Source organism: Camelus dromedarius, chromosome X (assembly GCF_036321535.1).
Source record: "Camelus dromedarius isolate mCamDro1 chromosome X, mCamDro1.pat, whole genome shotgun sequence".
Lineage (NCBI taxonomy): Eukaryota > Metazoa > Chordata > Mammalia > Artiodactyla > Camelidae > Camelus > Camelus dromedarius.
The window spans coordinates 55799207-55904375 of NC_087472.1; the positions used below are offsets into that span (position 1 = coordinate 55799207).

At 38.2% G+C, this 105169-nt stretch overlaps 2 protein-coding genes and 2 long non-coding RNA genes across 5 annotated transcripts; 2 read left to right on the forward strand and 2 right to left on the reverse strand.

The window, feature by feature from the left end:
• Nucleotides 1-10041: 10041 nt before the first annotated feature.
• Nucleotides 10042-18553, forward strand: TAF9B (TATA-box binding protein associated factor 9b). Its single transcript, XM_031446217.2, has 7 exons — nucleotides 10042-10169; nucleotides 10813-10894; nucleotides 11212-11348; nucleotides 11429-11563; nucleotides 12652-12727; nucleotides 15522-15632; nucleotides 16525-18553. Exons 1-7 carry the CDS (start codon nucleotides 10119-10121, stop codon nucleotides 16686-16688), a joined length of 756 nt encoding a protein of 251 aa, XP_031302077.1. The 5' UTR covers nucleotides 10042-10118; the 3' UTR covers nucleotides 16689-18553.
• Nucleotides 18554-22000: 3447 nt separating this feature from the next.
• On the reverse strand, nucleotides 22001-41578 carry PGK1 (phosphoglycerate kinase 1). Its single transcript, XM_010987729.2, has 11 exons — nucleotides 41404-41578; nucleotides 35479-35529; nucleotides 32578-32733; nucleotides 32317-32461; nucleotides 29028-29131; nucleotides 28268-28387; nucleotides 25035-25149; nucleotides 24616-24795; nucleotides 23238-23415; nucleotides 22876-22974; nucleotides 22001-22495 (listed from the first exon to the last, which is right to left on the reverse strand). Exons 1-11 carry the CDS (start codon nucleotides 41466-41468, stop codon nucleotides 22455-22457), a joined length of 1254 nt encoding a protein of 417 aa, XP_010986031.1. The 5' UTR covers nucleotides 41469-41578; the 3' UTR covers nucleotides 22001-22454.
• An 80-nt stretch (nucleotides 41579-41658) lies between these two features.
• Nucleotides 41659-56153, forward strand: LOC135320218 (uncharacterized). The gene is made up of 3 exons (XR_010379465.1): nucleotides 41659-41781; nucleotides 43018-43193; nucleotides 55222-56153. It is a non-coding gene; the product is annotated as an uncharacterized LOC135320218 (long non-coding RNA).
• On the reverse strand, nucleotides 52107-87396 carry LOC116150892 (uncharacterized). 2 transcript variants are annotated; one of them, XR_010379466.1, is made up of 5 exons: nucleotides 87241-87396; nucleotides 86851-87026; nucleotides 75890-75954; nucleotides 71246-72799; nucleotides 67671-70910 (listed from the first exon to the last, which is right to left on the reverse strand). It is a non-coding gene; the product is annotated as an uncharacterized LOC116150892 (long non-coding RNA). The 2 variants fall into 2 exon arrangements; XR_010379467.1 differs by lacking the exons at nucleotides 67671-70910; nucleotides 71246-72799 and adding an exon at nucleotides 52107-52463.
• Between the last annotated feature and the right edge of the window lie 17773 nt (nucleotides 87397-105169).

Sequence of the window (105169 nt, forward strand, 5' to 3'; positions counted from 1 at the left end):
CAAAATAAGAAAGGAAAATGGAAACAAAATAGAAATACAGAATATCATATGAGAATATTATGAAAAACTATATGGAACCAAACTGGATAACCTAGAGGAGATGGACAAGTTTCTGGAAACATACTGTCCACCAAAACTGAATCAAGAAGAATCTGAACACTTGAACAATCCGATCACTAGAAAGGAAATACAAACAGCAATTAAAAACCTCCCTACAAATAAAAGTCCAGGACCGCATGGCTTCACCGGGGAATTCTACCAAATATACAAAGAAGAACTCATACCAGTCCATCTCAAATTCTTCCAGAAGATTGAAAAGGAGGGAATACTCTTAGACTCATTCTATGAAGCCACCATCACCCTGATACCAAAACCAGGCAAAGACACTACAAAAAAAGAGAATTATAGGCCAATATCACTGATGAACATAGACGCCAAAATCCTCACCAAAATTTTAGGAAATAGAATCCACCAACACATAAAAAGGATTATACATCATGACCAGTGGGGTTCATCCCAGGGACAAAAGGGTGGCTCAACATACATAAATCAATCAATGTAATACATCACATCAACAAGAAAAAAGACAAAAACCACATGATCATCTCAATCGATGCAGAAAAAGCATCTGATAAAATTCAACACACATTTATGATAAAAACTCTCACCAAAGTGGGTATAGAGGGAACATATCTCAACATCATAAAAGCTATATATGACAAACCTACAGCCAGCATAGTACTCAATGGTGAGAAACTCAAAAGCTTCCCAGTAAAATCTGGGACAAGACAAGGATGCCCACTATCACCACTCCTATTCAACATAGTCCTGGAAGTCCTAGCCACAGCAATCAGACAAGAGAGAGAAATAAAAGGGATCCAAATTGGAAAAGAAGAGGTGAAAGTGTCAGTATATGCCGACGACATGTTACTATATATAGAAAACCCTAAAAGGTCCACACAAAAGCTACTAGAGCTGATTGAAGAATTCAGCAAGGTATCAGGTTACAAAATTAACGTTCAAAAATCAGTGGCATTTCTTTACACTAACGATGAATCAACAGAAAAAGAAAGTAAAGAAACAATCCCCTTTAAAATAGCAACCAAAGTAATAAAATACCTAGGAAAAAACCTAACAAAGGAGGTGAAAGAATTATACACAGAAAACTATAAACCAATGATGAAGGAAATTAAAGAAGACTTTAAGAAATGGAAAGATATCCCATGCTCTTGGACTGGAAGAATCAATATTGTTAAAACAGTCACACTGCCCAAGGCAATCTACAGATTTAATGCAATCCCTATCAAATTACCCAGGACAGATTTCACAGAACTAGAGCAAATCATAATAAAATTTATATGGAACCATAAAAGACCTAGAATTTCCAAAGCATTACTGAAGAGAAAGAAAGAGGCTGGAGGAATAACTCTCCCAGACTTCAGACAATACTATAGAGCTACAGTCATCAAGACAGCATGGTATTGGTACAAAAACAGACACATAGACCAATGGAACAGAATACAGAGCCCAGAAATGAACCCACAAACTTTTGGTCAACTCATCTTCGACAAAGGAGGCAAGAATATACAATGGAATAAAGACAGTGTCTTCAGCAAATGATGTTGGGAAAACTGGACAGCAGCTTGTAAAACAATGAAGCTAGAACACTCCCTTACACCATATACAAAAATCAACTCAAAATGGATCAAAGACTTAAACATAAGACAAGATACAATAAACCTCCTAGAGGAAAACATAGGCAAAACATTATCTGACATACATCTCAAAAATTTTCTCCTAGAAGAAATAAAAGCAAGAATAAACAAATGGGACCTAATGAAACTCACAAGCTTCTGCACAGCAAAGAAAACCATAAGTAAATCAAGAAGACAACCTACGGAATCGGAGAAAATTTTTGCAAATGAAACCAACAAAGGCTTGATCTCCAGAATATATAAGCAGCTCATACGACTTAATAAGAAAAAAAAATAAGCAACCCAATCCAAAAATGGGCAAAAGACCTAAACAAGCAATTCTCCACGGAAGACATACAAATGACCAATAGGCACATGAAAAAATGCTCAGTATCACTAATTATCAGAGAAATGCAAATCAAAACTACAATGAGGTATCACCTCACACCAGTCAGAATGGCCATCATTCAAAAATCCACAAATGACAAATGCTGGAGAGGCTGTGGAGAAAGGGGAACCCTCCTACACTGCTGGTGGGAATGCAGTTTGGTGCAGCCACTATGGAAAGCAGTATGGAGATTCCTCAAAAGACTAGGAATAGACATACCATATGACCCAGGAATTCCCCTCCTGGGCATATATCCAGAAGGAACCCTACTTCAGGATGACACCTGCACCCCAATGATCATAGCAGCACTATTTACAGTAGCCAAGACATGGAAACAGTCTAAATGTCCATCAACAGATAACTTGATAAAGAAGAGGTGGTATATTTATACAATGGAATACTATTCAGCCATAAAAACCAACAACATAACACCATTTACAGCAACATGGATGTTCCTGAAGAATGTCATTCTAAGTGAAGTACGCCAGAAAGAGAAAGGAAAATACCACATGAGATCGCTTATATGTGGAATCTAAAAAAAAAACAAAAAACAAAAATACAAAACAGAAACAGACTCATAGACATAGAATACAAACTTGTGCTTGCCAAGGGGGTGGAGGGTGGGAAGGGATAGACGGGATTTCAAAATTGTAGAATAGATAAGCAAGATTATACTGTATAGCACAGGGAAATATAGACAAGTTCTTATGGTAGCTCACAGAGGGAAAAAAAGTCTCAATGAATATATATATGTTCATGTATGACTGAAAAGTTGTGCTCTACACTGGAATTAGACACATTTTAAAATGATTATACATCAATAAAAATGTCTAAAAAAACTGGAAGTATATACAATTGTTTAAAAAGTACAAATTAAAAAGATAATAGAAATAGAGTAAATTAAAAAAAAGTTTTAAATAGGGGAATATGTTTTCATGGAGACTGTGCACTCTTAGTCATTTTATCGAGTAGTTTTCTGTCTTCGCCCTGTTTCGCAAACCCAGCTTGCTTCTTCCAGAAGCCTTCTGTTGGCGCCCCTCATCTGTGCTGCTCCCAGTGCCTGTTCGGAAGCAGATCTCGCCCCCTCCCAACACTGCAGTCAGATGCTGCAGTCACACAAGGTAGGCGGGCAGGTCTCCCCACTTCCCAGCACCGTGGTCAGGTGCTATGCTCCTGCCAGGAAGGTGGGTTGCCACCCACCCTCTCCCAGCGCGAGTTGCTCCCATGCTCTGTGCAGCTGCCTGCTGCACCCCAGGTCCATGCTCCGTTGGCAGACTTGGGGGAGACCGTGTAACAGCCCTGCACTGCTCCGTGCCAAAACTCAGCTCCTTGTTTGTCTTGGCAGTGTGAGTTCTCTGAGGTACCAGGGCAGAAAGATCCTATCTGCCTCAGGCTGTAAAGAAGTCTCTGTCTGGCCTTTGAGGCTGCTAAGCTCTTAGGTATGGATTCAGGTTTCGACCTCGCCTGGCCTGTGTGCTAAGCACTGGAGGATATGGTGGCTGCAGCTGAGCCCCAACTCTATTCTCCCGAAAACCTTCAGCAGGTTTTTGGAGATAGGGAGTATGGCACCCTTCCCCCCAGGGCACATCAGCCATGTTGTTTTATGGAAGGCCCAAGTTGTTTTGCCCTGTGTACCCTCTCATCCATGGCAAGCAGCCCCCCGCAGTCCCCCGGGCTTGCCTCTGTTCAGCCTGCCCCAGTCATCCACCCAGTTCAGGCAGCCTGTCCCGTCCCCCATCTGGCACTTTGACTCTAGGGCTGGGTGTCACGGAGACCCTTTGTGCCCATTCAACATAGCTCTGTCAGTCTAGGGGTGCTCCATACAGATCTGAGCCTCAGAGTTTCCCCCTCCTTCCCGCTGACCTCTCCGTTGGAGAGGAGGAGATTCAGTGAATGAGCGCTATTCCTCCTTTGCCACTCCCTCCCCATGTGACCAGTCCCGCACTGTTTTGCTTTTTCTTCTTTCTTTTTTCCTTTTCTCCTACCAGATTCATGGCGTCGTTGTCTTTTGAAGAGGGCAATGTTCTGTCGGAGTTCAGCAGGTGCTCTGGCTGGCTCAGTGGGTCCATGGATGTGAGTTTTGGTGTATTTGTGGGAGAGGGTGAGCTACCAGCGTCCTTCTACTCCACCAACTTGGCCCATCCTCCCTACTCCCTCCATTTTTTAATGCCACAATTTACTTATTTTTCTATTGTGTATTCATTAACAATTAATAGTAGCTGAAGTTATTTTTGGTACTCTTGTCCTTTAACTTTTATTCTACAGTTATGTGATTAACACACTATTATATTTCAGTATTAGTTTTCTGAATTTGGCTATATATTTGCCTTTACCAGAGTGTTGTGTATTTTCATGTTTTTATGTTACTAAGTAGTGTCATTTCATTTCAGCTAAACAACTACTTTCAGTATTTCTTGTAAGGCAGGTCTAGTGGTGATGAATTCCCTCTGCTTTTGTGTGACTGAGAAAATCTTTATCCTTCATTTTTGAATAATAATTTTGCTGGACAGAGTATTCCTGTTTGACAATGTTTTCCTTTTAGCACTTTGAATATATTGCCTCACTCTCCCCTGGACTTTAAAATTTCCACTGATAAATCTGCTGACAGCCTAATAGGAATTCCTTTGTGGGTTAAAATCTTCTTGTTTGCTTCCTTTAAGATTCTCTTCCAATTGATTTTTGACAGCTTTAATATAATATGTCTTGGAGATTATTTTTGATTGAAATAATGAGGCAAACTATTTCCTGCATGAACTTGAATGTCCAAATCTCTCCCCATGTTTCATAAGTACTAACCCATTACTTCTTTAAATAAGCTTTCTACCCTCTTTTCCCTGCCTTCTCCTTCTCAAACTCCAGTAATTCAGAAATTGGCTTTTTTATGATGTCCCATAGATCATGTACACTTTCTTCACTCTTTTTTATTCTAGTTTCTTTATTCGCCTCTGACTGGGGTATTTTAAAGTTCCTATCATTTATTTCACTAATTCTTTTTTATGTTTGGTCTCATCTGATGTTGATGCTCTCCGCTGCATTTTTCATTTCATTCATTGTATTCTTCTATTCCTTAATTTCTGTTTCTTTTTTATGATTTCTATCTTTGTTAAATTTCTCATTTTGTTCATGTTTTGTGTACCTGATTTCATTGAATTGTATTTCTTAATTGTATTAATATTTCTGTTGCACTTTATATCAATATAATGCTAGTTTAATATTTTATTTAATTATAGCTGATACACAATATTGTGTTAGTTTCAGGTGTACAGCTTCAGATTCTTTTCCATTTGGGGTTATTACAAGATACTGAGTATAGTTCACTGTGCTATACAGTAAATCCTTGTTGTTTATCTATTTTATATATAGTAGTGTGTATCTGTTAACCCATACTCCTAACTTATATCTCCCCCTCCCCTTTCCCCTTTGGTAACCATAAGTTTGTTTTCTACATCTGTGAACCTCTTTAAGTTTTGTAAATAAGTTGATTTGTATTATTTTTTAGATTCCACATATAAGTGATATAATGTAATACTTGTCTTTCTCTGTCTGACTTACTTCACTTAGTATGATAATCTCTAGGTCTACCCATATTGCTGCAACTGGCAATATTTCATTCTTTTTTATAGCTGAGTAATATTCCATTATATATATATATATATATATATATATATATATACACACACACACACACACACACACACATCTCACATTTTCTGTCTCCATTCATCTGTTGATGAACATTTAGGTTGCTTCTGTGTCTTAGCTATTGTGAATAGTGCTGCTATGAACATTAATGTGCATGTATCTTTTTTAATTAGAGTTCTCATCTTTCCCAAATATATAATGCTAGTTTACTTCTTAACTTTGTAAATATTGTGATCATGTTCTCTAAGAGTTCAAATAATGAACATTAAAACAACACCAATGCCAGCATTCCCAGACAAAACCAAAAATAAAAGAAGAAGACTAACCAACTGCATTATATTAATAATGGATGAAAAGGCACATACAACTCGATCAAGGAAGGCAAACAACCAAAATAGAGCATACTGCACAATATCCAAAAAAAAATGAGATTGAGTATAGTGGAGCAAGGAATGTGAAAGCCATATGGAGACAATCTCATAATCTAAAGGTTTCTCACTTCCCAATAAGATACCAATATTCAGCTGAAAATAGCAACCACTGAATTGGCCAGAGGATTCCATATGAGTGAACACACATTTTTGTAAAGTTCCCTTAACTGCTCTTTGAAACTAAGCTGTTTCCTGTTCAGAGGTTGCAGCCAATATGTTCTGTGAGCAAACAAAAGGGGAAATTTTGACAACAGATGTGTTGGCCTCTTACAGTATAGAGCTGATTCTGTCAGATCTTATCAATGATCATACTTTGTACAAGTTTATCAAGTTATCCATCAAATCATGGCAACAACAACGATAACAGCAAAACATTCCACCTAGCTCTTAGGAACTTTGACTTAAAAATTGGAGTTTCAAATTTTCTTCTTGAATTCCATGGAGGCGTTAACAAAAACTGCAGAAAACATAAAACAAGAGAATACTGATAATCTTGTCCAAATACAAACTAGATTTTGATCATTTATGTTCATATTCAAGCAGAGAGCACAAATATAAATTCTGGCACATTCTATTCAAGAAAATGAAAAGATCTTATCTGCTAAATGTGCTGCAGATCTTGTACACAATACTGCTAAAAAGTAAAAGTAAAAGTGATTTGTTTACCTGGGCTATTGAAGTTTTCATAATGAAAGTTTTGGGTCACTTTGCAGCTTCCTCAAAATGTGCAGAAGCACCTAATGAGATTTTTCTACTTTAAATGGAAAGAATAACTTCCAAAACACATGTATGCATAGGACACCTATTATTATTACTGGCCATAGAAAAGCTGTTTAACTGTTGGCTTGCTGTAAAATATTTTCAAAATGTGGGACAGTAAAAATGTCCTTTAATTTGGAAATACATTGAGAATAAGAAAGGAGAAAGGGATTACTGTAAAAGAGATGCATATGCTGTATTGCTTGATGCTCTTCGAAGAGACCATAGGAAGCTAAACAGGAGGCTAGAAAAGTATTAACTGACTGCTCAAGTTGTCCAATGTTATGGGTAGGCTGTGACATAAACTCACACAGAAAAAAATTCAGCATTTGGAAATAAGACTACTTCAGAACTCAAAAAAAAAATGTCACCAGAAAACTTTCAGTTAAACAGAACTCTCATTTCTTTACTAAAATTTTAACTTATTTGGAATCCAACCTCCATTTCATGAGTTCACATTACCTTTGTGCTAGAAAACCTTTTTTCCCTGAGAAAGGTTTAATTTATAACATCTAATGTGCGTCAAAGTTTTCAAAAATGATGGATGTTTTAGACATGGACAACTTAAATGATAGATGTTTAGATGCAAAGGGCCTAACTGACTGACAAATAGCTGGTCTACGAAGACAAGCCTCTAGTACTAAGTGAATGGGCATTTTTGGAAAACTGAGAACTAACTCCTACAAATGTAAAAACCTGTTATTTCTAGGAAGTAATATTTAGGAGTGTTCCAAATTCAAACACTTTTTTTGAAAGCACATTTGGCTTGATGTCATCTCACTAGACTTGACACCAGGAGTCAGACTAATGTGGGCTTGATAAGAGCAGAGATTCACATCAAAATGAATATTATGTTTGACTATATTCAGTTTTACCACTACATGAAAGAAAAGAAGGATGTCCTAAAGTCTGCAAGCAGTTCAGATAAGTATTACCAGAAAAAGGAATAGAAAGAGTAAAAATATCTTACTGTACCATGAGGCCAAAAGAAACATTTCACTGTAATTTTTTATGAAATATAGGCAATACATAACAGCTGTTTAATTTGGTTTTTTGTCTTTACATTCTCCTTTTTTAAAGTCATATTTATGTATATTAAAAATATACAGTAATATGACCTATAAAATTTAAAACAACCAAGACTTAAATTGCTGTGACAGGACAGAAATTTGGAATATATTGTTGTATTTTCTCTCATACATTATTTAATTAGTTCTACTATTAACTACTATTAATTGCCACTGTTAACCAGCCCTATTGTTTTGTTTAAGTAATAGCATGTATGTAACTGAAAAGTAAACACTATGGAAAAACATAATTTAAATTGAACATCTATTTTCATATTTTTATATTAAAGCAGTAACATATTTGTACAATTGTGTATTATGTATGTATTATATATTATGGGTCTTTTCATCTAATACAGCTGTGTCCCGGGTTGGGTCTCTAAAGGCTGGTCACCCCAACAATATGGTACCGTTGGGGGGGTGGACAAGGTATAAAGAAGGTAAGATTTGTACATTAAATAGACAAGAAACTGGTAAACAGTGGTGCCTTCTGTGAAGGAAAAATGAGTGGCTAGGACAAGCCACAGAGGCTTTCTTTTTCTTGTTTTTTAAAATATACTTTTAAATTTTTGTATCCTGTGTATATACTACCTATTTGAACGGGAGAAAATCATTATTAGTCTTACCTAAATGTTGCCCACGCCCAGCTGGGAAAGGCGCTTGCGGAGTGTGGGGATCAGTGTTCCCACTGGAAACAGTATTTTAAGAACACGTGGTTCTTGGGGGACCTCATCAGAGTTCAAGATGGCTGCGTGGTGGACGACCGATTCAGAGGAGCCGGATGAGGTAAGCTAGTAGCCAAAACTGAGGGGCCCGCCAAGCCCCAGAAATAAGTATGAATTTGTGTGTGTGTGTGTGTGTGTGTGTGTGTAGCCATTAGAGGGTTTAAGCCCATTTAAGGGAAGGAATACAATTATCTGATTTATGACTGAGATCTCTCTAGTTGTGTAAAGAATGTGGGGAAGCACTATTTCGAGGACCTGTTTCTGGAGTCTTGGTAAGGAAGGCTGTTGGCTTGGGCTGTTAGCATGGTATCACTGGATAGAGATGCGGAGACAAAGATACTCGTAATGTGACTTTAGGAGGTTGCCCTGACGGGACTTGCTTCTAGATTAAAGTGTGGACTGTGAGGGAAAGAGCATAACGTGGCTGATTGCTCTTTCCCACCTGAGTGGGGCAGAGTGTCTTTTTCTGAGATGGCGGGCGTTGGTGGATGTGAAGGAGTAAGGAGTTCTCTTTGGGACACTCTAAGCCAGGGATAATTAACTGTTGTACGCTTTTTGAAAGTCACTCAGGCTGTCATGTGGCGAGTGGGGAGAAAGCATTTGGGAAGCAAGTGAGGGCTTTGGCTGGGCCTCAGCAGGGACAGAGAGGAAACTATTCAAGCCCAAGCAACAAGGCTGGAGGGGCTCCAGCGGGGAATCTTACAGGCGGTCAGGCTTTAGCTTTTCATCAGTATAAAATGAGCAACTGTGACAGGGCGTTGAGTGTGATGAGAGCTAACCAAATGCCTGCTGGGTGGAGAGCAGGCTATAGGGTCGGGTTGCCCATTTTAGCAAATAAAAAAACAGAACGCCCAATTAAATTTGAGTGTCAACTCAACAATAAATAATTTTGTAGTATAAGTATAGCCCGTGTGATATTTGGAATACTTATGCTAAAATGTGTTGATTTGACATTCAAATTTAACTGGGTTTTCAGCACTTGACCAGGCAACCCTAACACAGAGGCAGGGCCGCTGGAGGCAATTCCAGGGTGACAGAAGGGGACAGGGTGGCAGCCGGGGAGGCGAGCAGGGACTCCAGAAAAGACAAGGGTGGCTCATTTCATGCACTTTTCTGGGGAACAGCTCTGGGAAGATGAACTTATCGGCCTTCCAAGCGTTGGCCGAGGGCTCCTCAGGCAAAGCTTACCAGCCTCTTTTGACCCTCCGGTGCCGCCGGCTCCCCGCTAGCCTGGCTGGCCTCAGCCTACCAAGGACTGGCTAGCAGCTGGGAACCAGCCGCGCGCGGAACCCGAGCCGGAGCCGGAGCCGGAGCCGGCGCGGTAACCCCGCCTTCCGCGCCCGCAGGGGTGGAGCCTGAGCGAGGAACCCGCGAGTAGCCCTCTCTCCCCGGATGACGAGCGGCAGGATAACATGGAGTCGGGCAAGATGGCGCCTGCCAAGAACGCTCCGAGAGATGCCTTGGTGAGTGCGAAGGATAACAGGCGGGGCGCGAAGCTTCGCGCGGCCGGGGCCGGGGACCCGGGCGGCGGGCCCAGGCGGAGGGCTTGAGGATGGGCTCGCGTGCCAGCTCCAGCCCAGCCGGGGAGGCCAGGAGGCGTGGGAGAATGGGGTGCCCAGGACCCCGGGGCTCCCTCCCGCCACCCCGACAGCCGGGCCGGAGGGAGTCTGGCGGCCGGCCGGATCGCACAGGCCTGTCGTCCAGCTTTGTCTCCTGGGCCTCGGGCCCTGGCCGCTTCGTCGTCTCGCCCCGTCTGCGAATCCTGACTCTCGCGTCCAGGGTTCTGATGCTAGCTTACCCCATCACCACACCTGAAAATGACAACCAGCTGTAGCCACCCCTACCTCGGCTGGGAAAGCCAACCCGGGCCTTTTTTTTCTCTCTTTGCCCCTACCCCCGCCAAAAAAAAAAAAAAAAAGTTTTCAGCGAAGAGGGTACGAAGGGATTTGGTGTGATCCTGACATTCACTTGGGCGAAAAAGGATTAAGAACAAGTTTGAAGCCCAGAGAATGGGGACCTTGTATCATAAATGTAATTACTACCTTCGGTCCAGTTTTTATTTCTATACCCAGATTATGCATCTGGCGTTTTTATTTGAATCCACAGGTGATGGCACAGATCCTGAAGGATATGGGAATTACGGAGTATGAACCAAGGGTTATAAATCAAATGTTGGAATTTGCTTTCCGTAAGTTAACAAAGCACCAAAAATTTGCCTAACTTGTGAATTTGAAAAGTTCGTTCATTGTAAGAACATTTTTCCAATTACTTTTAACAGTTAAGTATCATAGAATTCAGCCTGAAGCAGTAAAAGGAGCTCAAGCTAGGGGACAGTATTTGTATTGTGATATCTGTTCAAAATTGATCATATAGATAGGACAATTTGATACTACAACCAAAATTCATAACCTTTGTAGAAATTAGTGGGAATTTTTATTAAGAAAAGTGGCCATAAGTAGTAAGCTATTTTCACATGTTTAAAAAAATAATGTTTTGTTCTTAAAGGATATGTGACTACAATTCTGGATGATGCAAAAATTTATTCAAGCCATGCTAAGAAACCTAATGTTGATGCAGATGATGTGAGACTGGCAATCCAGTGTCGAGCAGACCAATCTTTTACCTCTCCTCCCCCAAGAGATGTGAGCAAACTGTCATTTGAAGTTCATTTTACTTATAATTTTTAAATTGTAGTTCTAATAAGGATTTTTTTTTTTTTTAGTTTTTACTTGATATTGCAAGGCAGAAAAATCAAACCCCTTTACCATTGATTAAGCCATATTCAGGACCCAGACTCCCACCTGACAGATACTGCTTAACAGCTCCAAACTATAGGCTGAAGTCCTTAATTAAAAAGGTAAGAAATTTTAGTCATCTTAGCTTTTTAAAAGGGGAAAGTGTGTTAGAGGATTTGTAAAAAGCAAATTCCTGTAGCCGATGCAGTAGATTAAAGGTTAAGATAATTTAGTAGGATTTTTTTATTTAGTTCCTTAAAAATATTATGTCTGCAACTAGCTGCTATGTTAAAATATAGAATATATAATCCAAAATTTTTAGAGCTAAAAGAAACTTCCTTGTTCATCTAACTCAACACTTATTTTTCACATTAGGAAACTGAGCCTGAACTCATCTATGGAGTTAGCAGCAAAGCTAAGACTTATTCTCAGGTTTCATAACTCTCAATCTTTCGTAACTTCCGTAACTCCCAATCTATAACATAGTTTTTTAGTAGGGCCCAATAACAGAGTAAATGATATATCATCAGGCATTAGACTTGCTTTCTGGCTCTCCCACCACTGAAAAAGTTTTCCCCACATTGGGCTAGCTTTGTTGTCTGAAATTCCACTATAAGACAGTTTATTTCTTTTTTTGGTTCAGATATTGGCTAGTTAAGATTAAAAATCATAAAGAAGTTAGCTGTTATCCCCAAATAAGACTCTACCTTAAACTTAAAACTATATAGATGGGATTTGCATGTACTAACTACTATATAAAAACAGATAAAGAGCAAGGGTCTATTGTATAGCACAGGGAACTATATTCAATACCTTGAAATAGCTTATAATGAAAAGGAGTATATATATGTATTATAACTGAATCACTATGCTGTACACCAGAAGTTAATACAACATTGTAAACCAACTATACTTCAATAAAAAAACTAATGGGAAAAAAACTATATAAAATTATATATATAGACATATATATACATTCATATCCATGTTTATATAGATAGGTATTATGTTTGTATTATATGTGTGTGTGTAGTATATTTGTGAAAACCCTAGTTTAAATACTGGGTTTAGAACACTAAACAAAAACAGGACATTCTTGCCATGAAGTATCCATTAATAATTCACATCAACAATCCTAATTTCATTTCTGGTAAGTTTAGGTATCAAATCTGAACAACATTAAAACAAATTTGTTTTTTACATCCTCTAGGGACCTAACCAAGGAAGACTAGTTCCACGGTTAAGTGTTGGTGCTGTTAGTAGCAGACCTACCACTCCTACTATAGGTAAGTGAAAGAGGGAAATGGCTTTTCTGGCTGGTAAAGAAGTGCCTCAGCACTTGATTTCGAACTATAATCTAAGTCAAAAGGTGAGTCAGAAATTCCCATATGTGTGTTGCCATTGATACATTTATTTGTTCTCTAGTAAAGCTGTAAACATAGATTTTATCAGATTTCAAAATAAGAAAGTTAGAAGGAATATCTGATCCCAAATGAGTATAGAATTGGACATTACCCAACATTGTTGCCAATATAAACTATGGTACTAAAAACAGCAGTTTAAGCTCTGTTCTTTCTGGCTTCTATACAAATGAATTTGCCAAATACACTCATAGCAGTGACCTACGTATAATCAGAAACTAAATTTCTGAGTAAATTGGCAAGAGAATGCAGTCAAAAGAAAGAAGTTTAAAATATACAAAAAGCTTAAGGACATCAAAGAAAAGCCATTCTATTTTTAATATAACCTCTTCAGAAGTAGTACTGATTATCCTGTACTGGTCAGTGAGAGCCCCTTCAAACTGTCTCCTGTGTCCTTTGTGTGACAGGTCTCCATCATTCTTTGAGCATTTCTTTCTGGCACACGATGTTACAAGCTCATATTTTCCTTACTCCAGTCCTAGAATCAGTCATTTCTCAAAAGACCCCTGGTTCCTTTTAGTAGAGAATGGTATTTAGAAACCATACTGTCATTGTTGTTTAAGTAATAGGGAAAACTTAAATAATGGATTTAGATTTCCTCATTTTTTTCTGTCCTACATCCCTGCTGGATTTCTTTCATAGTCAAACTCTTTTCAGAAAAAAATCCTTCTCTTTGACCTGTATAGATTTCTTGGTTCTTATTACTTATAACTTGAGTCCTATAGATGTCATATAGCTCTAGGGTAAGCAGCATTTGATTTTTGAGGTGTATAGACAATCTCTTCATATTTTCAGGGTGTGAATTCACATTTCAGCATTTTAAAACCATTTAGCATTTTAAAATTAGTACTAAGACAGTTAGTACTAATTGTACTCTTCTAATTATCTTAATGTAACCTTTGTAGACAGGAGTTTGCATATATAATCTGTGCAAATTTTTGATCATATTCTGTTTATCCATTAGTTCATGTTAATTCAATAAATACCAATTTTTAAAAACTAACCTATGGTCATCAGTTACACATGTTGGCAAGCTTACCAATTTTAGTTATCAGATGTGATTTTTATTCCTAGTTAGGCATTAATTGTACACGTTTTAGAAATTTTAAAATCAAGTGAAGGAACTGCTAAAAGCTACTACTACAGATGAAAGTTTTAAATTTAAAAAAAATTTAAATGAGTCCTATGAAGCATAAGACTTAAGTATCTACTCTGTTTAGTTTTAAAGCCTAAACTCCATACTGGTTTAAATGTTAACAACTCCTTACAGTAATGGACAAGAAAACATCCACCTACTGTGAATTTTCTTGACAAAATGAAATACTTACGTTGTTTCATTAAGCTTCACCAAATTCTTAGGACTGCTGCTTGAATATATGGGAAAACTTGCCTAGAGATGGAGATGTTAGTGTAAGGCCTCACCTTCTGGGTTCAGAAAAGAAAGCACTAGAAGCCAGATTCCTGGGTACCTTTGGGCTTTCTTCCTCCATTTAGGCTTTCTTCTCCTTTCTCCCTGGAGGTGATGATAGTTGTAGTTTTTTCTAGCAATTCTGTCCCTAGGCAGACTGCTGGTTCCAGGGGAAAGGAATGTATGGAAAGCATGCATCCCCAAAGGAAAAACTAGACACATTTCTATAAATGTGTTTTTTAAGAGAGCCAAGACATCAGTCTACATACCAAGTCTCTGAGCTTGCAAAATTTATTCATCAAGCACATTTGTTGAGTGCATGTTAGAAGCCAGGCACAAAAGCCACGTGCTACGTGCTCACAAGGGTAAAAAAAAAAAAAAAACACATTAGCCAAGGCTTATAATTTAGTGAACGAGATAAGATACTAATAATAAGGTTCCTATGAGGTGTTAAAGGAATTTCAGAGGCAGGCAGTGACTTCTGAGCAAATCAAGATTTTATAAAATGGAGTAGTATTTGAGTTGTACCTTGTGATACTGGGTAGAGTTAAGATGATGGGGGTTTAGACTAGGTTATCTCCAAGATCTCTTTCTGCTTAAAAAAAGTATCTGGATATAGAAAAGGAAAATGATTTTTATGCCACATGGGGACCCCAAGGGGTATATTTGATAGGCTTTTGTTAGATGCATGTTGATTTAGCTTCATGGGTATAGTAGACATCTTCTAATTCCCAGCAAGTGACAGAGATTAAAAGTGCACCTAGGTAATAGAAAAACCTTGAGTCTTTAGTTCTTCTGTTTATTTAAATGCTCAACTTCATGACTTCATATAGCTAAAATTCAGTGCCAGATGCTGTTTCAAAAGCTTTACATGGATTATTTTTATTTTCACAAGAATCCTATGAAATAGGTAGCTATACCCATTTGACAGATGAGAAAATTGAGGCACAAAAAGCTTAAATAACTTGCCCTCAGATACTCAGCTAGTAGGTGATAAAGCCTGTTTTCAGACTCAAGCAGGTAGGCTCCAAAGCCTACAATCTTTACCACTATACTATCCTGAATTATTAACATCTAAACTATTGAGCTTGTAAACATCTTTGAAGTTCCTTTGCTCTTATTTCTAATTATTTTTTCTCACCTTTCATTAATTCCTTGTGCTTTGAAGGTAGTTTCTGGTAAGCTAAGGAGTGCAGAATTTGAACCTGTATAAGTCATCTAACTAACATGATCTGTTAATTACAACTACAGCAACCCCACAAACAGTGTCTGTCCCAAATAAAGTTGCACCTCCAGTGTCAGTGACAAGCCAAAGATTTACAGTGCAGATTCCACCTTCTCAGTCCACGCCTGTCAAACCAGGTAACGTGCTGGTGAAGGGGTGGGGGTTTGAAAGTGGTTCTTTTAAAATATTTTTTTCTGAATTTTAAAATGTGTGAGTAATTTGTGATTATAGAACAGTTTGTATTCCTAGAGCAATAATTAAATTGTTTTAATATCGTTAACAGAAAGGTGGAAGTAATGCTGCAAATCAGGGTATTCAGAGGGAGTCTATAAGCCCACTAAAAGTGTATGAAATTTTATATACCTGTAACATTTTGGGGAGGAAGGGAGAGATTTCAGCATGATCATCGGATTCTCAAAGAACACTGTGAATTAAAATAAGTTATGGTCTACAAATCTAAGGCATCTTTGGGGGGAAAGCACTTAGGGTTAAAGCTCAAGAAAATAATACAACTTAGTATAAATCAAATGAAAATTTTTACCTTTATTCACTTCATGAAAGTATACATAGAAAGTTGGAATAATATAAGTAAAATTCCATTAAAACACCATTTATTAATGTATATGTTTAGATTTCACATCTTCTGAAACCTAACCACACACCATAAACTTATTTAAAATATTGGCCTGTAAGGGAAGCATGTTTCCTGACCTTGAATATGTGCCTTTAGTATATTCCATGATGAATCCAGTGTACTGCTTCCCATGACTAAGTACTAATTGAAATTTTGGATAGTTAAAAAAAACTAACAGAACTTCTTTAACCTTGTTCTAGATACTAATTTAAGTACTTCAAAGCATCAAAAATGTAATTCAACTCTTAATGCAGTACTACCTGAGTTTCTTCTATGCTGTAGCTGCACTTCATACTATTGAAATTGTTATTAGAATTACATTCAGCTTTGTTGAATACTTTTCTGTTTCTGATTCTGTATAATTCATAGTTTGGGGGTGTTTTCTCTATTTACAGTTCCTGTAACAACTGCAGTTCAAAATGTTCTGATTAATCCTTCAATGATTGGGCCCAAAAATATTCTTATTACCACCAACATGGTGTCATCACAGAACACGGCCAATGAATCAAACCCATTGAAGAGAAAACATGAAGATGATGATGACAATGATACTATGTAAGGAATATAGTGTAGTCTAGAAGCATTTCAAATATGTAGGTGGTATTGAGCGCAGGATACCGAACTAGAACATTCTAGATCTTTTCAAGTTTTATCTTAGCAAACTTAAACGTAGCTGCAATATTTTTCACATTAGTTTAAACTGTTAGATTTCTTAAGGGTACCAATGTTTTTTCATTAGGCTTCAAGTATAAAAAGTTAAGTGCTTGTTTCTTAATAGTTTCATTAATGTTGAGTCCTACTATAGTAATCCTATTTTTGGAAGCAGTTTTCTGCAGTGTATCACTGACTGCAGCACTTAAGTTTTAGTTTTTACAGCCTGATCAGCCGACTACTCTTTAACAGCAAAATTTCTGATCTGCATTTAAAGACTTCTTTTGTAACGTAAAATAGTCACTTTTATTGTCACCACTTTTTGACCAAATATCTCAATTTAGGAAAAGGTTTTGGGAGAGGATGGATTTAGAGGGATTCTAAATCCATTCTGAATATATTTAAGTTGTTTCTTGGTTTTCCCTAACCTCCTACCTCCTCAGCCTTGTTTCTAGATCTCATTCATTTTCTGTACCCCTCCCCACAGGCTTAAGTTTCTTCCTATTGCTCTTCAATTTAAAAGGACAAAACTGGAATTTTAGAAATACAATTCCTGATGATACAGCTCAATGTCACGTTCATATTTTTAAAATCTGTTTTACATGCCTGATGTTCTGTGGTTCACTTTTAACCTGAAGGTTTGCATTTGCTGTTTTTCTCTCCATACCAGAGCAGTGGAGTTTTATCCCTTGCCTTTTATGCCCATTGAGCATTACTCTGCTTTTGACACATAGTTTGAGGTCAGTTACATTCAGTGTTAGTCTTATATTCTGAACTGATAACTCTACCATAGTTTACATTTCTGAATTTAACACAGAACATGCTATAGCTTAAAATCTGCCTTGATAAGTATATTTACACTGGACCTAGGCAGAACCACTGAAGAGCATGCGTTTTCTTTCTTTTTACCAGATACATATATGGTTTGATCACTACTGCTTGAACCCTCCTATTGGTATAATTCAGATCATTTTCTAGCTTGTTGCTGAGGATGTCACACATAAGATGGGATCAAACCTGAAAGTTTTCTTAATGGTTTCCCTTCCTCTAGAAAGCCAACAGAAACAAATTAGTGTGATGCGACTTACATTTAGGTGCACTCTGCATAATCTTCCCAGTAATGTTGCTAAACATCTTTCCCTATTTTCCATTTATACATATCTGAACACCTTATTGGGAGAGATTGGAAAGCTTTCAAAAATATAAACAGGCTTGTATTATTTTAAGTAAATTTGACATATTCAACATAGGAACACTTATGCAGAATTTCTAAATCTTCATATCATAATTTAGAACTTGTAGCTAAGGATCCTGAAAACTTAAAACATAAGTAAGTTTCATCTTAGGATGGTGCTTGAAATATCAAAGAGAAATAGTCCCAATAACGATCTCATTCACAGTTTGGGTGTTTGGGGATATTAGGAAAAGGTGATATCAAACTTAAAAAGAGATCTGATCATCATAGGAGAGAAATGTTCATTATATAGCATAGGATATCATTACTTGAATGTTCTCAGGGAGGCAGCATGTCAAAAGGCCTAGGTTCTAGTCCTGGCTCCATCATTAACCAACTGTTTGACCTTACTTCACCCATGAGCCTTGTTCTCTTCACTAGTAATAGGAAAATAACACCAACCCTGCCTACCTCACAGGGATGTTGTGAGGGTTCAATTGGTATATGTGTAAGTTCTTTCAAAATTGTAAAAATGCTATATAACTCTAAAGAATTAACATATTATTTGTTTCAAGATTATTAATAAAAAATTGGACTTATCCTATCTCTTTCATTTTTGACTTAAGGGAAATGAATAAGGCTCAAAAACGCAGAGGTCCAAAAGCAGTTAAAATTTGGTTAATGGATGAATTATAAATCAGGGAATTGCTTGCTTTTATTTGGAATCAACATGTGACTCATCATAGTGAAGCAAAATAAATATGAAAGAATATGGGGTTTAAATCTATTAACAACATAACATGCTGTCTTTGGTGGGAATTAATACATGTAAATGACGTTGCAATCTGAGTGTTCATTCTCTTACTAAGTCAGCCAGTGTATATTTTGCTCTGTCAGGTGAAGACTGCTTTACCTTGCCAATCTCCCCTTCCTAATTATGTCCACCCATTTTAGCATCAAGAATGATTTAAGGCAGCTCTTGTCCTCCAGCTTCTAGGTAGAATTTTTTTTAAAAGATGTACTGATGGTAAATGGGGCGAGGACATTGCTATCCCAAGTTTTTCCTTTTACAAGTAGGAAACAAGTGTCTTTGATCTGAGTAAGAATATAGGAATACAACTAGCATGTGGGGAGAATGGAAGATGTGCCCTAAGGGGTCCAGAGTAAAATAAGTACTCAGTAGGTAAGAAAAAACACTAATCAGAACAGCAGGTACAAAGCAGTGTGTATGCCACTATACACAAACCCACAACCACACCCACACCCACAGATACGATTTTTATATGCATGAAGTAGCTCTAGATTGAAGGAAACCAATCTTACAGTGATTGCTTCTAAGGAGGGAAACTGATAGCTAGGGGACTAAGGTAGAAAGGAGTATTCTCATTGTGTACCCCTTTTTTACTTTTGTCTGTGTGTTAGAGGAAAGTTCTGGACATGAAGGAAAGTAGGAAACACTGAACTAAAGATACCAGTTCATTTATGACATGAAGATAATTTCTTTCTATATACAGGCATACATATATTGTCTAGGGGTTAAAAGTAAATTTGCTACACTTAGCCTAAACCTTTGCAATGTTTTATCAATAACTTATAACTCTATATTAAATGAGGAAGCACACCCTTGTACAATTCGAGCTTATATGCTCCTAAATTGTTTGTTACATATTATCTTCCTCGACTAGATTGTAAATTCCTTCAGGACATAAATGCTATCTTATATTGCCTCCATTATGTCCTAAGCATATATCAGGTACTCAAATAGCTAGCTATTTGCATTTCCCCATTCATTCCCTGGATTAATGGCCAGAATAAATGGGGAAAGATCCTGGAAGCAGAGTCTAGTAGAAAATACTTAAAAGGTACAATCAGGGGTCAATGGATGGATGAATTGGCAGTTGTAGAGTCTAAGTGTTAGGTTTATGGGTGTTTACTATATAATTCTTTCAATTCCTCTGTACATTTGAAATGATGAAATGTTGGGAGAAAGGTATTCAATAGGGGAAAAAAGTCATCCGTATGTTAAAGTTGTAGACCAGTTGTGACATTAATTTGCTGGATCTATGGGTAACATCTCTGGGCCTCATCTATAAAAGGAAAATCACACTAGAATTCCTGCTTCTTAAACCATGGTATAGTGCCATTATAAGAAACATGATGTATTCTTTTAAATTTTGGGGGGGGAGGGGTAATTAGGTTTGTTTGTTTATTTAATGGAGGTACTAGGGATTGAACCCAGGACCTCATGCATACTAAGCACACACTCTACCACTGAGCCATACGCTCCCCACCCCAACATGGTGTATTTTAAAATTTACAACTATGGGGACAGTATTAAAACACAAATAATTTTTAAGAAAAAATTCAGGCCTTCAAAATTTCTGTTTTGTTTAAAGCAGCCACCAAAATTTTCTTTTGCTATTCTCTCCAGAGTTAAACAAAAAAGTCCTAGTCTAGGAGAATCATTTCAGGATTTCAGGGAGTGAACAATGAAAAAGCATCAGTCTTTGGAGTCAAACCTGGACTTGAACCCCTGCAGTTAGTTACTAGCTCTGTGAGGCTGTCCAATAGTTTAACTATTTCTTTATCTATAAACGTGAAATACATAATCTAGTATATAAAATGCCCAGTAGAAAAATTCTAGTTAAACAGCATTTTGAAATTTCATGTTTACCTCTGCTCACTCCTGAAATCCCATTAAAATGACAGGAAAGAGAAAGGAGGGAAAATTACAAGGACAATAAGAGAATCAGAATGTCATTGGAATTGCTTTGGCCTTTTGGCTAGGATCAAGGGCAGGATGTCGTAAGATTTCCAGCAATGACAGTGAATCAAAGCCTTTAAGTCTGAGACACTGGTATGTAGGCTGAAATTCTACATATAACCAAACAGGCAAGTATAAGGGTTGAGTAAAGATATTTTCAGACATATAAAAATTTTGCCTCCCAGGCACTTTCTCAGGAAGCTAGTGGAGTCTTATGTTTCACAAAAAGGAGAGTAAACCAAGAAAGGAGGGGGGAGGGGAAGAGATCCAGGAAATAGAAGGTCCACCACATGAGCTAAAAGGAATCCCCAAGAGGGTTACCTACAGGGATTCACTCTGGGGAAAAAAAAAACTGAGCAACAGCTGTAAAACAAACCTAGAGGGCAGCCAGGACAAACTGGCGCAGGAACACAGGACTCCACGAGGGACATCACCAATAAAAATGAACCAACTGTCTCATATGTTTGAATACACTGGGAATGAATCAGTGACAGGTCCATAGAAAAAGAAACCAGTTTTTAAACTATTATTAACTCCAAAGAAAATAAAAAGGTGCGTTGGTAAATATAATCATGGCATATGACATAGCTCAGCTGTGAACAGTATCTATAATCATAATGTAGACTATCGATCTAATAATCTAGTATCATGACAAAACTACATTGGGGGTGTAGCTCAAGTGTGGCAGAGCACATGCTTAGCATACATGAGGTCCTGGGTTCAATCCCCAGTACTTCTACGAATAAATAAACTTAATTACCTCCCCCACCAAAAACTTAAAAAATAAACTTAAAAAAAATCTTCATTGGGAGAACAAAGAAGGGGAAGGTATATATGAAACAGAAGGAGCCTGTAAGAGGTCTAAATCTTTCTATGTATGAAAATAGGTATCTTTTTTTAAAAAAAATCAAGAAATTAACAGTTACAAGCGTGTTACTTAGAAACATGGAGGTAAATACCAGAAAAAAACTAAGAGTTGAATGCAGTCACCTCTGGGAAGTAGAAATCAAATGGGAGGAATGGGCTAAAACCTATTTTTTGTTACAAGCTTTGACTTTTTAAATGATGGTTTTGTATAATGGATAAAAAGTTTTTTTTTAAAAAGTACCTATCACAATGTCTGCCATAAAGTAGGACCTCGATAAAAGAGTAGACATTTACCTAACACCTCCATCACCTACCCACCGCTACTGCCCCATTTCTTGCATTCAGAAATGTAGATGATCTGATACCTTTCTCAAGATTCTGTTCTCACCCTAACAAATTATGACAGGAAAAAAAATCCCAGTTTCAATGGATATTTTATTATTTATTTAACAGATCACCAGCTTCATCTCCCTCTCTACCTACAATTGAAATTTCATCTTACTTCCAAGCTGAGTAGTGACACAATGACAAAGCTAATCAGAATAAGCTACTTCAGAAAGAGAACTAAGCTAACACAGCTCACTTTCTTTTAACAGGCATAGTATATATGTATTTGCACTCTAGAATGCACAATGGTTTAGTCACTAAGAAATTCAAATGGGATCTTGAAGAATGTAGGCAAATCCAGGGTGCAGTAAAGATGAGCTGAGATGCTGTGCAACTGTTTACAGGTTCCTGGCGCTACATCTCTTGGCCTCTAGCTGAATCTTGACATAGGGGAAGATATTAGAGCTAATGCCAAATGGAGATGCAGAAAAGCACTAAGTTGACTTAGGGGCTGTGCACAGGAACCAAAAGGCAGGAAAGTACTAAACATTGCTGAGAGCATCCACCCCAGGAAGGACTTTACCTGTTTTTGAGAGAACACACACACACACACACAGTCAGCATTACTATAGGACCCACTAAGCCAGATCTGTCCCCTTCTATCTTCCCAATAACGTATCAGCTCTTCTCTAGGATATATGGCTGGGAGTTGGGTAACTTTTGCATTTTGGGTCCCAGGGCTACTATAGCATTAACCTCTTTAAGAATAAATCTTCCCATCTGGCCCTCCCCACCTCAAATGGATGCCAAGAGCTTTATTTGAAGTTCCTCCATTTGTACTGCCCAGCTAATAATGACTGCTAATGATAACACTACCTATTATCTCCACTCCATTCTATCCACCTCTTGCTGCATAACCCGTAGCCTTCTCCCAAAAAGCCAAAAAACTTTAAAGAACCTCACCTTCCAAGAGCTCTAAACTGGCACCACCACCAGTGCTCACATGGCTGACTTTATCCTCTGTATTCCATTTGGCACAGCAAGTAGCAGTGTCTCCACCACCTGTTCAGTGAAAGGAGAGAAAAGAAACAGGATTGGCACCAAAATTATAAGGCAGTGTGCTCTGAAGCCCAAAAGGTAAGCTGATAAGCCTGCAACTCCATCTCATTTAGAGATTCCTCCATGAATTACACACCCATTTAGCTCTGCTCAAGATTCACCTGGCACCAAGAAACCTAAGAAAACTTAACCACTTCCCCTCTACTTTCTTCTGATCAGAATTCTGCCAGCTCACATTGGCATTAGCTTCATACAGGACCCCTTACCTATGATGGTGATGCAGCCCCGGGAAGTGGCTTTCACCACTTCATCCATGAGGGCTTTGGTTCCTTGGGCAAAAGCTTCCCATTCAAATACACCCACAGGTCCATTCCACACAATCTGCTTAGCCCGACCAACAGCCTCAGCATACTTCTTGCTGCTCTCAGGACCACAGTCCAAGCCCTAAGGCATAGTTAAAAAAGAGAATGAGCTACCAAGAAAAGCTACTTAGAAGAGCAAATACCACACATCCACGAAGACGAGAACTCAAGATTGAACACTAGAATGTCTTCTAGATCCAAAAGATATCCTTCAGTCTTGAAAATTATAAACCTGTTCATGCCCTTTATGGAAGATCAAGTCTAAGGGAAAACCTCAAAAGTTTTTGATGAAAACATTCTTAGCCACACTTATTTGATTGTTAAGAACCAGGTCAGTGATTTTCAACCAGGGTCAATTCCATCCCTGAGACATATGGCAATGTCTAGAGACATTTTCGGTTGTCATGACTTGGAGGTGATGGGGGGATGCTACCCGCATCTAGTGTCCAAGGATGCCTTAAACATCCTACACTGCAACAACAGCCCTCCACAACAAAAACTACCTGAGATGTCAATAGTGGTGAGGTTGAAAAACACTGAACTAGATCAGTGGTTCTCAAACCTTGATGTGCACCAGAATCACCAGGATGGCTTATTCGAGCACAATTTCTGAGCCCCATCCCCAGAGTTTCTCCTTCAGCAGGTCTTGAGTGGGGCCCAGGAATCTGCATTTTGATGTGTTTCAAAATGCTGCTGATGCTGTTGTTCTTGGGACCACACTTTGAGAAACACTTCACTAAATATAACCCATGTGCCTAACAAAAGGAAAGTGACTAAGCAAACTAGTATGCCAGCATTAACAATTCTGTACAGCTATTAAAATGATACTAAATGGAGAATACTACAATCAACTATTTAAATAAGTCTTTAATATACACATAAATTCTTCCCTGCTTGCAATAATTATAATTGTACTATCTTCATGTTTTCATAAGAAAAATTTCTTATACAGGTTTCTAGGTAGCAACATAATCCAGAGCATCCCAAACCATGAAAGTACATAGCACCATCCCCAGAACATAACTAAGTACTTAATAAACATTAAATGAATGAAGAAACAGAAAATAGTTTTGCCCCCACATTACTGATGAAGGGTCTTAGCAGCAATCTTATACCACTGCTTTTCCCCCGATGGATTCTCCCCAAAGGAGGCATCACTGAAACATTTGGAGCCCTTCTGACAGAAATCTATAGAGACTCTTAAAATTCTTGGTGGCTGGTTACATGAATGATACCAAAATGTACTTGTCCACGCATACTATCAATCACCCAAGCAACTCACCATCCAGCCAGCAGGTATGCCAGAGGCCACAGTGGCTTGGCCAGTCTTGGCATTCTCATCAAACTTGTCAGCAGTGACAAAGTCAACAGGCAAAGTAATCTTCACACCATTCTTCTCAGCTTTGGACATCAGGTCTTTGACGATCTTGGATCCCTCTTCATCAAACAGAGAAGTGCCAATCTATACAGGGGAGCCAAAATGATGAAGATCAGCCTCTATGCTAAGAATGTGATTACCTCACAAAGCAGGCAGGAACAAGGTACAACACAATATAAATGAACAATTCAAGGACAAAAGAAAGACAATTTGCAAAATAAATAAAAATGCTCATGTCAAAAGCTAATTTTCTTTTTAAATTTATATAACCTGCTATTTCTCATGGAGAGCTACTTCACATCCACTTGGCATTGGTTTCCTACCTCCATGTTACTGAGCACCTTAAGGAAGGTAAAGGCCATTCCACCACCAATAATCATCTCATTGACTTTGTCCAGCATATTATTGATCAGCTGGATCTTGTCTGCAACTTTAGCTCTGGAAGGGAAAGCAAGAATCATCACCAAAAGAACAAACAATGGACTAAGGAAATGATACTACATAAAGCCTGAGTTTTGGTATCAAGGCATAGGAACAGAGAAATGTCCCACAAAGTGACAGAAGTATTGGCTAACTTTGCCCTGTTTCTCCAACCCAAAAAGTCATTCCATTACTAAGAAATCCTTTCAAGGTGTGGCTCTTGGCCAAGGGCTTAGATGATTTACACTCATCTAAAGAAATCTTAAGTTCCAAATAGATCTATTTTGCCCTTTCTTCCCTAAAAATCAGAGGGTCAAGACTGTTTATTGTACCTAAGAAAGACTACTAATTGTGGGATCCCTGAGCTAACGGAGAACTGTCCCAATCCTAGAGCAGAAGTCATATTACATACCAAATGAATATATACTGAGCAAAAATAGACAAATATTAATACTCTTAGGTCTGTGCTTAGCTGCTGGGACATCTGCTTTATGACATTCGTCATTCTACTGGACCACTTGGTTCAACACATTGAGTGAGCACCCACTCTGTGCCAAGCACTATTCTAGGTCTTTGAGAAACATCAGTGGGCAGAAACAAAGATCCCTACCACTTTGGAGCTTGTATCCCAGTAGAGGGAAGTAAGGTAATAAATACAGATATACTTTTTACCTCCCTATACAGAAAAAAATCTAAACTAAAGAAAAACACATTCACTTGAAGCACAACCTTTAAAATCCTTGACATAATAGCTTGCCTTACACAAATATTCCTATATATATCTAAATCCCACTTAAATTAACAAATCATCTTGAGCCTATTTCCTTCTTCATTCAATAAATAAGATGATATCTACTCTGTGAGAGGCCATATGCTAGGATTTGTGAAATGGAGATTGAAAACAATAGTGATGTGGGAGAATGGATGGCAAGAGACTACTGATATCTCACTTGTAAAGACTGGTTACCACCCAGGGTAAGAATGAAGTAACTGTTTCTCACACACACACACACACACACACACTCACACAGAGAGAGAAAGAGGGAGAAAAGAATAGAGACTCAATGTCTTCTAAAGAATGTGGGATATTCTACAGATCAAATGTCCTGCTTCTTCAACAAAACAATGGAATAAAAATAAAAAGGAAGAGGGAACAATTATAGAATAAAAGATATGTAACAACCAAATGCAGTGTATCCAATTCATTTGAATCCTAATTCAGACAAACCAACCATAAAAAGGCATTTCTGAAATGATGGAGAATTTCTGAATACAGACCGGGTATTAGATGATAATAACAATTGTTCAATGTATAACATGGTGGTTACTTAAAAGTAATCTCATCAGTTATGAGATGCATTCAGAAGTATTAGAAATGAAATTATATGATGTCTAAGGCTTGCTTTCAAATACTCCTGACAAAAGAGGATAGAAGAAACAGGATTGGCAAAAATGCCAATAATTATTGAAGCAGTACCTGAGGGTTTATTATATTATTCTCTCAACTTCTGTACATGTTGGAGTGTTTCCACAATAAAGTTTTTTTAATAAAATGCAAAATCTTCCCCTAAACTGTTAATGTTCTAAGGAGACTACATTGCAAGAAAAGTAGCCAAAAAAACTCCTCTCGGTATCAACTTCCCCAAGAGCTATTTTAGGCAGAGTCCAAAACCTAATCATTACCACTAAGTGGCACTCACTCCCATAGTCCAGGTCTACAGAAGGTTGGAGAACAAAGCTCAAATCCTAATCTCCAGAGAAGCAAAGATCAGAGTCTGACCTTTATAACCCAGTGCACAAGAGGGGCAATGCTTCCAGGACACAGGTAACAACCTGTACCAACCTTAACTATTTTTAGTACCCTGCAACTATGCTACTTGAAATTGACACCCAACTCCAGAGTCAGTTTTCATAGGGAAATGCTGAGTGTGTTCAGTCCCATAGAGAAAAAAAAAGCCCTGCTCATAGGAGGGTCAGGAGCATCCAGCCATAAAGAGGTTGCTCTCTAGATAGCCATGCCAAGTGACAAGAAGTTATCTTATCCAAGCAGTCCCAGGTCCCTGTACCTACTTTATCACCTAATATGTATCGTCCTAGCCTCTTGACCTGCACTTCTGAAATTTCTATTTTTAACTAAGCCAGTTGCATGTCATTATCCACACGGTACCTCTCTCCATAGGAGAAAACATAAAAAGTATGTGATCTGGAGAAATGAGTTCCAAATAATATATATATTCTTTTTTGGTGGGGAGGGGGTGGTAATTATTTATTTATTTATTTATTTATTTATTTATTTTTAGTGGAGGTAACTGGAGATTGAACCCAGGACCTCATGCTAAGCATGCACTCTACCACTTGAGCTATACCCTCCCCAACTTTCCAAATGACATATTAAACACATACAAGGAGATTTTCAGTTTTTCCTTGCCAGATTGTATGTATGTGAAAGGCTGCTTTGTGTATATGTCCATGTATAACTGAAAAATCGTGCTGAACACTGGAATTTGACACAACATTGTACAATGATTATAAATCAATAAAAAATGTTAAAAAAATAAAGTAAAATAAAATAAAAAATTGTTAGATGAGCAATGATGCATCTTTCCCATTCTTCCCTCCACAATCATTTTCTATCCCTCCCAGCCCTATTCTCTGTCCTAGGAGGCTGACCAGCATGGACTGCATCAAGGCGGGGGGGTCTCTTGCCCTCTGACATCCAGTTGGGTTGCAGCCAAATGGGGGCAGAAGAAGGCACATCAGTAGGAGATTGAAAGGAAATCAAAAGAGTATTTATTTCCCTGGCTCCCTCTCTGCTAGATGACTATCGCTTAACCAGAGGCTACAGTTCCTATCAGAGGGCCCCTCTCCATACAACCACCCTCTCTGCATTCTATAATCATTCCCTCCCTTTTCCCCTTCAGACCTAAAGATGGTGATGACTATTGCTAGCCCCAGATGACTGCTGTCCCTTTTGGGTCTCCCTAAACCCTACCCACACCTTTGTAATTAGTCCCTTAATTAAGTTCTCCTTCGCCACCCTGTTTGATTGTGCTATCTGACAATAAACCACCCAAGTTATGACCTACTACCAGGGAAACACACTACTTAAAGCGTGATCTTGAAGAGTTCTCCGTACCCGCCCAGGATGGCCAGGAAGGGTCGCTCTGGGCTCTCCAAGGCCTTGGCAAAGTAGTTTAACTCCTTCTTCATCAAAAAGCCTCCAGCCTTCTTTGGCAGATTTACTCCCACCATAGAGCTAGAAATGAACAGACATTCAAATTTTAGTCAGTCCCTATCAATTCTCCCAATTCTAGAGGCCATCTCCTATTACTGAAATACTTTCACATCTGAGATTCCAGGAGACCGTGGTTTTCATCCCCAAACTGCAATAAAACACTTAGGTACAAGATAAGGTTTTTGAGTAACCACACAGGATCAGGGGGAACAAGTGAAAAGCAATGACCTTAAGTAGAATTGAAGATGCCCAATTAATAGTCTTCAGGCCAAGGGTTTAACCACAATCAATAATCAGCCAGGTGATGACAACAGGAAAGGGTTCCTCCATTTGCTTCCTGCTGACAGCCTAAGACTCTGACCCCACAGCATTCACAAAGGGCAAGCTCTGCATAAAATATCCAAAGTGAGATAGAATAACATCTTCCTGAAGCTTGATAAAAAGCTCCACAATTCTCAACACTTTTTACTCTTATTTCCTCTTTAGATCAGGGATACTCAACAAGAACCACAGTCTAATTTGTAGGTCCAATTAGAGACAGAAGCCAAAAAGATGACAGTATAATACAGAAATCTCTAAAATCAAGCCAGACCATGGGCTGCTCAAGGAAACAGAGAAAATTTAATGCTCCCAGCTCAACACTGAAGGAAACTTTTAGTACCTGTGGGCTCGGTGAGCAGTACCAAAAGCATCATTGACATAGACATCCCCCAGCTTGGAAAGTGAAGCTCGGAAGGCTTCTATTTTGGCTGGATCAGCTTTAACCTGCAGAGAAAAAAGAAAAAGAAAAAACAACACAGGAAATGTTGATGGCTCCACAGACAATTGTAAAAGCATTTCAGTCCAAGAGTCCTCTTGAACATCTCTAAGGACCCTGAGTTGGTAAAGACAGCAATTTTTACAACTAGCAGCAGGATCTGTTCTTTCTCCCAAATATTCCAGGTCTTTTGGTCATTTCTGCCTGTTTCTGTTCTCCTTCACCTTCCCTCAGATTACAAACCTAAGATTCCTGAACCATGGCTTAACCTCTAATCACGTGAAGCTAACCACATCCCACTGGCCTCTCCCCAACTCCTAGGGCAAGATTTGAACCCTCCTTCCCTTTCCTTATCTTGCCTCATTTCCTCATTTTAACATATTCTCCTTGTAGAATTTAGGATTATACTCGACTCAAGCTGCTGGCTACCAAGGCCCTTCTGAAAAGGGAAATAGGCCCTCACACAGATTCCTCATGAAAGCAACAAGGGCAGGTTGGAACAGAGAAGGCAGATGAAAACAACAGAAAAGGACCTCAGAAACATTTTATACTGACTAAAAGGAGGTATTTTATATAGCCTTCCCTGGAAGTTAGGCATCTGAGAAAACAAAAATACACTTCTACAAAAAAAGACAGAGGAACAAAAAGTTGAAAACACAGGGCTCTAAATGCACCCACTATCCAGGGATTTCCCCCAACTTCTCAAAGGGGAAGGAAAGCAGGATGGCAGGATGGACTAAGAGTCTCCAGTAGGAAACACAAAGATACACAAAAAGCTAGATAAGGGGGACATGGCACAGAAGAGCACAGAGCAGATGTTCAGTTTAGTTACCGGCCACTCCCATTTTCCCATGTATCAAGGTGAAGGAGGCTGCCACAAAGAGCTTCCCTCTAATTACCCAAAAAATGCAAGGGCACTAATGCTAAAACTAAAGACCGTAGAGCCCCCATAACCCCTTGAGAATGGAATATTATCTGCCACTGGTGACTGGAAGATGATTCATGTAGTAATGAAGATACTGTTCAATCGGCAAGAGACCAGGGTTCCAGGCCAAAGTCGGACCCTAATTTATTCTTTAACTTTTGTCAAGTTGCTCTCTGACCCTGAAATCTTCCCATCTATTAAAAAGAGAAGACAATCTCTCTATTAAAGAATTGTTTGAGGAAACGTGAGGCAAACTGAAAGCTCTTCATGAAAAAGGTACTATAGAAATTACTAACAATCAGAACCCAGTTCTCAGTTTTGATCTGCCAATAATTAGAAGAGAATACTCCTAAAAGACTAATGTAGGCAGACTAGATAAAGGAAAAATTTCATGCCCTGACTTGTTTTAATCCACTTTGAACTTACAGCTGGGTCCTGAAATTTCAAGCATGAAGTCATTGGACACTAAGTGTAAAGTTAAGTAACTAAAAAAGACATAGACTAGAACAGTTGGTTCATCATTTCCTGAATAAAAGGTTTTGCCTCAATCTGCCAGTTGCCTCCTGCCATTTCTAAGCCCTAGTGTCTAGCAGCTTGAGTTTCAATCTAAAAGGGCACCAAATTTTAAGTCAGCATTTGACTCCTACTACTGTAGCAAGACCATGCCAAAGGCAAGATAAGGCAAGACCAGAGCCTACAGTGCTAAGAAAAGAAACTGCTTGAAAGCAGGCACTCAGATGACCTTAAGAAATGTCACAAGTACAACAGGAGATTAAGACACTAGCTCAGAGCATCTTGTTCCACAAGACACTGAAGATCTTAAGAGTAGAATGTACTTAAAGGGTGCTTTCAGCTTCCCTTCTACCAATAGGCAAATTCTAAATCATCCTCAAAGAGCCAGCTTTATCATTTAATATTTGAATTCTGGTTGTCAGGTCATAGTAATCTGTGTTGTGGGTTATCTATGGTTGCCTTTTTAAAAATTTTTTGTTTTTTTCTATGGTTGCTTTTGAACAACGGCAGTTTAGCAGTTCCAACAGAGCCCATATAAGGTTGTGACTGTATGTCTCGCAAAGCCTAAAATATTTACATATCTGGCCCTTTACAGAAAGGTTGCTGATCTAATGGACTGAGCTGTATCTATAAAGCCCAACAAAAGTAACACTCACTTCTAACTTTGGTCAAATGCCTTCCTTTCTGAGACTTAGGTGTTTTTAGAAAATACGGTACCTTTTCTTCCTTATTTTAAGGAGAAATTCGAAGAAAGATGCCTTACACTTCTTAAGAAAAATGCCTTAAATCCAAGGCAGTATCATCATGACCCTCATTTACCCAACTATAATCAAATGGCCCAAATAGTTCCTTGCACTTCACTTAGGAAAGTACTTTTTCTGCTCACATAATTCTTTTATAAGAAAACTCCAAAGATAGCAAATTTAATTTACTGCCTTAAAAGCACCACGCTCAAGCTTTACATTAACTCTTCTTCTAAATAAGAATACAGGTTGTCCTTCCATAACACACTAGAGCCTGTCACTTAGGAAAAAACGTTCCAGCCTTGACAAACAAAAAATGTACAACTGGCTCTGTGGGAGGAACACCTGGTGTAGCATGGACACTCACCCCCGTGGCCACCTATGAATGCCTGCTCTCAGCACTTGGGAATCACAGCCTACCCTCTGATAGGATTACCACATACTTTTAGAAAAAAAAAAACTGTCATGTACCATAGACCAGGTGTGTAACAAAGGGACAACGAGAAGTAGCATTTTTGGGGAGAGCGTATAGCTCAGTGGTAGAGTGTGTGCTTAGCATGCACAAGATCTTACGTTCAATCCCCAGCACCTCCATTAAAAAAATAAATAAACCTAATTACCTCCCCCACCAAAAAATAAAATAAAACAAATTACAAATGGAAAAGAAGTACAGAATTCTTAAAAAAAAAAAAAAGCAGTAGCACATCCACTGAATACCCTTACACCCAAACGGTATTCATGTATTTTTCCAAGGTATTTGAAAACCACTTAAGCATATGAGGAGGGCCTCTGGGATACTGGCAATATTCTATTCCTTGACCTAGGTGGTAGTTACACAGCTGTGTTTACTCTGTGATAAGGCATCAAGCTGTGCATTTGTGCACTTTTATATGTACATGATACTTCAATAAAAAGGTGTCAAAATAGACATGAGCTTCCCTACTCTTCAATTACAGTCTCTTATAGACTCAGCCTTCTTCACACCCACTAATGTCAAAATCACAGGTCCCACCTTGTTCCCAGAAGCATCTTTTCCCTTCCCTTCTTCCTCCACATGAAAGCGAAGGTTCTCCAGCAGGATGACAGACCCAGAAGCTGCATCAGCACAAGCTTTCTCCACTTCTGGACCCACACAGTCCTTCAAGAACAAAACATCCCTGGGGAGAGCACGAGATGGAAACACATGAGCGGTTTCAGAGTTAAGAAACAGCAACAACATGCTTGACAACATCTCCCATCACAGAGTCTACCACCACCAGAGCTTGAAACTTACTTGCCCAGCAGCGATTTGAGTTCTACAGCAACTGGCTCCAAGGAGTACTTGTCAGGCATGGGGACACCATCAGGCCGGCCCAGGTGGCTCATAAGAACAACTGACTTGGCTCCATTATCCAAGCAGAATTTGATGCTTGGAATGGCAGCCTTGATCCTGCAATCAAAAAAAGACAACAGGTAGAACAAGGTTACTCCTAAGAATTGGTGGGAACTATTTTATTTATGGCCTCACAAAACATAAAGCCAAATCTTTTCTTTTCTTTTCTTCTCCAAATTCCTTCATATCCACTGTCAGCAACTCAGTGATGGTCCTCAGGTTCATGTGCAGGGGAAGAAGTTAATTAGGATGCCAACCCTCCACCTAGGATTGTATAATCTCATCCCATTTTGCGCCTTGTGCAGAAAAGAGTTAACATATCAGGCCTGAAGCTGCTATCTTTAGAAGGACCTGCTTGCAAGGCTGGACCCTGGCTAGTGTCTGGGAACTTGGCTTTTAAAGTGGTCCCTTGGTTCTCTGATAAGGGCCATTCACTGTTCCTAGACTGTACAAACAAGGTGAGTTATGCTTAACACCTGCTTCCCTCTAGGAGTCTGGAATTTTGGTAGCTGCTAGGCAGAGGGTACCTACGTGACCAGCTCCCAGTAAAAATCTTAGGGGCTGAGTCTCTAAAGGGCTTCTCTGGACAGAAACATTGCACACAATCACTGCATTCTTCACTGCTGGAGAAAGGAGCACACTTGGTTTGTCCCCTCATGAGAGGGAGAGAGCACTGTAAGCCCATGTAGGAATTTCTCCAGACTCTGTCCGTGTCTCTTCCCCTTGCTGATACTGTTATGCATCTTTTCACTGTAATAAACTTTAGCAGTGAGAACTATATGCTGAGTCCTGTGAGTCCTTCTAGTGCATCATCACCAAACGTGTGGGTAGTCTTAGGAACCCCTGAAACACCCTGTTTGACTGTGGAAGAAATATAAAATTCCCAAATCTTAAAACCATTAAAGGAAATCTGGGGAAAACTGAAAAATATGTACCTTTTCTGCACCCATTATACACTCTAAGTCACTTTTTTATGTAGGAAAAAATAAATGCATTACGTAGAATGTGCTTTGCATAATGCATCACATTTACTAAATTATAGTTTAACCTAAAAATTATTAATCTACCTTCAAATATTTCAAATTTTTGTTACAAACCCAATACTAATTTCTATTCTTGCCAGTCTTTAAAAAATTAAAATGGATAAGAAAATCATTTATTTATTCAATAAATATTTATCAAATGCTTCTTTTGTGCCAGCTATTCTTCTAGATTCTGAGAATACAAAAGTAAATAAAATAGTCTCTTGTCATAGAAGTGAAGTGCTAACGAAGGGAGAGACAATAAATGATAAGCAAATATATACATTTGAGATTTTATTTACATATATATATCTCAGATGGTGATTAAGAGCTGTGGAGAAAATAAAGCAATAAAGCAAGTTAGAGGGACAAGAATTATTGGACAATGGTGGTGTATGGTGGCCAAGGAAAAGTCTCTCTGATAAGGTGATATTTCAGTAGAGAATGGAATAATGAAAAGCCAAGTTACATTCTAAAACATCTGATGCTATTTGGCAGATGTACAAACTCATTTATATCAAATAAAGAAGAAAACTTTACTAGGTATAACTTTTGCCCAGTGAAATCAAATTAATCTTCAGGGCTATCCCTTATTGGCAAGTTCTATTATTTCTAATGCTTCATTTTGTTAATCAACTCCATGGATCTCTGAAAATGAAAAGATCTACTCAGACCTACTTCTGTTCTTTATACATAAAATACCTTGATATGTATATTTCCAATCGTCTCTGTGTGCTGCAGAAAATAGTGAAAATCAAGAAGGATCAGAACTGCCTTGTACAAAGACCTTCCACTATGGTGCAGCAGGAATGTGCTTATTAGCAAAATGTCAAGTTCTATTTTGGGGCCAATATCTGAAAATGTTCTGAGTCTACACCTGCACTGTCCAATATGGTCGCCATTAGCCACATGTACCTCTTGAATACTGGAAATGTGACTAGTCCAAATTGGTATGTGCTATAAGTGTAAGATACGTGCTGGATCTCAAATACTTAATACCAAAAAAGTTAAATGTTGCTTTGATTAATTTTATTGATTACATATTGAAATGATTATTTGGGGTTTACTAGATTAAATAAAATATATTATTAAAATTAAGTTCATCTGTTTTTACTTTTTAAATGTGGCAACTAGAAAATTTTAAAATTACACGTGGCTCATATTATATTTCTATTAGAAAGCACTGGTCTAGACTGGAAAGCACCCTTCCAGGTCAAATCCTTCATTTAAAATTTAAAATAAAAACTTTCTTTTACAATCTAGTCAAAAGCAAGATCAGTACTATCATCTAAAATTTTTGCTTCTATATATAGGAGCCAAGACTTTTGGAGCAGCATAAACTGACTGAAAATATTATTTGTAAAGTTTTTCCCTTAAATCAAAATTCTCAAAAACTGATTTTATCAAGGCTACCGAGCATGTAAAACTACGAGTGTAGTTTTAATTATTATTTAGTATTAAAAAATCCTTCTCTTGCACAGTTCTTCATTTTTAGAAAGGGAAGCCAAGTAATCTCAAACTTTGATATTCTTTAAAAGTATATAACCTCAAATTCTTCAAATTTAAAAAAGATGGGGAGAGGGAAATCATTTTAAGATGATTTTTTTTTCAATTTCTAAGTGCTCATAAGAAAGCAGACCAGATGATGGGTTGGCTGAAAACCAAGATTATATGCCTTAAATTGCCATAGTTCTACAATAAGAAAAGAAAACCACTTCATCCTATATACTCACACCTATGTACATCTTAAACCAATCTCAAGGCTTAGCAGGGACTTTACCTCTGGTTGTTCGTTATCTGGTTGTTCTTCATAGGAACATTGAAGTCCACTCTGAAAAAGAAACAAAGTATCGGGTTCAGAACAATGATCAACTTACTGTCTCCTCAAAGATTAAAAGAGGTACTTTTAGTGAACCAGTTAAATAAGCTGGAAGTTCAAAAGTGACCTTAAACATATCTAAACAGCAGTATAAGAAGACAATGGTTAGCCATGGGGAGGAGGGTGGGAGTAGTGACTGGGATAGGACACCAGAGGGAGCTTCTGGGGTTCTTGTAATAGTCTTTCTTGACCTGGGTGATTGCACAAATGTGTGTTCCTTTTGTGATAATTCTTTGAGCTTATGATTTGTGCCCTTTTAGGTGTGTATCTCATACTTTAAAAGAGAAATTTTTTTAAATAAAATATAAAACCTAACTTAAAACCACAGAAACTAGCCCTGAAGACCTGGGAAGCTAAAGCCAGTTCCATCTAAAAAGATTTCTATGTGAGCCTAACATGATAGTATTTTATAACAGTGGCAGCTGGAAGGGTGAGGGGTTATAAGGAACACATCTCGATTCTGATTCCTTTGATATTATTTCTAGGTCCTAGTGAAGCTAACATTACTCAAAAGAAAAAAAATTAACTGGAAAAATAAAACACATCAAGAGAATATCATTCTTTTTTGGAAAAAGCCTGGGGCCTTGGGACCAGAAAGAAACTCAGTGTCCAAGACTAAGTTCACACAGTATCCTTCAAGCAAAACATAGACAATGAAAATAAGATAGCCTCTTTCTAAAAGCCTGAGAAGAGAGGACGGAACGTGTGACCCTGCCCATCCGACAAACGGACAATTAGAAGAGAAGTGATCCAGATGGCACAAGCAAATAATTTACTGCAGTTTCCCTTCTTACCCAAGGGATTGTTGCTTTACCATTTTTAAGAACTGATCATTCCTTCCCCCTTCTGAACTCCTTGGAACCTCATTCTACTTCAGTATGACTAAAAACAACGTGAGGTAGCTATTTATAAGGTCTAAGTTTTGCCTGCCAAGATCCTTTTTAAGTGATTACTTTCTCATCTATAGAATGGGAATGATAGTATCTACCACACAGTTATTGTGACAATTAAATGTGTTAATGATTTGTAAAGTGCTTAGAAGAGTACCATGAAAGTGGTAGAGCTATCATTATACATGTTAATGCTTCTCCAAACCGTGAGTCTGTGATTTAAAAGGCAGATCAACCATTACTAAAAAGAGTTAACATCATGCACTAAGGGACTATGGTGAAGGCATGACCTAGTCAAGAAGGCTGCTGCTGTGTTTGACCATAAAGACCCATTACTAGTCCTTCCTCTCTACGGCTAAGGCTTGGCAGATGATTACAAAATCCTAGACCTACTAAGAAGACAACCAATTTCCTATATGACCTAGGCCTGTACTCTATTCTACCTCACCAAAAAGCAGCCTTTCCCAAAGAGGGGTTGAGGAAGTAATTCTATATTCAAACATTTCAATTAAAATCTTAAAAAAATAAAGGCAGTATGCCTCTGAAGAAATACTCTACTTAATTTCAGGCTCCTTGATTCTGATTCTAAGCATCTTCTTTAAATATCCTGAACAAGTCCTTTGCCAACCTTAAAGTGCATTCCAAAAAGGACAGAGTATCCCATTACCATGGGTCATTCCCCTCACCCTCTACAGCTTCCTACAAGGCCCATATTCAAACAGGCTAATGGGAAGGGACTGAGCACAAGCCACCCCTTGCAATACTGCTCCCTATCCCCAAGCCCTCACTGAGAGGAATTTCCTTGCAAACACTCAAGAGTCTGTCTCATCTATCCAAGCTGCCATGGCATAGCTTACAGATGAGAACTGGACTTGTACTCTCTTCTCATTGCTTATGGATTACCCTCCCTCACCGTCTCCTAGACTCTCAACAACAGCTTTGATTCTCCCCTCTGAGGACTCCACCAAACTACTCTTGTCTACACATTCCACTTATTCCATTCTATGTAAAATCTGCACCCTTCCTTTTCTGCTTCCCTTAAACAACCCTGAGCTTAGCCTCAGGCACAAAGTCAGATATCACTTACACACCAATCAGAATGGCTGAAATAAAAATAATGACACGAAATGCTGTTGAGGATGCAGAGAAACTGATCACTCATATACTGCTGGTAGGAATGTAAAATGATGTGGCTGCTTGGAAAAACAATCTGCAAATTCCTCAAAGGGTTAAGCATATGACCCGGCAATTCCACTCCTAGGTGTTTACCAAAAAGAAATGACAGCATTTATGTCCATACCAAGACTTATGTCCAAGAGCTCAACATTCACAGAAGCTTTTTTTTGAAATAGCCCAAAACTGGAAACAACCCAGATGTCTTTCAATGAGTGAAGGACTAAACAAACTGTGGAATATCCATACCATAGAATACTACTCAGCAATACAAGGTATGAACTATTGACACGCAACAACATGGATAAATCTCAAGCGCACTATGAAAAAAATTCCATCCCAAAAGGTTATATACTGTGTAATTCCACTTATATAACACTTTTCAAACAAAATTTTAGAAATGGAGGCCAGATTAGTAGTTACCAGGGGTTAGGAATGGAGGGGGGGGGGGCCACGACTCTAAAGTAGTAGAATGTGGGAGATCGTGGTAGTGCTCAAACAAGTTTTGTAGCTTGATTGTGGTGGGACTTACACAAATATACACACGTGATGAAGCAGCAAAGAATTAAACACTTTACTCCAATGTCGACCTCCTAATCTTGATATTGTACTCTATGTAAGATGCATCCAGTGGGGGAAACCAGGTAAACACAGGACCTCTCTACACTATTTGCAAATTCCTGTGAATATATATAATTATTTCAAAATAAATCTTTAAAATATCAATTTAGTTGTAATAAGAATATAAAGTGACTATCACCTGAAATCTCAGGCGTCCAGGCCCAGTTCCATTAAAAGCTCTCAGAGGAACCATTCCCACCCTCACTTCACTGTCTATGACTGGGAAATTGGGGTATTACGGCTCTCTTACATTTTTTCTCCCCTGCTGTTTTTTCTCTCCGTTTCTTTTTCCACTACACCAAGGCTGTTGCTTAACAAGTTACAACAAGTTAAAGAAAAACAGTGAGGTTTAAAAAAATGGGGGGAGGGAGCAAGCAAAAGGGAAGTGTTTCACAAGCTAGCAAAGCAGTATGACTGGCAGCCTATGAGAGGAGGAAAGGAAATGATATCGCAAAATTAAGCTGGAAATTTATTCAAAGGGCTGTAAAGTCAACTGGAGTCCTAAAAAACTGAGGTAGAACCTGGTAACAATCCAGTAAGAGATTTCTGGCTATCTAAAGTTCCCTCAACAAATCAGTCAATTTCCCTTGGCAATTCAGAACAGGGGCCTGAAGACTCAGCAAACAACTGAGCTCCCTTTTACAAGACAAAGACAGGAGGCAAGAGAAGCAGCCACCACTCAGTAGGCCCCACTTCCGGAACACTGCCAGCAACCACCAAATAAAGGCACTGAAACAAAAAGAAATTTGAGCTGACAATGCATGGCTGCCTACTCTTCCAGAAAGCAGTCCTACAGGGTGACTCTCTATTCAAGAGATACATTAATAATCAGGGGGGAAAAGCAACTTCCTGTCCTCAGTCCAAATAAGTAGAATTTATCCAGATTACAAGGGAAAACTACTGATTGCAACCTTCAGTAGACAAAAGGTCTATTTTAATCTATCCTTGTTGTGGAGGGTATAGCTCAGTGGCAGAGCACATGCTTAGCATGCACAAGGTCGTGGGTTCAATCCCCAGTACCTCCTCTAAGTATAAATAAATAAACCTAATTACCTCACCCTCCAAAATACATATATATGCTTTGAAAGGGGCTTTAAGAAATAGAAAACAGTCTCATATCCAAAAAATGAAGTTCTCGATATCAGTAAGAATTTTAAAAAAGTAACCTGTCTTTGTACACTATGTCCAATAATTTTAGAGGATCTGGTTGATAGACAAAGAGACCCAAATTCTAGTCCTGGCTCTGCCACCAACTTGCTAGTTTAGTGACCTTGGACAGGTCATTTTCCATCAGCAAAACAGAACTAGCCAATCACTTCAGGGGCTCAGGGTTAATCTGTGTTAAATGAAACTTTGAGCCCTTGGGCAGAAACATATTTCATATTCAGCCCAGAGGGAGAAAAGATAAGCACCTCCTCTAGTCTCAATCCTGGCCACCCCAGATAATTCCTCAAGCTGGTTTCCCTGGGAAAAGAAGAGATAAAGCCCAAGACTGCAATTGTAGAAAGTGACCAACATGATGCTCCACCCCTTGTCTTTCAGCTGGTGCTTGCATCTGTAAAGGTCATCCTTGAGCACAGTGAAGATAGGAGGAAACAATTAAAACCCAAGATCTAGTTGCATGCCAATATCTACTTACCCTGTTTTTCATAGAGTTTTCAACCTCTTTAAGAGCATCTTAGGGATAGAAAGGACCCTTATCTAATACTAGGATGACTGTGAATCCTACTTTGTCCAGGTTGCAAAGGACTAGGTCATTTAGGTAAATGTGGACACAAGGTGTTTTTCATGACCATAAGCTATTGCGTTCTTCTAATTACTTCCATAGCAAGGCAGAGAAAGCCACTAGCAAACTAACAGTGGCCATAATGAAATTACAGGGAAGGGGAGGGCTACATGAAATTTTAGGCTGCCCATACAGTTCACCAATTCAGAGTGCCTTCATATATTTAAGCCTTAGGTAAAGGGAAATCCCCTACTGCTTTCTGTGTCTGTTAATATCCAAAAGTTCCCCTCACTTGAACCAGCCCAAATTGGGAAAGGGGCTGGATCACATCATTCACAAGCCTGCCCATCAATTAACCACTTCCCTAAAAGGACAAGACTGCACAACACTATCAGTGTAAGGCCTTATGGCACCCCCAAAAGCACCACACTTGGATTTGTCAAAGTATATGAAGTCAATTCCATCAGTTACATACCTAACTGAATTCCTGCACTTTGCTCCCGGCATGCACAAATGTACCACACGTTACAAAAAGCTCCATACATTATGCTAGTAATTTTGGCAAATAAGGAAGAATCCATGTTGGTAAGTGACCAGGGATCCACATGTTTGCAGTAAGAGATCCCAAAGTGCATAGGGAGCCTTCCTCATTTCCAATATCCTGCTTCTCTAGCCACCTGTGGGGGTAAGGTTGGAGAACAGCAAGAATGAGCAGCCACACCCTGATCTAGCATTACCCAGTATGTGTCACAATCCTGATGCAAACCCCCTCGGCCTGTAGTCCAAAGACAAGGCAGAGCGGCAGAGGCCTGTTACATAAGCTCTTCGGCGCCTCCTTCCATGCGCCCCACCGCACCCCATCCTCTCACTCTCAATGTTTTAAGGGGTTCTACTCCTGAACATCGAAATCAACAGTCTCTGGGAAACATGTCCTTTTGTGTAGGGACCTTTGAAATGTGGACCGCTTCTCATTTGTCTAGGATGGTCTAGGGTGGTGGGGGAAGGGATACTAACCAAATGACCTTTCAAGGTCCCTTCCCTGGGGCCTAAGGATCTTCAGGCTAAGCATCAGGTGCCACCTCGCCAACTGGGAGCTGGAGACGACAAAACTTCCTTTCAGGAATAGGAAAAGAGAGCAAAATGGGTGCCGGCAATCTGAGCCCTTCCTGGGTGGATCCACCCCCGCAAAGGGCAACTACGGCTCGCTTTCCGGGTTGGGAAAAATGAGGTTAGAAACCATTACACCCGGGCAAAACTTAAGCCACAATGGTAGGCAGCCTCGCTCTGTAGGGCCAGGTCCCAAAGGGCCGAGAAGAGGACTAAAGGCAACTTGGGGCAGGAGGGAAAGCAAGTCGGCCCCGGCTGGAGAGGCTGCGGCAAAGCCCCGAAGGCGCGTGGACAGATGTAGAGAATTACCTCATCACAACTCGCTTCCCCTTGACGTCCAGCTTGTCGAGAGTCAGCTTGTTGGAAAGCGACATCTTGGCAATTCAGCGGCGGCGAGAGGCCGGGAGCTCAGACTGCGGGAGAGACGACGACCGACTCGCGATCCAAACGCGTGGAAAATGCCGAGAGCCTCGCGGGCTCCGCCGCCCCGCCCCTCGCCCCGCCCCTTCCCGGCAGCCGCACCCGGCTCGCCGCGCAAGGCAACAGCTATTGGACGCCATCCAAAGGCGCCTGAGCGTTGTTATTGCTCCGAGGCGCTGTCTGTCTGCAAGGGCACTGGTGGGACGTGCGGCTTCCATTTGTCACGTCCGGCACGCAGAGAGCCGCTGGGTACCTTCGAGACTAGAGGTGGGAGCGAGGGGTGGGGCCGCCGAGCCCGCAGGTCGGGGCGGGGGACGGGAGGGAGCGGGGTGGCGGGGTGGCGGGGTGGCGCCGTGGGGCAAATTGGGGGCGAATGTGGGGCGAATCAGGAACCCGAGGCCACCCCCGGGTCCCTGCCGCCGCGCCCAGAGCAGCTGCAGCGCCGCGCAAACCCGCAGTGGCCTGGGGAAAAGCGCCACCCCGCACCCAATGGAATTCCCGGCAGCCCTATCAGGATAGGTGCAAATTGCACCCTCTTTTGGAAACGTCTGTTTTCCTGGTTCCCCAAAATGGAATTCTACGTAAGACTGCTAAGTGGCTTTTAAGAATTGAGACCTCTAAGAAGCTGGAAAGGCTCTGGTTCCCCCTTCTCTCCTCACCTTTTTTGTAATAAAAAATACAATGTAATTGGTTACGACACAATGCTGGTTACGACACACAGCTGGTTACGACACAATGCTAATGACAGATACATAGAGCATTTTTCATATATTAATTAATGCTTACAAAACTCATCATCATTTTACAGATGAAGTAACTGATGCACAAAGAGGATTAGTGACTTGCTTAGGGTTTCAGATCTTGTTAAGTGGCGATTCAAACCTAGGCAATCAAGATGTAGTAGAGTCCATATACTTAACTATACACATGCCATTGCTCAGAGCTAGGCAATCGACGTCCAGCATGCTTGGCTAGAATGAAGTAATTTGAGTCACAAACATAAAAATGTCCCACATGGCACTCCAGTCCAGATAAGATACAGGAAGTATTAATTCATAGTGTATTGGTATTGAGACACAAATGTGTCTGATAATGAGATACAAGTTCAAAGTTATAAGATAAACATTAGTCTCTTTCAATCCTGTCAGGGTATATTTGGGAAATCTCCATGGACTTACTTCCAGCTGAGTCTGCATTTGAGGCCCAGGTAGACCTTCTTGGCTCCTCCATGATCAGTTCTGCATATATTTAGCTCTTATTTCACTACATCTGGGTTATTGTGGTAGTGGGAAGCAATTCCTTCTGGATAAGATAGAATAGCAATGCGTCAGCAAGGAAAGCAAAACAAGCATACAATCTGACAGCCTAAATTTAACACTACTTCCCAATTATTGAGCACTTACTGTTTGCCAGACACTGTGCTAAGGGCTGAACATACATGACTCATTTCCTCCTCACTATAGTTTTGTGAAGTAGGTAACTATTATAATCTCTATTTTACAGATGAGAACATTGAAGCTCAAATAGATCAGGAAGCTTTATCCACTACAGATCTGAAGCAGCATCAGAGATGCAAAGATCTTAAATGGGAAAGAGCCTGAGTCAATGCAAAAAGTCCAGTGTTGGCTGGAAAATTGAGTGGAAGGAAGAGAGGTCTAAAATTACACTGATGAGGCAAGGTAAGGACAGACTAGATCCTTGGGCTTATAACCATGACAAAGATGTGATTTTTATCCGAAGAGCAATGAGAAGCCATTTGTTGCAGTCATTGTTGCCTTGTATACAAAATATATAAAGAACTCTCAAAACTCGATGGTAAGAAAGCAAACTCAATTTTTTTTAAATGGGCAAAGGACTTAGACACTTCCCTAAAGAGCATATACAGGTGACAAACACATGATAAAATGTTCGGCATCGTTTGCCATTAGGGAAATGCAAATTTAAACCACAATGAGATGCAACTTTATACCTATTAAGATGACTAAAATAAATATAAAAATAATAAAACCAAGTGTTGACAAAGATGCAGGGCCACTAGAATTCTCCTGAATTGCCAGTAGAAATGCAAAAATGATACAGCCAGTCTGGAAAACAGCTTGGCAGTTTCTTATAAAATTAAACCTATACTTACCATATGACCCAACAATCTCACTTCTAGGTATTCACCCTCGAGAAATGAAGATTTATTTTCATACAAAAACCTGTACACACATGTTTATAGCAGCTCTATTCATAATTGCTAAAAATTGGAAACAACCCAGAAGTCCTTGAATGGATAAGAAAACTGAAATATGTTCATACAATGAAATACTGCTCAGCAATACAAAGGGATGAACTATTGATACAAGCAACCACTTGCATTGACCTCAAGGGTATCACGCTGAATGAAAAAAGGCACACTTAAGAGTTATTTAAAAAAAGAATTACATAGTGTGTAAGATTCCAAATGTAGGACATTCTGGAAAAGGCAAAACTAGAGAGATGGAGATCAGATCATTGGTTGCCAAGGACTAGGAGCCCGGGGAATATGTAACTACAAACGAGATACCAAGGAAGATTTTTTTTTTACTGGAGTATATATGTCAGTTTACAATGTTGTATCAATTTCTCGTGTATAGGAAGGTTTTTGTGGCAATCGAACTATTCTGTATCCTGAATGTGGAAAGGGTTACATGAATCTATACATGTGTTAAAACTCATAGCACTGTCCCCCAAATAAAGTACGTGAAAAAAAGAAAAAGCTCTAAGGCTGGTATTGCATGACTCAAACAGAACGTCTGCCAGCTGAATTCAGCCCATGAGCCATGAGGATTTAACCTCTGCCCTTTATGTAGGGCCTATATTAAAATACAGCACCTCAAAATAATCTCTGGTGTTAGAAGTTAGGATAGTGGCTTCCTTTGGGGAGGAGGAGTGGGTAGTGAGTGACAATCCATAGAAAGGCTTCTAGGGTGCTGATAATGTTCTATTCCTTAATCTGGGTGGGTTAGGGTAACCAATCATCTAGTTTATCCAGAACAGAGGGATTTCCCAGGATGCAAGTCTTTCAGTGCTAAAACCAGGACACTCCTAGGGAAACTGGACAGTTGGTCACTCTAGCAGTTATATGGGTGTGTTCACTTTGTGAAAATTCACTGAGGTGTGTATTTGTGATTCAGGCACTTTTCTGTATATGAGTTATAATATACTGTGCCTTGAACTGGGCACAGCTGAGGTCTAGTTAGCATAGGCTATGCTAAAACTGTTATTTATAGTAACCTAGACTTCTATTAACTCAGCTTAAGATTGCATTATCATTTTTCTCAGTCATGCGATAGAGGTAAACCTGTGGCAAATTAAACCCCTCAGATATTTTTCACATGAGCTGCTGTTTAGACATAGCAACTCTTTCATTCATTTATACAATAATTTTTAAACTTTAGAGACAGGATTTTAGATTTTTTTCCCTATTAAAGTTCATCCTGCTCTTGCTTTTATTCCATTTTACTGAAATGTATCTTTGGCTTTGGGGATTTAATGTCTTAACCTGGACCCCCATGATCTTTTGCATGCTATTAAAAGATATGAAATAGTTCTCATCCACCAAACTCTATCACCTTCACCCACCCTTAACATTATAGATCAATACCACCACTTTTGCTGAGTAGCCCTCTCTTGTTGACCTACCTGCCAGTACAATTTCGAACCCTTGGAGTACTTTTGTTGTTATAAACTCAACTAAATTTTGTTCATAGTACTTGGGAAATATATGTACTGATTAAGGAGATTTTGTAGTTAACCAAGTGTAGTGGCGATGTGGCATGTCACGCAAGATTCCGCCCCACCTGCCGTCCCCCCAGAACTGAGGCACTCATTCCTAGCTGCTAGGAATATTGCTTACTGACAGCTCACAACTGAGTCTTTCCTCAGAAATTTTCTGTGTTGAAGGGAGCTGCCTTGCCTAAAGTCATGCCCCCTTCTCAGGAGCATTCCACGTGCAGTGATTGCTCAATGAAGGCCTAGTTTCTTTGCCTTGTCCCAGGACATTTCTGAAGAAACATCTCAGGTTCAGATTGTCTGTGACATTGGTTGAGGCCTCTATTGCAGCTTCTCCCTCCCTACCCAGTCCTGATTTCCTCACTCCTTTACAGGTGTTGTTCCCCAAGGCAACCCCAGTAATCCACCTACAGACAAATCTCAAACTCAGAGTTTGTTTCCCAGGGAACCTTGGGAAGAATTCTAAGGTGGCTCCCATGATCTTCACCCTCTGGTATTCACGTCTTTGTATAATCTCTCCCCTTGAATGAGTGGGGCCTGTGACTTGCTTCTAACCAATGGAATATGGTGAAGCTGATGGGATGTCACTCCTATGATGAAATTACAATGTAGATATAAGACTCCCTCTTGCTAGTGTGCACTAGAAAGACTCCCTTGCTGTCTTTGAAGGAAACTGCCATGTTATGAAAGGGACTATGGAGAGGGTCCCATGGCAAAGAACTATGAGTGGTCTCTAGGACCTGAGAGAGGACCTTGGTAAAAAGCCAGCAAAAGACAAGAACTTCAGTCTCAAAATTGTAAGGAGATTAAGTCTGTGCATCTGCATCACTTCTGAGCAAAGTGGATCTTTCCTTAGTTGAACCTCTGATGAGACTGTCACCCTGGCTAATACCTAGATTGTAGCCTGGTGAACTTTGAGCAGATTACCCAGCCAAAATGTGCCCAGATTCCTGACTTACAGAGACTGTGATAATTAATGAGTGTTGCTTTAAGCTGTTAAATTTGTTACACAGCAATAGAAAACTAATATACCAACCTATAACACCAAGAGCTACTACATACACTTGTAGAAAGAGTCAAGGAAGGTTAGAGACTGAGAAAGCCTTCATGGTGTACATTTGATTTTGAAATTATGTAACAGTACTTAGAGATATCTCAACTTGTAGGGAAAATCTTTTGATGGGGATTCTATTTTTAATTAGGTAAATTGATATTCTGCTCCATAATAGAATGAAATTGAGACATCCTAAAATTTTTCAGTATGTAAGTTTGTCAAGACAGTCAAAGGAATTAAAAATAGAGATAACTTATTGGACAAGTTTTATCTCAAATAACATTAGTCAAGGAGAGGTACTCTGAATGGAGGCAAAAAGACAGAAGCTGTGAATATATTTGAGCTGAAATGTATGTACATTTCTAAAAAAAAGATTAGTATTGAGAATGTCTTCCATTTAGTAAAATTTCTTTCTTCTGTGGAGATTATTTTCTCAATTAAAAACATTGTGATCTATAGAGAAGAATCAATTGAAAATGTCTACAATTTCAAATGTATCAACCATAAAATGCAACTGTGAAACAGATTACAGGCAATTTTATGAAAAAATTTAAAACATTAAGACCATATTGAAAAAAATACATTTTCAGAAAAATACTGGTAATATGGTGTTAGAAATAGGTGTGGCTAAAAACTGATTAAAGTAATGTTCAGGTAATCAACGTAATATGTGTTTTTTGCATTGATGTGCAGTGATATATGTTGTTTTTATCTTCAGGAAGGATTTTATTTTTGAGATTAGTTTTTAATAGAACTGTTTTATACTCTGCCAATATAATAAAGCTATTTGTCAACAGTAGGTAAATATTTCATATATACTGAATTACTTTAGTGCCTCTTTTCACTCTCTAAAGTTTCCCATTTTAGGGAATATGGTCTCCCTAAGGCTTTAGGATCTTTCCTTTTTGGTTTTGTCCCTATCCTTTCGCTTTGCAGTATCTATAACCCAGATCTCATTTCATATGCAAACTTCATCTTCTGCAAATGTAAAAGAATCACTTATTTGGGCCATTTAAGCTAGCCATTCTTTATCACATTCAGGTGCGATACAAAGGAAGGGGATGTAGAAAGTTCAGAATAAACAGGTTCTTATTTCTGTTCTCTGGGAGGCCTCTTTTTGCCAGTTAATTAACAAGCCCCAAGGGTTGCCTCAGTAAAAGATTGATATCGCCAAGGACATGTGAGTAAAGCAATGAGAAAAGAATGAGCAAAAACAAAAAACAAAAAAACCCACATATGAGAACACATACAGGGGGGTGGAAGAGAGAGAGAGGAGCTCTAACAAACAGTAAATATGATTCTAAGGGGGGAAAAAAACACCAAAATTAACTTGCAAAGGTAGGGAGGTAAAGCCTATATGAACCATAGACATCTTTGTACTAGTTCCCTGGAGGGAAGAATTTATGCCATTCTTTAGGTTACTATGCCCCTATACCTTCAACATAGGAGTCCTTAGCCATCAGGCCACTACTGTAGGAGAAACCATTTCCCCCTGTTTACTAATAGAACTCCTAAGTTTTAGCCAGGCAGATGGCTATCCAGCAAGAGACTACATTTCCTGGTCTCCCTTGCAGCTTGGAGTGGCCAGCTGATGAAGTTCTGGTAATGGATGTGAGCCGTTTCCACATTGTAACCCTAAAAAGGAAAGTTCATGCTCTCCTCTTGCCCTTTTCCACCTCCTGTTGGCTAGGGGTTGGCAAAAGCTGGAGCAGCCACCTTGGACTCAGACATGGCAGAGCTTCCTTACCAGCCCTGTACCACTTACCTCTATACTGTTAACATAAAATAGAAACCAACTTCTGTCTTGTTAAACTACTTGTGTATGATGTTAGGTCTCCTTGTTATGGTACCTGCATCTCCCTAATAAACCATGCTGAGCTAAACTTGGAAAATTAAAAAAAGGACACACTGAGTCACTGGAACATGAGTAGACAGACCAATGGGACAAAAGAGAAAGTCCACCATAGAACCATATATATGTAAAAAATTAGCACAAAATCAAATCAGTTGATTTGCGGTAAGGACAGACTTTATTTTTTAAATGAGTGGCATTGAGACAACCAGGTAGCTATACTATAGAAAAAGGTAAAGTTCAGTCTCTTCCTCACACCATATAGCAGGTTAAGCTCTAGGTGGAACAAGGATCTAATGAGTTTACCCTTTGAGCCAACAGTTACATTTCTGCAAATTTATTCACAATAAGACATACCTGTACTTTATGGATAATGTATGTACATTTTCTCATTGTTTATAATAGCAAAAGACAGGAAAAAACTGAAGTGTCTATCAATAGGGGGTTAGATTTTTAAAGCTATAGCATATAATTGAATGCTATACTATATGAAATTATAAGAAAAAATAAGGAAGCTCTGTAAGTACTGATATATCTTAAGGATGTACTTAGGTGAGGAAAGCAAGATGCAGAATAGTGTATAGTAATATGCCACCTTTTGGGTAAGAAACACTGAAATGATATATAAGAAACTAGTAAAATGGTTACTTATGAGGGTGGAAAGAATAGGGTAGATGGGGACAGAAATGGGTATGGGAGTTCTAAATGTAAGCTTTATTATTATTTTTATTTTTGAACTATGTGAATGTATTACCTATTCTAGACAAACAAATAAATAAAATAAATTTAAAATTAAAAATCAGGGTCAGGGAAACAAGATCATCCATCAGCTACATCAGGAAAGCTCAAGATTTTCCTTTACTCAGAAGCCAAAGCCATCACTCAGTCCTGCTACCTATATACTCAGTGAATACCAGCATGCCACCAGTGAACCTATGGAAAAGAAAATCAATTAAACTGGTGTGTCTTTGTGCTGCAAATTGGCTGAAGAATCCAGACACCATGAAACCACAGTAGAACTCACAGAGAGGGTGATGTGTTCAGCATTCTCTATGGCAGAGACTTCTTCCTGTCCCTCTTCTGGTAATCACATATGGTTTCATGAGCAGTCACGTTAAGCCAAATAAGAAAATGGCAGAGAAGATCATCAACAATGAGATCTCAGCAAGCAACGAATTTTCACTGAGTCATTTAGCCACTTGGTCATATACAAAGTCAGCTGTATGAATAGAGAGAATCGATAAGGATCTTCAAATGGCTTCAGGGTGGGCTAAGGGGCCACCCTGCTCAGATTTACACCATGTATTGAACCTTCCAAGTACTTAATCACAACCATTTAAGGCAGTGCTTGGATAAAAGTCTGGAAAGCCTTGGCTAAACAGGGAGTTGGAGAGTTATGATATTAAGCAATTACCACCCAGTAACACCTTATTATGAATTAGCCAGTCATGTAGGGTTCTGAAAAAATGAGAAAAAGAAATTATTATTTCCACTCTGAAAAGAAACCTAAAAGGAATAGCGCAATGAACACTAACAGAAGATAACAGGCTTGGGTGAGCCACAATAATAGGGGTTGCGGGGAGGAGATGAAACATGAGTGCTTGGGAAATGTTAGGCTAGACAGGGAAATGGAGGGACCACAACAAAAATCCAATCTAGTTTCATGTAGCTTTCCACACAGAAGTCTGAGCCCCATTAAGATTTACTAGATTATATAGTAGATGAAACACCACATGATACAAAAATATAATGCAAATGAAAGGAGCTATAAAATTTTATCAAACAGGTGAATCTAATGCACAATAGGTTTTGAGAATTGCAGTTTTATGGTATCTACTCACCATGGCAGTGATATTTCTCACTGCAAATAATTAAATTTGGTTTTGGAGAACTATACAAGAGGTCAATCCTAGGACATGCATAAGGCCCCAGTGACCTTAGGGCACCCAAATAGCTCATGATCAAAGACTGGAATTAAAGCAAATGAAAAAAGATGGCAAAAAAATTTTTAAGAAAAGTTTGAAGCAAGGCAAGTTTGAGCAGACATTGGCATAGACATAAGGTGAAGCAACAAATCCACAACTTCCAGCAAATTGTACTGTTACAGTTATAAACTGAAGGATAATGTTCACATATGCATAGCACTAAAATGATGATTGGTCATACAGTGAACCATCAACCACATTTTTCTCTCTATTAGCCATGTTATCATTAAGCATAAAGGACAATATGTTATATATACAGAGATAATTTAGCTACTTTCACCAATGAAGGTGAACAGTGTCATAGATAATTCAAGCTATCAAATCAAAAGTAATACCAGTTTGGCTGGTATTTGAATATATTTTAAAATGTGCTCGGCTTTAACAAAACCAAATATATATCAAAGTTCAGGTGGTAACAGACAACAAATTACATGCATTACAAAAGATTATTTGCTTTATAGCAAATATGGTCAAAGTATGGTTGTTTACAATAATTTAACTTATAGGCAGTACTTTAAATCTCTTGTTAAATTTGTTTTAATTATTTGGGGGACAAGGGAGAGTAGTGACTGAAAAGAACACAAGGGAGCTTTGAGGTGCTAACAGTGTTCTCTTTGCTGATTAACTGCTCATCACTTGTGTGTGTTCAGTTTATGAAATTTCATTAGGCTTATGCATTTTTCTGTTTGCATACTTCAGTCAAAAGGTTCAAAAATGGATGGGGAAAAGTATGACAGGAAAACAAACAAAATACACAATGAGAAATAAACAATGCTAGAGCATTATATCTAAAAACATACTGTCTCTCATTTTCATGTAAGGTTGAACAGAACCATACAACCCTGACCACTCACCAATCTATAGATAACTATCAATTATACGTGGAAGAAGATTTAGATGTGGATGTAAACAGTTGAACAAGTGTGAATTAAATTTTTGTGATTACTTTACAAAAAAATAATAATGCTTTTTGGCTATATACATTCTCTAAGATTTTCTGAAAAGAAATCATATTGTCTGCAAACAAGGACAGTTTGTTTTGTCTCTTCTTTTGTAATATTTATACATTTTTCTTTCCTTCTCATTGACTGGGACCCCCAGGAAAGTGTTGACAAGAAATAGTGCCATTGAACATCTTGCTTTTGTTTCTGACTTTATCAATACTTTCACCTGTGACATCAAATATCTTCAAATTTTTGACCATGTCTTGCAGTAAAAAAAAAAGTTTTTACAATCCAGTATATGCACACACAAAGCAAATTTTCAAGATGCAGTGCTTACCTGCTTACCCTTTCACTATGCAACACACTAACATTTTTATCCTAGTTTATATTTTCATGCTGAGTGCATTAAAGACATTTAGCGACAACTGAGAAAATTTGAATATAACTGGATTTTAGGTGATATTAAGGAACTATTGTTAATTCTTTGTTAGGTGTAATAATGATATTATGGTTATGTAGGGAAATATCCTTATAAACACTGAAGTTTTTTAAGGCATGACATGATAACCTACTTTAAAATACCTCAAATATTCTTCTTAAATAAAAAATATATTATTTGTATCATTAAAAAATGAAAAGTAACTATGTTTTAAGATATATATGTATATAAAAGAAACAGAAAAATAGAAAAAATACTTCAAATAGATGGTTAACAAATGTTAACCATTGTTAAATCCAGGTGATAGACACACTTACTGCATGACTTTTTTAAAAGCTGGCAATATCAAGCTCTGGTGAGGATACAGAGCCATTGAAACTCATATATTGCTGGCAGGAGTACCAAATGGCACAGCCACTATGGAAAACACCTTGGCCGTTTCTCACAAAGTTAAGTATACACTTACCATATGACCCAACACTCTTACTCCTAGGCATATACTCAAGATAAATGAGAACATACATCCACATAAAGACTTGCACAAGAATGTTCATAGCAGCTTTATTCATAAAAGCCAAAAAGTGGAAAGAACCTAAATGTCTGTGAACTGACTAGTGAATTTTAAAAAGTAGGTTACAATGGAATAATACTCAGCAGTAGAAAGGAATAGACCATTCTTAAAAGCAAAAGCCTGGGTGACCCACTAATGCATTACATTAAGTCATTAAGAAGCCACACTAAAAATGCTATATACTATGTGATTCCCAGGGCGAGGAGTAGGATGAGACAAGGTTGGTGCTCAGGGTTGTGCAGCTGCAGGGTCAGACCTGAGAGTGGGTGGCTCCTTACATTTTGCTCCATAGGCACATCACTTGCTTCACGTTAGTCCTGGCCCTGATGATTCCATTTGTATGACATTCTGGAAAAGGGGAAAAAATGGAATCAAATGCAGATGAATGCTTTCCAGGAGTTGGGGTGGGGAAAGGGTTGGCTACAGAGGAGTAGAATGAGGGAGGTTTTTCTTCGGAATGGTAATAGAATGTCACCTGATTGTGGAGGTGGTTATATAACTATATGTATTTATCTAAACTCATGTAGTAATACACCAAAAGGAGTGAATTTTAGTCCATGTAAATTTTAAAAAGTGAATAGAAACCAAGAAAAAAAAAACAGGTGATGATAATTCATGATACTATTTTCACTACTTTTCTTTGTCACATATTTTTTATAATAAAGAGTAAAACATCAAAATGCCAGTTGCTTCCAAGCATATTGACTTCCCAACCCACTTGTTTTAAAGATGCTGTGCTAAATTATGCATTTCTATAATGTTTGAATATTTTACAATAAACATCTATTACTTTGTAATCAGAAAAAATAAAGAGAAAAAGGCAAAAACATTTTCACAGAGATGTTCATCACAGCCCTATTTATAACAGAGAAATCAAATGCTCAAAATTAGAGAGGTTAAACAAATTATGGTACAGCCATGTGATGAAATCTTATACTGATGAAAATTATTTTTATATAACATTTGCATAACACAGGGAAATGCTTCTAATACAAAATTAAATGTAAAAAGAAGCATACATGATTGTATGGTTTCAACTATGTTAAATTTTTTGCATAGGAAAAGAATGGAAGGAAATAAAATGTTAGATGTCATTTCTGGATATTTCTGTTAGCAATTATTTTTTTAATTTTGTTTATTTTCCAAATTTTATACAATGAGCAAAATTTTTTCATCATAGACAATTCATAAGGCAAAATAGTATTGTCGGAAAAGATCAAACTGTAGGTAATATTTGCAAGTGAGGGGATTTCATAAATTATGTTTCTGCTAGTCCATATACCAAGTCAGTTCTTTCTAGATTAGAGATTAAAATCATGCCCTCTGTTCAGTAAATAAAAGCACACTTAAAGTTCAGAAAACTTTAAATTTTAACAAGACTTGCATGTGACATGAAGGAGCCAAGCTGGCACAGATAATTTTCCATATCAGGAGCTCTTATTGAATTGGAGACAATTAGTGAGACTTAATATGGTATGGTACAAACATCATGCTAAATGTTTTACATGTTGCATTAGTTTGCTAGGGCGGCCAAAAGAAAATATCACAGTCTGGGTGGCTTAAGCAACACAACTTATTGTCTGACAGTTCTGGAGGCTAGAAGTTTCAGATCAAGGTTTCTTCTGAGGCCTCTCCTTGGCTTGTAAACCACTGTCTTCTCACTGTGTCCTCCCATGGTCTTTCTGCACAGGCTTTCTGAGGTACTGAGAGTTAGGGCTTCAATGTATGAATTACGGAGGGACACATTTTAGCCCGTACCACAAATGTTATCTGATTTATCCATCCAAATTATGAGGTATATTCATTCCCCATTGTACAAATGCAAAAGTGCTTGGGAAGAAGTCTAAATATAAACTCATTCTATTAATTTAAAAAATTCAAACTATTCACAAAAAGCTATGTTTTTAAAGTTTCACTTTTATTTCAAATATAAAGAGATGGAAACAACTAAAGCAGTATGGATTTTTATTTGAGAGGGAGATGATTGGACTCTTTCAATTTGTCAGCTAAAGCAAATACTATTTTATTCCTGTGCAGTCTTTGCTCTCACTCTGACCCTCTGCATGGTGGGGATTTCTGCTTCCTCCAGTACTTCTCTTCATGTTGCTGAAAGCACAAGTCACTGGAGAACTAACTTGAAAGAAGCATTCCAGCTGTATCCAAGCCATCATAGAATTCTCTTCCACCTTCATCTGAAAGAGGCTTGAGAGATTCATTCTGTTCCATTTTGGCCCAACTCCAGACTCTGAACAAGCATCACATAAATTTTTCTATAGCAATAGAAAGTCAGCAGAAACTAATATAGGACAGCTTCCCTCAACCAGTGGTTCAGGATCAATCCTTTTGTAATTTAAACCCATTCGTTTACTTTCAAATCAGGTAGCAATTGGATTTATAGAATATATTTAAGAAAAATGCAACTGTATTATGAAAATTAAAATGATTACCCATAAGTAAGCAGTTAAGTTAATCATTTGGTTGAGGCAGCACCAAGAAAACAAACAAAAACAAGGAAGTGTTGTTTACATTTGGTGTGGCACTCATTGAAGGAGGGCCAAGTGGACAGAACTTGTTCACTTAAGCAACTAAGAGGTTCATCAGCCGATTGCCAACCATACTAGTTGTGTGGGGCATCCCTCAGGCATCTACTTCTCAGCAAACGAGCCTTAAAGTTCAATCTGAAAACATTTATGTTTATGTTGAGAACAAACAGGCATTAGTCTCCATTCAGACTTGTGACCATGCTCCAACCTGGGGTAAAATTTAATGACAGCCTTACTCTACCTTTCCCTGGTTATTCAAATTAGGAATCATCTTAGAAGGCGTCCTCCCTTGACCCAGGGCTTTCCTATCATACCCCTTTCCTTTATTTTCAAGTACTTCTGAAATTCTCACTTTTCCACCATCTCTAACCCTCCTTAAACTCCCACCCCCTTCCTCATTTTTTCCTCACACTCCCATCAGTCATAGGCCTACTGTAGCCTGCTTATAAAAATGTTAATGTTGCAGTTATTTATTTCATATATTTGTCCTTGTTTAATGTCTGGAAGTGCTTGGTTAACTCAATCACTATTGCTTATTCTGATGTATTTCCACCTTTACCTAGGTATAAAATCTGCTGAAATTGAAGGGAGACAGTCTGCCTAAGCTGCAAGAGAACACTGCACACCACAGTCAACAAGAAATGCCTGTGGAGGGCACTGGACATGGGAGTTGCACCTAGAGCTCCACAGAGCTGACTTTTTTCATTTCAATAAATACATAAATTTATAGTGTCATTTATGAGGCTTGCATAGCTTGCCATTTTATATACATATCATAATTTATTTTATCATTGTCCTATTGGTAAATGTTATTTTGGTTTCCCAGTTTCCACTGTTACATATAATGCTTCAGGAAATGGTTTTGGTTATCTTGAAGAATTTGTCCAGTAATTTCCTTACTATTAATTTCTGGCAGTCCAAAATTCTATGTCAAAGAGTATGGGCATTAAAAAATATTTAATGGAAAATACATACATACATAGGTTGATCAAAATTCAGATCATACAAAAGGATATACAGTGAAAAATAAGCCTCCTTCTTACTCCATGCCTTCCAAGTCCCTCCTTTTTTTTCACATAAATGATAGCATAATATATACATGGTTGACTTTTCTTCATTCAAAATATCTTGGAAAGATTCCCATGTCTTATTTTTCTTTTATTTTCTATGCTAAAAATGAATAATGAACCTTGAAGATGTTATGCTAAGAGAAATAAACCAGAAACAAAAGGGCAAATATTATGATTCTATTTACATGAAGTACCTAGGGTAGTCAAATTCATAGGATAGGAATTAAAACAGTGGTTACTATGGACTGGGAAGAGGGGGAATGGGAATTCGCTCTTTAATAAGTACAGAGTTAGTTTGGGATAACGAGAAAGTTTTGAAGATAGGTAGTGGTGATAGTCACACAATAATGTGAATGTACTTAATACCACTGAATTGTACACTTAAAATGGTTTAAATAGTACACTTTATGTTATGTATATTTTAGCACAATAAAATAAAATAAAAAGAACTATTAGCATGCCTCCTTCATCTTGGTAATACAGTTAATTTCAAGTGGTCAGAATTTTGCATTTTCAAAAAAGTAGTACAAAAAAATATACCCAACATTTTATATACATGTGTGTGTAAATGAAGTTATTTGTGTAGTATGGATAATATGAAGGAGCCTTTCACATGTGACAGAAAAGCCAGAAAAGGAAACTAGGGGTCAGTGCCAGAAGTCCACAAATAGGCTCCCTTGGGGATCCACAAAGCTGAGTTAGTGGTGAAGCCTTATTTTCCTCAATGACTGCATTATTTGGATGTATCAAAATGTATTCAATCACTCCCATACTGAAGGACATTTGTTTCCAATCTTACCCTACTGAAAAATAATACTGTAGTGAATAACCCATATATAAATATCTTAGCAAGGAAGAGGGAGTATATCTGTAGGATATACCTGTTCTGAATCAAAGAATTTGGGTTTAAATTATGGCTACATATTGCAAATTGCCCTCCAAAGAAGTCCTACCAATTTACACTGTTATCAACAATGTATGAGTCTTCATTTCCCCATTAATGCAAAGTATTATCACTCTTTTCTTAATCTTTTTTCATCAGCAAGATAAAAATGGTATCTCCTTGTAGATTTAATTTGTATTTGTCTTATGAATAAGATTGAAGGATATGTAAAATGTTAATTAAGTCTTTCCTTAGTGTCAAACTGCCTTCTAGAAAGGGAAGGTTTATCACTAACACCCTTGAGAGGTATGCATAAGAATAACAGTTTTATCCAAATCCTTACCAACCACTGGAAATTATTCTTTTCATCTTTGCCAATCTGTTTAGTCAAAAAATGGAATCTCATTATTATTTTAACTTTAATTTATAGAAATATTAGAGTTGAAACATTTTAATATGTTTTTGGGCCAATTGTATTTGTTTTTTTCACTAAACTTTTCACACCTTCTGCTCAATTTTTGTACTATGGTAGTTTATTTTTCTTTCTAATTAAAAATATGTATTTATAGTCTACCTTCATTCTAGAGGCAGCGGAGGCCTGTCTTTCAGAAAGTACATTGTGTGTTGGAGAAATAGTAAGCATATGATTGTTTTCCTAGCAATAAATGAGTATGTCCTTCTGCCTTCTCATCTCCTATTTTTCAATGCCCATATCCTGATCTTTCAGGAAGAGGTGGGAGGGCAGTGTACTTTCCCTGCTACACTTTCTCAACATCCTCTACAATCACCTTCCCCCTTAGCATTGTAGAGGGGTGGGGTGTATGTGTGTGTTTTGTCCTCTGTAAAAGGAAGCAGGGAGATGGTCTTGCTCTGGCTTGTGGCCTTGGTTCTAATCACTCATGCAGCAGCAGAACAGGCCTTGTGCTCCTTGTTGAAATGAGAAAGGATGAAAGATTTGTCTTCTGATTTCATCCTGGTGTAACTAGCTTCCTAAGCTATATGAATTTAGCAGGGGCGGCAAAAGACAGGTCACATGGTAATCCATTCTTTTATGCATCTTGTTTGAACAAACACTGAGCACACTGCAGAACTGGGAAGTTGCTAAGATAAATTAAATGCAGTCTCTGCCCTATAGGAACTCACAGTCTAGTGACAGTTGGGTAGTACTTATGCCTTCTCTTAGATTTACTGGGATAAACACAGAGTAAGTGAGGACCTAGAAGAATTCACCAAGATTGCAGAGAAAATTTTCACTGTACTCCCAGGTCCGAGTAGCTTCCTGATTGATTCATTCAACAAGTATTTATTGAGTGAGATAATACATGCTCAGTAGACAAGGGGCAGCTACCTCCTATGTTTTAACAAGACCAAGGGAAGTCAGAATGGGGATAGAATTGTATGTTTCATAGCAGAAAAAAGTTGAGAGAATGCTCATTTGATATCCATTCTGTGAAATAAAAAGGTCATCCAATCAGAACAACAATGGGAGAAATAGCAAGATTAGAGATTTGAGAAAAGTTAAAAGGGTTTGTAGGGTATTGAAGCATGAGTTGACCAAAGAAATAGGGTACGATTGCTGCACAGAGATAAGGGCCAATTGAGCTTAGTGACCAAGAATTTATATTGGTGCCAAGTTGCCCTGTGGAGAGACTTTCCCAGCAGCATTTGGCTGCTCCAGTGCAGTCACTGCAATACTAGCAGGGTCCTTGAAGGGAACCAGGTCACTACATAATGTCCAAGGGTTCAAGCCCTTGCTTCTCTTTCATTTGTTTTATTATGTCTTATATGTATCTGAATATACTCTGATATTTTGATTATAGAGGTAATATTTGCTAATGTGGCAGGTTAATCTACAGCGATACTAGTTTATGCTTTCTGTTTCTCAAGGGTAGCTAAAGGATTATAAAGTTAATTTTTCCCTTCTGCCTCTTGTAAAGGGACAGCTATGCCTTTGTATATGAAAATCTAGGCTCTTTGTGTTTCAGGAGCCATCCTTGAAGAAAACCATCCATGAATTGAGTCTCAACTATTAGGAGCATTGTCAAATTCCTTTGTCCCTTCTTCTGTTGTGGCATTCATCTTTTTATTATTGACTGATAGGAGGTCCTTATTTATTAATTATTTCAGTCATATGTTGCACGTGTTTTTCCTCATTCATTTTTGTCTTTTAATTTTGATTTATGATGGGTTGTTGTTTTAACATATAGAAATTTTACACTTTATATCTTTTCTTTTATTATTTCTGATTTGTCTTATGCTTAGAAAGGCCTTTCCCAACCCCCTCCAAATATAGCTGGCTGTATTTTCTCATTTGTTTTATATTTAAATCTTTAATCCATTTATATAGTAACTTCTGAAAATGTACCAAGGATTTTTAAATAGCTTTAATAAGGTGCTTTCTTGGAATTATTTTCATCTGCAAGTCACAAAAACATAGATAAAATCCAACAACTATGCAACACAATGTTACATTATGTTCAAAACCAAAGAAATATTATCATATATATTTAAATATCAGTATAAGAGCATTTTTCTATATTGACCTTTAATGAAAGTTCCAGCATGAATTGACTTTCAGTACTTTATTTTTTTTAATTTAAAAAAAATTTATTGAAGTATAGTCAGTTTACAATGTTGTGTCAATTTCTGGTGTACAACACAATGCTTCAGTCATACATGAATATACATATATTCGTTTTCATATTCTGACTTTCAGTACTTTAGATTAATGGGCAGAATGTTCTGTCAAGAGGTTTCATCTGTATCAGAACTAAAATCCAAGTATCATGAGCTCCAGAATCAATGGCAGTGCTGCCACTGTATCGGATTCTGTCAAAGTCCCTTACAGCCATTAGGGCCAAGGCCATTCACCCACATTTGTTCAGTTTATAGCTGCAGTTCCTGTAGTAATTCAGCACATATCACAGACTCGTATATCTATAAATCTTTAAGCCTAACTGCTTGGGAACAAAAGTTGAGCTAAACATAGAGGGGAAAATATTTAGCTTCAGCGATCAAGATTTTATTGAGCTAGGTAAATATAAAGATAAAAGAAATGATATGATATTTATGCTTTTTAAGAGGCTATTATGCCATCTAAATATATATGTACAGTTTCTGAGAGTTCAACATGTATTTATGCATATAAAGAGGTCATATATACATATTTCAAAAAATCTTGGATCAACTTAGAATTAATATTTGTGTAAAGTATGTGCTTATTTATAATTCCTACGTATTTTACTTAACATCTCATATAAAAGTATTTTTCATGTCATGGTACACTTTTTATAAACATACGTTTTATGACTATAAAATATTCCGTCATACAGATGAACCATAAATCACTCAACTATTACTCTCTAAAGGTAGACATCTAAGTTGTTTTCAACACTCGAGTATCATTTTTTTTAAAGGATGTCAGGAATGTCCATGTGCATAAATCTTCCTGAATTCTGATGATTTCCTTAAAATAGATTCCTAGAGGTAGACTGACTGGATAGAAGTATATGATGTATATGTAGAACTGTTCTGCAAAAAGATTTTACCAACTCCACCAGTCTCACCAGCAATGTTTGGGAGTGCCCATTTCCTCATACATAAAGAGGGCTTGGAAGGTGAGGAACACTAATACTCAGTTTATTAAAAGCAAACAGGAGTTAAGTCTTGGCTCACCACCCCCTTTCTTTCCCTTGCTATACTCTCTCCTTCACATCTTGTGCCCAGAGTCCTCTGTGCTGCTTCCTGACCACCCAGGGTCTTTCACTGAGTTGCCCCACCAAAGCCAGCCTTCCCTAGAAAAGTTGACTCTCTAGACCTTTTCTGTCCCTGGTCCATCCCCACATCCAAATTCAAAACTCAATATCCTGCAGCCTGACCTCTCAGCCTGCCCTGGCCAGCAGATTGATCTTGTATATTAATTATCAATAATGAAATTGAAAGATAATTTTTTAAAAATAAGTTTGTTAAGCCAAAAAATGATCCCCAAATCCACATCAAATCCCTGGAACTTGTGTGTGTTACCCAATTTGGAAAAGAGTCTTTGCAGATGTCTCTTGAATTAAGCATCTTAAAATGAGGAGAAAATCTTCAATTTTCCAAGTGGCCCCTAAATGCCATTACAAGTGTGCTTATAAGAGAGAAGCAAAGGAAGATCAGACATGCAGAAGAGGAAGAAGACCATGTGAAGAGGGAGGCAGAGATTGGAGCAATGCAGCCACAAGTTCAGAAACAGAGGCCAGTAACCACTGGAAGCTGGAAAACACAAAGAACAGATTCTCCCCTAGAGTTTCTGGAGGGATCATGGCCAGGACCACACCTTGATTTTGGACTTCTGGCCTCCATAACTGTGAAAGAATACATTTTTCTTTAAGTCATCATCTTTGTAGTAATCTGTTACAGCAATCACAGGAAATGAATGCAGTGTCTCACCATGATCTCTCAGTTAACACTAAGGCTGCATATCAGGACAGGACTGTGGGAGGGAAAGGTGTTGTGGTTCATTAAATAGCCACAAGGGGGTAGTGTCCTGCAGGGGATAGCGAGGAAACTGGTTTTGCTACTTGAGGTTCTCTCCCCCTTTCCTTTCATCATTCCATCTCACTGACCCCAAATCTTCTTGGCCCCAAAAAGCTTAAGGCTTGGGCCTTGGACATCCACAGGTAGTTTAGATTGTAGAGATTAGATTGGGCATGTCAGGGGATGGTAAGCAATGAAATGAAATCTGTCTTTTAGTACTCTACAAAGCTTGAAGTACTGTCAAAGCTGAGCACCAACCTTTGGGGGAAACATCCCAGGTCTCCCTTTAAGGATAACCTTTAGCAGATGGTGAAGTGGATGAAGTTTATGGCCTCTTTTTCTAGCTGCTCCTCTTCAGTAAGTCCATCCTCAGACACCTATTGCTCTTTCTGCCTCCGGTCCTTCAGTCATGAGGAAAGGTGAATTTCTTAGCTAACATTTATGGGCCAACCATCATGCTAAGGCCATCTATACATTATTTCACCTAATCTTTAAAACAGCCTAGAAGAAGCTATTATAATTATCTGATTTTACAGAATGGAAACCTGAGGTTTAGAGGTCAAGAAACAGGGTTATAGTCCCCAAGATGTCGAGTCAAGCCTCAAGCCTTGGTCATATTAATTGCCACACCTTAGCATTACTTGGCTTCTGACCATTTTTCTCTTCTCTAATTAAGTTAGCATTTACTGTCCACATCACACATTTGACTAGCATTTTAATTATCTGTTACACAAATATATGTTATCTCCTAATTAGATTGCAAACTCCATTAAGGTAGGCACTATACCTTAAGCTGTGTTTGTAGCCCTCAGAGCACCTGTGGCAGTGAGCCTAAAAGTTGTAGGTTTTCACTAAATGCTTGTTAACCTCTCTCATCTTGGGAAACAGTTCCCCCAGTTAGAACCCCTGTCAGTGTAACTTTATTGATTTTCAATTTAGAAAGAGTCCATTGAGAACTTTATTCAGAAACTAAAAAATTGTTAGGACTGGACTTAGAGTCACCATAATCCACAATAGCTTTATCCCAATTCCTCCTAAATGCTTTAGCATGCAATAGGTCACCTATAATGGGCTAACATTCCTCCTGGAGGTACAGTACAGTAAGGTCAAAGATGATTACAGTAAGTGACATTATTGGGCCAATATCACCTTCTTAATCTGCAGACAAATCTTTATAGCAGTCAGTGTCCAGACACATCTACAAACTTGTTTTTATAGTTCCCAAGTTGATAGATCCTCTACACTGTTCTCATTTTTGCATTGTGTATCCGCATTTTCTTAGGCTAGTTCTTTTTTTTTTTTTTTTTGATGGAGGTAGGGCGATTGAATCCAGGACCCTTTGTGTGCTAAGCATGCTCTCTACCACTGACCTATACCCTCCCTGCTTCTTAGGCTAATTCTAACTCAAGTTGTTTACTGTTTTCAACAAACCCATATGTAGCTTCCAGAGCCTCTTTTTTTTGTAAGTTCAACAATCAAAATGAATGTTATTTTAGACATAAGAATTAAATCTACCCAATGATGAAGATTCTTTCTGGGATTCTATGAACCTTTCTATATTTTCATGCTTAGAAATATATCCTTACTATATTATCTTTTACCTCAAAACTCTTATATCTAATGTCTGTTTTGCACTCGTAATTTATTTGGACTTCACCGTACCTATATATTTTTCTTGGAGGTTTTTTCTAGCTTTATTGAAATTAACTGACATATAACATTGTGTAAGTGTAAGATGTACAAAATGTTGATTTGATAAACTTACATATTGCAAAATGATTGCCACCATAGTATCCTTAGAGTTTTTAATGACCTTAGGCAAAAGCAATACAGTATTAACTTACCTTCATATTTATTGGTAGAATGATTAGAGTGCATTGGTTTAATGGAGTACCCATCATCAAGTGAAAGTGCTTTGGAAATGGTAAGCAACTACACACATGTAAAATTATAGTATTTTTTACTCTTATTCTTTTGCAAAATATCACAAGAAGAGAAATCCAAAGAATATTTAATGATTACATTCTGATCATTGTGTCACCTAAGAGAAGTTAATATTTGAAGATAGGAGAGCCTTTCCAGAGCTTCCTCAATGTAGATAATTGCTTAACCTATTACTTCTCAAAATTTAATGTGCATAAGAATCCTCTGGAGATCTTGTTAACATGCACATTCTGATTCAGTAGGTCTGGGGTGGTGCTTGAGAATCTGCATTTCTGACAAGATCCCAGATGAATCTCATATTTCTGATCTCTGGACCACACTGTGCATGGCAAGGAATAATTTAAACTCTTAAACTTAATCACTAATCATATTATTAAGAGCTAATGTGTGGTTACAAGGAAACATATTCAGTAGGTGGAGACATTATCCCTTTCCCATAAATACAGAACTGGCACTGAAACTTTGGTTTGGAAGATGAGCTTAAAAGTCATCCAGGTAGGGCCATATAAATAATTCTAAACAGAGAGATTTCTATTCCTTTTTTCAGTATCTGTAGGGAAGAAAATTTTATATCTTTCTAACAAATTAAGCTTAATCTAGTTCTACCTTTACTGGTAGAAAAAATTTTCTGGGTTTTTTTTTAATACATTTTATTTTTTTAGAGCAGTTTCAGGTTCACAGCAGAATTGAGCAGAAAATACAGAGTTCACATATAGCCCTCCCCACCCACATGTATATACTCCCCTCCCCTCAACATCCCTCATCAGTGTGGCATATCTGGTACAATTGATGAACCAACGTGGACACATTATTATCAACGAAAGTCCATAGTTTGCATTAGGGTTCACTCTTGATGTTGTACATTCTATGGGTTTTGACAAATGCATAGTGACATGTAGCCACCACTATAGTATCATACAGAATAATTTCATTGCCCTAAAAATCCCTTGTGCTCCATCTATTCATTCCTCCCTCCCTCCTTCTCCCCAAAGCCCTGGGAACCACAATCTATTTATTGTTTCTGTAGCTGTGCCTTTTCCAGAATGGCATTTGGATGGAATCGTACAGTTTATAGCCTTTTCAGACTGGCTTCTTTCATTTAATAACATGTCTTTTAAGTTTCTTCCATATCTTTCATGGCTTGATAGCTCATTGCTATTTTTTTACTGCACATATATTTTCTAATTTACATATGTACTGTTCATTGTTTCTAAGAACTTTTAGAGCTTTAGCTTTTTAAACCTGCATAGTTATCAAAGGAATAGCTAAGCCAACCACAAAATAATAATTAATTCAAAAAGATACATACAGCATGCTATTAACAGCAGCATTATTTATAATTGTCAAGATATGGAATATATATATATATGATGGAATACAACTCACCCATAAGAAAGAAGGATATTTTGCCATTTGCAGCCCTTCATTCACTTTTTTTTTCACTTCAAAAACTAGAATTTTATAACCAGCATAAACATTTCCATTACATCAGAAACATCGAAATACCTAGAAATAAACTTAACCAAGGAGGTTACCTATACTCAAAAAACCGAAATGACACAAAGAAATGGAAAGATTTCTTGTGCTCTTGGATTGGAAGAATCAACATTATCAAAATGGCCCCACTACCCAAAGCAATCTACAGATCTTGCAACTCCTGTCAAAATACAATATTTTTCACAGAACTAGAAAAAACAATTCCAAAATTTATATGGAGCCATAAAAAAACTCCGAACTGCCAAAGCAATCTTTTGTAGGTCTTCTTTTTTTTTTTTCCTTTCTTCTTTTTGTTTTCTTTTCTTATGGTTTGATGACTAGAGAAGGTTCTTTAACATTTGTTGTAAAGCTGGTTTCGTGGTGCTGAAATCTTCTAGCTTTTGTTTATCTGTGAAGCTTTTGATTTCTCCATCAAGTCTGAATGAGAGCCTTGCTGGATAGAGTATTCTTGGTTGTAAGTTTCCCCCTTGCATCACTTTAAATATATCTTGCCACTCCCTTCTGGCCTGTAGAGTTTCTGCTGAAAACTCAGCTGATAACCTTATGGGAATTCCCTTGTATGTTATTTGTTGCTTTTCTCTTGCTAATTTTAATATTTTCTTAATTGTTGTCAATTTGATGACTGTGCATTGGTGTGTTCCTCTTTAGGTTAATTCTGTGTGGTACTCTCTGCACTTCTTGGACTTGGGTGATTGTTTCTTTGCCCAGTTGGGGAAGCTTTTAGTTATTATCTCTCCAAAAATTTTCTCAGGTCCTTTCTCTCTCTCTGTCCTCTTTCTGGGACCCCTATAATGTGAATATTAGTGTGCTTCATGTTGTCCTAGGGTTCTCTTAAACTATTTTCATTTCTTTTCATTCTTTATTCTTTTTCTGTTCTGCGGTAGTGGTTTCCACTCATCTGTCTTCTAGCTCTCTGATCCATTTTTCTGCCTCATTTATTCTATTCTTGCGTCCTTCTAGTGTGTTATTCATTTCAGTGATTTTATCCTTCAACTCTGTTTGGGTATACTTTATATTTGCCAACTCTTTGCTAAAAACTTCACTCTGTGCATCTATACTCCTCTTGAGTTCTCTGAACATCTTGGCCATCACTACTTTAAACTCTTTCTCAGATAAATTGCCCATCTCCTCATCACTTATTTCTTCTTCTGGGATTTTATCTTGTGCCTTGTCCTGGGAGATATTCCTTTGCCACCTTATATTATCTATCTTTCTATGCGTTTGTGGATTCCTTCCACAGGCTTTGGGGTTGTTGTTTTCTTTTTTCTTTAATTTATTTGTTTATTATTTTTTGTTTGTTTGGTTTTGGTTGGGGTAATTATGTTCCTTTATTTACTTATTTGTTTTAGTGGAGGTACTGGGGATTGAACCCAGGACCTCATGCATGCTAAGCATGCACTCTATCACTGAGCTATATCTCCCCCCCACCCAGGATTGTTTTTTTCTTATTTCTAGTATCATCTGCCCCTGGTGGATGAGGCTGGACTAGAGGCTTATGCAGGTTTCCTGGCAGGAGGAGTCAGTGTCTGCCCACTGCTGGATGAAGCTTGGTCCTGGACCTCTGGTGGGTAGGGCTGTGTCTAGAGGCATTTGTAGCTTAGGAAGTCTGATGATGGGTGGGGCTATGTTCCCACCCAGTATGTTGTTTGGCCTGAGGCTTCCCTATAGGCTGTTGGGTGAGGCTAGGTCTTGGTGCTAATGATGTAATCAGGATGTTAGCCTCCAGAAAAGCTCATGTAGATGAACACTCCTGGAATGTATGCCACCTGCTTTTTCCTCCCATGGGTGAGCCACAGCCATCCCTACATCCCCAGGAGACCCTCCAGATCCAGCAGGCAGTCCTGGCCCAGGTTCCTATGAGATCACTGCCTCTGCCCTTGGACCTGGCACACACGAGTTTCCATGTATGCTTCCCAAGCAAATAGAGTCTCTGTTTCCCCTAGTCCCATGGGCATCCTGGAGCCAAGCCCCACTGGCCTTCAAAACCAGATGTCCTGGAGAGCAAAAAAAAATGTGGCAATGAATATATATATGTTCATGTATAACTGAAAAATTGTGCTCACTGGAATTTGACACAACATTGTAAAATGACTATAACTCAATAAAAAATGTTAAAAGAAAAAAAAAGATGTCCTGGGGTCTCCTTCTCTTCCCAATGGCAGAACCAGAGCTGGGGAGCCTGACGTGAGGCTTAGAGCTCTCATTCCCGTGAGAAGGCCTCTGCAACTTAACGATTCTTCAGCTTGTAGGTTGCCCACCAGAGGGGTATGTGGCCCAATCATATCATGAACATGCCCCTCCTACCATCTTGCTGTGGTTCCCTCTTTATGTTTCCAGTTGCATAAGAACTTTTTTGCTAGGTTCCAGTCTTTTTTTCAGTGATTGTTTAACATTCAGTTGTGGTTTCATTGTAGTCATGAGGAGAGGCGAGCTCGTGGTCCTACCACTCTGCCATCTTGACCAGAAAAGAATACTGGTAGAAAAATTTCTTTTTCTCATATGAATTTTTTTCTGTTCCAATTTAAACCTCTTGTTACTTCGGGTTGGTTAATAGAGTAATTAACTACGTTATCATTTCCAAGTATTTTTTTTAGTATAATTACAGCCCCAATGGCTTCATTTAAAAATGCCTATAGTCCTAGTAATTTGGCCTAGGAAATGAATTTCTTGTATCCCAGCTAAGGGATTATTTGATACATGTAAAGACATATGCAAACCTTTGTATACTGGATATGCCTTGAGTTACTGCCCCAATTTCCTTCCAAGACTAACACTCAACAAGAATGACAACAGCACCATTTTATCTGTGATGGTGATAGTATTTTTTTTAATGCCAAAGACAATTCCATTTCTTTCCTTTAGATGACCTCAAAGGCTGGAAAGATCATTTTGTTCAAAGGAATAATCATCCCTTTACTGGATTAATTAATATGTTCTGTGGGAAAATACCAACTGTTTTCTTATTTGGAGATTTGCAGATACTAAGTACTATATATAAAATAGATAAACAACAAGTTAATCCTGTATAACACAGGGAACTATATTCAATAACTTGTAGTAACCTATAATGAAAAAGAATATGAAAATGAATGTATGTATATGTATGACTGAAACATTATGCTGTACACCAAAAATTGACACAACATTATAAACTGACTATAACTCAATAAAAAAAGTTAAAAAAAGATATTATGTGAAAACATCATATTAGTATGATGTGTATGAAACTAGAGAATCAAGTGCATAGCTTCTTCACCCTTCCAGTTGCCTGATGGACATTAACCACATAATGGTCATGAGCAGCCTCTTGCCTGCAGAGCAGGTACATTCAGTCACACTCTTAGCCTTTCCACACCTTGGGTAACACTGGATTTGATGTCACAAAGACTTCCAGTCAATCAGCCACAGTTAGCTGTGCATTGTCTTTCTCCACAGATTTGTTTCCCAATGCATTTCTAATACGAGCCCAGAAGAGTGGCCTCTCATGGACATTCTCTGGCCAGGTGATAAATGTCTGCCTGTTGACAAGTTTCCTGAGTCGGCGGTAGCTGGATAACTTATAGTTTGGGATCTCTTCCAGGAAGATCAAGATGAGGACATCCTCATGCTCATAGAGCATCTTGATGCTGGCCAGCTGTACTTCAAGCTGGCACCATTCACTGTGCAGGTAGTGGTTACTGACCATACACAATGTTTTCTGGCTTGTGTTGATGGCATTCTGGATGTTCTCAAAGATGTCCATGCCTGGTTCAAAATCCCGGTGGTGAAGACAGAGCTTGAAGGTAGGCTGACCTCTTTCTTCCAGGGCTGGAACAAGCTCTTCATATACCCACTGCTCATCAGTGGCAGTGAAAGAGACAAAGGCATCAGAGATGAACTCCTTCTCTGTCCTATGCCACTTGGCCTGATACCAGGCTCAAAATACATACAGCCTATACCATAGCGATGAAGTCATCTTGGCGATAAACCAAGAAGAGACCATGGTTGTGAGGACCAGACTGAAGGAACAGAAGAAGTAAACCTTTCCCAGGTCAAAATTACACATAGAATCATTGAAATCTATCAATAAACTCTGGATATTTCCCTGCTGACAGGGGTAGCTACAGAGGTAGGGGATATGGACCTTTGCTGTGTTTATGGATCAATTCTTGAAACATTCATTGTCACAGCTGCACTGAAGTTTGTTTCCATAAAGATCAAAGTACTTCAGAGACTTCAGATTCTCCAGATGACTTTGATTAATTACTCTTAGGTTGTTGAATCTTAAAGAGAGGACCTGAAGGCTTTCTAAGCCAGAGAACATGCCAGGAGTCAGGGACTCTAAGTTGTTGTTTTCCAGGCATAGCACTTTTAGTCTTTTGAGGTTTTGGAATAAGGAAATACTTAAACTGAGACTTCGGTCTCCAGATTTTCTTCCTGAGATATCCAATTTTGTGAGATTAATCAGTGAGTCAAATTGACGGTAGTCTAGGAATACCATGGGATTTTTCCCTAGGAGTAGCTCCTGCAGGCCATTCAGCCCTTGGAAGAAGTTGGTTGGAACAACCTGAATCCCATGTATTTGTCCTTCTAGGTTGAGTTGTTTCAAAGACTTGAGGTTCATAAATGGAGGAGATTGCAAGGTCCTAGTAGTTTCATATGTAATTTTATTAAAACTGAGATTCAAAACTTCTAGATTTTCCAGGCCCAAGAAAAGGATTGCCTGAAAATTTGACAAGACATTGTATATCAAGTCAAGTTTATAGAGGCAACTGAGGCCAGAAAATGCATTTTTTTGCTATGTTTTTCAGGCGGTTCTGGGAGAGAGTGAGAACTTGGAGTTTCTTCAGACCCTCAAAGGTTCTGCAATTCAGAGTCCGAATATTGTTGTATCCAAGGTCTAAACTCTCTAAATTTGGAAATTGAGCAAAGAAGTATCTGTCAATTTTTACTATCCAGCACCCAGCCAAGTTGAACTCCTTCAATGAATACAGCCCATAGAAGGTCATCCTATCGAGTTCTGTGATGGGATTTCTAGAGAGAAAGAGAGATTGTAGATACCTCAGGGGTGAAAATGCAAAATCTGGGAAGCTTTTAAACTTATTGTGGCTCAGATCTAGGGCTCTCAAGTTCTGGAGGGTACTCAAGGTCCTGTTAATGACAAAGGAAAGTTGACACTTGTTTAGATTCAGCCTTTGGAGGCTGGGCATAGCATCAAATTCACTGTCATTGAGGTGAACCAGATCATTGTTATGGCTCAGGTCAAGGGACAAAAGCCTGGTACAGTTGGCAAGGCGCTGTATGCCCCTGGCATCAATGGCATTTTTCCAAAAAACCAAAGCCTCTAATATGGGTAAATTTTGGAGGAGACGACATAGTGTGTTGAGGTTTAAGTGACTACGTCAAACTTCTGGTTACTAAGGTCTATTTCCCTTAGATTCTGTAGGTGGTTGGCTGAGAGCATCTCCAGTTTCACCAATGTTCCACTCAGATTCAAGCTTCTCAGTTGGGGCATAGTTTCCAGATCCACATTCTGAATGACTCCAAAGCTATGAGAGACATCCAGAGTGGTCAGATTAGGTAGTGACAAAGCAGAGAAATTTAATTCCATGAGCTTGTTCCCTTGCAGGCTCAGCTGGGTCAGGGAGATCAATGACCTGGGGCTGTGATCCAAGGACATGATGCTGTTGTTAGTAAGATCAAGATATTCTAGGTGCAGAAGATGTTGGATTGCTTCCAGAATATTAGAAAAATCAGTAATAAAGTTTTGAGATAAGTTTAAATATTTCAATTTGACAAAAGGGACAAAGGCATTTTTGTGAATAGGGGTAATTTGATTATGACTCAGGAGCAAAGTTTCCAAGTTGGACAGGCCTTCAAAGGAGTTGTTCACACTTTGAATCTTAGTTTCTACTAAATTCAAAAGGGTCATGTTTTCAAGTCCCCAAAAGGCCCTCTCATCAATCTTCCAAATGGAATTCCGCTCCAATCACAAGTCCACCAGAGCAGACAAATTAGTGAAGCCATATGGAGGAAGGACCTGAATTTGGATCTGTGTCAGGTTGAGGTGAGTAGTGTATCCAGGGATGTCACGAATGGCGTCTGTTAAGTTATTGATCTTCTTCCAAATGCAGAACATATGGTGAATGTCCAGTTCATACTGTATGCATTTACTGAACCCATACGTCTCTGCCAAAGAGAGCAGAGAAAGCCCACTGAAAATGAGCCAGAACTGTTGAGGAGGCAAGAGATTTTCTAAACCCATCTTGTCAGCCCCAGACCTCGAGTTACTATTAGAAAAAAATCCTCTCACATGTGTGATGCACATTTTTGGAGGAATGGTCCTTCCAGTTCAACTTTGCTGCAAAGATAATGAGTAAGTTATTTAATTTAAACATATCTCTTTTAATATTATTTACTTATTTCTCTCTTTTAATAATAAATAAATTTCATAGCTGCTTCAAGAAAACTAAATTTTGTCCCAAAGTTAACTTCCAAAACAAATCAATTTCCAAAGCAATCCCTATGTGTATCATCAAAAACCAGTGTTATTATTTCCTGTAATCCAAAGTTGTTAGCACATGGAGGCAGAGAAGGGAATAGCACATCTGATTTAATTTAGAGAATTAAGAAGCTCCCCAAACCTCCTCTCACCCTTACACAATAAAATACCTCCCTTACTGTTTGGGCTGATACCTGAGATTCTGCCACTGGAGATGCACTTTGGAGGTCTGTGGGTCTCAGCCTAGTTAAAAGAGAGTCATCATGGTGGGGAAAAAAACAAGGTTTACAGATCACCTCTGTTTTAATGTGAATGAATACAGAATCTGCTTTAAAGCCACTCATTTCACCACAGTTTGCGTTTACATCTCTCAGGCGATCAAACCTGTTAACAGCATGTGACATTTCTGGAAAGCAGGAAAAATACAACTACAATAAACAGATGTGTCAGTCTACTTTCTGATGTGTGCTGCCCAAGGTTTCTCCAGCTTCATCTCCCAGTTTCAACCTGTTCCCACTGTCACTTGTGGTAATGTAGTGAAAAGAGCACCAGCCCAGACAGACCTGGGCTCCAGTCCTGAGTCCTTTGACAAATTATTTAACCTCTCAGAGCCTGTTTCCTTATCCATACAATGGGATCATAATACTGATTCCCCATAACTTATGCAGATTCAATAAGACAACTTAAAGTGCCCAGATTGATGCCTGGTACACTGTGGAGCTGAATAAAAGGTTATTCCCTTCTTTTCACCTTAACTCTAGGCCAACATCAGCACACCATCTTTGTGTGGATCTTCTAGTTCTTGTCTCAAGAGCACTCACAGCCACAGAGAGGGGAGAGAAACAGTATAGTTAAGTTGGATTGTTTTCTTTGCTTTGTATATACTTCCATATGCACACAAAAATATATGACATATATGTATATATATTGCTAGCACTATTTGTAAGATTCTAAGAATCACAAAACAAGCATCCATTATAGAACTTGGAGAGAGATATATATTTTATATATATATAAAATAAAATGAGGATTTTTTTAATTGGTACATTTACAGTCATGATTGTATTATAATGAATAGAATCACAAAATATTTTGAAAAACTTTTATATGTAAAGTAAGCCACTTACTGAAGTCTGTAATATTAAGACTCTCAAGAATAGTACACAAGAGGGCCCATTTGCTCACAATATCAGTAACCCTTGGTATTATTCACTTTTACAATTTTTGCAGTTCTGGTGGTATTAAAGCGGTATTGCTTTGTCTTTTATTGACATATTTCTAAATATTTCTAATATTGAGGATCTTTCTATATATTTAGTAGCTATTTGGACTTTTCTTTCAGTGACCTGCTTATTTATATCCTTTCTCCAGTTTTCTGTTGGGTTTCTTGTTTTTTTCTTCATGATTAGTGGTCATTTTTGTATATTCTAGATATTAATCCCTTGTTGGCTTTAATGACTTAAATAGCTTCTACCTGTCATCTATCACTTAATATTGTCTATGATGTTCTTTGTGACTAAAACATTTTAATAATAATATGATAAAAGCCATCACTTTTTTTTGCTTTGTGATTTTGCTTTTAGATTCCTATTTTTTTTTAATTTTTGCCTCCTTAGATTACATTAGATGCTGTCCATTTAGCTTTACCTTTCCCACTTACATCTCATCCATCTAAATTCCAGTTTTGTATGTTGTATAAGGTAGGGATCCAGCTCTATTCTCCAATTAGCAAAGTAGTTCACTGTAAACTAAAAAAAAACAAAAATCAGTTTCTTTTCTAAAGCCTTGAGGGGTATCTTTATCATACATTAGATTACCCTATATACTGAATGTATTTCTGAGCTCACTTTTCTGTTCCTTTGTTTACTTATCATTTCCTACAATGGTATCATGTTATTTTATTACTCTGGCTTTAAAGTATATCTTAATATTTAATAGGGTGAATCCTTTCTCTGTGTCAAGTTGATTTTCAAAGTGATTAGCTATTCATGAAAATTTTTCCATTATAAATGTAAATAATTTTATCAACTTTTCCCAAAGTCCTGCTGGAATTTAATTTGGGACTGCACTGAATTTGCAAGTTAATGTGAGTTGAATTGATACAATTGCCGTGTTACATCACCCCAAATATAGACATGGTATATCTTCTTTTAGTCAAAACTTCCTTTATATTTTTAAAGAGTTTTAAAATAGTTTCTGTAAAATTTGTGTTTCTGTGTTAAGGTGTTTCCTAAAAACATTTAGATCTTATTATTTTGAGGGATATCTTATTTTTTCCTATTTAATGTTCTAATTAGGTATGTCAGGGGTGCCATAAGTTTTGAATTTTTTGTGTTATCGTTGATCATAAGAGTGGAAAGCTTTCTGAACTCTAATTAGTTTTTAAAATGTGAATGTTTATTCTATTAGGTTTATCTGTTAATGATTATATTCTCTGCAGGTAATGGAAATTATATATCTCTTTTTCAAATTCATACACTTTCTATGCTTGTTTTTAATGTCGGGCTCATAATACTGGTCACAACCTCCAATACTACATTTAATCATAATGATGATAGATTTTTTTGTTAATGGGATGGCATCTATAGATTTTCCATTAATTATTTTATTTGCTATAAGTTTTGATATATATCAAGTCAGAAAATTTCCCTTATACTCCTAATTTTTTAAGGAAGAATGTAGTTGAGTTTAACCAGAACACAAAAGAGGGAGGGGGAAATAGAGCCATCAGCTAAGGGAGAATGTACAGGGGCAACAACTTTCTTGCACAAATGGTAAACCGGCTATAAATATGGAAGCATGAAAACATCAAAAGCACTTACTATGTGCCTGGAACTTTCATAAGCATTATTGACTCACTACAAAACTCAGCAAGATACATAGTCTTAACTCCATTTTATATATGGGGAATGGAAGCCCAGAGAGCAGACTTGCACAAATATTGCACAGCTAATGTGTGACAGATTACTGATTCAAAGCAAAGGCAACATCATCATAGAACTTCATGTTCTTTCCACTATACTTTGTCACCCCTTAATTCCAAAAGAGCAACCTCTAAACATTTGTAGCAATGATTACATCATAAGGATACTTGTGTTATTCTATCTCAGTGATTGCTTTGAAGAATGCTAATTTGGTGTGTAAATTCTACAATATTCCAGAAAAAGTGGTGTCATAAATTTATACTTACATTTTATATTCATGTCCACGACAGATGAAACAGAAACAATGATCTAATGATAGTTGTAATTTCCTTTTTTTTCACTCCTAATTTTTTTACTGAAGTATAGTTGGTTTACAATGTTGTATTAATTTCTGGTGTACAACATAGAGATTCAGTTATATGTTCCTTTTCATTTTCTTTTTCATTATAGGCCAATACAAGGTATTGAATATAGTTCCCTGTGCTATACAGTGAGACCTTGTTGTTAATCTATTTTCTATATAGTAGTTTGTATCTGTTAATCCCAAACTCATAATTTATCCCTCCTCCACCCCGTTTCCCCTTTGGTAACCGTAAGTTTGTTTTCTATGTCTGTGGGTCTGTTTCTATTTTGTACGTAAGTCCATTAATTGTGTCATTTTTTCTAGATTCCACATATAAGTGGTAACATATGGTGTTTTTCTTTCTCTTCCTGGCTTACTTCCCTTAGTATGAATGATCTCGAGGTCCATCCATGTTGCTGCAAATGGCATTATTTTATTCTTTTTTATGGCTGAGTAATGTTCCATTGTATAAATATACCACAACTTCTTTATCCAGTCATCTATTGATGGACATTTAGGTTGTTTCCATGTCTCAGCTATTTTAAATAGTGCTGCTGTGAACATTGAAGTGTATGTATCTTTTCAAATTAGAAATTCAGTTTCCATTTTAAGGTAGCCCAGTGGTTTTAAGACTGAGATGAATAGACTGATTCGCTGCTGGAGGCCAGTGCTTTAAGGCATTTTGACCTTGTTAGGCAACAAGAAGGAAATAGCTCAAAGGATAAGAGACTTCATTGTAAAAGTAAATAGAAGGAAAAGAAGGGGGGAGGAGGAGGTGGACGAGGAGAAGGAGGAGAAGAAGAAGAAGGAGGAGGAGGAGAGGAAGAAGAAGAAGAAGAAGAAGAAGAAGAAGAAGAAGAAGAAGAAGAAGAAGAAGAAGAAGAAGAAGAAGAAGAAGAAGAAGAAGAAGAAGAAGAAGAAGAAGAAGAAGAAGAAGAAGAAGAAGAAGAAGAAGGAGAAGAAGAAGGAGAAGAAGAAGGAGAAGAAGAAGGAGAAGAAGAAGGAGAAGAAGAAGGAGAAGAAGAAGGAGAAGAAGAAGGAGAAGAAGAAGGAGAAGAAGAAGGAGGAGAAGGAGGAGAAGAAGGAGAAGAAGGAGAAGAAGGAGAAGGAGGAGGAGGAGGAGGCGGAGGAGGAGGCGGAGGAGGAGGGGAGGAGAGGAGGAGAGGAGGAGGAAGGAGGAGGAGGAAGGAAGAAGGAGGAGGAAGGAGGAGGAAGGAGAGAAGAAGGAGGAAGGAAGAAGGAGGAAGGAGGAAGGAGAGAAGAAGGAGGAGGAGTAAAGTAGTATAAGGAAATATGTCTTGCATAAGTGTGGGGTGGCTGGGGAAACTGGGTGGAACAAGATGGCATTGCCAACTTAATGTGTCCTCTGCTCTCATAGATGACAAGGGTGACCCATAAGACCCCTAAAACCTACTCCTGTTTGTCACAGGAAATTTTAAATGAAGGAAAAGTGTAAACATCCAAACGTGTCCAAACATCCAAATTTCCTGCCCTGACAAAGTACGGAAAGGTAAAAACCTTGTTGGTAAAAGTTCCATGGGGACAGGGCTAGTAGAGAAGATTTCTTTTACCTCAAACTGCTGGTCATGACTGCAAAAGAGCATTTAGAGCCGGTGCCAGAGCAGGGAGCTGGGACCTGTAAACCAGAGAAGGACAGAAGTACTTAGAGGTAGCAAAATGAAAGCATGCCAGGAAGATGTGAGCAGAGAGCAGTCATGCAAGTGAGTAGGAAGGAATCTGTGCAAGGACCCAAATAGCACTGTTTTTTGTTTTTGTTTTGTTTTGTTTTGTTTTTGCAGCTTGATTTTAGGCTCATCTCAGTAATGTGATGCACAGAACCTTTAAAAGGGCTGGAATGGGGCAGAACCAAACTCTTCTGGCGTTCAAAATAAGGCAAGGACTGTGAAGAACTAAGAACTTTCTGTTTGTGCACTATTTAATACAATTTTATGACACAGTTATTGTACTGCTATACTTAATTTTTATATATTTTAGAAAAATTTTATCTATGCTTACCATATTTTTGTGCATTTTTAATTGAAGTATAGACAGTTTACAATGTTGTGTCAATTTCTGGTGTACAGCATAATGTGTTAGTCATACATATACATACCTATATTCCTTTTCATATTCTTTTTCATTATAGGTTACTATAAGATATTGAATATAGTTCCCTATACTATATAGTAGAAACTTGTTTATCTATTTTACGTATAGTACTAAGTATCTGCAGAGCTCGAGCTCCCAATTTATCCCTTCCTATCCCCTGTACCCCCTATGCTGACCATATTTTATGAACCAAAACTCCAAGACATAAGCTAAAATTCTAAGCCTTTTTTCTCTTCCATCCTATGCACATGGACCACACACTCTCACCAACCACACTACATACAGTGATTTCTCAGCATGTCTCACCTCTCCCATAACACTGGCCCAACCCACTACTTGGTTAAAAAACATAATAATAATAATGAAGTTTTTGTAAAACTGAATGTACATGGGAAAAGGATTAGAAGGACATAAACCAAATGTATAGCATTAAAGATTTCTGAATGGTGGTAATACAAGCCATTTTCATTTTCCTGTGTTTGTAATCTATATTGAATTCAATTAATAGCCCACTATCCACTGTTACTCAAGCTCAAAGCTTGTTGCTGAGCACTGAGCCACCACCAGGCTCCTGGTCAGTTACCCACCAGCTGGAGTTCCTCGTGCTCCTGGAGGAAAGCAGAAATGAACTGAAGGGTCATGGAGCCCAATGGAGAGGGGCAGGGTAAGAAATTTTCTGTGTTGCTGAGGGAGCTGCAGAGATCCTCTTGACCCTATCAGTGGGGCTAGAACCATGTCTAAATTTCTGGGCCATTTCAGCAAAATCCAAGAGGGGACTTAAAGCTACTATGTAGTTCACTGAGGCATAATTTCACTTGGGCAACAAGAACCAGTGCTGGGTGGAGTTGGAAATGAAAATGAGGGAAGCCTGGGGATTGGGGAGGGGGAGATGTAACTCAATAATACTGGAGAAGTTTGACCTCAAGTAACAAGGTTATGCAAGAGGCTGATTCAGAAAACCATGGTTTACTTAGTTCCCAGTTACTAGGGAGCTTTCAGAGCAGATGGAGCTTTGGGAACTTTAGCCTTTCCCATCCAGAAGCTAGGCTAGCTGCTCTTAGGCGAGAAAGTAGGGAGTAGAAGTGTGACTCAGGCAGAATAGAGCACAGGCTACCACTGCCCTTGACTTCCATGGATGAAGTTGGAAACCCAGCTTGCCAAAGATGGACCCAGAAATTCCACTAACAGGTGCCTAGATGGCCACCCATCTGCTCCTTTCCTAACAGAGACTGTCTTGCCCTATGGCTTAATCTATCCTGGGATCATCTGCTGATCCTAGCCCCAGATATAACTCACTGACCTTTACTGCTAATCTAGCCTTAAAAAGTAGTTAGAAACTTGTTGTATATCTATTTTATATACAGTAGCTAGTATCTGCAAATCTCGAACTCCTAATTTATTCCTTCCCACCCCCTTTTCCCCCGGGTAACCATAAGTTTGTTTTCTATGTCTGTGAGTCTGTATAGCACAGGAAACTATAGTCAATATCTTGTAATAATGTATACTGAAAAAGAATATGATAAGGAAAGAAAAGAAACAACCTAAGTGCCCACAGATGGATGAATGGATAGAGAATTTGTGGTATCTATAGCACAGAATATTATTTAGCCATGAAAAGGAGCTCCTGCCATTTACAACAGCATGAATGGACATAGAGGGCACTATGTTAACTGAAATAAGTCAGACAGAAAAAGGCAAATACCATATGATCTCACTTATATATGGAATAAAACAAATAAAAAACTTGAACTTATACATTCAGAGTACAGATTAGATTGGTGATTGCCAGAGGTGGGGGTGGGGGATGTGGAATGGGGGAGATTGGTTCAGGGGTTCAAAAGGCACAAACTTCCCATTATAAAATAAATCAGTCACAGGGGTGTAATGCACAGCATGGCGACTATACTTAATAATATTGTATATTTGACAGTTGCTGAGAGTAGATCTTAAAAGTTCTTATGATAATAAAAATAAAATGTGTAACTATAAAAAAAAAGTAGAGAATCTCAGGGGGAGGGTATAGCTCAGTGGTAGAGCATGTGCTTCACATGCTGGATGTCTTGGGTTCAATCCCCAGTCCCTCCATTTAGAAAATAAGCAAAAAGAAACATGAATAAAGTGTGCATTTTATTAAAAACATAGAGAATCTCAGAGCTGGGAGGGACTTCCAAAGCCCAGCAAGAAGGCATATGCATAATACACAACAGACAAATGCTGAGCCTATTTGTCAAGGTCCAGGGAAAGAGAGTCCACAACCCTCTAAGTTTATACAAGTATTTGTTTAGTGGTTCCTCACAGTCCTGATCTTCCAGCCTTATTCTCTGCAGTTTAAATTTACCCCTTTGTATTTGGCTTTTCTAGAAGTGAATAGAAGCTGTAGCACACAGGACCTACCTAGCATAAATGTAAAAATGACACATGCCTATAAAATAAGATATACTGGGGACAACAAGACAACCTAAGGGATTCTTAGGTTATGTTCTGAGCAGAAAGAAGAAAGAAGGTGACATAATAAAGATGATTATATATAATTTATTGACCAAATTAGGACACTTTCGAGAGTGAAAGGGGCATCAACTATAACAGGCATTAATTGAGCTGAAGCAGGCTGCAACATCTAGTCACCCTGAATATAAGATAACATATAAGATAACAAAGAGAAACCCAGCCTACTCAATTATATTTTCTTTATAGTTTCCAAATCAAAGCAACAGCAATCAACATTTTCAAATTGGAGGGGATAGAATAAATATTCCTAAGAAGGAGCTGAGTGCCAAGATAGTTGAGCTATTGGTAAGAGAATGTATAGCTGTTTTAAATTCATGTGTTAATGTGTTTCCTACACATGTGTTGAGTACCTACTTTGTTTCAGCTACTGTTCAGGGTGCTGCTCATATCAACGAGATATATAGGTCATGGTCCCAAGCCTGGAGCAATAATTTATGGAGAGGTGGATTCATATACACAAGTAAGTAAGGCTACACGAAAGTAAACACTTAATATAGGAATAAAGAAAATGCTACAAGAGTTGAAGTTTCCAAGCCCAGATCAGTAACATTATAAGATATTAAAAAGACTTTATAGACATAATTTTGAAAAAAATTACTTTAGGTAAATCTTTAAGAAATTATAAAGAACTAAAGATTTTGTTCAGTGGAACAACTATTGAACAAAATTGCTGCTCAAGCAGTTAATAAATCTTGGATTAAATGAATGAAATGTTCCTCTGGTCAGACCATACCTAGAACTTTTCTGTTCACCATATTTTAAACGAGTCATTGACTAATAACCGAAAACTTCCCCGACTTGGGAAAGGAAACAGTCACCCAAGTCCAGGAAGCACAGAGAGTTCCACACAGGATCAAACCAAAGAGGAACACACCAAGGCACATAGTCATCAAATTGACAATTAAGGATAAGGAGAAAATATTAAAATTAGCAAGAGAAAAGCAACAGATAACCCATAAGGTTATCAGCTGATTTTTCAGCAGAAACTCTACAGACCAGAAGGGAGTGGCATGATTTAAGTGATGAAAAGGAAAAACTTACAACCAAGAATACTCTGTCCAGCAAGGCTGACTTGGTGGAGAAATCAAAAGCTTCACAGATAAACAAAAGCCAAAAGAATCCAGCACCACCAAACCAGCTTTACAACAAATGTTACAGGACCTTCTCTAGTAATCAAACCATAAGAAAAGAAAACAAAAAGAATAAAGATTTTTTAAAAAGACCTACAAAAGATTGCTCTGGCAGTTCGGGGTCTTTCATGGTGCCATATAAATTTTGGAATTTTTTGTTCAGGTTCTGTGAAAAATGTTATAAGTACTTTGACGGGGAGTGCATTGGATCTGTAGATTGCTTTGGGTAGTATGGCCATTTTGATAGTGTTGATTCTTCCAATCCAAGCGCACAAGATATCTTTCCTCTTCTTTGTATCATCTTCAGTTACCTTCATCAATGTTTTACAGTTTTCAGAGTATAGGTAACCTCCTTTGTTAAGCTTATTTCTTGGTATTATGTTGTTTTTGATGCAATGGAAATGTTTATGTCAGTTATGAAATTCTGGTTTTTGAAGTGGAAAAAAAAGTGAATGAAAGGCTGCAAATGGCAAAATGTCCTTTCTTGTGGGTGAGTTGTATTCCATTGCATATATGTGCTGCATCTTCTTTGTCCATTCATCTATTGATTTGCATTTGGCATCCTTCCATGTCTTGGCAATTATAAATAATATTGCTGTTAATAGTGGGGTGTATGTATCTTTTTGAATTAATTCTTATTTTGTGGTTGGCTTTATTCTTTTGATAATGTGTAAATTTTTAAAAAGATAAAGCACTAAACATTCTTAGAAACAATGAACAGTACATATATGTAAATTTTTAAAGATATATGCAATATATTGTGTATATGTATTTATGTGCAATATATTGTATATGTGCAGTCAAATTGTAACAATTCTACCTAATAAAACTGAAAACTGAAAAAAATAAATAAATGAGTCATTGACAAAATGGGATGGGTATCTACAGGAGGGTGACTACCATGGTGAAGGATCAGAAAAGCAAGTCATATATATATATAGAGAGAGAGAGAGACAGAGAGACCATTACATTCCAGTTTATGCCTATTCCTATCATCCCATCCAATTATTATCCAATTACACTTTCAAAAGTATTCTGGTCTGAATGATAAATTATATGGTCACCCTACATATGTATAACTAATATTTATTAGTGCCATTTATTATGTGATAATGTTTGTCATGCAAGACCTTACTTAATCCTTATCACAACCCTATGATATAGGTGTTACATCGTTATTCTAACTTTATGGATGAGGAGTCTGAGTCTCTGAAATTTTACATATATGGCCCTAGATCATAAAGGTAATGAACAGGGCTGACTTTTTCATTAGGCACAGTAGGTACAGTGCCTACAGCCCACAATATATTCAGGGGGCCATAAAAATATTTTGTCTCTGTAGAAATCAGATGAAAAAATGAACTTTAAGGGTAAAGGAAATGTTTTAATATATATTAACATATTTGACTTTATACCAATACAGTTTTAAAGTCTGATTTCTTGTAGGTTTTTTCTTTTTTTTAATAGAGGAAGGGGTCCACAAGGTAACAGTGCCCAGGGCCCCTGAAAGTCATATTGTGGCCCTGGTAATGAGTGGCAGAACTAGAATCCAAACCCAGAGCCCACACTCTAACTGAAAACCAAAACAGCTGAGGGAACAGGAAGCAGGCAGACTCAGAGCATCATCTGGCTATCATCAGCTATTTGGGGGGGGGCAACCATAAGAAAGAAAGCTCTTCTGTGATTATCTGATGTTTCTTTCTTGCCCTTCTGCCTCAGCTGTGCTTGTTGAAATTTCACCGAATCTTCAAGATAGAGCTTAGTTGTTACCATCTCTATGATGCCTTCCCTAACTCCCATCCTTGGAATTAGTTTCACTTTCTCCTGTACTCCGGTAGCTCATCTTTATATTGATTTTATTTATATTATATTACATATACTATATATATATATATATATAATAGCATGTAATATAAATTTTATCGTAGTTATAGCATGTACCACATTCTGCCATTGTATGCATGTTTGTCTCTCTTAAGAATCTGTAAGGAATAGGGATCATATCTTCCTTATCTTTGTATATACAAAATAGTGATTTAAACATACTATGGGCTCAGCAGACATTCACTGAGTTGATCTTCTTCCTTAGCTCACTTTAAAGATAAATTTCTCAACAGTCAGAGATGGTCCATATTCAACCTTTGAGATACTAGGCTCTAGACACTGAAAATGTTCAAGCAAGGCAGGGAGTACATAGAGGGGATTCCTGTTTTGGTTGGAAGTTTGGATTAAAAATCCTTTAATGGCCTTTCCAACTCTGAGTCTATGGTTTTCAAATTCTGTTTGCAGCCTTGAGGGGCAGCACAATATAGTGGCTGAGAGTTTGGGGTCTGGAACCAGACTGCCAAAGTTTACCTCCTGACTCTGCCACTTGTTGACTTTCTGGATTTGGGCAAATAGTTCATTTCTCAGACTGTTGATTTTCTTCATCTGTAAAATGGGGATGACAATTGTTCCTCTCGCATAAAGTTGTTGAAGATTAAATGAATTAATGTGTGGACAGTACCAGCACATGGCACAGAGTAAGAACCATACAAATGTTTTTTAATAAGTAAAATAATTATATTTATGGTTGCTCCTTTGGGCCACCTTCATTTTTTTCCATTTATATTTTGAAAACCAGAGCTGAAGCTTTAAAAGGCATGGACCAAAATATAGCCCAAAGGAAGGCTGACTTCCCAACTAGTTATGTGTGTTACATATGTATCTGATAATGTGACCCCCACACACACACACATCATGCATGCCTTTTGGGCAGATCTCCAAGGATCTTCTTTTGTCAATCTGAAATTTCAGAACCCTATTTCAGAACCCAGGGAGTAGTAGGGCCATCCTAGCTCCTTTCTTAATTCCTTCAGTGTTGGCATTGCAGTAGCAAGAAGGACTGCTTATCTTTTGGATATAAGATACACTTTCTGGTTTTGCAAACAGTCAGAAAACCATTTTCTGTCTGGAGCAAATCATGTGTCTCCCCTGCATCTAAAACTGTCAGTAAGAGCTCCCTTCAGCCTGGCTGGCATCTTAAATAACAGCATTACTGTGAGGGTCTGGGAAATGACAGCAAGTCTGGTGATTGTAAAAGAGCAAAAGCTCCCTCAAAATAGACATACTTGAGTTCAAATCCTGCTTGATATGGTGTCTCCCTTGGAAAGTCACATCATGTAAGCTCAATCTTTTCTGTAAAAGGCAATAAGAATCTCACAAGGTTATTGAAAGGATTAAATATGGTGACATAAGTAAAATGTTCAGCACATAGACCTTCAATTAATGTAACCAAATTAGCCTGTGTTCAACGTGAAATTCCCCACATGTACATAAACATTGCCCTGTTTCTATATACCCCTATTATGACATGAATTCAAGAGAAGATGTGAAATAATGGATTGACTTAACTGCAAACAGAAGTTCACATTATCTCACTGCTGCTCCAGGATTCAATATTTACATGAATGAAATAATTTTTCCTCCTGAAAACCACTTTCAAACCACTTTTAAAATAAGTGTGATGAGTACAGACTTCTCCCCACAAAAATTTCTCTGTGTTAATAGATGTGGTTTTATTGTTTTGTGCATTTCATACATTGTCAGATATGGCTAGTTTCACGCATTGGTCCTTCCCTCACCCATGCCTACCCCTTTCACACTCTGGGTAATGGAAGTCATGAGCCCCACTCTCTAAAATGGAGAAATGAAAGGAAAAGAAGTGCCTGATCTGAAGTCATTGCCTATGTGACTAGTGGAGTTGGGAATAACTGGGAGATGAAGAAAGAACTGAAGGAACCAGAGATGTCTCGCTTGAAATGGAGAATATTCATGGACTACGGGAGCTGTATTTTAGCAACCACAATCCCCAGTCACTATTTTCTGCAGAGCTTCTTCTCCCAGGCCTCAATATAGGAATTCTATACAACCAACTGCTTCTTCTAGACCTTTAAGGGAAGAGAAAGGGGGAACCAACAGGCAGAGGCCCTTTAGCTTCCCTACCAAGAAACACAGGCATCACTCTCTACCTAGGCCTCGATTCCATCACAGAAACAGGCCCTGAACTAGTAAATGCCATCTCGTCCTAAACTACAACCTATAATCCAGACAATGGATTGGAAGGTCCACAACAAAAACTTAGCATAGTCCCTAGAAACTTGTTCATAAGGAGAGAATGCACTTGTGGTTCTCAGTCCTGCCTGAGCAACAATATCACCCAGGGGTTCAAAACAGGTATTTCCTGGCCTCCACTCCAGCATCTGTATTTTAAACAAATGCCCTAGGTGTGCAGCCAGGAATGAGAAGCCCTTCATCCAGTAGTTGTCAAGTCTGAACATGAATCAGAACCACCTAGAAAGCTTTTTAAAACACGAGTTGCTGGGCCCCACCCTGAGCTTTAGATTCATTTGGTCTGGAGAGGGGCCCAAGAATTTGAATTTTCCCCAAGTTCCTGGGTGATGTTAAAGTGACTGGTGGAGGGACCACACTCTGTGAACAACTGGCATTGCCTATCTGTCTGAGTTTGGCCTCGATGTCAAACAATTTCCATAGACTCTGCCTCAGTTTACCACTGTACCAAATAACTACTGAGGGAATTGGAGCTAGCCAGAACACTCAGTTATCAAGTCAGTCTCTACTGACCCTGCATATCAATCACTGCAAAAACAATCAGCTCACTACCCTGCCGAGGTCTCTGAGGCTAAACAGAGAATGTAACACACGTACAGGCACCTCAAACCACCTGCTTTGTGATGTAAAATTTCCTGTCAACAACTCCTGAAGGGCAGGGCTGGCCCAGCAGGGAAAAGCAGTGTTTGACTGTCTCACTGGGGTCTACCTAACAGAGTGCAACTGAAGGTCCTGAGTCTCCATGCAGATATGTCAGCACCCAAATCAAATAGTTTTCTAGCAGGAGAGAATCATAACTCTGAGAACAGAAGACTCATCATGTCACATTTACAAAGATTCTCATGCCTCAGGAGAACTCTTGAGCTTCTTTTCCAAGGATGATGACCCCATTGCTTGTTTTTTAAATTTTTCCCCTTAACAGAGGCACTGGAGATTGAACCCAGGACCCTGGGCATGCCAAGCAGTCGCTGTACTACTGAGTCTTACCCCCCACCCCCAACCCCATTGCTTTTACCCTTGTGTCCTTCAGAGACATTCCTGAGCTTGTATACAGGGAGAGGGACTAAAGGACTTTTCCCTCTCAAACTTGGGGAAAGTCCTAGTGAAGGCTTTTAGAAAACACGATTTCATGACTCACAAAGAACCTGAGAGTATGACCCTCCCTCCTATGATAACTCTCCACATCATCTGCAAAAAGGCACTCTGACAGTCTCAGCTGAAAGTTTGCCACAAATTCAACTATACATAGCTTGTTCTTCTTATTATTTTAAAACACTCTGCTTTCTCTGTGAAACTAGCAGGATTAGATGCTTCCATTTCTACTTTTGTAAGTTTCTTGATAGTACTACTGTTTGTAAATTTGGCTGAGGATGGGGAAGATGAGAGCAGAGGTGATCCACAGTGCAGGCTCTAGTCTGAGTGGGCTACAAGACTTGATGCCCAGAAAAGACACCTCAGAATTACTTAGCACTTTCTGAAGTATAGTCCTGCCCCATAATTCTCTGTGAAGTTTTACAGAAGAGAGGAGGCCCAGAAAAGTAGCATGACTTTGCACTCAGCGAGTAAGTGGTTATGTATGACTGAGATTCAGATCCAAGCCTCTTGACCTCCACTCCAGTGCTCTTAGCACCTCAGCCCAGGTGGTGCAAATACATCTTGATGTCAGCTCCCTAAAGGTACTTCATAGACTGTGGGTCTTGGGGGTCTAAAGTGCTATCTAGGATTCTACTCCTTCCTTCTAACTCTTGGTACTTCTGAGGTGTGGTGACACCCAAACAAGAACCACTGTGGTGCACACAATGAAAACTAACTCTAAACTTGAGTTAGAGAATTATCTAGTTATCGTAGAGAATTTATTAGACTGAGAGTGGAAGTACATTTTTAAAGCACTGTGATGATTTGCACAGCATATTCTGCCCAGTAGTTACAGCAGCACCTAATTTAGTATGCACTTGGGGGTCCCAAATTCTTCTTTTCCCAGTTTCATTGTGATATAATTGAGATAGAATTTATAAATTCAAGGTGCACAACACAATGATGTGATACATGTAAGTATTGCAAAATGATTACCACAATATGTTTAGCAACATCCATCACCTCCCATAGTTACAAATTTTTTTCCTTGTGATGAGAACTACTCTCTTAGCAACTTTTAAATACACAAAATAGTATTTTTAGCTATAGTCACCATGATGTACATTAGAGCCCCAGAACTTGTTTATCTTATAACTGGAAGTTTATACCTTTTGACCACATACACCCACTTCCCCTACCTCCACCCCCTGCCTCTGGCAACCACAAATCCAATCTCCATTTCTATGAGTTTGGTATTTTTAGATTCCACATACAAATGAGATCATACAGTACTTGTCTGTCTCTGACTTATTTCACTAGCATAAGGCCCTCAGAGTCTATGCATGTTGTTGCAAGTAGCAAGACTTCCTTATTTTTTATGACTGAATTTTTAAAATTTATTTATATTAAAATATGGCCAGTTTATAACGTGCCAATTTCTGGTGTATAACATAAGGTTTCAGTCATACATGTACCTACATATATTCATTTTCATACTCTTTTTCATTACAGGTTCTACAAGATATTGAATATAGTTCCCTGTGATATACAGTAGAAACTTGTTTATCTATGGCTGAGTTTTATTCCATGCTTATACATACCACATTTTCTTTATCCATTCATTCGCTGTTAGACACTTAGGTTGTTTCTAGAGCTTGGCTATTGAATAATGCTGCAGTGAACATGGGGGTGCAAATATCTCTTCAGATTCCCAAATTCTTAGAGCTTCTTAAGTCATTGGGTACAGGTGGAAAGGTATAAGCAGTAGAGAACAAGCCTGGTGATAAGAAAAGAAATCCTGTGCCACTTCCATGTAATACAAATGTCTGTGGTGTAATTTCTGAACTAGTTACTTTGAAGAAAAAAATATTTTCTTGATCCCTCAGTCCTTAGTAAGGCCATGTTCTTGATACCATTCTGGGGAATGATTTCTTCCCATAATTCCCTGTATATTGCTGGAATGCAACCAAGGGTCAAGACAAGCAACATACCTGCGAGAAGCTCTCGGTACATATTCCTGCTGCTCATCTTCCTGTAGTCGGATTTCCTCTAAGAAACTTCTCTCTTGGGAAGCTCCAAAACCTCAGGATGATTGCTGAACTCTTAGGACATGTGACCAAAAGCAAAAAGCATTTTCTTCCTCTTTTGATTGCTCTCTCTCTCTTTTTCAGTAACTGAGGGAGTTTCAAATCCTGCTTAGCATATGTTGTGAAACAAACAGGTTTTCAGTGAAAAGATTTCACCTTCTACCCATCATAAATTCCTCCATATTTCTTGCTCCCTTGGAACTCTTAGGGTGGCTCAACTGGTTCGTGCCTTGTGTTGGGAACAGTTCCAATCAACGAGACTGGAATTGCACATGTGTGCATGACTGGAGTCCTCTTCTCCCCTCTTTCCTCACTGGAACTGGTGCACTTCCTCTTCAGCTAGGTCCCAGCTATGTTTGAGCATTATGGTCAGGCTGTCTCATCCGGCTTCCTTCCCCTCTGACTCCTTTCTACCACAAAATTGGCTGCCTATTTGATGAGATTTCCCATGTTGTCCTACATTTTCTTTGGTTTGGGTGCAGAATTTGTCTCTCTCCTAATGATGGCCAAGAGAAGATGGAGAAGGGATTGAATCCTGAACCTGCCTCACTATCAAGAACTGACTTGAAACAATTACTAGAGTGTGGGAAGAAGAAACACGACAAAAACCCATTTACAAGGCCAGCCCTTGGCAAAACTGAGGAATGTCTAGCCAGGTCTTAGTTTTTTAACTTTAGTGTTTTCTCCTTCACACACCTCTAGAGTATCAAGGACCAAGATTGCCTTCTACTAAGTGTGTCATGCTCCAGAAACTTAGAAACCAATCTTCCTTTGATAGCCCAGTGCTCCTCATTTTTTAAGTACTAAAAGCACAAGGTTTAAGTAGAGGTGTTGCTCAGAAAAAGAGATAAAAGCAGAATAAAATATTTTGCAATAACATCAAAATAGGGAAAGGGTGAGATATCCCTGGACAAAGTCTTTTTTTGTGGATGAGGAGACACCCCCTAGCAGGATCCCTAAGGTTTGTGGCAATACCCTCTTCAGGGGAGGAGGGGACCATCTTTTGGCTTTTTCAAAACTCTCACTTATACTACTTACCCTCTGTTTTATAATAATAATAGCTAATGGCAAAAGTTAGAGTGCATTTAACATGTGCCAGACATTATAATAAGTGCTTTACATGTATTTATTCAGATAACAAGTAACTCTATGAGGTAAATTTTATTATTGTCCCAGTGTTTAGATGAGGAAACGGAGACACACAAAAATTAAATAAGTAGCTCAAGTTTACCCAGCCATTAAGGAACAGAGCTGTGGTGGTATCTCTATTCACCCAGGCACCAACGCAGCTTCTCTTGCTCCATGCACTTTCTGCTGGTGAGTTGGAATAATGTCTCCTCCTCCTTGGGGTCCTGGATCTCTCTTGCCCAAAGACACTGCCACCTCCTCTGGACAGAAGTGCTAGATGTTCCAGATATAATTTAGAAAAACCACAAAAATTATTTGAAAAGTAAAAAGTCACATTAAGTGATACTACTCCTAAAATAGTCATCTCTCTGGGAGTACTATTCCTGGGAGATTTCCTCTAATAAACCCAGCAGCAAGACATTCTTCCTTTCCTTGCCATTCAGAGATGGCTTCTTTATGTATTTCTTTCTAGAAACCATTTGTGATCAGTTCTCCCAACTGAATAGCAAGAAAGTGAGGGGCAGAGTCATACTCTGGCTCATCATGTAAGTAATTTGTGGAAGAAATTCATGGTGCTAGTAAGTGCTATTTTTGTGGGCAAATACACTGGAATGCTGATCTGGACACTTTCTGCATTACGCAAGCTCTTCCAAACAAACAGCCTGAAACCAAGGAAGTGTGACGCTACAAAAAAGGAATTTATTTTTATGTACTTTGTTATCTCCCTAAAATGATAAAATAAATTCTTTTTTGTCAGATGCTTTTCTTAAATCAGTGCACAATTCCCTCCCACATCTCCTGGGTCTGCCATGAGGCCATCCAATTTCCCAGTATGCACTACTGAAGAAAATGCCTGAAGGGAGGAAGGAGAAGGGCACATGGCAAATTTATTTATTTTTTATATGTGCAAATTTGTCTTTTTTAATTTGTATTTATTGAAGTATAGCCAGTTTACAATATGGTGTCAATTTCTGGTGTACAGCATAATGTTTCAGTCACATACATACATATATTTCTTTTCATATTATTTTTCTTTATGGGTTACAAGATACTGAAATTTTTGTCTTTATTTTGATAAATTTTTTAACAAGGTTAAAAATTCTAGGTTGACATTTATTTATTTTTTAAAAAATTTTTACTGAAGTAAGTCAGTTACAATGTGTCAATTTCTGGTATACAGCACAATGTCCCAGTCATGTGTATACATACATGTATTCATTTTCATATTTTTTTCATTAAAGGTTATTACAAGATATTGAACATAGTTCCCTGTGCTATACAGAAGAAACTTTCTTAAAATCAATTTTTATATATAGTGGATAACATTTGTAAACCTCAAACTCCCAAATTTATCCCTTCCCACCTCCTTTCCCCAGTAATCATAAGATTGTTTACAATGTCTACAAGTCTGTTTCTGTTTTGTAGGTGACTTCATAGTGTCCTTTTTTTTCTTTTCCTTTAGATTCCACATATGAGTGGTATCATATGGTATTTTTCTTTCTCTTTCTAGTTTACTTCACTTCCAGGTCCATACATGTTGCTGCAAATGGCATTACTTTATTCTTTTTTATGGCTGAGTAGTATTCCATTGTACAAATATACCACAACTTCTTTATCCAGTCATCTGTCCATGGACATTTAGGTTGCTTCCATGTCTTCGCTATTGTATATAGTGTTGCTATGAACAATGGGCTGCATGTATCTTTTTGAATTAGAGTTTCCTCTGGATATATACCCAGAAATGGGATTGCTGGATCATAAGGTAAGTCTATTTTTAGTTTTTTGAGGAATCTCCATACTGTTTTCCATAACGGCTGCACCAAACTACATTTCCATCAGCAGTGTAGGAGGGTTCCCTTTTCTCCACGAAAATGTCAGATTTAGAATTTATTTGCTTATGGTACTGTGGTAACTCTTCCTGGGAACAGGAATGGAGGTGAGAGATGGCCAACTCTTGACTCTACCCCTACAAAATTCACAAACAGTGAAGGTGTCACTATATGGTCTTTCACGAACAGGGTCAAATATGGGTTTTCTTATAGGTAATTTTTTTGTTTTAGTTCATGGGACAATCTGAAGAAGGCATAAAGAAATTACAGAACTTACATATTTTGATGCCTTAGACAACAGGCACTCTTGATGATGAATGATAATTCTGTTCCCCTTGCTTGTGACTGATTTAGGAGAAGACATGTGATGTAGTTCTGACTAATGAGACATGAAGTGGATTCTTCTTGGGGCTTCTGGAAATATTTCCTCAATCTTAAAAAGTGGTGTAAGTACAATATGACTACATATCTATTCAAACCATCCCATCTGCTGGCAAAGATGTGGAGCAGCTGAAACTCTCCTGTATTGCTGATGGGAATGTAAAATGGCACAACCACTCTGGAGACATGTTTGGCTATTTCCTATAAACATACATTTACCATATGATCCAGCAAACATACTCCTGGGCATTTACCCTAGGCCAGAAATTCTCAACTTTGACACTATTGATGTCTCTGGCTGACTAATTCTTGATTGTGGGCCACTGTTATATGCATTGTAGGATGTTTAGCAGTATCCCTGGTAGATGCATCCCAGTAGATGCTAGTAGCACCCCATTTCCCCAGATGAGACAATCAACATGTCTCCAGACATTGTCAGATATCCCTTAGGGGGCAAAATAGCCCTCATTTGAAAACCACACTTCTAGGAAAATGAAACTTATATTCATGCGGGTGGTTGCTAGAAGTTAGGAATAAAAGGAAGATGTGACAAAGGGATGACATGAGGGAGTATTTGGAGTGTAGAACTCTTCTGTATACTGATTACAGTAGTGTTTACATGTATTAAAGCTTATATAACTGTGCACCAAAAGAAAGAGACAGGTTTATTGCATGTTCATTTAAAAAGTAAAATTTTTAAAAATAAGAAGTTTTAAAAAAGCCATGACATAAGGTTTTTAGATGTTGTTAAATGAAGATGTGATTCCTGGAGCTGCTATAGCCATCCTTTCCTTGATAATGTCAGTGACAATCAGCTTTGGAACTGTCCCTCTCAGGACTTCCTGTTGTGTGAAATAATATATTTCCCTCATCCTTATAGCCATTTTTGATTTGGTTTCCTATTAGTGGAAGCTAAATGCATCCCCTCACAAACAGATGTTAAATGTTATTATCTATTAACATGTTAACATTTCATATGTTTTAAAAAATTAAGCATTAATCTCATAAGTTATATGAAGTGAATACAATATTAATGAAGAACAATCCAGAAGTTTTTTAATTAAAAAATCATGAATGAGAATTTAACAACCCCTCACATCAATCCAATGTTTTACAGTCTCAAGAGCATTTTTACATCCACCATCTCACTTGCTCTCATAGACACCCTATGAGGGTTAGGCACGTACTATTTACTCATTTTAGAAGTGAGCATGTAATGTGTAAATAGTGATAAGTAACTATGTACGGTCAATACCTTAACATAAAAGAGTAACTAATGGTGCAAACTTTATTGTAGGAGTGTATTGGAGGAAATATTTTTGGATAGCAGAGGCTTTGGGTACCTTCAAACTTAAGCTACAAAATGCAGAAAGAAGGGAATAGAAATGTTATTGAAGAGTGTGATAAAGAGAAGGAAAACCAACTCTGAACTGCTAGACATATCAAACAGTAGGAGGTGGTGACCTTTTGAAGAGGCTGTCACTATTCTTGGTCCATGAAAGGAACACAGAGGATGATTCAAAGATATCGGCAGGTACTAGGGCATTCGTTATTAACAACAAGAGGTAAGGTCAACCTTTTGAAAGATACAGAGGCAGATATGTATAGATCTGATTTGGTGACTTGAAAGCTATACTGTCCAAAAAAAACGGTTGGACACTCCTGTTACATATTACATCCCACATCAATCCACTGCAAGTCCTGTCAGCTCTGCTTTTGAAATATATTCAGAAGGTTACAACTCACCACTGCCACTGCTCCTACTCAGGTCCAATCAATCCAGCATCATTTTCACCTACATTAATAATCTCTAACAGGTCTCCCTGCTTCCACGCTTGTCCTCTGTAGTCTTTTCTCAATCCAACAGCCGGAGTGATTCTTGCAGTCTGGTCTTGTCATTCTGCTGTTCAGAAACCTCTACTGGCTTCCTCTCTCACTCAGAAAAAAAGGTACTTACAGTGGTCTACAAGGCCCTTTAGAATTTAACCTATACCTCCACCTCCCTATCTATTTCCTCCATTCCAGCCACACTGGCTTCTTTGCTGCTTCTTTGAGCACACCAAGCACACTGCTGCCTTAGGACCTAAGTGTTCTCAGCTCCTTCTGCCTGGAAATCCTAGAACCCCCTTTCCATTCTCCCTTTCCTCAAACTTTTTCTCCTTGTCCTCTAGGGATGATATGCACCTGTTAGGTCTGTACTCAAATGTCACCTTATCAGGAGGCCTTGTTTTTACCACCCTATATGAAATGACTTCTTGCAGGGAGACAAACTTGCATTCACTGAGTCAGAAGCAAAGTAATGCCTATATAAAATAGCAAAATGCAACCCCCTCAAAAAAAAGAGAGAAAAAAAAACAGAAATAAAATAGCAACTCCTAAAACATTCTGTTAACATCACTCTGTTTTACTGTTGTTATTCAAAGCATTTATCACCAACTGACATGTTCATTTGTTTGTCTGTCCCTCCCACTCCCCTTACTAGAAACATAAACCACATGAAGGCAACGATTTGATCTGTTTTGTTAATTGCTGAATCCTTAGCATCTGGAACTACGCCTGAAACAGAGTAGGTGCTCAACAAATATTTGTTGAGTAAATGAATGATTGATTGAATGAATATGGTAGTTTGCTGCCTTATTAGAACAATTAACTAGTACTCACTTCTGTTGATTTACATGGGTTAATATAAAACAGAGGAAATCTGAAATACGTAGCAAAAGATCCTGAAAACCTTAGAAGAAAATTAAATATAACAAGGGCACAGATCATGTTTTTGTATTATTCCAGACTTTGAAGGAGAGAAGACCTGTGAAGTAAATAGGTGGTGATTAACAGAAACCAATACAGTCTTACAAAGAACACAGACCAACCTTATTTCTTCTTGGGGTAATGCTATTGAGCTAGCATATGAAAGAAATGCTTCTGACACAATTCAGGAGTCCTCAGAGTGTGGCAGGAGGTAAAATAGTTTTAGGTGGTACACACATGAACATTTTCTGTTTAGGTAATTTTGGGTTTTATTTTAATATGTTTTGGAGAAAAAAAAACTAACACATCAAATCTATAAGTTCTTTGCTACTACTGCTTATGGTTAAAATAAGTTGAAAAAAGAGGGAGGCCAAGATGACGGAGTAGCAGGACACACGTAGCTCACCCTCTCCCACAGATACACCAAGACTCACATCTACAGACCCACTCAGCCAATCAGAGCACCTGTGGAACTCCGACAGAACACGGTCCTCTTCAAAAGACAAAGACACCAACAATCTGTTTTATTCCTACATAGGCATTAGATAGATAAATAAATAAACTCCTTTAACGACCACAATAGATAACTGATACTCCATAAGTCACAGTACCAGAGACATATGAGCAAGATGAAGAAGCAGAGAAACCACCCCCAATTAAAAGAACAAGAGAAATCCCCTGAAAGAACGATCAATAAAATAGACATCGATAGCCCACTAGATCAAGATTTCAAAAAAGGAGTGATCAAAGTATTGAAGGAACTAAAAGAGATAGTGTTTAGAGATATAAAATATGTGAAAAATGAAATCGAAGCTATAAAGAAGAACCAAGTAGAACTGGTAAACTCATTGGCTGAGATGATAACAGATCTAAAGGCTGTGCAAAGCAGGCTACATAATGCAGAGGAACGAACTAGTGACCTAGAAGACAGGACAACAGAAAGCACCCAATCAGAACAACTGCAAGATAAACAAAATAAAAACAAATGAAAGCAACATAAGGGACCTATGGGATAACATAAAGCATCCCAATCTTCACATAATAGGGGTCCCAGAGGGGGAAGAAAGAACAAAGGGGACTGAAAAGGTTTTTGAAGAAATCATGACTGAAAACTTCCCAAACTTAAAGAAGGAATCAGATATCCAAATACAGGAAGCTCAAACAGGAACAACCCAAACAGACCCACACCAAGACATATCATAATCAAGATGGCCAGAGTCAAGGATAAAGAAATGATCCTAAGGGCAGCAAGAGAAAAGCAAAGAGTGAGTTACAAGGGAACCCCCATAAGGCTCTCAGCTGATTACTCTACACAAACACTACAGGCCAGAAGGGAGTGGCAAGATATATTCAAAGTCCTGAATGAAAAAAAGATGCAGCCTAGGATACTTTATCCAGCAAGGCTATCCTTTAGGATAGAAGGAGAGATAAAGAATTTCACAGGTAAGCAAAAACTAAAAGAGTTTAGCAACACTAAACCCATGCTAAAAGAAATATTGAAAGGTCTACTCTAAAAGGAAAAGAAGCAGGATGCTACAGAAATAAGAAACTCATAACTGGAAAGGTGATAACTCATGAATTACAAATAAAATAAACATGAAATTGTAAAAGAAGACATTTAAATCATTAAGAGTGGGAGAGGGAATCAGGAAAATATAGAGTATTTTTTTCTTTCTTTCTTTCTTTTTAAATTTTTTGTTTTCAGTAGAATGGGTTCGAGATATAGTAATGGGCTAACAGACTTACAGAAAAGGGTAACCACAAGCCAAAAACTTACAAGGGAGTCACAAAAACTAAATAAAATCCATGATAATGCAAAGGAAGATTACCAACCCACAAAAGGAATAAGAAAGGAACAAAGAGGAAATACCAAATCAACTGCAAAGATAAGTTCAAAATGGCAATAAACACAAATCTATCATTAATTACTGTAAATGTTAATGGATTAAATGCTCCAGTCAAAAGACATAGAGTGGCAGGCTAGATAATAAAGCGAAAACCTTCAATATGCTGCATACAAGAGACCCAATTTAGGGAGAAGGACACATATAGATTGAGAGTGAAAGGATGGAAAAGGATATTCCATGCAAATGGAAAAGCCAAAAAATCAGGTGCTGCAGTACTGATTTCAGACAAAATAGACTTTAAAACAAAGGCCATAAAGAAAGGTAAAGAAGGACATTTTATAATGATTAAAGGAGTGATACAAGATGAGGATATTACAATCGTTAATATATATGCACCCAATATAGGAGCACCTAAGTACATAGAACAATTACTAACAGAGATAAAGGGGGATATTGATGGGAATACAATCATAGTTGGAGATTTAACCACTGCATTAACATCACTAGACAGATCTTCCAGACCGAAAATAAATAAGGCAAAAGAGAAATTAAATGATACAATAGAAAAATTAGATTTGGTAGATATTTTCAGAGCATTACACCCCCCCAAAATAGGATATACATTCTTTTCAAGTGCACATGGAACATTTTCCAGGATTGATCGTGTACTTGGGCACAAAAGAAGCCTCAACAATTTTAAGAAGATAGAAATTATCTCAAGCATTTACCGACCACAATGCCATGAAACTAGAAATCAACAACAGAGAAACAAAGGAGAAAAAAAGGAAAGCATGAAGATTAAACCATATGTTATTAAAAAAAACCAATGGGTCAATGAGGAAATCAAAGCTGAAGTTAAAAATTACCTTGAGTCAAATGAAAATGAAAACACAACCACACAAAATTTATGGGACACAGCAAAGGCAGTTCTAAGAGGGAAGTTTATAGCGATACAGGCCTTCCTCAAAAAAGAAGAACAATCTCAAATAAACAATTTAACCCACGAGCTTAATGAACTAGAAAAAGAAGAACAAAAATCCCCAAAAGGCAGCAGAAGGAAAGAAATTATAAAGATTAGGGAGGAAATAAATAAAATACAGATTTAAAAGACCATAGGAAAAATCAATCAAACCAATAGCTGGTTTTTTGAAAAAGTAAATAAAATCAATAAACCTCTGGCCAAACTCACAAAGAAGAAAAAAGAGCACAAATTAGCAAAATAAGAAAGGATAATGGAGAAATTACAACAAATAACATAGAAATAAAGAATATCATACGAGAATATTATGAAAAACTATATGGAACCAAACTGGATAACCTAGAGGAGATGGACAAGTTTCTGGAAAAATACTGTCCACCAAGACCGAACCAAGAAGAAACTGACCACTTGAACAAAACGATCACTAGCAATGTAATTGAAATAGCAATAAAAAACCTCCCTACAAATAAAAGTCCAGGACTGGACGGCTTCACCAGGGAATTCTACAAAACGTACAAAGAAGAACTCATACCAGTCCTTCTCAAACGCTTCCAGAAGATTGAAAAGGAGGGAATACTCCCAAACTCATTCTATGAAGCCACCATCACCCTGATACCAAAACCAGGCAAAGACACTACAAAAAAAGAGAATTATAGGCCAATATCACTGATGAACATAGACGCCAAAATCCTCACTAAAATATTAGCAAATAGAATCCAACAACACATAAAAAAGATTATACATCATGACCAAGTGGGGTTCATCCCAGGGACACAAGGGTGGCTCAACATATACAAATCAATCAATGTAATACATCACATCAACAAGAAAAAGGACAAAAATCACATGATTATCTCAATCGATGCAGAAAAAGCATTTGATAAAATTCAACACCCATTTATGATAAAAACTCTCACCAAAGTGGGTACAGAGGGAACGTATCTCAACATAATAAAAGCTATATATGACAAACCTACAGCCAGCATAGTACTCAACGGTGAAAAACTCAAAAGCTTTCCACTAATATCTGGGACAAGACAAGGATGCCCACTATCACCACTCCTATTCAACATAGTCCTGGAAGTCCTAGCCACAGCAATCAGGCAAGAGAAAGAAATAAAACGGATCCAAATTGGAAAAGACGAGGTAAAAGTGTCACTATATGCTGACGACATGTTACTATATATAGAAGACCCTAAAAGGTCCACACAAAAACTACTAGAGCTGATAGAAGAATTCAGCAAGGTAACAGGTTACAAGATTAACGTTCAAAAATCAGTGGCATTTCTTTACACCAACGATGAATCAACAGAAAAAGAAAGTAAAGAAACAATCCCCTTTAAAATAGCACCCAAAGTAATAAAGTACCTAGGAATAAACCTAACCAAGGAGGTGAAAGACTTATACACAGAAAACTATAAACCACTGATGAGGGAAATTAAAGAAGACTTTAAAAATTGGAAAGATATCCCATGCTCTTGGATTGGAAGAATCAATATTGTTAAAATGGTCACACTGCCCAGGGCAATCTACAGATTTAATGCAATCCCTATCAAATGACCCAGGACAGATTTCACAGAACTAGAACAAATCATAATAAAATTGATATGGAACCATCAAAGACCTAGAATTGCCAAAGCATTACTGAAGAGAAAGAAAGAGGCTGGAGGAATAACTTTCCCAGACTTCAGACAATACTATACAGCTACAGTCATCAAGACAGCATGGTATTGGTACAAAAACAGACATATAGACCAATGGAACAGAATAGAGAACCCAGAAATGAACCCACAAACTTTTGGTCAACTCATCTTCGACAAAGGAGGAAAGAATATACAATGGAATAAAGACAGACTCTTCAGCAAATGGTGTTGGGAAAACTGGACAGCAGCACATAAAACAATGAAGCTAGAACACTCCCTTACACCATACACAAAAACCAACTCAAAATGGATCAAAGACTTAAACATAAGACAAGATACAATAAACCTCCTAGAAGAAAATATAGGCAAAACATTACCTGACATACATCTCAAAAATTTTATCCCAGAAGAAATAAAAGCAAGAATAAACAAATGGGACCTAATTAAACTCACAAGCTTCTGCACAGCAAAGGAAACCAGAAGTAAAACAAAACGACAACCTACGGAATGGGAAAAAATTTTTGCAAATGAAACCGACAAACATTTGATCTCCAGAATATAAAAGCAGCTCATACAACTTAATAAGAAACAATGAAACAATCCAGTCCAAAGATGGGCAGAAGACCTAAACAAGCAATTCTCCAAGGAAGACATACAAATGATCAATAAGCACATGAAAAAATGCTCAATATCACTAATTATCAGAGAAATGCAAATCAAAACTACAATGAGGTATCACCTCACACCAGTCAGAATGGCCGTCATTCAAAAATCCACAAATGACAAATGCTGGAGAGGCTGTGGAGAAAGGGGAACCCTTCTGCACTGTGGTGAGAATGCAGTTTGGTGCAGCCACTGTGGAAAACAGTATGGAGATTCCTCTAAAGACTAGGAATAGACTTACCATATGACCCAGGAATCCTGCTCCTGGGCTTATATCCAGAAGGAACACTACTTTAGGATGACACCTGCACCCCAGTGTTCATAGCAGCATTATTTACAATAGCCAAGACATGGAAACAGCCTAAATGTCCATCAATGGATGACTGGATAAAGAAGTTGTATATTTACACAATGGAATACTACTCAGCCATAAAAACCGACAACATAATGTCATTTGCAGCAACATGGATGCTCCTGGAGAATGTCATCTAAGTGAAGTAAGCCAGAAAGAGAAAGAAAAATACCATATGAGATAGCTCATATGTGGAATCTAAAAAACAAAAACAAAAAAACAAGGCATAAATACAAAACAGAAATAGACTCATAGACATAGAATACAAACTTGTGGTTGCCAAGGAGGCAGAGGGTGGCAAGGGATAGACGGGATTTCAAAATTGTAGAATAGATAAACAAGATTATACTGTATAGCACAGGGAAATAGACACAAGATCTTATGGTAGCTCACAGAGAAAAAAATGTGGCAATGAATATATATATGTTCATGTATAACTGGAAAATTGTGCTCTACACTGGAATTTGACACAATAGTATAAAATGATTATAAATCAATAAAAAAATGTTTAAAAAAGATAAGTTGAAAAAATTGATTTAAAGAAAAAAATAAGAAATTAATAGTAAAGTGCAATGCAAATATGACTAAAATTAATGAAGGTTGTCCTCAAATGACTAAACTTTGTAAAACTCTTGTGTGGTAGGCAGAGGTAGGTCCTCTCAGACCCTCAGTCCATGGTGTTGGGCCTGTGATTATGTTACCCTACATGACAAAAGGGACTTTTGCAGATAGAATTAGGATTGCTAATCAGCTGACTTAAAACTAGGGAGATTATCCTGGGTTATCTATGAGGGCCCATTGTAATCACATGAATCCTTAGCAGTGGAAAACCTTTCCTGGCAGCAGTCAGAGAGATGTGACAGAAGAGGCAGGAGAGATTTGAAGCATGAGTGGGATATGACCAACAATTGCTGGTTTTGAAGATGGAAAAAGTGGGCCATGATCCAAGGAATGTGGCTGACCTTTAGAAGCAAGAGTAACCATCAGCTGACAAATAGCAAGGAAACAGAGACCTTAGTCCTACAACCACAAGAAACTGAATTCTACCAATAACCCAAGGGAATGGATTCTCCCCTACAGCCTCTGAAAGGAAATCCAGCCTCCTATAGTTTTTTTGTATCTCTGTGGTATTGGTTGTTATTTTTCCTCTTCCATTTCTTATTTTATTTGAGTCCTCTCTCTTTTCTACATGAGCCTGGCTAAAAGTTTATCAATTTTGTTTATCTTTTCAAAAAAAAAAACCCAGCTCTTGGTTTCAATGATCTTTTCTACTTTTTAAATCTTTATTTTATTCATTTCCTCTTTGATCTTTATTATTTCCTTCCTTCTGCTGACTTTGGGCTTTTTTTGTTTTTCTAATTCTTTTAGGTGACAGATTGGGTTGTTTATTTGAGATTTTTCTTGTTTCTTGAGGAAAGCCTCTATCACTTGAACTTCCCTCTCTGAATTTTTCTTAATCCAGTAGAAACACTCTGAACAGGGCATATCTGCTTTGGGCTTTACTCACTGAGTCACCTTAAGATATTTTACTTCTCACTACCTGTGTTTTCTCCATCTCTATCAATTAGAGTTCAATCAGAGAAGCATAACTGCTATGAGTGTTATAGAATAAGAGATTCATTATAGGGGTCAAACCATATATGATTGTGGGAACTGGTGGAACAGTTGGTATAGGTTGCTTCCACATCTAGTGTTGAGTCTGCAGTGGCTGTAGTTCAGCCAGAATGGCAGTCAGGTAGGAAATCTGGTTGTTAATGAGAACAAGGATAAACTAGAACCTGTGAGGATAAATTGAAACCTATGAGGACAACCAGAACCCAGGAGGACAAACAACCTGTGTCTGTCTTGCACATCTCCATTGTCAATGCTGTAGGTGACCACAGGAGAAACAAGTGCTTTGCATGACAAAACTGCACTTTCACTTGGACCTGACTTTAGAGAAGCTGAAAGAGGAAGTCTGGTGATAGCTGGGTGAGCCACAGGGTCAGGTGCTGCCTCCCCTCACCAACAAGGTGAGCCAGGAGATCAACAGTAACATGAGCAAACTACCACAGTGCCTGAAGCTATGCACCAACTTCTGAAGGTAAAAAATGTATGACCACAACCTCACTTCAGCCTTCTAAATCTCACCAAAAATGTGTCTTGTGGGGAGGGTATAGCCCAGTGGTAGAGTGTGTACGTAGTATACATGAGGTCCTGCGTTCAATCTCCAGCACCTCTATAAAATAATAATTAACCCAATTACCTCCCCCCACAAAAAAAATGTGTCTTGTAGCCAATCCTAACCCAAACCATACAGGGAAGAGATTTCTGTGAAATATAGTTCCAAATTACCAAAGGTGACACAGGACCAAGTCACCACCTCATTATAAACCAAGAAACTTAATTTCCTTTAGCTATAAACTGCAGATTACATATATTATTGTGACGATAATAAGACTGTCAGAAATTGTGGCAGAAGGAAAATAAAATCTCACCCATTTAAATTGAAAACGTTTGCATTTTTGAAGCACCCACATTTATAATTCCAGCCTGCACATTTTCCCTTAATTTGAGTTTCCTATATCCAGTTGCCTACTTGACATCCTCTGGGATTCCTGATAGATACATTAAAATTGTGTCTAAAACTTAAACTGAACTTTTGACCTTTCTCTCACTTTTGCCTCTGAAATCACACCATCCCATCTACCACCTTCTCCATTTTGGTCAATGGCAACTCCCACCTTCTTAACGCTTGGGCCAAAAATCTTGGAGTCATCCTTGACTTCTCACTTTCTCTCATACCTCATACCCAACCCATCAGGAACCAGGAACTCCTATTGTCTCAACACTCAAAATATAACCACCCACACCACTACCACCTTGACTTAAGCTGCCACCATTGTCGCTCTCCTGGATTATTGCCAGTGCCAGATAACTAGAGTGGTCAGATAAAATACAGGTTACCCAGTTAAATTGGCATTTCATGACAGGTAATTTTTAGTATAAGTATGTTCCATGCTGTATCCTCTGTGATGTTCTTCCCTCATCACTCTGTGTGGCAAGCTTCCTCACCTCCTTCAAGTATTTCCTCAAATGTAAGCTTTTCAGTGAGGCTTTCTCTGACCACCTTATTTTAAATTGCAGTCTTCTCCCCAATACCCTTTATCTCCCCTTCTCTACTTATTTTTTTCCATAGCAATCACTGCTATCTAACATCCTAAATATTATGTTTACCATCTGTGTTCCCACATCAGAATCTAAGCTCAGTGGGGGTAGGTTTTGCTTTTTGTTGTTGTCTTTTATGTTTTGTTGCTGTTATCACCAGCATTTAGAACAGTGCCTTATCCACAGTAAAACTCAATGTTGAATGTGTGAATGAATGTATGGATGAATGAATGAATAAACAGACCTCTATTTGAACAGGGGTGTCCACGCAAAATTTAACTTTTGCCCAGAACTTATTGGAGAGAGTCAGAGAGATGAGTAGCTAGTAAATGTGGGTCCTTGACAGATTCGTAGGCATTTCCAACTCATCCCGAAGAAGACTAAGAATAAATGTTTTAAACCAGTGCTTTTCATATTTTAATGCACATATAAATCACCTGGGAATCCTGTTAACATGTGGGTTTTGGTTCAGCATGTCTGAGGTGGGTCCAGATAGTTGGCATTTCTCACAAACTCCCAGATGATGCTGATGCTGCTTTTCTGGGGACCACACTTTGAGTAGCAAGGTTTTAAGGCATCACTGAAGCCTGGCCTCAGGTGATAGAGCCAAAATGTGATCAGTCAGTAAACAGTTACTGCCAGTGGTCCAACCTAATAAAGAACAGAGTAATTTATTTTGAACAGAGGCAGCTGTGACTGAACAGAGTGAAATCATGACTATTTGAAATGAGGACTTTGTCCAATGTCCATGGTCCTAAATTTAAGAATGCGCTCAGCTATATCTCAGTGTGAGAGTATTATTTTACTTGAACTGGCACAAACATGAAGAGTAACAATTACAGAGGGAAAAGGAAGGTTACCATTGCTAAATTTTAGGACTCAAAGGAATGTGATTGGTGTGGGGATTATTTCAGGCAAGCAGGCTGCTATTTTGGTGTTCCTTAAATCATGCCAAATGGGGCCTTCCTACAGACAGAAGTTCTCTGCAAAACAGGAAATTAGAGGGGGGGTGGTATAGCCCAGTGGTAGAGCACATGCTTAGCATGCATGAGGGCCTGGGCTCAGTACCCCCATTCAAAAAATTAAAAATAAATAAATTTTAAAAAATAGGAAATTAGCAACTCAGGCAGCTCTAGACCAATAACTGACCTACATACCCAAGTGGCTGTGGTTAATTTGTCTTTCTATCCCCACACCCAGGGCAAGGAAATAACAACAGCAACCATTTACCACTGTGTTTTTGCTGTTTTAGAAACATTACCTCCATACTACTGTCTCAAAATTTTGTAAGGTTATTATCCTCATTTTGCACTTGAAGAAACCTAAGTTAGGTTAGGTTAAGCTTTGGTTAGTTTAAGCAACTTGCCCTTGGTCACTGTGGTAGGCAGGATAATGGTCCCTCAAAGAGGCCCATGTCCTAATCCCCAGAACCTGTGAATATTTTACTTTACATGGCAAAAGGGACTCCGCTGACATGATTAAGGATCTTGAGATGGGGAAATTTTCCGGATTATCTGCATGGACCCAATGTAATCATAGGTCATTATAGGAGGGAGGCAGTGAGGTCACAGATAACAGTAGAAAATGTGATGATGGGAACTAGAGGTTGGAGTGATATGAAAAAGGGGCCATGAGCCAAGGAATGTATGCAGCCCTTAGAAGCTGAAAAGGGCAAGGAACGCCATTCCCCCTAGAGCCTGCAGAAGGAATACAGCCCTGCTGACAACCTTGATTTTAGCCATGAGATTTCAGACCCCTGACCTCCAGCACCATCGAATATTTGTTGTTATTTGTTATGGCAGCTATAGGAAACTAATAGCTGGTACATGGCAGAACTGTGATTTTGCAAACAGGCCTGGTGGGCTCCAAAATCAGTGCTCTTTCCACCACTGGGAATGGAGATGCGGTGCTTTTAAAGAAATGGTGGATGCAAAGGTGGAAGGTAAGAAGCTGAAAGAAACAAGAAGAGCTTAGGAGAGCTGATCCTGGGGTCTACTTGCCCCAAAATAACCTCTTCCAGATGGCCTGTTGTTTTCCATTTCAATAGTTATAAAGTTATTTGGATGTAAAAATAATCTTTTCTATTTAATATCTTTGTAATAACCTATAATGAAAAAGAATATAAATGTATAACTGAATCACAATGCTGTACACCAGAAACTAACACAACATTGTAAATCAACCATACTTCAATAAAAAAGAAAACAGTATTAAAAAGAGTAACTATAATATTAATAAATATACAATGTAAGAAGTAAATAATGACTATACTTCAATAAATAAGTAAATAAATAATCTTTTCAAGTAATTGCTAATACTTCTGACTAGATCTAAAGGTCATTGGCACTTTAGGATGGATTAAATTAATCTCGGATTGTGTCTTATCACTTGGTGATGATAACTGCAATGAAGAAATTGAAGTTTTGATTGGGTGCGGGTGAAGCAAGTCATGTTGAAGTAATGGCAGCATTTTCATTTATAGGCAGGCCTGAAGGCAAGGGAAAGGGTGCTGATAATGAAAAGCTGGGGGCACTCAAGGGCAACAGGTACAATATGCCAAAGATAACTCAGCCTGTTTCAAACTTTTCCAGTGAGAGAACTGTGTTCAGATTTCTTCAATTGCATGGGATCCTATTTATACTGGCAACTTTTTTTTTATACTGGCAACTTTACTTAAACTTGTCCTCAAGAACCTTGCCTTTCATACCTTACTCCTAACTCATTTCTACTACTGGTGGTCACCTCTGTGAAGAGGAAACCGTTAAGCAAATAGGGCCGGCTGGCCCTAGTTCAATTTGTGAAAAGAGGCAGCTCTACCTCTCTCACCTCTATTTGAATCTTAGCAGGGCCTTTAAAGCCTTAACCTAGCAAGCATTCCCCAAGAGGAAGGTTTTCTGATGTTTTGTTTTGTTTTGGTCTAGAAGGTTTTGAAAGCTCACCTGGGATGTTGCTATCACTGCATGTCCTTCTCAGAGGTTAGCCAAGGTGCCGGTATAAAAGGGAGGCTGGCCATCTAAGTGGATACCTCAGTGATTTTACTCTCATGTTTCCATGTCCAATCCTGTATCATCACCCTGAATAATCCCAAGGATTTCAGAAGGAAATAAAAATTCATT

Excerpts from the sequence above, each read along its gene's own strand:
- PGK1 (XM_010987729.2), bottom strand. The coding sequence starts at position 41,468 with ATGTCGCTTTCCAACAAGCTGACTCTCGACAAGCTGGACGTCAAGGGG. Across the intron at positions 32,734-35,478 it reads CAGATAACGAACAACCAGAG|GATCAAGGCTGCCATTCCAA; the intron begins GTAAAGTCCCTG and ends TTTTGATTGCAG. Across the intron at positions 22,975-23,237 it reads GGGCTGCATCACCATCATAG|GTGGTGGAGACACTGCTACT; the intron begins GTAAGGGGTCCT and ends TTCACTGAACAG.
- TAF9B (XM_031446217.2), top strand. The coding sequence starts at position 10,119 with ATGGAGTCGGGCAAGATGGCGCCTGCCAAGAACGCTCCGAGAGATGCC. Across the intron at positions 10,170-10,812 it reads ACGCTCCGAGAGATGCCTTG|GTGATGGCACAGATCCTGAA; the intron begins GTGAGTGCGAAG and ends TTGAATCCACAG. Across the intron at positions 11,564-12,651 it reads TGAAGTCCTTAATTAAAAAG|GGACCTAACCAAGGAAGACT; the intron begins GTAAGAAATTTT and ends TACATCCTCTAG.